The following is a 144,179-nucleotide window of genomic DNA, read 5'->3' as shown; positions in this document are numbered from 1 at the left end:
TGTCTGACTCTTTGCAACCCCATGGACTATAGCCCGTCAGGCTCCTCTGTCCATGGAATTCTCCCAGCAAGAATACTGGAGTGGGGTGCCACTTCCTCCTCCAGGGGATCTTCCTGGCTCAGGGATGGAACCCACGTCTCTTATGTTTCCTGCATTGGCAGGCAGATTCTTTACCACTAGTACCACTTGGGAAGCCCCCCATGTTGCCTTCTCCCTTTCTAATTAGAAAACCCTTGCTCTTATTCTTACTGTCTCTCTTAATTACTCAACTCTTTTATTCCTCAGCCTAGTAAAGCAACATTTTGTCTTTATTTTGAGGCCCTATATATAACTCAAGTTTGGGAAGACTCTCTACTCGGCTGTTAGAAATTTCTAGAACTCCTAGAGCATCTTGTTCTCTTTCTCTAAATCGAGTCTAATCTTTTGCTTTTAAACTATTTCTAAGGCTTCTTCATATCATACATTATCACACGACCCTCTAATTTTTGAAGGTTGAAAAACTGGGTGCTAATCAAACAGAATTACATCCCCCAAGACAATCTCATGACTCTGGTGGACTTATCTGAAAATGCTCTAACATGATATTAAAAGATCATATAGTCATTTTTTGCCTTACTTCTAAAATGTACATAATTTTCCCTAAACCTTCCCCCATAAATAATCTCTAAAGATCATTGTTTATCACACACTTAAAAAGGTTGATCTCATGTTTTTAATGTCAAAATCATTAATTGAACTTCTTTGACATTTTCTACACTTCTTACTAAATATCGTATTCTTTCATACTGTGCCTTTAGTATCTTCCAAGCTTGCCATCGTAACACTTAATCCACCATCTTTGCCTGTAAAATCATCATTTCAGGCCCTAGTCTCCACAGGTGACACTAGCATAGAATTAGGGTTCAGTAGAAGGAAATGGCAACCCACTCCAGCGTTCTTGCTTGGAGAATCCCAGGGATGGGGTCGCACAGAGTCAGACACGACTGAAGTGACTTAGCAGCAGCCCTTCAGAATGGATAAGGAAATGGCAACCCACTCCAGTATTCTTGCCTGGAGAATCCCATGGACAGAGGAGCCTGCTGGGCTGTGACAGACATTGCTATTTGCCTTATCCAATATTCATTCTTATTCCTTTTGAACAAACCCAGAGTTGGCATGGTGGTTCCATAATGATCAGGAACTTACATTCCTTCTATTATGTTGTTCTGCTATCTTCAAACATACTTTTCTACTTCATGGTCCAAGATGGCTAGCTTTATCCATGTTATTTGCATTCTAACCACCAGGAAGTAGAAAAGGGTAGGCAAAGGGTATCTAGCTTTCTTTAATGACACTTCCCTGAAGTTGTATATCTTTTTTGTTAACATCCTGTTAGCTCAAAATTATTGCTTCCCTGATGGCTCAGTGGTTAAAGAATCCGTCTGCAATGCAAGAGATGCAGGAGACATGGGTTCGATTCCTGGGTCAGGAAGATACCATGCAGAAGGAAAAATACCCACTGTGGTATTCTTGTCTGAAAAATCCCATGGACAGAGGAGCCTGGAGGGCTACACTCCAAAGGGTCTCAAAGAGTCAGATATGACTTAGCGACAGCACAGGCACACATCACTAGAAATTATTTACATGGTCTCCTACCTGCAAAAGAGTCTTTATTCTAAGAATACAGCCTTTATTCTGAGTGTCTGTGTACCCAGCTAAAAACTATGAATTCTGTTGTCATAGAAGAAAGGAAGCATAACTAGCAGTCTCTTTCACTCTGTGTAAGACTATAGGGAGAAAATTATAAAATTCTATTGAAATACATTAAACAAAACCAAATAGAGACACAAATCATGTTCACATATAGGAAGACTCAAAATTGTAAAAATGTCAGTTCTCCTTCAAACTGATGCATAGGTTGAATGTAGTTCCAAATAAGGAAATGGATAAATTGATGTCAAAACTTACTTGGAAGACCAAAGGGCCAAGCCTAGCTGAGATGCTCTGGAGAAAAACAAACAAAAACAACAATGAGGAGTAGTAAACTTGAAAGGGGTTTAAACTTGAAAGGGGCAGTAAACTTGGTTTACATTTCAATTTTAATGTTTCTCATTCTGGCCTGAGATACGGAACTCAGATTCCTCCTCGGTGAAGTCTGACAATGGAGCCTACTATTGTTCAGTTTTCTGTGAAAAAAACAATCTATGTCCCAACAACAGAATGGTTAAACTGTTACACATTCATATTATGGGATCCTTACTATAGCAGCTACACAAAGTGAGATAGCTTTATATGTGCATATATGACAAAGTGTCTGAACTACAGTGAAAAAAGATGTAGAATAACACAAACCATCTAGTACTGTGTATGCTTGAAAAATCCTATACAACTACATATTTCTAAATGTATATAAATAGGCAGAAAAAAATCTAGAAAGATGTATAACTAAAGGACCAGGTTTTGAGAAATAATCAAGGAAGACTGCCTTTGTAGTTTTTTTAAATGAAGATTTTAATCTCTATTATTTACAAGTTTTATAAAGCAAATGTATTCATATATTATTCATAAAATAATAATAAAACAACTCTATTTCACCCCCAACATTACACCTCTAGGTTTTAATTAGTTTTAATGAGTCACGGGTGTGATAGGGTTCACACTGAAGAAAATCTGAGAGGACCTAAGGCTCTCTCACAGTCCAAGTCTACAACCAGGAGGTGATGATTTATTTCTTCTTGCCTCAGTCAGGTCACATCTGAACTAAACTTAGAGACGCATATTGACACCATTGGAACTCATCCAGAAAGTAGTCAGGGAGATGCCAGAAGTCCACACCAGGTCAAAGAGCAATAACTGAAGGAAGGGAGAATGTTTAGACTAGTGAAATGAGATATATAGAGAGGTTGTCCTCACATACTTGAAGAGTTTTAAGAGGGCGAAGATAGTAGTAAATTCTAAGACACTGGAGTTATTCAAGAAAAAAACTAAATGATCTCTTGGCAGGGTGCTGTGGAAAAGGTTAATTCAGGAGGAATTAGAACTAGTTGATCCTCAAGGTCCCAAATGACTTTGAGTCTATTTTAAATTCCCTTGGTCTCAGCCCAATTTATCAAACCCCAAGTCCCTAAAACTCCCTTCTTTTGAGTAGCTTTATTGTGGAGAGGATCTTAGCCTTTCAAAAGTACTTCAGACTACAAACTGGAAGGAATAATCTCATTCCATGAGTGCCAACTAAATGCCTCATAGAATAACTACAAATATGATAGTTGGAATGTTTAACAAGTACCAATTGAAGGGATGTAATAAAAATTAAAGTTCAATTCTGTAGTAGCAGAACATACTCATGATTCAGAAATATTTGAACAAACACATCAGTCTTCATTATAGGTGAGAGCGTTTCCACCCCCCGCCCCCCGCACCCGCTGCCACAGTTAGGACCAATACAGCCGGCAAGCTGGCTTTGTGGAAGGGCAGTAGTTGGCTTCTCCTCTGCTTCCTAGATGCTGACACTGACGCCTCCTGGAAAGGAGCAGAGGGAAGTGGGAGGAAAGTTCTTGGTGGCTTCATGCTCTCATGCTGATGTTGAAAGCTGACTGTCTCCTGGGCATTTGTGTGGATCCATCAGAGGATTCCCTTGCTGGGCCCTCCAAAGGCAACATCAGCTTCCCTGAAGTTCAGCGACTTGACACAGTGTATTTCTATGGCTGCACTCCCTCTCTTATCCTTTTGTTTTCCAGAGGTCCATTCTACACAGAACCTTTTGTTAAGAGTCCCACTATGTTTCCAGGAGTTCTGCTGAGCAGGATTGAAACTGGCTCCATACTCGGTTCCCAGGATTCATGTATATTTGACCCTTTGTCAGAAGGGGGTGCAGTTACTTCCAAGATGTAGCTCTGTTACCTCAGACTCCCTTGTTAGCCAACTTTTGCCTTGAAATTCCTCTCCTGTGAGTCATACACAGTCTAATGACTACCTCTTACCTAAGAACAAACATCAGATGCTTCAGTGAAAAGAGGGGAGTACTGCCTACACCTTCTCCCCCAGATTGGATGTGACTCAAAACAGGGTCCTAGCTCTCTCCAAAGAAATCTCCCTTGTAAACCCTATCTCCACTTTTTATACTCTTAAAATGGATAAGAGGGTTCAAGAACTGTGGAGCGGGTCCTTGGTAATTTTCTTTAAACCTCTGCACTTCTGTCTGGTGTCACCCTTTGGAATTCCATATCTATTATATCTTGGTACCCCAGCTGAAACATCCAATTAAAATCTTAAGTGCAAAACATAATCTCCTTTATCAATCCTGCTTTACATCCTTTCCTATTCCCTTTGAGTCTATGTGATTTAGTCATACTTCACAAAGTCATAGGGTTGTCATCAACTTGGTCTGACATGGTGTGATTACACTTCCCTTTAGTGATATAAAAAATAAAAAAGCAAGCTAAGGTCTAGGGCCCACTACAATGACCCCACTGCCCAACAGAGGGAAAGCTCAGGACTCCCTCTTGGCTCCAAACCTAGTTCTCCATGAGGGTATGCATAGGACATGTGCTCTGGGTTGGGATGGGGGTGGTAGGCAGCCATGGACTCTGGAGTCTGTAATTATCAAATGACCTTAGATAAATAACCTTTTCTGAGCTTCATTAAAAGTTTGTCAAATAGTCTTACTATTTAAAATAGTCTTACTACTGAAAATTTAATTTTAATCACATAGTTAATACATAAATACTCTTTGTAAACAAAAGCAAAACATCATAGATGAGACTAAATTTCCTTTATCACCTCCAATTCCATTTCTCTAAATCCCTTCCAGATGTAACCACAATTCTCAGTTTAGAATTTATCTTTCTTTTTTCAATCAAAGAAAAGAAATTTTTTTTAACCTGTAAAAATAGAACAGCAATGTCTATTCTGTGACATAGGACAGAGGGGAAAACGCAAGGTACATAATGTTTTCTTCTATTTTCCTCAGTGTGTTGGGAAGAACTCAGACTTCCTGTAAGAACATAGTTCCATACTAAATTCAAGCTGAAGAAGAGAAATCTTACCTATTTTCAGGGGTGGAAGTACCTGCTCTCATATTGATATTAGAAAATTCCAGTTAAAAAAAAAAACTATTTATTTGGCTGTGCTGAGTCTTAGCTGGGGCAAGTGGGATCTACTTCCCTGACCAGGGGTTGGAACCTGGGCCTCCTGCATTGGCAGCACAGAGTCTTAGCCACTGGACCACCAGGGAAGTTCCAGAAAATTCCAGGTTTTTCTTTTTTTTTTCTCCCCCCAAAATCAACAGACACCATGCACAGAATCTACAGTAGGAATAAGCCTCAGCCTGTTACTCCGACATAGGCAGGCTCCTCGTGGAGAGGGGTCTGCTGGAGAAGAGTAGACAGAGCTCAAGACCCAGAGAACACTCTGCCTCCTTTACGTGCTTCCATTTCAGCCAGGCAGTGGTTTCACGTCTTGTGTCTTTTCTTTCCCATGGCCTTCATTTCATGCAGAGAGGAAGAGATCATATATGTACACTTTCCTTCCCCTAACAGCTTTCCAACTGAGTATGACAAAGGCAAAAAACAAGGCAATCTACCCCCCCCCCCAATTCTGCTCTTCTATAATTCTACAGGACAAAGGACACTCCCTCAATAGCTTCCTTCTTCCATCAAAGAGAAAGCATGAGCCAAGATTTCCAAAGGCACCTGTGGCTGGTTCCCAGGTGCCCCAGAGCAGGCTTTATTTTAGCACAGGAACAAATTCCATTCATTGAGAATATACTTTGTCAGTCACAAGTTTCTTTATATATATCTAATTTAATTCTAGCAAAAGCCATCTAAGGTTTGTATTATAACTTTCCTCATATTACAGATTAAGGGGTGGAGGTTAAGTAATTCTGTTCTTAAACTCTGATTTCTTGAGGCAAAGGAGATGTTGAAGAACAGTACTGGTCAGTAGGAAGCGTTATCTGGGAGCAGGAAGAAGCAGCATGGAAACATGGGGAGAACAGAAGAGGTGATGGGGTAACAGCAAATTAAGAGAAAGAAAAACACATCCCAGGAAGAACTGCCACTCATTGCCATTGCTGTCTGGGCCATGCCCTAGGGTGTGTGTGTGTGTGTGTGTGTGTGTGTGTGTGTGTGTGTGAGAGTGTGTGTGTGTGTGTAAACACATCTTCATAGCAACCATCTGGTTTCTGTCTTTCTATGACAACACAGGCTTGCAGTGCTAAATATGGGCGTTGGTGAGGATGAGTGTGGGCTGGGGAGGGGAAGTAGGACAGCTGAGTCAAGGGGAAATTGTGCAGAAAGGGCAGATTCCTTTCGTATGCCCTTATCTCCCCTTCCCAGCCCACTGTCAAGATAGGAAAGGGGCTTAAAGTTCTGCTCTCTCCTTGATTCACAGCAGCTACAGTTGAGTTAGGCCTTGCATAGGTTTTGTCTTATTTTAACCAATTATGTAAATTCCTATCCAACCAGGGGGATCCCCTTGGTGCAAGAGGGGAAGGGTAGAAACTTTTGCTTCCCATTTTCACCACAGGTGCCACTTTCAGGGCACCCATCTGAGGATCCCATCTGATGAAGGCCTAGAGGCTCCAGGGGGAAAGGTGAGAGAGAATCTAGGCACAAGGGTGCAGGAATAACAGGCGCTGCTGAGAGGATTCAGTAGCCCCAGGCATGAGTTACAAGAACCTCTTCCTTTAGTCAGCACAGTGGCTCCCAACTAGGGGATCCCAGGGGACACATGGCAATGTCTGGGGACTTTTTTGATTGTCCTCACTGAGCATCTAGTACGTAGAGGATGAGGAGGCTGTTAATATCCTAAAATACACACCACAGTTCCCATAACAAAGTATCTGGTCCAAAATGTTAATAGTCCCAAGGTGGAAAGTTATAACATGCTGGTCCTATATAAGTCCTCTCCTTGGTCCACTGTGGGAGCACCAGTGACAGGTCAGATTACTTGAAGGGAACACCACGCGACACCAGCTTGTCTCCCTGGACCCTGAATTCCTCTCAAACTTCCAACTTGAGTATATTGTTTGTTTACTTCTAAAAACAACAACAAAAAATTTCAGCTGGAGTCCCAAATCTGCTGTGAGATCAGCTTCTAGAGAAGAGGGCCTTGAGCTGTCTGACACAGCCTGTGCAACTGGGCAAAAGGCACGATCTCTTGGCCACAGTTTCACTGAACTCAATGATCTCAAATGTCCTTGTGGTTCCAAAACTCTGTACTTTTGGATAGTTCCTGCATGTACCCAGTCTGGGTCAGTAGAAAAGGAAATTACTCAGAAATGTAATAGAGGGAAGTCTGAGGGTGATTCAGACTTTCCTTATCATAATAGATGCTTCAGACATGGACTTTAATGTCAAACCAGGACTCATGATCATTGAGTGATGCCAGGACTTCCCTTTGTATATTTGCATGCACACATGCTAAGGCGATTCAGTCTGACTCTCTGTGACCCTATGCTGTGGATTGTAGCTTACCAGGCTCCTCTGTCCATGGGATTTTCCAGGCGAGAGTACTGGAGTGGGTTGCCATTTCCTCCTCCAGAGGATATTCCTGACCCAAGTCTCTTATGTCTCCTGCGTTGGCAGGCAGGTTCTTTACCACTAGCACCACCTGGGAAGCCCTTGTATATTTTGAGTAGGTGGTGTCTACGTGGGGTGATTAAAGTGAAAAGTGAAAGACAGTTCAAGGAATCCACCTGATTCAGACTGTATATGAAGGTAGATTAAGTTATCTTTATCCCCCACCCCCAAATTTCCCTCATAGGTCTACTTATGTTTGAATTTCTACCATGAGAGTTTTATATGCAGTTAAAAATATAAATATTGTAGCGCAAGTATCAGTTTGATGTTACCAATTGGGTTTGGGACTGTAAGGTAGGTAGCTGGTACTGGATCAAGAACAATACTTGTTGCTCTAGCAGTTAACATGAATAATTTAAGAAAAGTGTTTGTACTATGTAAATTCTACTCAGTTCAGTTTTAGTCATGAACTAAGAGTTCATGTTTTGTATTACTCTCTAGTATCTACTCATGATAAATATATCAGAAGAAGGTTCAAAAAAAAGTCCATCTATTATAAAAACACTAAGTGCCTCTGTCACTAAAACTTCCGTTTATACCAAAACTTTTCTGTTACCTGAAGGGGCCACTTTACCACAATGTGGCTGTCAGTGTTGAGTGCTCTCTTCCTGTCAGAAGTTAATGTTTCACAGAAAAAGCAATCCTTGGTTGACATTCTGAGCACTTGACCTTTACCTGTTCTTAGTCATGTGGCTCATCTAAAGGTTTTCCAAGAGAGAGACCCAGCTTTGTGTGCAGAGTAACCTTCCAACATGGTTCTCTCTGACGTTTCATTTCCTGGCTTATCCACTACTGCTGCCATTCAGAGACTGATGAAAGACGTCAAACTCTTTACTTTTTTTCCAAATACTCACAGACTAATCTGAACATAAGTTAGCCAACAATTTATTCCTCCAACAAATATTTATTGAACACATATGTGCCAAACGCTTGATGCTGGGGATGCAGCACTGAACATGACAAAGTCCTGGTAGGAGGTCAATAAACACTTGATAAAGGCCTCTCCCCTAGTTGTTCCTTTAATCTAGCTTACTTGTTCCTCTTTGTGATCACTGTTCAAACTACTATTCCATTCCCTTTTCCCCAGAATGTCTTTTCAGAGATGGAATGCTTAATCTTCTCCTCAGAACCTTGAGGGGCAGGCCTGAGGACACTGAACTCCATAGCCCTGTGAGGCCTTCAGTCAAGACTGGTACCAAACAACTTTTGAACCAAGTTGGGAGCCTTAAGGCTAATTCATTGCACAAGTGGTTGCCATCTCTATAATCTTTGGACTCTGCCCCAAATGCAGAACTCTCCTACTTTCAACCTTGGTCCTGTCATTTCTCCGATACCTCACACAGAAACTCCTCTTTAGAGAATTTCCCTCAACCCACTCATTTAAATTACACTGAAGCTACCCTCAAACATAGCTGTATTTGCAGACCTACAGGGTTTTCCCCTCCTATATCAGAAAGTGGGGGAACTGAGACACTCCTAGCTCCCTAGTGCCATCCTGAGGCCCTTATTTTTCCAAGACATTTGCACGCAATCCCTCCTACTTTGGAGTTCATTCTGTCAAGCTAAATTCTCCTTCATATTCTCTGCTATTCTTGGTCACTCCTATACCAGGACTGGAAGTTGGCTTCATCTTCTCCTCCCCAGTCTTGCATAATTCTAGATTCATTTAAACACCTTGATTTACTGACCCAACACTCTAAGCCCATAATTCTTTTATTGTTGCTTTCTAAGTTAAGACACTTCAATTTTCCTTTTATAAAAAGAATGTGGTTAGGCTTAATAAGATAGAACAAAAGCTGAAACACATGAGCCACCTACCCTGGCAGCTTGATATGAAAACTCCCTCAGTTCTTTAATACCCCAATGAGCTTTACCTTTACTCCACTTGAAACACCTGTTCCTATTGCCCTTGTCATGACACGGAAGAGTTCCAACTCTGAAATCTTAAACTCCAACATCATTCTGACACTGTGTCCTGAGCTTCCAGCTTTATCACTTCTAAATCATCTGCTCTTTGACCTTATTAAGACTTCTCTTAAAAAAAAAAAAAAAAAGACTTCTCTTGACCTGAGTTTATCATACTTTCCTTAGCCTACCTTCTTACCCAGTCTGAATCAAGTATTCCTTCTTTCACCAACACCTTCTATCCCCTTGTTCCTCTGTCAATCCTCTTCATCTGTCTACAAATCATGATCCAGGATCTACACAATAATAATCGTCTCTGCTCTTGTACCCAGGCAGCTAGGTGTTGCTAGAGAAAACAGCAGAAATAAATGAACTGATACCATTCCAACGGTGTCATTGAGAGTTGGACCATAAAAAAGGCTGAGGGCCGAAGAACTGATGCTTTCGGACTGTGGTGCTGGAGAAGACTCTCAAGAGTCCCTTGGACTGCAGGGAGATCAAACCAGTCAATCCTAAAGGAAATCAACTCTGAATATACATTGGAAGGACTGATGCTAAAGGTGAAGCTCCAATACTCTGGCCACCTGATGTGAAGAACCAACTCATTGGAAAAGACCCTGATGCTGGGAAAGATTGAAGGCAAAAGGAGAAGAGGGCGGCAGAGGATGAGATGGTAAGATAGCATCACCGACTCAATGCACATGAACTTGAGCAAACTCTGGGAGATGGTGGAGGACAGGGAAACCTGGTGTGCTGTAGTCCATGGGGTTGCAAAGAGTCTGACACGACTTTGTGATTGAACAATAACCACCATTCCAATGGGTTACGCATCCCAAGGATTATACATCCACGGTTTCTGTTAGATCCTCAACACTGTTTCCTAATTCTCTTACTTAATAACAGTATTTTTTGTCATCTCTCTTTTTTTTTGTTGTTATTATTATTATTTTTTATTTTCATCTCTCTTTCATCCTCCTCCCTTTCATCCTCTCAACACTATGGCCACTCTTCTTAAGTCCCCTAACTCCCACCTTCCTAACTCTCAAGTAGTAACTTCACATCCTATTTCACAAAGAATAAGCAAGCCGTCAGACAAGGACTCCTAGAGATTACTGACCCCTATTCACAAACAGCTGTGAGTTTACCCATGTTATATACCCATGTGAGTTTACCAAGTTATATCTTCATCTTTTTTTCAAAAAATTATTTTTTACTGCTTTACAATGTTGTGTTAGTTTCTGCCATACAGCAAAGTGAATCAGCTATGTGTGCTCAGAATCACCTATACATACATACATACATATATATATATATATATCTCCCCTCTTTTCTGGATTTCCTTCCCATTTAGGTCACCACAGAGCATTGAGTGGCGTTCCCTGTGCTACACAGTAGGTTCTCATTAGTTATTTTATACATAGTGGTGTATATGTGTCAATTCCGGTCTCCCATTTCTTCTCACTACCCCTTCCCACTGTGGGATCCATAAATGTGTTCTCTACGTCTGTGTCTCTATTTCTACTTTGCAAACAAAGTTCTGTATCTTCACCTTGAGTCTCAAGCAGGATGAGGCATCTGTCCTTCTGCTTTAGACCAATTTCTTACTCGGCTGGCTGGCTAACTAGATTAACCTCAGTACCTCGCCTTGTACAGAGGTTGGCACATATGTCCTCAATAAATGTTTGCTGAACTATTGTTTAATTAACCACATCTACCTGAGTTGTTTCCACACCCCACCCTTTTTGGAGCCCTGCTTTTTGGTTATCATTCTCTATGATGCCTCTACTTTTACTTGTTCCTTTTACTTAGTAAATATACATGCTTATCATTCCCATCCTAAAACAACAACAGACAACAAAACCTTCACACACCACTCAGGTTTACAAGCAAGATTCTACCTCTACCAATACACTGCAACTGGTCCCAAGAGATTACTAAACGGTAAACCAAAGTGACACCCTTTTGTCCATCAAAAAGAAAAAAAAAAATTCTGTGATTTTATTCTTGTTTTTAGAATTAAAAGTACCTCTAATCATCAAATAGATGCTCATTGTCAAAATCTTGAAAAGTACAGAAAGTAGAAACATACACTCCTTAAACCATAATGCTGACAGTTATTCACAATTTTGGCATGCTGCTTTCCTGAAATTTGGGGGTGCCTGGTGGCTCAGATGGTAAAGAATCTACCTGAAATGCAGGAGACGTGGGTTCAATCCCTGGGTTGGGAAGATCCCCTGGAGAAGGGAATGGCAACCCACCCCAGTATTCTTGCCAAGAAAATCCCATAGACAGAGGAGGCTGGCAGGCTACAGACTACTAGGTTGCAAAGAGTTGGATGCAACTGAGCGACTAACACTTAATCACACAGTGAGATTTAAATGTAACTTGTAACAGTACTTTACACCACTGACCGATTCAGTTTCTCCATTAACTCTGTCCTTGGGCACCACATCATCCTGACTATTCTGGTGAGCCTGTTTGTGTTTCCTTCAGGTGTCAGCCTTCATCGGGTCAGTGTGTCAGTCTTTCTGCTCTCTGTACTTACATGTCCATGGCTTTACTAGTGTATCCTGAGGTCTACAGAATTTGTATCTCCTATTCTTAAATTTTCTCCAACCTCTAGATGCATAAATCCAGTAACAACATAAATCTAGTAACCTATTCTTGGATGTCCTACAGGCACCTCACATCAACTCTACTGCAAAATGAACTCATTGTCTTCCATGCCAAACTTGCTCTTCCAGCTGTATTCTCTTTCTGGATTACGGCATCATAGTTTACCTCAGGATTTTTTTTTTTTTTTTTTTTTTTTACCTCAGGATTTTTTAATAGAGTCCTGTCTCTTCCCGAGTCCCACTCCTCACATCAGATTCTGTTGATTGTACTTCTCATCTATCTCTTGAGTCTGTTCAGTCTTCATCCCCACTATCATTACCTTATTTCCTCATCATATCTAACCTATAGTACTGTAGCTACATACAGGCTGTTATTGTACCTCAACTAACCCATGGTTATTTAACACTTTACAAGTACAGAATTCTCCACTTAGATGTTTGTTAAACTTATGTCTCAAATTGAATTCATCATCTTCCTTTTCACAATAGCCTTTCCCTTTTCCAATTTTTCCATCCCATTAGTAGTATCTTTAATACACCCATTTTACCATTTCTAGCTCCTACTGACACTACAATCAGAAAGATTATTCTAAGGGGCCAATCTGATCATGTCACTGCCTTGCTCAAAATCTTTATTCAGCAGCTTCACACTGACTCTAGGATGAAGCCTAATGGGCCCTTTGTGACCTAACCCTGGGTTACCTCCACCCAGCTCCAGCCTCATTCCTTTCATACTATGCTAGTTACTCAATTATTTTAAGTTTTCAGAATGTAATACCTCTCCATCTTTTCAGACTGTTCCTTCTACCTGGAAGGCCCCCTTTCCCTAAGTCCTACTACTCTGTCATATTTTGGCTCAGAAGCTACTCTCTGTGTAAGGATTTTCCTGGCTGTTCTCCCATTTACTCAAATTAGGTGCCCAGACTCTGTACTTCCAGAGCATTTTATGCTCTTCCCTATCTTAGCTCTGAATCCTTGTACTCTTAATTATTGTCACTCTACCTATCTTCAGTGTATCCCTCAATAGTCTATAAGCTCCCTGGGCAGGAACCATATCTTAGGCACTGCTGCAATCCCTGAAGTAAGGGCTTTACATGTTCTATCTTGTTTAATCATCACAGCAATCCAGTACAGTGGGTACTACATCATTCCTATTTTATGAAACAAGTAAACTGAAGCAAAGACAGTTTAAGAAACTTGTCTCAAGTCATTCAAATGTATAAAAATCAGGATTCAAAACCAGGAAACTTGATGCTAGAACCCGTCCATCACTAAATCTATCACTTCTAAATCTCATTGGAAAAGATCCTGATGGTGGGAAAGATTAAGGGCAGGAGAAGGGGATGACAGAGGACGAGATGGTTGGATGGCATCATTGACTCAGTGGACGTGAGTTTGAGCAAGCTCTGGGAGATGGTGAAGGACAGGGAAGCCTGGCATGCTGCAGTCCATAGGGTCACAAAGAGCTGGACACGACTGAGTGACTAAACAACTAAATTTCATCTCCACACGATTTGGCAGTGACCTATTTAAAACACAGAACCAACTAGATTTCTTCTTTGCAGTCACCTCCGTGGTTCCTATGCCTGCCTGCAAATCATATCCTTCTGTCTGCCTTTGTAGCCTGGTCTCCAGTCCCTCCCCAGGACTCACTTGATACTGTACTGCAAAATCAGCAGATTCCACATTGCCTCATCCTTCTCTTAGTGTTGGTCCTTCTACCAAAATGCCCTTTCACGTCTTTCTAGAAAAATCTTGTTTCTCCTTCAGAATTTGCTCCATGAAACTTTTCCTGATTACTTTCTTTTGGGGTGTGCCGTGTGGCTTGTGAGATCTTAATTTCCTAATCAGGGATTGAACCAGGCCAGGTAGTAGAAGCGTTTCCAGATCACTCTTTTCGCCATCCCATTGCAGGCACTGGGATTCTGCCTCCACTCTCAGAAGCTGTGTGATTTGGCCAAGTTACTGATTTAGTTTTCTCACTTGTATAATGGCAATACTATCTACTTTGTAGAACTGTTGTGAGGATTAAATGAGATGATGTAAATTAAGGACTTAGCAATGGGCTAGATGTAACTACTATTAAATACTTGTCCCTATTCCTCTATGTAGCTAAGCTTCTACGGCTGCAAGTTTAACACGGTAGCATGATTTCATGTGTAGTTTCCCCACCAGAGTGGAATCTCCTTGAAAGTTGTTTGTTTAGTCACTAAGTGGTGTCTGACTCTTTTGCGACCCCATGGACTGTGGCCTACCAGGGTCTTCTGTCCATAGAATTTCCCAGGCAAGAATACTGGAGTGGGTTTCCATTTCCTACTCCAGGGCCATATTATAGGCACTTATCAATAACTGAACTAGATTTTTTAATACTACCCATCTTTTAAAGCCCAGTTCAATTTCCATTTCTTCCATTAATATTTACCTCATGATTCCAGCCCTTTGAATTTTCCATTCTCAGAATTCCTTTACCACTATCTTGCATTATGTGTAAAAGTGCTGTCTCAGTGAGGCTTCAAGTTCTTCCAGGGCAGACACCATCTCTTACACTGCTCATTTGCCCAATAACTGCTAGTATTCTTCCAATTGCAAAGAGTCAAAAACTGCTAGTATTTCCCCAAAGTCAGAGTTCAACAGTTACTTGTGAATTAAAATATCACTGCCCAAGCATGGGGGGGCCTTTTTAAGTCAGTCACCCATCTCTAAGGAAATTCAGCCAACAACTCATCTCCTGACCCTCCTCTTGGTTCACAGGAATTCTGCTTAGAACTACGGTAATCTGGACACCTTCCTGGTGGCCCAGTGGTTAAGACTGCATGCTTGCACCACAGGCATGGGCTTGATCCCTGGTCAGGGAGTTAAGATCCCGTGTGCTCTGTGGGGTCTTATTACATTGTTTATTTGCATGCCAGTCATACCTTAGCTTCCGAGGGAAGAGACCTCTCCTTTCCTTGGTGACCTCCCTCCAGGTCCAGCAAAGGGCACTGCACATATGCGGGCTGCGTGTGGGTGCGGCCGGCAGACCAACAGGAGCGATCGTCAATGGCAATTCTCCCGGCTTTTTCTCTCGCTTGTGCTTTCCACGCTCAGGCCACATCAGATTAAAATAAATGTGGCTGGACAACAATAATGGTGACTTCATGCCTGCCACCCTGCATATCAGACGGCTCAACTGAGAGACATGTCAACACAATTATCACTCCACCATGCTGGAGGAGTGGCAGAACCCTTGAATCCACTCTTTGGATTAAAGATAAAACACTAAGCTAAAACAATGGGCAAGAACAGCTTTTGGAAGCACTGCAGAATCGGGCTTCCTGACTGCCTAGCCCTGCCGTATGGGAGTAAAGAAAAAGGAAAGGCAGGTTTTAAGCTGGAACAGAAATAGCAATGACCATTTCTGGGCACCCCAGGACTCCTAAGGCTACAGCTTAAACTTAAGGACCAGGAAAGCCAAGAGTAATGGAAAAAGCATGTAAAAGCCTAAACGTTAAGAGATGCTAACTCAAGGTCTTCAGTAAACTAGCACTGCTACCTTATAAATAACTTATTTCTATGTCAACGTCCCTTCTCTTTATATTAAATGGAACTTAACTAGATGCTTCCACATTTGGAGCCTTGTTGACCTTATTGCCCAGCTGTTGCCACTTGGCAAACCAAAAGTAGGGACAATGTGCTCATAAAGAGGTCATGGGACTGGTTTAAGGGGAATAAGACTCAGAAACCCCATCATAATGAACACTCATACATCTCCTGGCTTTAAGAGCTAAGTTTATGCTACTGAGGTGTATGAACTTTTTCATGTATTTTCTTCCAGTTAGATAAGAAACCCCATTAAAGGTGGGGCTTGCCTTTCTCTAATGTATCTCCAAACCACCTAGTTCAGTGTCTAGCATGCTGTTCAGAAAGGCTGATGGTTAGGAGGCATTGCAGTCCCCTGACTAAATTAGGAGAGAGCAAGTCAGCTTCCTGAGAAGCTGAAAACTTATTTGGAAAGTTTCTGATTAAGAAGAGAGAATGAATCACACGCTGAGAACAACATTCCTTCTCTAGTTTAAAAGTACTCCACCCTCTCAATGTGATAGAAATTTCTCTAGAATATCTATTGTCTCCAGGATTCTGTCTTCCTTGATGCATGCTCATTTGAGAAGATAACTATGGTAAAATCTCCTAATCATAAAATCTCCTTTATGCCTAAAATCTCCTTGGGCAAATGGACAAGTTTCCATCTTCAAACATAGTAGATTGGTGTGAGTGTGACAGAAGAAAAGTGTGAGTCTGTTTCTCCTTTGGCAACACTTCTTTTGTATATTACACTCACAGATAGTTTTAAACCCCTTTCAGTGGCAGGATTCCAGCAATGGTTAGCACATCATGAAGAAAGAAGTGACTCTGCCTCCTGCTGGCCGCTAGCAGAAAGGCTGATAACTAGTGGTTACAATTCTCCAGAGACACAGGAACTTGAGAAGGAGAGCAAGACTGAAAGGGAAAACAGAGTGGCTTCCTTTCATGCTTAGCCTGGAGTAGTCTTCAGGTGTCAATAAACCCTTCAGATCAAACACTGCAAACCCCTCATTTTGTGAGTCAGAACCTGAGGAAGAGTCATCTTTGCATTAGCTATAGAAGTCCTGGTCTATATGCCAATGTCCCTGCACCCTCTCCCTAAATGATGGAAACGGGGAACCCAGACACATCCCATCTGAAGGGCCCCTGTTCCTTAGGGGCTCAGAACCCCACAACAGCTTCTCCTGAATGCTGTCTTCAGTCTTATTTTCTTCCCTTTCACCAAACCCCAATAAAACACACCAACTGCTGCACAGAATTTCTAGGTTGGTTTGTTTTTTTTTCCCGTGGATCTTCTTGTTTGTTTTTTATTTCAAATACTGAGAAAGTCCCCTGGGCTCTGCAGTGCTCCCCACGCTCATCCCCTTTCTCCCACACTCACTGCCCTTCTTCCCGCAGCAAATCTACTTCAAGGACAGCACTTTTTCCCCACCCAAACAATAAACATTCAGCTCTTAGCCTGTTCTGCAGAACCAGAGGAGTCATCTACATCTTTCATATTTAGACAGTTTCTTTTATCTGACATCAGGTCCCCAGTCATATCCAAGCTAGCAAGGCACTCTTCTACACAGCTCAATTAGAACCCCTCACCTTTAGTCCACTTCACTCCCCCACCCCACCCCCACTCCACCCCAGCCACAAGGCTAAGGAGGAGGATAGTTAGGAATGTTTTTGTTATCAATTCTAAGTCCTAATTCATAACCCCTTACATCTCCCACTCCACCCTCTCAACCCCCCACCCCCCCCACCCCCCCCCCCCCAGAATTTCACTGAGATGTCTCCCAACAATTACTTGGAAAAAAAAGGAAAAACAAAAAAGAGTCAAGATCTTGGTGCTCGGCCCAAGGGGCTCCATGCGCTGGGACACCGACGGGCAGGGGCTTCTGCCTCTCCAGCCCGCACCCGAGCCACCTCCTGACCCCTGGCTGCAAAAGCAGGGAGGGGCAGGAGCCAGCACAGGACCCAGGGGGCAGCGTCTCAGGATCTGGCGGAGCCCCGGGCAGCATCATTCGACTTGGCCACTGCGGACGAACACAGAAGAAGAGAAAGAAAACACTGTCAAGTAGTAAGGGAAAAAAGCCTAAGTTCCACCCCGGTCTCTACCCCATCATTCTTCCACACTTATCAATCATTGGGGATACATGGCACATGTCTTAGTCCTATCCAGAGAGTCTTTTTTTTTTTTTTTTTAAAGAAAAGGAAAATTTCTGTCTTCGCCTAGTTACAAAACTGTTCTCTGGCTTTTTGGAGATACCCAAGAAAACAAAGAAAGAAATTCTTTAGACAAGATCAAAATAACGAGGTTTTCAGAGCAGGCTCAGTTTCAGGGGCATGGCCAGAGCCACTTGCCACAGTGGAGCTGGACGGACTGGGGTTGGGGGGCGCAGAGTGATGAGGTGGCAGCTGCATGGAGGCCAGGGCCAGACAACACATGTGTTGTTTTGAATGTACTTAATACTCTAGGTTTAATCAAAGCAAACTGAATTTCAAAATGACCCTTTTTTGCCATGGAAGCTATGCACTTCATGCTGTGGAAGGAGGTGGCATCTACGAAAAGTAGCTTGTTTCTTTGTTTCCTTAGCTTTGAAGATGACCGGGTGGAAAGAGAGACCAATAGTCTTTCTGATTTCCCTATTTCTTCTATTCCTTCCTAAAACTGAGACTCACTGTGATTTCAGTCTTGAGGATTCACACTGACTGATAGAGCAGCTCAGACAGAAAAGAGTACAAAATTCAAGAAGATCGGAGATGAAGAAAACGTACAAAATTATATATATATTTATATATATAATAACATGACATATCTATGTACAACATGTCTGGGACAGTTGAGGAAACTATACAAAGATATTCAGCATTTTCCCCTTCCCACATGGACTTTAGACTAAGGAAGACAGCATGAGGAAATGAAGCAAGAAACACAAAAATTATATACAATTACAAGTGACAGTCAAGGAGTTGCCCTAGGGGCCAGGGAATCACGGCATCCTGCTCCCTCCATTCCTTCCTCACCAACTTTTTCCTACCCAATCTGAATGATGGCCTGAAAAGTGAATGGCTGGTCAGGAAAGAAGTGTAGACACACCCCAATGCCCCACGTGTGCATCAGCAAGTTCATCAGTTGTCCTCACTGGGCCAGATGTGTGGCATATCAGAACTTGTGGGCTGAGAGGTCAAGAGAGGACCAAAGACAGACTCTTCCTCTCTTGAATTGCTAGCTCTCACTTGGCCCTCTCTGTCCTAACTAGCAGACTGCATTCAGTATGGTTCAGGCCGAGCTAGTGATAATCAGATAGACGATGCTGGCCACCCGCAGCCCCTCTTTCCTCTACCTAGTTCATGATCAGCGTTGCTACCTCTCAGAGCACAGGAGCTGAGCTCCAGGAAGGCAGAGATTTCTCAGTGCTCCTTCTGTTTCTCCCTAACCGCCTTCCCCAGCTTTCTCCAAGGTGAATCATCTCCTGAGAACCTGCTGCTCCAGCCCCACAGCAGCACTAAGCCCCGGAGCGACTGTTCTTCCCTTTTCTTACTGTCTCCCTAACGATACACCTGGCAGCTGAGAACACCTGAAATGTGGGACTCCACACGAGCATGACTGAGCATGCTTCTTCAGGCCCACAGCCTGGCTCCCAGAGCAGCCTGTTAGCAGCCAAGGCCCAGATTGTAGGAAAGAAGGGAGAGCAGAGGCAAGCGCTTTCATGGCTAGCTTCTTAGAATTTTTTTTTTTCTTGACCCTCAAGACCATGACACTTATGAGGTCCTCCTGCCTGAATTTACAATCCCTAAATCTCAATTTCTCTCCTCATGTGGCCTCCAATGAGTTCTCTGTACTCTCATCTATGGTCCTTCCTCACTTTTGGTTTTACAATGAATAGCACAGAGTTCTTCGGGATGTTAGAATCAATCTGATCTACATTTGGATCTATATTACAGATGGGGAAGCAGAAATCCAGAGAGGTGAAGTGACTCAACCAAGGCTACAGGTCAGTTCTGTCTAGAACTGAATGGAAACAGAACCCAGATATCCTGACTGCTAACCCTGTGTTCTTTCCACTTTCCCATGATACTTTCAAAAAGCAACATGCTGGAAGAGAGAGAGAAGGTGCCCATTTTACATGAATAATATCCTCCAGGGCAAATTGTAAAAGACACTGAGTAAAGAAGGTTAGGTGGGCATTATAGTTTTAGGCAAGCACATCAGTTTTTCTTTTTGAGGATTTGCTAAACCTGCCATAATGAAAACATGAAAGCAATAGCAGCCCAAAGGACAAAACACTTAAAGCACAGAAAACAGATCTCATTCAATCTATCTTTCCCAATCATATCAGGTTAGCCTCAGGGTGTTAAACCTGTCATATTATTCCCAAGGCTTAGCCTCACCTATTTTGGGACACATTCTCTTCCAAAAGGAGAAATGACATCTCCCCAGTTTCTCATACAAATGAAAAAGAAAGTCTGCAGCATTATCCAATCCTAGGCTCCTATTTCTGAGCCCCTACTTGGGCCACATGAGGGTGTGGAAATCTCAGTTTAACCAAAGCAGTGAACTCAGAGCCTCTCTTTAGCCCATCTTATATTCTCAGCAGCCCCCAGAAGCAGCATAGTCATTTCTGGTGAGCAAGCTGAGAAGAGAAAACTTTAGGTGCCCACTCTATCCCTGCCTATGACATATAAAAGTCCAATGGGTGAGAAGGGGAGCAGAGGGGGCCAGGTTACCCCGCAAGCTTGCTGGTGACGAGCGAGGACTTTCTCTGGGGCAGATCCTGTGGGGTGGGGATGTGGTCACCGGTCACCAGGTTCTTGTCTGGTCCTGCACTGGGCAGCTGCTTATTCTTCATCTTGGCTTTGGCCATGTTGTAGTCTCCTGAGTCAAAGTACTTTTGCTAAGAGACAAAAGGGAGGTTTCGGTGAGTGAGGAGCTCTGGTCTTCCTCAAAAGCAAGGAGACCATAAACCCTATAAACCTGCATCCAAACTCAGATCTTTCAAATCTTTTTTGATTAGCCTCATGTATACATAGCTTAGTATTAACTATATTTAATTATGCTTTCTTCCCAGTGTCTTCTGACTTTTTGACATTTGTAAGCAGTTTCCCAGCTAGGGTGTATATTTTTGGAGTTAAGAAATACAGCTCCTATAGCCTTTAGTAGGCTCATGAGTCCACAATGCTTCAACCATATTACTGACTTTAATCCCAAAGGTTTATAAAGGACCTATAAGCCTCCAATGGGCTTGGTGCTGCGGAAACAGAAATGAATAAGATATATAAAGGGTCAACCTGGGGCTATCAGTAGGAGATCAACCTCAAGCTAACAACCTTAAAATGAGAAATTATTCTCTCAGACTATGAATAGAAACTGGGCTTGTTCCTGAGGATAATGTACTTTCCTCTGACTCCAACCACTCCCACACATGTTCCATGGCTGTGACAGCCTGCCCACGCCTGTCTTGCTTACAGCAAGGTAAACTGCATATCAGCATCACATCATCTGTGACTAAGACTCTAACTGGGATTCTCCACAGGGATCTGTCTCCCTCTCCATTTCATCCGCATAGAGAAATACACTCCAGGTTAATGACTGACAACTGCTCAGTCAGTTTTACGTACCTCTAAGGACTGAGGAACCCAAAGAGGAGCTAGAAGGCTATGAAGGTAAGACTCTCCCTTGGGAGAAGGACCACTCTGGACTGGAAAAGTAAGTCTCTTCAGGGAGCATAGTTAATGGCTGGTGCTAACTTCAAGGGTCTGAAGAAATCATTTCAAGTTGAGGAAATCTGTAGGACAGATGGCCTTTCTTCTGAAATGATGCACCTCAAAATTTAGCTCTAATCCTGTATCTGCAGTCCTAAAACTCCCACCATCCAAATAGGCAAACGTATGGAGGTCGTCAGCCTTCCAGACTCTGACATCCTTCCCTCACTCTCCCAAGGCCATTCCTAAATGCCCCTCCATTAAGCCTTAGTATCCTGAGGGAAATCAGAAAATAAATGATACCCTTTCAGGAATTTACAGTATTTGCCTTGGGTTTTTTTTAAACAAGTTTCTAATTTTTCTTTACTACTGCCCAACAACAAAACTTTCATATCAGTGTTCAACAAAACTTTCATATCAGTGTTCAGCAGAACTTTCACAGATCTTATCCCTAAGGCCCCTTTGGTTCCAAAGTAAGAGGGTAAGAGATTGTGCTCCATACCCCTTTCTGGAGTCTCTTCATGAGGAAGTCGGAGCCTCCAGGCTTTTGTCCTAGGCTTGGATATTTGGCTTTTAGCTTTGCCTCCTCAGCTCTCTCAGGGAGAATACCTTCTTTCTCTTGCGTGTCCTGGAGGAAACAAATGGGGCCAGTAAAATTAAACACTGAGAAGCAACTGATTCTAATCTGCTAACTTTTACACTATTACCTTTTCCTGGAGATCTACCCATTTGTAAACATGTTATTCACACTCTTAAATAAAGCCAGACCTTTGTTCAAATCCCTAAAGCTCAAGATGACTGTATTGTGAGAAAAAAAGATAAGTTGTTTGTCACACTACACCCAGGGAACCACCCCAGTGACCTGTGAGTACTGGGTTAAAGGTAATACCAAAGAACAATACTTAATCAAAGAGCAAGCAGTAGCTCACTAAGCACAGAAGCTAAGAAAGACAGAAAAGAGCTAGCAGGGATTCTGGTGATGCAAGATTAGTAGGGAAATCCCTAGCTGTCTGTAAAACACAGTACAGGTCAAATGGGAAATCAAAAGGGATAACTGCTGAGATGTTCCCTCCTAAGCTAGGCTTTTGATAAATCTATGGAAGCTAGCTCTGTGGCCTTCTCCAGAAAGCTCCCCCTTAGCAATGGTCAGCACTGGACAGCAATAATGGACAACATTGTTTCCATACACATTGTAGTAGGAAGGTGACAAGTAAACAGAGATTAATCTCAGGAAAATTAAGATACAGTGGGTTCACTAGTATACCCACCAGCTCTGCCAAAAAATCAACACCTTCCCTAGTGATGGAGGTTTGGGAAACATGCCAAGAGTCCAATTAACTTGCAGGGTCTCTTACTGCTGCTGTTACTCTCTGCTTCCCTTTTTGTGGGCCCTGCCGCCCTTTTCTTTAATGGAATTACATTCCCTTGCCTTGAAAACCTGGCCCAAATATAACGCAGGGGTATTTTATGAACCCGAGTCCAGTACTAAATGTTATAAATCAAATACAAAACACCTAAATAAGTTGTCGTATTTTCATCACAGAATTGCGGGTGAAATAAGTCCCCACTACCTTAGAAGTCGGGGGGAAATATGGTTGCGTCTTTTTTTTCACGACTCTCTAGGGGTCTTTCTTAGGTTTAACCTCCATTATTCTGTTTGAAACTCTAGCCCTCTTCAATTTTGTAAGGTCCTCTTTGAAGGCGGGCAACAGAACATCTCCAGCGATCAAAATAGGTCTCTTTGAGAAAGTTGCCGCCTTAAATTAGCCATGATAATAATTACTCTTCTCCCTTCCCCCACTGCTGATCCCTTTTTAAACGTCTGTATCTTGATCTGTATCTTTCTGAGGATATAGAATGAAGGACCCAGCCTAGCTGTTGGTTCATTTTACCCCTACTAACCAATAACATACATCTCATCCCGAGACCACCAACCCCCTTTCATTCACCCACTCTTTCCAAACACCCGCCCCACGCTCAGGTTCGGCCAATTACAGCACAGCTTCAATACGTCTAGCTGTAGGCCTATTGACCAATCAGGAAGGGTACTACACTGATTGACAATCCAGCCAACTAACCAGAGCCAAAGCAGCAGGCTATGTTGAAACTCACCCTGCATGACGCAAGACGTGGCCAACCCCTGCAGAGCCCGAGACCATGGCGACCAATCCGCACTGGTGGGAGACCGCCTCCCGCCCCATCACAATCGCCCCCAACTCGCCCACCGCACCCCCTCCATTTCACCTGCTTCTCCTCGCCGGTCTCTTCCGTAGGGTTCTCCTCTTCTTGTTTCTGGGACATGGTGGGACCGGGACTGTGGAGTGTGGGGGGCCCGGGAGGTCAACCGGAGAAGGGAAGGGGGAGGGGAAACGGGACAACCAGCGCTGCTTCTTCAGCTCCTGTCACTAGGATTGCTCAGTCAAAATGGCGGCCCTTGCCTGTGACGTTGCGACCGCCCCTTCCTATGGGAGCCAATGGGAGCGGGGTGGATAGGGCAATGACGTAACGATCTACCAATAGTTGCTGGCTAAATGTGGGCTCTATGGAGGCGACGGGCAAGCTGGAACGCCAATCTGGGAAGAGAGTGACTCACAAGGACCAATTGGAAGCACGTGGGGGAGGTTAAGGGGTGGTGCTGGTAGCTTTGGCATTTTTGCTCCTTTTGCGGGGGTCAGAATTTCTGCCGCCCTGCCTCGTCGCCCCCAGGGGACTTTTCTGAGCTTCGAATTGGAGAGCGAAAGGATGGAAACCTTTTATTTCCAGGTGAAGAGGATTAAGTTTCGCGCAGTGTTAGCAGAAAATTATCAATCTCCAGAAAATAACATGGAGGTCAGAGTGGACTTTAAAGTGGTCCTCCTCACTTCCAGTGTGTCATTTAGGGTGTAGAATGGAGAGACTGCATGGCCTAGCAGAACATGGATGGCTTACGTTTCATCGTTTAACTCTTAATGTAGTTTTTTTATTTGTTCAGGGCCATCCCATGGAGACTGAGCTCCTTGAAACAGCACAGGTCTAGGTACATGGTAAACACTGCGTAAATACTCGCGAACATACTGAATGTTTGAAGGTGGTACTATTTTAGTTTTACAAGGAATATATATGTAGTAAGGCAGTCTTTGCCATAGAGGGTTTTCACAGTATGCTTGGAGTACCCTAAATCCTCAAAATTAAAACAGACTCATCTCCCTAGTGAAGTTGCTCAGTCGTGTCCGACTCTTTGCGACCCCGTGGACTGTAGCCCAGCAGGCTCCTCCGTCCATGGGATTCTCCAGGCAAGAATAGTGGAGTGGGTTGCCATTTCCTTCTCCAGGGCATCTTCCTGACCCAGGGATCGAACCCAGGTCTCCTAAACTGCAGGCAGCTGCTTTAACCTCTGAGCCACCAGGGAAGCCCCATCTTCCTAGAGTGTTAGTAAAAAAATGTCATTTTTATATTAAAGCAGTCTAATACTAATAACACTGAAAAATTGATATTAAATTTTAATTTTCCAGGGAACCTATTGTGACAGATAGCTTTAGGGCTATCTGTTCATTTTTCTGTATAATTAGGTACATTTCTAGTGGAAAAATTTGAGAATCTTAGAATACACAGATAAGACAAATCTGGTCAGCTTGAAATTAAAGTGTTAATAAAGTGGTAAAGGGGTTCAAAGGAAGGTTCATATTCAGCAAATGGCAACCCACTCCAGTATTCTTGCCTGGAGAATCCCATGGACAGAGGATCCTGGAAGGTTACATACAAGCTATGGGGTTGCAAGAGCTGGACATGACTGAGTGACTAAGCACACCGCCCCCCCCCCCCCCCCGCCCCAAAAGAAGACTTAATAATGGAGGTGTGTATTTGAAATCAGCTTTTATTTTGCCAGGTAAAGGTGATGGAAGGGTATTCTAGGTGATGGGGTCAGTATGAAAGCTAAAAAAATAGAACTGAGTCCAGAACATGGAGGACTTTGAGTGTCAGGATAAGAAACTAGTGGATAATTTAGTTATCTAGGAGAGACATTTAAGGGTTTTAGGCCAGAGAGTGGCAGATCAGAATTGTTCTTAAGGAAGATTAATCTAGTGGTAATGAATAAAAAATCATTTAGAATTCCAAACAGAAAGATACTAGAGGGGGATAATCTAGCTAGGAGTCCTCTGCAATACTCTGGTTGGGAAGTAATTAGGATTTAATCTACAGACGAGGTAGTTTAGAATAGAAAACAGTGATTCTAATTGAGAAAGTCTGTGGCAATGGAATCTACTAGATTAGCAGCTAACTGAATATAGGGAATGAGGAGGCGAGGTGCCTCAAGGTGACTATGTTTAGAAACAAATTCAAGGAAAGGAATCAATTTGGAAATGAAATTGGAAGTAGATAGAAAATGAGGTGTTCAATTTTGAAAACACTGACTTTTTCAAAGCCAGTGACCCATTTGGTGGAGATATCCAGGCAATGAAGTCTTAGGATAAGTGAACTCTGAGATCTCCATACCTGAAATTTTAGCATTATAGGACATATAGATCTGGAGTTTGGGATAGATGTAGAAGCCAAATATGAATAAAATTTGGACTTCTTCACATAAATATGGATTTCCCAGGTGGTGCTAGTGGTAAAGAACTGACCTGCCAATGCAGGAGATGTAAGAGACGCAGGTTTGAGCCCCGGGTTGGGAAGATACCCTGGAGGAGGGCATGGCAACCCACTTTAGTAGTCTTGCCTGGAGAATCCCATAGACAGGGAAGCCTGGTGGGTTACAGTCCATGGGGTCACAAAGAATTGGACACGACTGAAGCGACTTAGCATACACACACAAAAATATAAGTGAAGTTGTGGGATTAGATGGAGTCATTGAAAAAAGTAGAAAAGAGGCCCCAGAACAGAAACTGAGGAAAAGCTGGCAAGGGCCACAGATACAAATGATCAGAGTGGTAAGGAGGAGAACCAAGAGAGAATCCCATGAACAGTATGAAAAGAGAGAAGGCACAGAAAGTTAAAAGTTGGAGGGGACGAAAGTGCTGTGCTCAGCCGCATCCGACTCTTTTCAACTCTTTGTAGCCCGCCAGGCTTCTCTGTCCCTGGGATTCTCCAGGCAAGAATACTGGAGTGGGTTGCCATGCCCTCCTCCAGGGGATCTCCCCCACCCAGGGATCAAACTCATGTCTCATTGGCAGGCAGGTTCTTTACCACTATTTTTATAAAAATACAGGGCTGATTTCCTCAGCCCTCTTTCACCCCAATTGAATCAACATCTCTGCACTTGGGTCTGGAAGTCCATATTAAAAAAAAAACCCCTACCTAAGGAGAGATTGCAAATAAGGCTGATTTGGAACCCTCGTGGAATGGCAAGTCATGAGGCCATTCTGGTTGCTGGGGTCCCCGAAAGACTTGCAAGTCATGCTGAAGTGTTGAGGTTTCATGAAGGCAAAGAGGAAATGTTTGATTTAAGCAGGGAAATGCTATTGTTAGATTTGGGATTTGGAAAGAAGTAACTGTGGAGATTGAACTGATGTGGAGAGGAAGACTGTAGGGCTGCGGTAATCCAGGCAATCAGGTAATCCAGCAGACTTGAGAGGCCTGATCAAAGGCAGGGCCGTGTGAATGGAGAGGAGCTGAAGAGACAAATGATACTGAATGTGGGAAGTGAAGGTGAGGAGAGAACTAAGGATGAATTCCAAATTCCTGAGTAAAGGATGGTGCCATTTACAGAGAAGCAAATACAGAGAGAAGAGCACATTGGAGGGGGGAAGTGAGGAGAGAAGAGAACCTGAATTACTTGTTTATTCCTAGTCTTTTGGTCTTTTTTCTTATTTATGTCTGAATTTTTCAAGGGAAGATCTAAATCTTTTCAGAGTATGAGAGATGAGATATACTGGAATAACACTGTAAAATTTGTCAGTGCTTAAGCAAGATTGTATGGAAGAATGGCCATTATAAAAAGTGAAACGACAGATATATCTGGGTTTAATACATATGCCATTAGCACCCTCCAATGGACCAGATTGAGAATACCAGGGAATTAATAAACTCAATCCTTTCTTGGGTTGGCTGCCCAAGAAACCTAACAGTGATACTCTTCCCAGGCCTGCCTGCTCCTTTGCCCTGAAATGTTTGAGCAGAGATCTGAATAAGGTGGGGAGTAAGCTAAGCAGCTACCCCGGGGAGAACTGGTCCAGGCACAGAGGGAACAGCAGATGCAAAGCTTACGAAGCAGGAATGTATTTATAGTGTATCTGAGAAAAAGCAAGACAGTCAGGGTAGCTAGAGCTAGAGTAAAAGAGGAGATGTAGGCCAAGAGCAGATTGCTTTGGGTGCTTTGGATTTTATTGTGTGATGGGCAGCCCTTAGATGGTGTTGAGCAGGGGTGGAACACAAGTTGATACATGTATTAAGTGGATCACTCTGGCTGCTCTGTGGGGAACAGGAGTGGAAGCAGCAGCAGGATACCAATTAGGTTTTTATAACAGTTACAGAGGAAAGATGGCAGTGGTTTACACTAGGACGTAGTAACTACAGAGAAGGTTGAAAATAGCTGGACATGGAATTTTGAAGGTACAACCAATAGAATTTGCTGTTATGAGAATACAGAATAACTTCAAAGCTTTTGGCCTGAGCAACTAGGTGCATGATCACATCATTTACTAATGTGGGGACATCCGAAAGTAGGAGGTTTAGGAGAAGAAATAGAGATTTTGTTTTGGACACATTATACTCTCTAAAGACATCAACTAAGATGTGATATTTCTTTTTTTCTAAAAGAGGTTGGTTCTTAAAAAAAATATCCACTTTTATTTATTTATTGACACAGTGGTGACGGGAACACAATTTTATTTTTTGGCCACACTGTGCAGCATGCAGAACTTACCCAACCAGGGGTGGAACCCATGTCCCCTGCAGTGGAAGCACAGAGTCTCAACCACTGGAGCACCAGGAAAGTTCTAAAATGTGGTATTTCTATACAGTGGAATATTATTTGGCAATGAAAATAAATGAAGCACTAATACATACTACAACATGGATGAACCTTAAAAACATTATGCAAAGTGAAAGCAGCAGTCACAGAAGACACATATTATGTGTTTCCACTTATATGAAATGTCTAGAATTGGCAAATCTGTAGAGACTGAAAGTACCTTAGTGTTTACCTAGGACTGGCAGAAATAGGGAATAATTGCTAATGGGTATGGGTGATGATGTGTTCTAAAATTGTTGTGATAGCACAATGCTGTGAATATACTAAAAACCCATCAAATTACTCACTTTAAATGGGCATATTGTATGTTATGTACATTTTATCAATAAAACTGTTATGTAGTTATCAAAATATGTGGTTATCAAAACATTATGAAATTATTTTAGTAAAAATTTAACCTGCTAAAAATAAAAAGAAAATTGAGTGGTCAAGGGTGCTAATCTTTCTCTGTTAACCACAGGAAACCTGGCTATTCAGACTGTCTATGACAACACACCATAACATAGGACAGTTTGCTAATTGCAGACAAATAGCTTCTTTCCCCCCCCCCCCCCCACAAATAGCTTCTTTTTTTTTTTTCCACAAATAGCTTCTTGATTGCTGGGTTCCTATAAATCATTCTTAGTGTGTGTGTGAAGGATTGGATTATGTTTAACTTTCATCTACACTGCCACCAGTTTTCCAAAGTATAGAAAATCTGATCTTTGAGAATCTGATACAATCTGTGTTTCTCCTTCTCCAAAGTGCATGTATGCACAAGTGCTTGCATGCAAAAATGTTGTAGATATTTTCAGGGTATAGAGACCCTCTGAAGCCTACAAAGAAGTCCTGGTTCTATTAATTAAAACATTGTCACAGGAATTAACAGTGGCCTTCATTTATTTAATGCAGGAGACCTGGGTTTGATCCCTGGGTGGGGAAGATACCCCGCAGAAGGAAATGGCAATCCACTCCAGTACTTTTGCCTGGAAAATCCCATGAACGGAGGAGCCTGGTAGGCTACAGCCTATGGGGTCGCAAAGAGTTGGACACGACTGAGCGATTTCACTTTTCATTTATTCAAATTTGTGTTCAACCCAATCATGTGCCCCAAATTTATGACTTGACAATTTAAGAGCTCTGTAGTATGGCGGTGGGAGTATAAATTAGTACAACCATACTTTGGAAAACTGTTGGCACTATGTACTAAAGCTAAATGTAATTCAAACCCTATGGCCCAGCAATTCCACTCCTACGTGATATATCCAGCTGAAATGAATCCTCATATTCACCAAAACATGGGTCCATAGCAGCTCTATTTATAATCACTCCAGATCCCCTGGAGGAGGGCATGGCAACCCATTCCAGTATTTTTGCCTGGAGAATCCCCATGGACAGGGGAGCCTGGTAGCTACAGTCCATGGGGTCACAAAGGTCAGACATGACTGAGTGACTAAGCACAGCACAGCACAGAACAACCCAAAATGTTCAAAGTAAAATAGGTAACAGTCACAAAAAATACATACTGTATGATTTCATTTATATAATGTTCAAAAGCAAAAGCAGTCTAATAGACTAATACAATGTATAACAAGGATTTTGGTTACCTTTAGAGAGGGATATAGTGACTGGGAGAGGGTACGAAGGGGGCTTTTTTGGGAGATGATATTGTTTCTTGACTGGGGTGCTGGTTACATGGGAATGCTCACTATTGATTATTGAGTTGTATATTTTTATTTATCTTGATTTATGTACTTTTCTCTTGTTAATTTCATAAAACATTTAAAAAGGTATCTAATGTGAAGAGTAAGATGGAGTCTATAAGCAAAAGGCTGAATTGTCATCTATTTTTTAACACAGGGTGATGTTAAAATGAAAAGTATTTGTTCAGGCTTTTCTGTTGTTGTTGTTGTTCAGGCTTTTAAATGTTCATAATGTTTAGAATATGATCAATTATTGTTACCTTCTCTAGTCTTCCCCTCTTTGATCATAAACATCTCTTCCTCCCTGCTCTCAAAGGGAAAGAAATTCAATCAAATTTAAGAAATACAAATCAATTTAAGTTATCTAAGAGTTTAGATAACTAAAGTTTCTAGCCTCACCTAGGAGTTCAAAAAACCTGGAGTGACACAGCTGGGAGGGGAACTTTTTTAAAAAGGATGCATGAGACAAGTGCTCAGGGCTGGTGCACTGGGAAGACCCAGAGGGATGGGACGGGAAGGGAGGTGGGAGGGGGGATTGGGATGGGGAACACATGTAAATCCATGGCTGATTCATGTCAATGTATGGCAAAAACCACTACAATCTTGTAAAGTAATTAGCCCCCAACTAATAAAAATAAATGGAAAAAAATATTACAGCTAACCCGTAAGTATTTTGAGGTATTAATATCATGGCTTTAAATGTCCAGAAATCTTTGAGGAAGTACTCATCTTTCGATTGGAAGTGGGATCTCAACATCTCTGAAATGTGAGAAAAACTTTGGCTTTGAATTTCCCATCAAATCAGGAGAATGATATACATCTACTAGGCTTGCTTATGTGGTAGATGTATGGGGATTTGGTAAAGAAGCCCTTCTGAAGGGGGAGAAGCCTCTTGATTCCTAGCTGAGTTTCTAAATTAAGTTTAGATAAAATATTCTTTTATACTTGGGGAGGCTAACGTAGGTTGAGAAAAACAAAGTGGTGGGCAGATTATTGAAATTCAAGGGAAAAAATCTACACAAAAGCATGTCTGTTTGAAGAGTTCTTATGGAGTACTTGCTTCCCACCTTCCACCCTAGTGGAATCTACTTTTTTACAATCTGAAACGTAAAGAAACACTAATGGCAGTGAATTGGGCTGCTAGAAAAAGATTCCTGCCAGGAAGTGACCCTTGGTTTTCTGACTTGGATTATGTGAGAATTTTATTGCTTTCAGGGAGGGATGGCTCCGTTTCTCACATCAGTAAGAAGTCATGTCTCTTTCCAAATTATATACACACCTGGAACTCACTGAGGAGAAAAGGAAGACAGACCAAGGCCTTGAGAACTGGGGATACAAAACAAAGATTCATGCGTGCATGTAATAGGTAATAGAAAAATATAAAAAAATCCATTCTACCTAACTTATTTCATCATTAAAGCAATGATTATTTAAAAATTAATATTTTTATTCTTTTAGGGAGTAAAACATTTTTAGAAAGTATATGAATATATATATATATATTTTAGCTGTATGGAAAATGGGAGGAACAAATTTTTTAAAATCTTTCAATTAAAATTCTTCATAGTTTTGTTAAAATTTGATATCAGAAAACACTCATGCAAGAAGAGAGTAGAGGGGACTTCCCTGGTGGTTCAGTGGCTAAGACTCTGTGCTCCCAATGCAGGGGGCCCGGGTTCAAACCCTGGTCAGGGAACAAGATCCCATGTGCTATAACTAAGACCTCATGCAGCCAAATAAATAAATAAATATATATTAAAAAAAAAAAAAAAAAAAAGAGAGTAGAGTGAAATATTTGAAGTGTTGTAAAACAAAAAATAAAACCATCCATCAATCTAGAATTCTATAACCAGTAAAATTATCCTTCCAAAGTGAAGGATAAAGACTTTCTCAGACAAAAACTGGGGAATTTATGTCCAGCACACTTGACCTGTAAGAAATGTTCAGCTATTAAGGGAGAAGAATGATGTATCAGAAATTTTTACATAAGAAATCATCACAGAAGGAATAAATGAAGGTAAACAAAAATATTTTGCTAGTTTCAAAAACCCTTCTTTAGTCTACAATTTGAATATAATCTTTTAGAATGATCTCTTTTGGAAATATATGTGAAAAGCACACAATTCATGAAATTCTAGCATATAACAAATTTTGTACATTTTTTAAGAAGTTCCTTTATTTTTGGCTGTGCAGGGTCTTTGCAGCAGGTTTTTCTCTAGTTGCAGTGCATGGGCTTCTCATTGCAGTGGCTTCTCTTGTTGCAGAGCATGGGTTCTAGGGTGTGTGGGCTTCCGTAGTTGCAGTTCCCAGGTTCTAGAGCACAGGCTCATAGTTGTGGCCCATGGACTTAGTTTCTCCTTGGCATGTAGGATCTTCTAGACCAGGATTGAACCCATGTCTCCTACATTGGCAGGTGGATCTTTACCACTGAGCCACCAGGGAAGTCCTATTTTGTACATTTTGTGTTTTTTATATTTTGTTTTCCTAGCCCAGAATAGCCTCAGCTGTTCCTTCTCAACCTGAGAAGATTCTTCAAGACTAAGTTTAAACGGAGGAAGGAGAGAGCAGTGGTTAAAAGCATGCGTTTGAATTCCACCTCTGCATGGTGTCCTTAGGCAAACTTCACTACCTCTGAATTTTCTTTAAAAATAACCTTCTATGGTTTTTTAGAGTTCTGAGGAATAAATGAGAAAATATATGAAGTGGTTAACATAGTAAAAGTACTCAATACATGAAAGCCACTAGAGTAAATAAATATAACTCCTGTAAGTTTTTCCTAATGTTCCCAGGAAGAATGCTACTCCATTGTGCTTCCAGAAATTAAGTTTATACTTATACTTGAGCATTTTTCACAGAGTACCTCATTTGCGCACTTCAATGTGAGCTGTTGGGAGCTGAGATTGTGTCCTATGTAACACCTGTGCACTACAGCTAGTGAAGTCTGTGCCACAATGAAGACCCAGCACAACCAAATAAATTAAAAATAGTGTTCTCAAACTTTAACATCTAAGTTTTTAGAGACTATGTTTAAAATGCAGCTTCCTAAGCCCTCAAACCAAGTGACTGATTTACCAGGAACCCCTATTTTGGCAAAGTACTTACACCCACAAAAGTTACTTTGATGCACCGTATTTTGATAAACATTGTTATACTTTGTTTTTATCCTTTCTCTGAAATAAAAATAGTAAGGAAGTAAACAATCCTAGTAAATACATTTCATGTTGTCCCTTATGCTGTGTGCCCGTGTGCCAAGCTGCTTCAGTCATGTCCGATTCTTTGTGATCCTATGGACTGCAGCCCGCCAGAGTCCTCTGTCTATAGGACTCTCCAGGCAAGAATACTGGATTGGATTGCCATGCCCTCCTCCAGGAGATCTTCCCGACTTAGGGATCGAACCCCAGTCTCTTATGTCTCCTGCATTGGCAGGTGGGTTCTTTACCACTGGCGCCACCTGGGAAGCCCCCTTATGCTGTAGACATTATAAAAGACAGAAGAACAATAAGCCAATTACAAGGTCAATTATCCTTCTTTTCACATGTTATTAACTCTGTTATAGTTAGGTTTGTTACCTACACTTGGAACTTAAGACCTTCAGCTCTTCAGTAAGTTCAGGTGTCACTTGCAAGTAGTTATTAATAAGCTAGAATATACTCATTTTCTTCCTGGTAATAATGATGTAATTGGGTAACTTATTTTGCTTGAGATGGAGACACTATTCTTCAGACTTTACATTAGCTGGTGTTTGGGTTAGATTTAATGTGCCCTGCCCTCCAGTATGTGTGTATATGTATATTGTATATATATGTATAACTAATATTTGTGTATTCCTAATTTTCCACAAGAGAGTCCAGGTGGCTCAGTGGTAAAGAATCTGCCTGCCAATGCAGGAGACACAGGTTCAATCCCTGGATCAGGAAGATACCCTGGAGGAAGAAATGGGAACCCACTTTAGTATTCTTGCCTGGGAAATTCCATGAACAGAGGAGCCTGCGGGCTACAGTCCATGGGCTCACAAAGAGTCAGACATGACCTAGCAACTGAGCATGCATACAGTTTTCCACACAGAATGAAACAGGCTGGTATCCTAGTGTAAGCAGGGAATCTTACTGGCCTTGTATGAAAGTTATTTCCAGTTAAAATAACTTTAGTTGTAAAACTGCACAGAGAGACCAGGGAGCCAATAATTGATCTTTATTATACAGAAATGCGAAGACCATATGCATTAAATGGTGTTTTGCAGTGAACATTATGCAGATTCAAACTGAAGACATCCTCATCTTAATGAGATACAATATAAAAATAAACACTGACCAAGAGTTGCCAGAAAGAACTCAATTTCCACTCTCCCAATCAAGCTGAAACTCTCCACAGGAAAACCTGGCTTAAATTCATGCCAAACTGTTCAAATGGAAAGAAAAACTAAGTCAGGTAGAGACACCCTTGGACTGGGTTTTATAGTTTTAGGGAGCCAGACTGAAGCTCTACTCAGCTTCACATTTTTTAGGAATTTGTTTCATTTAAACTTTTTATCTTTAGTCACCTAAGTGATAACCTAAAGTGAAAAAAATTAAGTGAGTTGGGGAATTTTGTGGGGCTAGACAGGTTTAGAGGAGGGAAAATTACAATCATTCATTTAATTACTTCTGATCAGGAAAATTTGATATCAGGTCTGGGACATCTGTATTAGCCCTTTGATAGACTGTTTCTCTGTAGTGGTCAAGAGGCAAGATCCTTGAAGTATCAGCATTAACATTAGCACAGTTTGGTGCCTGTCCTCTTTATATTCCCAAATGCTGGACTTTATATAGGATGTTTTTAACATCAAATTGCCCTTCTGAATAAGATTTTTCTCAATAAGCTTCTCTTTGCATTTACTACTGACTTAAAAAATGTTTTAGAGAATGAGTTAGACAAAGGATTGTGTTGAGACAAGACTAATGACTAGGAGGGCATCTGTGGATTAAATATAGATAAAACTACTTCCAGGACCTTTAAATATACACAAAGTAGGTAAAGAACCCGCCTGTCAATGCAGGAGACTAAGAGACGTGGATTCCATTCCTGGGTCGGGAAGATCCCCCGGAGGAGGGCATGGCAACCCACTCCAGTATTCTTGCCTGGAGAATCCCATGGACAGAGGAACCTGGCAGGCTACAGTCCATAGGGTCACAAAGAATTGGACACGTCTGAAGTGATTGAGCATGCACACACGTCAATTCATGTAGGATACCAAAACAGGGAACAAGGTCTAGAGTTTAGATATATTGTCTGAACTCAGGATGGTGCTATTCAGCAATTGAAATTTAAAACTCCCTAAATTCAATCAGAGTAGAGACATTTAAAGTAGCCTGGAGGAATCCAGATAGTCATGTGCTAAAGAGTGGAAATTCTGGTGCCACTTTCCTTCTTTGCAAATTTTATTGGTGACTGCATAAAAGAGGTGGTTGAGAGATACATTTTTTTTTTTTAATTTAGATTTCTGCTGTAATGAATGATGGAGTAGGACAATGCTGAGAGAGAGAGTAGAGAATATATTTATGGTTCTAGGACTGTGAGAACCAGGTAATCACATTTGGAATATTCCCATTAATTTAGAAAAGGAAAGATGACAAAATCACTAGTGGAACATACATTTATATCTCAGAGACCATCTGCTCCAAAAATCAGTTTTATTTCCCCTTATTCAAAGAGATGGTTACTTCAATTAGCTACATTACTTAGCAGAGCCTGGGAGATAGGCTGAAAACATATATTTAAGACAAAAAACAAACTTTAAAAAATGAGATAAATGGTTTGCTCTATATCTCATTCACATTCTATGGCTAGAGAAATCCAAATCTCACTGAAATATTCCTGATAGTCCAAAAGCACACTGGATGGAAGTGAACCAAGAAACGAGAGAAAATGTTTACTGGATGAGTGCTGGTTCACCCAATTTATTCACCTCTGGAGTGGAAGTATAAGGAGATATAAAGCCTGCTTATAAGAGACAAGGTCTACAGAGAAGCCCTGAATTGCTCTCCCCAAATAACAAATTTGATTCAAGAGGAAAAAAAAAATGATGGAAAACATCTCATCACACAAAACTTGGTGATGGTGTCTCTGACAGTCACTGGCCAGCAATGGAAAAGGAGAAACCCAACAGCTGGCTTTACGATTTATTGAAGGCTGCCAGCACAGCCCAGATCATCTCTGTGGCGCTGTGCTTTGTCCCCTCTACCTCAGGGTCCAGTTCTACTAGGTCCTTGGCTCGATTCATTGCCATATCGTACTTGTCGTCTGTCAGAGAGGAGAAGACATTCTCCAGCACATCGGAGGAGTGAGCCAGCACCAGAAGTGCTAGTGTTCGCTTGTCCATACGCTGAGGGTCATTTACCCACCGCTCTAGGACACTATCTTGAAGTTTTTTCACTAGTCGTTGCTTCTCTGTTGTATTGGTCACTGGGTGAGTAGTCATGTCAAATAGGAGGAAATTCTGCTTCTCAGTGGTTAGAATACCCTTCTCTACTAGGTTCTTTGCAATTCTCTCTCTTACATTTCTCAGCTGGTACTGTAATTTGAAAGGGTTCCAGGTCTCACCTATGGGAAAAATAAATAGAATGCTTGAACAAGACTATAAACCAACTAGACTTCAGAAGACATCTACAGAATATTCTACCCTATAACAGTAGAATGCCCATACTTCTCATTTCCATGATACACCATATGTTAGGCCATAAAACAAGCCTTAATAAGTTTAAAAGAATTGAAAACATACAAAGTATGCTATTCAGTCACAATGGAATTATAAATTGATAACAGAAGGATATTTGGGAAATTAAAAAGATATGTGGAAATTTAAAGACACACTCTGAAATAACCAATGTGTCAAAAAAGAAATCACAAGAAAAAATTCAAAAATACTTTTGAGTTGAATGAACATACCAAAACTTATGGGATGCAGCTTAAAGCAGTGCAAAGAGGGAAATTTATGATCCAAATGCTATATTAGAAAAGTGAAAGTCACTCAGTCCTGTCCAACTCTTTGCAACCCCATGGACTGTAGCCCACCAGGCTCCTCTGTCCATGGAATTCTCCAGGCAAGAGTATTGGAGTGGGAAGCCGTTCCCTTCTCCAGGATCTTCCCAACCCAGGTCTTCCGCATTGCAGGCGGATACTTTACCATCTGAACCACCAGGGAAGTCCTGTATTAGAAAAGGAGATGTCAAATCAATAACCTAGCCTTCTAACTTTAAAAAACTAGAAATAGAAGATAATACTAAACCCAAAGCAAGCAGGATAAAGGAAACAATAGAATAGAGAGGAAATAGAAAAAATGAAAACAACAGAGAAAAATCAATAAAATAAAACTCTGGTTCAATGAAAAGATGAAAAAAACTGACAAACCCAGAGTGACCAAGGAAAAGAGAAGACTCAGAATTACTAAAATTAGGAATGAAAGAGGAGACATTAATACTAAACTTACAAAAATTAACAGGGTTATAAGGAATACTATGGAAAACAGTATGACAACAATTTAGACAACCTAGAAGAATGGACAAATTCCTTGAACTACAATTACCTAAAGTGACTCAACAAGAAAGAGGGAATTTCAGTAGAACTATAACAAATAATGCCCTGGTGGCTCAGACAGTAAAGAATCTGCCTTTAATGCAGGAGACCTGGGTTCTATCTCTGGGTTGGGAAGATCCCCTGGGGAGAAGGAAATGGCATCCCCTCCCCAAATGCCCCAGTATTCTTGCCTAGAGAATTCCATAGACAGAGAAGCTTGGTGGGCTACCGTCCAAGGGGTCGCAAAGAGTCAAACATGACTGAGCAACTAATACCACACACATAACAAGTAAAAGGCTTTCTAGGTGATGCTAGTGGTAAAGAACCAACCTGCCAATGCAGATATAAGAGACGCAAATTTGATCCCTGGGTTGGGAAGATCCCCTGGAGGAGGGCATGGCAACCCATTCTAGTATTCTTTCCTGGAGAATCCTATGGACAGAGGAGCCTGGTGGGGTACAGTCCACTGGACTGCACAGAATTGGACACGACTGGAGCAACTTAGCACACATAACAAGTAAATAGATTGAATAGTAACTTTAAAACTTCCCACAAAGAAAAGTGTGGTCAAGACGGCTTTTCTGGTAATTCTACCAAACATTAATGGAGAATTAATGCCAATCCTTCACAAACAGTTAAAAAAAAAAAGAAGAGGCAGAGGAGGGAACACTTCCTCAGTCTAAACAGTAAATATTCCTCTGATACTAAAATGAGACAAAACTTCACAAGATAACTATAGACCAGCATCTTTTATGTATATAGGTACAAAAATACTGAATAAAATATGCACAAACAAATCTAGTAATATAATAAAGACATAGGGAACTCTTTGATGGTCTGGTGTGCTAGGACTCTGCACTTTCATTGCCAAGGGCATAGGTTCAATCCCTGGTCAGGGAACGAACATCCTACAAGCAGTATGGCTCAGCTGAAGGAAAAAAAACAAACAACCCCATCCCTAAACTACGTAATATGATAAAGAGGGACTTAAAACAGAAATGTAAGTTTGATTAAAAGTACAAAAATCAATAAAGTGAAAAGCAAAAACCAAATGATCACTTCCATAGACAAAAGAAAAGCATTTGATAAAATCCAACACTCTTACATCATAAAAACACTCCATAAGCTAGGAATAGAAACTTTCTGAACTTGATAGAAGAATTTATGAAAACCTCACAGCTAGCATAATGCTTAATAGGAAAGAACTGAATGTTGTCATCTTAGATCAAGGATAAGACAAGGAAGTCCATTCTCATCATTCCTATTCAGCACCATACTGAAAGTTCTAGGCAGGGTAATTAGGTAAGAAAAATAAATAGAAGGATCTGGATTAGACAAGTTAAACTATTTTTATTTTCAACTGAAATTTTTATTTCAATTTTAATTACAGCAAAATTACAAGTAACAAGAAAAAAGATTAGGTGAAATGGATCAAAATACAAAACCTATACTTCAAAGAATACCATTAAGAAACTGAAAAGACAACCCATAAAATTGGAGAAAAATTTTGCAAATCATGTATCTGAAAAGATTTGTATTTAGAACATATTTTAAAAGTACAACTCAATAGTAGAAAGCAAACCCAATTTAAAAATGGGCAAAGGATTTGAACAGACAATTCTCCAAAGAAGTATACAAACGGCCAATAAGCACATATAAAGATGCTCAACATTATTAGTCATTCAGTTCAGTTCAGTTCAGTCGCTCAGTCGTGTCCGACTCTTTGCGACCCCATGAATCGCATGCAGCATGCCAAGCCTCCCTGTCCATCACCAACTCCCGGAGTTTACTCAAATTCATGTCCATCGAGTCGGTGATGCCATCCAGCCATCTCATCCTCTGTCGTCCCCTTCCTGCCCCCAGTCCCTCCCAGCATCAGGGTCTTTTCCAATGAGTCAGCTCTTCGCATGAGGTGGCCAAGTATTGGAGTTTCAGCTTCAGCATCAGGTCCTTCCAATGAACACCCAGGACTGATATCCTTTAGGATGGACTGGCTGGATCTCCTTGCAGTCCAAGGGACTCTCAAGAGTCTTCTCCAACACCACAGTTCAAAAGCATCACTTCTTTGGCGCTCAGCTTTCTTTATAGTCCAACTCTCACATCCATACATGACTACTGGAAAAACCATAGCTTTGAAGAGACAGATCTTTGTTGGCAAAGTCTCTGCTTTTTAATATGCTGTCTAGGGTGGTCATAGCTTTTCTTCCAAGGAGCAAGCGTCTTTTAATTTCATGGCTGCAATCACCATCTGCAGTGATTTTGCAGCCCCCCAAAATAAACTCTGACACTGTTTCCATTGTTTCCCCATCTATTTGCCATGAAGTGATGGGACCAGATGCCATGATCTTAGTTTTCTGAATGTTGAGTTTTAAGCCAACTTTTTCACTCTCCTCTTTCACTTCCATCAAGAGGCTCTTTAGTCCTTCTTCGCTTTCTGCCGTAAGGGTGGTGTCATCTGCATGTCTGAGGTTACTGATATTTCTCCTGGCAATCTTGATTCCAGCTTGTGCTTCATCCAGCCCAGGGTTTCTCATGATGTACACTGCATATAAGTTATTAAGTAGGGTGACAATATACAGCCTTGATATACTCCTTTCTTGATTTGGAACCAGTCTGTTCTATGTCCAGTTCTAACTGTTGCTTCTTGATCTGCATACAGATTTCTCAGGAAGCACATGGGTCTGGTATTCCCATCTCTTTAAGAATTTTTCACAGTTTGTTGTGATCCACACAGTCAAAGGCTTTGGCATAGTCGATAAAGCAGAAATAGATGTTTTTCTGGAATTCTCTTGCTTTTTTGATGATCCAATGGATGTTAGCAATTTTATCTTTGGTTCCTCTGTCTTTTCTAAATCCAGCTTGAACATCTGGAAGTTCACAGTTCATGTACTATTGAAGCCTGGCTTGGAGAACTTTGAGCATTACTTTGCTAGCATGTGAGATGAGTGCAATTGTGCAGTAGTTTGAACATTCTTTGGCATTGCCTTTCTTTGGAATTGGAATGAAAATTGACCTTTTCCAGTCCTGTGGCCACTGCTGAGTTTTCCAAAATTGAGTGCAGCACTTTAACAGCATCGTCTTTTAGCATTTGAAATAGCTCAACCGGAATTCCGTCACCTCCACTAGCTTTGTTTGTAGTGATGCTTCCTAAGGCCCACTTGACTTAGCATTCCAGGATGTCTCGCTCTAGGTGAGTGATCACACCATTGTCGTTATTTGGGTCATGAAGATCTTTTTTGTATAGTTCTTCTGTGTATTCTTGCCACCTCTTCTTAATATCTTCTGCTTCTGTTAGGTACATACCATTTCTGTCCTTTATTGTGCTCATCTTTGCATGAAATGTTCCCTTGGTATCTCTAATTTTCTTGAAGAGATCTCTAGTCTTTCCCATTCTACTGTCTTCCTCTATTTCTTTGCACTGATCACTGAGGAAGGCTTTCTTATCTCTCCTTGCTATTCTTTGGAACTCTGCATTCAAATAGGTATATCTTTCCTTTTCTCCTTTGCCTTTCACGTCTTTTCAGCTATTTGTAAGGCCTTCTTGGACAACTATTGTGCCTTTTTGCATTTCTTTTTCTTGGGGATGGTCTTGATCACTACACCTCCTATACAATGTCACAAACCGTCCATAGTTCTTCAGGCACTCTATCAGATCTAATCCTTTGAATCTATTTGTCACTTCCACAGTATAATCGTAACAGATTTGATTTAGGTCATACCTGAATGGTCTAGTGGTTTTTCCTACTTTCTTCAATTTAAGTCTGAATTTGGCAATGAGGAGTTCATGATCTGAGCTACAGTCAGCTCCCAGTCTTATTTTTGCTGACTGTATAGAGTTTCTCCATCTTTGGCTGCAAAGAATATAATCAATCTGATTTTGGTATTGACCATCTGGTGATGTCCATGTGTAGTCTTCTCTTGTTTTGTTGGAAGAAGGTGTTTGCTATGACCAGTGCGTTCTCTTGGCAAAACTCTGTTAGCCTCTGATCTGCTTTGTTTTGTACTTCAAGGCCAAATCTGCCTGTTACTCCAGGTATCTCTTGACTTCCTACTTTCACATTTCAGTTCCCTATAGTGAAAAGGACATCTTTTTTGGGTGTTAGTTCTAGAAGGTCTTGTAGGTCTTCATAGAACCGTTCAACTTCAGCTTCTTCAGCACACTGCTCGGGGCATAGACTTGGATTACTGTGATATTGAATGGTTTGCCTTGGAAACAATCAGAGATCATTCTGTCATTTTTGAGATTGCGTCCAAGTACTGCATTTCAGACTCTTTTGTTGACTATGATGGCTACTCCATGTCTTCTAAGGGATTCTTGCCTACAGTAGTAGATATAATGGTCATCTGAGTTAAATTCACCCATTCCAGTCCATTTTAGTTTGCTGATTCCTAAAATGTCAATGTTCACTCTTGCCATTTCCTGATTGACCACTTCCAATTTGCCTTGATTCATGGACCTAACATTCCAGGTTCCTATGCAATATTGCTCTTTACAACATAGGAATTTTTTACTTCCATCACCAGTCACATCCACAACTGGGTGTTGTTTTTACTTTGGCTCCGTCTCTTCATTCTTTCTGGAGTCTCCACTGATGTCTGGTAGCATACTGGGCACCTACCAACCTGGGGAGTTCATCTTTCAGTGTCCTATTTTTTTGCCTTTTCATACTGTTCATGGGGTTCTCAAGGCAAGAATACTGAAGTGGTTTGCCATTCCCTTTTCCAGTGGGCCACATTTAGTCAGAACTCTCCACCATGACCCATCCGTCTTTGGTGGCCCTACATGGCATGGCTCATAGTTTCATTGAGTTAGACAAGGCTGGGGTCCATGTGATTATAGCTGATAAAGTTCTTTAAAAGTTAATCATTGAGAGATTACATCTGGGATAATGGCAGCAACCATTAGAAATTCATCTCTCCACCGAGACAATAATTATACTAGTAGCATCTACCTGAAACAATTAGTTTTGGAACTCTTGAGTTTCCACCAACACTTGTAGGTTCCAGGCGAAGCTAGGCTGGCAAACTGTGGTCAACATCAATTTCAGTCAATTTCAGCCTTCAGTGCAGCAGTGACTACTCAGCCCCGGCCCCATGATAGGTACCTGTGGGAACAGCAATCTGTAGTTCTGGAATAGCCTGCTGGAGTCAGGGTGGGCAATGAGGACTCTGTCTTTGAAATCTCAGGACCAGTGTTCTGGTTCTGGATTTGTAGCTTCTGATGGCTGACATACAGCTAACGGCTGCCACTGTTCCAATCCCTACCAGATGAAGCAGCTTCCAGGGGATTTAAAAGAGAAGCATTTTTTACATTCAGAAACAACTGCATGTACACAGTATTTAAGAAAGCAACCATGCTTGCTTAAGAAAACATGTAATCTCTGAAATACAACCTTGGAAAAGATCTGAAGCTTTCACCTCAGTTGGATCTACAACACAGAGAAACCATAATACAATCAACAAAATAATAACAAACAACCCAGCAAAACCTGGGAAATGGGGAAAGTCTGATTTCCAGAGTTACTGTATTGTAAGATTTCAATATTCAGCTTTCAACAACAAAAAAATTACAAGGCACATAGTGAAAGAAAAAGGTATGTCCCACTAAAAGGGACAAAAGAAAAAGACAAAATTTGTACTTGAGGAAGCCCAGATGTCATTTACTAGATAAATACTTGAAAACGGCTGTTTTAAAGATGTTTCTTTATGATGCTTTCTTTAGCAAATAGCTAAAGGAAGACATGGGCAAAGACAGGAAAATGATGAACAAAATTAGAATACCAATAAAGAGATAGAAATTACAAAAAGGAACCAAAAAGAAAATCCGGCTTTAAGGGAAATGCTTTCAATTTTTCACCATTGAGGATAATGTTTGCTATGGGTTTGTCATATATAGCTTTTATTATGTTGAGGTATGTTCCTTCTATGCCTGCTTTCTGGAGAGTTTTTATCATAAATGGATGTTGAATTTTGTCAAAGGCTTTTTCTGCATCTATTGAGATAATCATATGGTTTTTATCTTTCAATTTGTTAATGTGGTGTATTACATTGATTGATTTGTGGATATTAAAGAATCCTTGCATTCCTGGGATAAAGCCCACTTGGTCATGATGTATGATCTTTTTAATATGTTGTTGGATTCTGTTTGCTAGAATTCTGTTAAGGATTTTTGCATCTATGTTCATCAGTGATATTGGTCTGTAGTTTTCTTTTTTTGAGGCATCTTTGTCTGGTTTTGGTATAAGGGTGATGGTGGCCTCATAGAATGAGTTTGGAATTCCTCTGCAATTTTCTGGAAGAGTTTGAGTAAGATAGGTGTTAGCTCTTCTCTAAATTTCTGGTAGAATTCAGCTGTGAAGCCATCTGGTCCTGGGCTTTTGTTTGCTGGAAGATTTCTGATTACAGTTTCGATTTCCGTGCTTGTGATGGGTCTGTTACGATCTATTTCTTCCTGGTTCAGTTTTGGAAAGTTATACTTTTCTAAGAATTTGTCCATTCCTTCCAAGTTGTCCATTTTATTGGCATAGAGCTGTTGGTAGTAGTCTCTTATGATCCTTTGTATTTCAGAGTTGTCTGTTGTGATCTCTCCATTTTCATTTCTAATTTTGTTGATTTGGTTCTTCTCCCTTTGTTTCTTAATGAGTCTTGTCATCATAAAATTGACGGCTTGTCAATTTTATTTACCTTTTCAAAAAACCAACTTTTAGCTTTGTTGATTTTTGCTATGGTCTCTTTTGTTTCTTTTGCATTTATTTCTGCCCTAATTTTTAAGATTTCTTTCCTTCTACTAACCCTGGGGTTCTTCATTTCCTCCAAATGACCCAATCAAAAAAAGGGCCAAAGAACTAAACAGATATTTCTCCAAAGAAGACATACAGATGGCTAACAAACACATGAAAAGATGCTCAACATCACTCATTATCAGAGAAATGCAAATCAAAACCACAACCAGGTACCATTACACGCCAGTCAGGATGGCTGCTATCCAAAAGTCTACAAGCAATAAATGCTGGAGAGGGTGTGGAGCAAACGGAACCCTCTTACACTGTTGGTGGGAATGCAAACTAGTACAGCCACTATGGAGAACAGTATGGAGATTCCTTAAAAAACTGGAAATAGAACTGCCATATGACCCAGCAATCCCACTCCTGGGCATACACATGGAGGAAACTAGATCTGAAAGAGACACATGTACCCCAATGTTCATCGCAGCACTGTTTATAATTGCCAGGACATGGAAGCAACCTAGATGCCCATCAGCAGACGAATGGATAAGGAAGCTATGGTACATATACACAATGGAATATTACTCAGCCATTAAAAAGAACTCATTTGAATCAGTTCTAATGAGATGGATGAAACTGGAGCCCATTATACAGAGTGAAGTAAGCCAGAAAGATAAAGCCCAAGACAGTATACTAATGCATATATATGGAATTTTAAAAGATGGTAACGATAACCCAATATGCAAAACAGAAAAAGAGACACAGATGTACAGAACAGACTTTGGGACTCTGTGGGAGAAGGCGAAGGTGGGATGTTCTGAGAGAATAGCATTGAAACAAGTATACTATCAAGGGTGAAACAGACCACCAGCCCAGGTTGGATGCATGAGACATGTGCTCAGGACTGGTGCACTGGGAAGACCCAGAGGGATGGGATGGGGAGGGAGGCAGGAGGGGGGATTGGGATGGGGAACACATGTAAATCCATGGCTGATTCATGTCAATGTATGGCAAAAACCACTACAATATTGTAAAGTAATTAGCCTCCAACTAATAAAAATAAATGGGACAAAAAAAAAAAAAAAGAAAATCTGGAGCTTAAATACAACAGCTAAAATAAAGAATACACCATATGGGTTCAAAAATAGATTTAAGCAGGCAGAAGAATTAGCAAATTTGAAGATAGTACAACTGAAGTAATAAAGTCTAGGGAAAAACAACAAAAAAAGTGAATGGAGCGAAGAGGAGCCAAGATGGCGGAGGAGTAGGACGGGGAGACCACTTTCTCTCCTACAAATTCATCAAAAGAATAACTGAACGCAGAGCAAACTTCGCAAAACAACTTCTGATCGCTAGCTGAGGTCATCAGGCGCCCAGAAAAGCAGCCCATTGTCTTCGAAAGGAGGTAGGACAAAATATAAAAGATTAAAAGTGAGACAAAAGAGCTAAGGACGGAGATCCGTCCCGGGAAGGGAATCTTAGGCGGTATTGCTTGGAGTAGGGTCCGGGCCTGAGTGCCCTGAGGACAATCGGAGGGAGCTTCTGTGAGTTGCCAACTTGAACTGTGGGAGACCAAAAGAGAGAGAGTAAATTAACCGGCCCGAACACACTGCCGGCCGTTCGCAGAACAAAGAGACCGAGAAAGTCCATAGAGGAGCTCGCAGGCTGTGGACCGGCCCAGCCCCACCGGAGGCGGGGGGAGGGGAAGGTCGCGGCGAGACACAGGGCGCGGGCAGGGACTGGGGCTGGGGACGCGGAGGGCAGAAGGCGCGTGCACCCGACTGGCATCAGCGGAAACTGAGACTGGGTCCGTGGAAGGGAGTGGGCGCGCCACACCTGGGGAGAGAGCGCCCACCAAGCCCCTGGCTGCCTGGACCGCTCTGACGGGGAAGGCACAGAGAGCAGGCGCAGCTTTTCGTTCCGCGCTTTTGTGGAACACCCGAGGGCTGGAACCTCGCGCAGCGCAGGGTGCGCTCCATATAGAACAGCCGGGAGCCTGAGCAGCGCAGACGGAGAAAGCAGCGTCAGCCCCTCCCGGCAGCACCAGCCCGCCCCCGCGGCGCAAGTCCGTCCCCACAGCGCCAGCCCCTCCCTGCCCCGCAGAGCGACGGAACTAGCTACCTGAATAAGAGTCCACCTCCGCCCGCCTGTGTCAGGGCGGAAATGAGGCTCTGAAGAGACCGGCAAACAGAAGCCAAATAAACAAAGGGAACCGCCTCAGAAGGGACTGGTGCAACAGATTAAAATCCCTCTAGAAAACCGATAACCCTAAATGCAAAACAGAAAAAGAGACACAGAAATACAGAACAGACTCTTGAACTCTGTGGGAGAATGTGAGGGTGGGATATTTCAGAAGAACAGCATGTATACTATCTATGGTGAAACAGATCACCAGCCCAGGTGGGATGCATGAGACAAGTGCTCGGGCCTGGTGCACTGGGAAGACCCAGAGGAATCGGGTGGAGAGGGAGGTGGGAGGGGGGATCGGGATGGGGAATACGTGTAAATCTATGGCTGATTTATATCAATGTATGACCAAAATAAATAAATAAATAAATAAAAATTAAAAAAAAAAAAAGTGAATGGAGCCTAAGGAATCTCTGAGACACCATCAAATGGACTAATATTTTCATTGTAGGAATCCGAGAGGAGGAGAGAGAGAAAGGGCAGAAAAATATTTGAAAAAATAGCTGAAAATGGTCCAAATTTCACAAAAGACATGAATCTACAAATCTAAGATATTTAATGAGCTCAATGTTGACTAAAACATCTGAGATACATTATAATCTATTGAAAGCCAAAGATAAACAATCTTTTAAAACCAATTTTAAACTGAAGTATAGTTAATTTACAATGTTATGTTAGTTTTAGATGTACAGTACAGTGATTGAGTTACACACACACATATTTGGGCTTCCCCAGTGGCTCAGATGGTAAAGAATACACTGCAGTGCAGGAAACCTGGGTTCGATCCCTGGGTTGGGAAGATCCCCTGGAGAAGGGATGACTTCCCACTCCAGTATTCTTGCCTGGAGAATTCCACAGACAAAGGAGCCTGGCAGGCTACAGTCCATGGGGTTGCAAAGAGTCAGACATGACTGAGTGATTTTCATACACACACACACACACACACACACACACACACACATATATATATTTTAGATTCTTTTCCATTCTAGGTTTTTATAATTTGCTGATTATAGTTGCCTGTGCTATATAGTAGGTCCCTATTGTCTACCTATTTTATATATCTGAGGTTAGTCACTCAGTCGTGTCCAACTCTTTGTGACCCCACGGACTGTAGCCTGCCAGGCTCCTCCTCTCCATGGGCATTCTTCAGGCAAGAATACTGGAGTGGGTAGCCTATTCCTCTCCTCCAGGAGATCTTCCTGACCCAGGAATGGAACTGGGGCCTCCTGCATTGCAGGTGGATTCTTTATCAGCTGAGCTGTTAGTCCCAAACTCCTAATTTATCTACCCACCCCACTTCTGCTATCCACTTTGCTATTTCTGTTTTGTAAATAGTTTATTTGTATCATTTTTAAAGATTCCACATATAAGTGATATCATATAGTATTTTTCTTTTTCTGTCTGAGTTACTTCATTTAATATGATAATCTCTAGGTCCATCCATATATACATACACACACACACATATATATTATATCTTCTTTATCCTTTCAGCTGTTGACAGACATTTAGGTTCCTTCCATGTCTTGGCTATTGTAAATAGTGCTATTAACACTAGGTTGCATGTGTCTTTTTGAATTAGAATTTTCTCAGATATATATGCCTAGGAGTGTGATTGACAGATTGTACATAACTCTATTTTTAGTTTTTTAAGGAAACTCCATACTGTTCTCCATAGTGGCTGCATCAATTTACATTCCTACCAAGTGTAGGAAGATTTTTTTTGCTCCACACCCTCTCCAGCATTAATTTAGTTTACAAAGATAAAGAATCTTAAAAGCAGGAAGAGAGAAGTGAGTTGTCATACACAAAGTATCTTCAATAAGATTATCACCAGACTTCTCATCAGAAACTTTGGAGGCTAGAAGACAGTGGGTTGACATACTCAAAGGGCTCAAAGAAAAAAATCTGTCACCTAAGAATTCTATATCCAGAAAAAGTGTCCTTGAACAATGAAATTAAGACTTTCCCAGGTAAATAAAAATTGAGGAAGGTTGTTACCACTAGACTTGCCCTGCAAGAAATGCTAAAAAGTACTGCAGGTTGAAATGAAGGGAAGCTAGAAGTGACTTGAAGCAGTAATGAAGAAATAAAGACACACAATAAAAGTTAAATACATGGACAACTATAAAAGTTAATTTTGGTTTGTAACTCTACTTTTTATTTTCTATATACTTTAAAAGACAGATGCATTAAAGAACAATTATTAACCTATGTTATTGGTCACACAATTTATAAAGGTATAATCTGTGACATCAAAACAGAGAGTGGAATGGAGCTGTATAGGAACAGAATTTTTGTTACTGAAGTTAAGTTGGTATAAATTCAAATTAAGTTGTCACAACTTTAAGATATAAAATGTAATCCCCATGGTGCAACAGAGAAAACGTCTACAGAATATACACTAAAGAAAATGAGAAGGGAATCAAAACGTTTCACTATAAAAAAATCAACCAAACATAACAGGAGATAGTAATGCAGGAAATGAGGGACCGAAGTCTACAGGCCATATAGAAAACAAATAGCAAAATGGTGGAAGTGTCTCCTTATCAGTTATTATTTTAAATGTAAACACATTAAATTGTTTAATCAGTAAAAAAAAATTGGCAGAATGGGTTAAAAAACATGATCCAACTAAATGATGTTTATGAGAGACTCAATTTTTTTTTTTTGAGAGACTCACTTTAGATCAAAGGACACAGACAGGTTGAAAGTAAATGGATGGAAAAAGATATTCCATTCAAATAGTAACCAAAAAAGAGAAGGGATGGCTATACTAATTTTGGACAAAATAGAGTTTAAATCATACAAAAGAGACACAGAGACATTATATATTAATAAAAGGTTCAGTACAACAAGATAAAACAATTATAAATATTTACACTCCTAATAACAGACTGAAAATATATGAAGCAAAATGGATAGAACAGACAGAAGTAGACAGTTTTATATCACCCTACTTGCAGAATACATGTTCTTCTCAGATTTACAAGGCACATTCTCTAGGAGACACCATGTGTTAGGCCATAAAATACATCTCAATATATTTCAAAAGACAGATATCATGCAAAGTATCTTCTCTGACCACAGTGGTATGAAATTAGACATCAATAAAAGAAGGAAAATGAAAGTTTGCCTATATGTGTAAATTAAACAAGCTTAAACACCAATGTGTCAAAGAAGAAATCACAAAGGAAATTAGAAAATACTTAGAAATGGATAAAAACACAACATATGAAAGCATATGGGACACAGTGAAAGCAGAGGGAAATTTGCTGTAAATGCCTAAATTAAAAAAGTCTAAAATCAATCTCCTAACTTTATACTTTAATGGACTAGTAAAAGAAGAGCAAAATAAACCCAAAGTTAATAGAAGGAAGGAAATAGATTAGAGATATCCAAAAAGGGAGATCAGAAAAACAACAAACAAAATTAAAGAAACTAAAAGTTGTTTCTTTGAAGTGATCAACAAAATTCACAAACATTTAGCTAGACTGCCAAAGGAAAAAAGATAGAAACAACTAAAAATCAGAAATGAGAGTGGAGGCATTACTATTGACCTTGCAGGGATTAAAAAAAGAATTATGAAATAATATTATAAATAACGTTAAACCAACAAATTAGACAACCTAGAAAAAATGGACAAATGCCTTGAAACATTCAAATTATCCAAACTGATGAAGAAACAGAAAATTTCAACAGATTTATAGCAAATAAAAATATGAAATCAGTAATCAAAAATCAAAACCTCCCTACAAAGAAAAGTTCAGGGCCAGATGACTTCATCAGTGAATTCTACCTTACATTTAAACAAGAATTAACACCAATCCTTCTCAAAGTCTTCCAAAAATCTAAAGAAGGAACATGTTAACTCATTCTGTGAGGCAAGATTATCCTGATACTAAAGCCAAATAAAGACATCACAAGAAAAGAAAGTTACAGACCAGTAAGTCTTATGAATGTAGATTCAAAATCCTTAGTAAAATATTAGCAAACTTAATCCAAAAGCATGATAAAAGGATTATTCACTATGATCAAGTAAAATTTATCCCAGGAATGTAACAGAAACTCAAATAGACTAAGGATCTAAATAGATATTTTTCAAAAGAAGACATACAAATGGCCAAAAGACACATGAAAATGTGCTCAACATCAGTAATTATCAAGGAACTGCAAATCAAAACTATAGTGAGATTATCACTTCACAATTGTTAGGATGGTTATTATTAAAAAGATAAAAAATAACAAGTGTTCAGGGAACTCTGCTCAATGTCATGCGGCAGCCTGGATGGAAGGGGAGATTGAGAGAGAAGAGATACATGTGTATGTTTGGCTGAGTCCCGCTGGCCACCTGAAACTATCACAACATTATTAATCGGCTATACTCCAATATATAATAAAAAGTATTTTAAAAAGATAGGGACTTCCCAGGTGGTCCAGCAGCTAAGACTCCACCCTCCCAATGCAGGGGACCCAAGTTCAATCCCTGGTTGGGGAACTAGATGCCACATGCTGTAGTTAAGATCCTGCATGCTTCAACTAAGACCCAGTGCAGCCAAATTAGTAAATAAATAAAAATAAATATCTAAATATTTTAAAAAATTAAAAAAAAAAACACAAATGTTGGCAAGGACATAGAGAAAAGGGAACCCTCATGCACTGTTGGTGAGAATGTAAATTGGTGCAGTCACTATAGAAAACCGTATAGAAATTTCTCAAAAAATTAAAATAACTACCATATAATTTAGTAATTCTACTTCTGAGAATTTTTCCAAAGGAAATGAAAACACTAACTTGAAAAGATACATGTACCCCATGTTCATGGCAACATTATTTACAGTAGCTAAGACATGGAAGCAATTTAAATATCAATTATGGATGAACAGATAAAGAAAATGGATACACACACACAAACATACACATATACACACACACATATACATACATTGGAATACTAATCAGCCATAAAAAGAGGAAATCTTGCCATTCATAACAACATGGATGGGCCTTGAGGGCATTATGCTAAGTGAAATAATTCAGACAGAGAAAGACAAATACTGTTATGATCTCACTTATATCTGGAATCTAAAACAAAACCAAAAAATTCCAAAATTTTAGATATAGAGAACAGATTAGTACTTGCTAGGGATGGGAAGGGGAAGAATGCCACAATGTGTGAAGATCAAAAGACACAAAACTTCAGTTATAAAATAAATAAATCCTGGGGGTGTAATATATAGCATGGTAACTATAGTTACTAACATTGTATTATATATTTTAAAGTTGCTAAGAAAACAGACTTTCAAATGGGCTTCCCAGGTGGCATGAGCGGTAAAGAACCTGCCGGCCAATGCAGGAGACATGAGCAACGTGGGTTTGATCCTTGGGTTGGGAGGATCCCCTGGAGCAGGGCATGGCAATCCACTCCAGTATTCTTGCCTGGAAAATCCCACTGACAGAGGAGCCTGGTGGGCTACATACAGTCCACAGGGTCGCACAGAGTTGGACACAACTGAAGCCACAAAGCACTCAAGAAAATAGATCTTAAAAGTTCTCATCACAAGGAAAAAACTATGTGTGATGATGGATGCCTACTAGACTTATTGTGGCGATTATTTCTCAATATACATAAATACTGAATCAACACGATGTACACCTGAAACTAATATAACATTTATGCCTATTTCAATAAAAATCAAACAAAGTATCAATAATACATCATTTAATATAATTAAGAAAAACCCCACATTACCATGTTACTTGATTCAGAAATGCAACTTAGAAACCAACAAAATTCTGTAAAGCAGTTATCCTTCAATTAAAAAAAAAAAAAGTAACTTGACGAAAACGAACACCCTTTCATTATACAAACTTCCAGGAAACTAGGAATAAGAGAAAAATCCCTCAATATGATAAAGAGTATTCATGAAAGCCTTACAGTTAGTATCATAATCAATGGTAAAAGACTGAAAGATCCCCCAAAAGTCAAGGAACAAGAAAGACAAGGATGCCTGCTTTCACCACTGCTATTCAACAATTTAAGGAAGTTCTATCCAGAGCTAGTAGATAAGAAAGAAAAATGAAAGGCATGGCAACCCACTCCAGTATTCTTGTCTGGAGAATCCCATGGACGGAGGAGCCTGGTGGGCTATAGTCCACGGGGTTGCAAAGAGTCGGACACGACTGAGTGACTTCACTTCACTTCACTTCAAGTTGGGAAGGAAAAACTACAACTATCTCTGTCTGCAGATGACATGATCCTATACATAGAAAATCCCCCCAAATACACAAAAAGCAACTAGAGCTAATAGACTTGACTAAGTTGCTGGGTACAAGATAAAAACACAAAAATCAGTTGTTTCCGTATATCAGAAGTGAATAATCTGAAAATGAAATTAAGAAAGCAGTCCCATTTGTAACAGTGTGTAAGAAAATTAAATATTTAGGAATAAGTCTAACCAGGGAGGTGAAAGATTTTTACACTGAAAACTATAAAACTGATGAAAGAAAATTAAAGAAGACCTAGATAATGGAAAGACAGCCTAAGTCTCTTTTTTTTTAATTTTTTATTTTTTTGCCTAAGTCTCTTTTAATGGACAGGAAAATTTAACACTGTTAAAATGGCAATAACCAACCAAAAGATCTACAGGTTCAACCCAATCCCTATAAAATTCTAACAGCCTTTTCCATAGAAGTGGAAAAGCTGATCCTCAAATTCATATAGAATTGCACAAGGTCCAGAACAGCCAAAACAACTTTGAAAAAGAAGGATAAAATTAGTGGATTCATACTTTTCCAACTTCAGAACTTACTACAAAGCTACAGTAAGTAAAACAGTATGGACAAACATACAGGTTAATACAACAGAATAGAGTCCAGAAATAAACCTTTGCAGATATGGTCAACTGATTTTCAACAAGACTTCCAAGGCCATTCAAAGGGGAAAGAATAGTATTTTTCTTCTATTTTTTTTTTTTTTTCAAAAATATGGAACGCTTCACGAATTTGCGTGTCATCCTTGCACAGGGGCCATGCTAATCTTCTCTGTATCGTTCCAATTTTAGTATATGTGCTGCCGAAGCGAGCACAAGAATAGTATTTTTAACAAATGGTTCTGGGAAACTGCATATCCATATGCAAAAGAATGAAGTTGAACCTTTATATCACATTAAAAAATTAAGTAAAAATGGATCAAAGAACCAATTTAAGAACTAAAACTATAAAACTCTTAGAAGAAAGCATTGGGAAAATCTTTATGACATTAGATTTGGCAAAGATTTCAGTGATATGACACCAAAAGTCAGGCAACAAATAAATTGGACTTTATCAAAATTAAGAACTTTTGTGCATCGAGTTACTCTCAATAAAGTGAACAGATAACTTATAGAATGAGAGAAAATATTTACAAATCATGTATCTGATAAGGGATTACTGTTGAGACTATAGAAAGAGCTTCTAAAACTCAACAACAACAACAACAGAAGCCAATTCAAAAATGGGCAAAGGACCTGAATAGACATTTCTCCAAAGAAGATACATAAATCATCCATGAAAAGATGCTCAACATCATTAATCATTAGGGAAATGCAAATCAAAACCACAATGATATACCACTTTGTATCTACTAGGATGGCTATAATTAAAAACAAAACAAAATAAGTGCTAATGAGGATGTACAGAAACTGGAACCTTATCATGGCTGGTAAGACTGTCAAAGACTGCAGCCTCTGTAGAAAAGTTTCGTGGTTCCTCAAACTATTGAACTATCACATGACCCAATAATTCTACTCCAAGATACACATCCAAAGAATGGAAAGCAATGACTTTATCAGATATATGCACAAGGTTCACAGCAGCATTACCCTACAATAGCCAACAGATGGAAACACCCAAGTGTCCATTAACAGATGAATATTAACAAAATGCGGTATATCACATACAACAGAATATTACTCAACCATAAAAATGAATGAGATTTTGATGTAAGCTGTAAGATGAATGGACCTTGAAAACATGCTTAGCTTTCAAGTAAGTCAGGCATAGAAGGACAAATACTGTATGATTCCACTTATATGAGTTATTTAGATCAGGTAAATTCATAGAGACAGAAGGTAGATAAGAAGTTGCCAGGGAATGAGGAGAGGAAGGAAGAGGGATATTGGGATGATGAGAAAGCTTTGAGTGTAGAAAGAAGTAATAGTTATACAACACTGTGTTTTTAATGTCACTGAATTGTACTCTTATGATTAAGATAATAAATATGTATATTTTACCACAAGAGTTAACTATATACCCCCCAAATGAAAACACGTCCACACAAAAACTTGTCTATGAATGTTCACACTAGTCAAAAAGAAGAAATAATTCAAATGTCCATCAAATGATAAATAAATAACTGAAGTACTATAACCATTCAATGAAATATTATTTGGAAATAAAAAATCAAGTTAAAACTGGGGAAATTTGTGACTTCGCTGGCTGTTCAATGGTTAAGACTCTGTGCTTCCACTGCAGGCAGCAGGGTTTGATCCCTGGTTGGGGAACTAAGATTCCACATGCCACGTGGCACGGCCAAAAAGAACAAAAAAACAAAACAAAAAACCTAGGCAAATTCTAACAAGATTGGTGAATTATATCAATTTCAGTACTCTGATTATCATATACTAAAACTTTGAGAAATTTTACCAATGGGGGATTCTAGACAAGGCATATAAAGATCTCTCTCTATATTAATTCTTACAACTGCATGGCAATATACTGGGTTGGCCAAAAAGTTCCTTCAAGTTTTTCTGTAAGATGTTATGGAAGAAACGGAACGAACTTTTTGACCAACTCAATACAAATGTCTCAATAAAAACTTCAATTTAAAAAAACTGTTCCAGAAGGTGACACTGGCTGTGACCTCAAAGTGCCCTGTGCAAGATTCTCCTATAATTTTATGCCATAGGCTTAGTTATTCATATTAAAGTTTTTGAACTTGCCTTTGAGGAAAAAAAGAATGAAGTGCTGATACATGCCACAACATGGATGAACCTTGAAAATATTATCCTTGGAAGTCAGTCACAAAAAACCATAAGTTGTATGGTTTCGTTTATATGAAATATCCAGAATAGGCAAATCTACAGAGATAGAACGTAATTAGTGGTTGTCGGAGCTGGGCAGGAGGGCTGGGAAATGTGGGGAAAACTGCTAGTGAGCATACGGTTTATTTTGGGGATGATGAAAATGTTCTAAACTTAGGTTGTGATGATGGTTGCACAGCTGTGTGAATATACTAAAATCCATTTAATTGTATACTTTTAATGGGTCAACTGTATAATGACCCTGTGTGTGAATTACACAACCGTATGTGAATGATACATCAACACAGACGTTAAAAAAATTTATTGTGAGCTTATGAGGTGCACAGAGGTAAGGTGAAGCTTTGGAAAACTTTATGTATTGATTAATCATGCCTTTTTGGTCCCTCATTAGTACAGTTTAACAGTGAAATATATACTCAGCACCCTGAATTCCTATACTTCTTCTCCTAACCTTAAGAGTAGGGTAAAGATTATAAAATGTGGGATTTTTAAAATCATTCTGCATCATCTTACCGGTGAGTAGCTCTATCCATGTTTGGACAGTTTCTGTGGGTTCAGTTGCTTTGATGTGCTTGAGAGTTTCATCCAGTAAAACATCACCCGTTGGGCTGTCTGACTTTAGCAGTACCTTTCAGAAAAGAAGAAACAAGAGACTTTGCTTCATCTACTTCATTCAAATTAAAATCAGTGAATATGCTATACATATATTATTGGTTAAATGTCATAGGAAAAGCAAAGCAGCATAACATATTTTCTCTGTTTCCTCAAGAAATTTAAAACCTAGTATGGATAGATAAAAATAACATTTGAACTGGGCCCCAGTGGCAAACTGGATATAAATGATAATGGAGAAAAAAGATTCAATAATAACTCTTTGAGCCTGGAAAACCAACTTGTGAAACAATTAGTAAAGATAGGAAACTCAGGTAAAATTGATGAAGCTTGGTTTTAACTGATATGGGATAGTCAAGTTGAAATGTCTGGACAATAGTTAACTATGTTCCTGGAGGTGGAAAAAGAAGACAGGTCTAGAAATTTGAAAATATCATAAGGGTGATAGATGAAGCTGTAAAGGTAAATGATATCTCTAAAAGGATACAAAGTGATATAAATTGAGATTTAGATATTAAGAGGATGTAATATAACAAAGCTCAAGAAAAGAGGAAGTTTCAAACAGAAGGTAGTCAAAAGTGTCAAACACCACATACAGGTTAAAAGAGAAAAATAAATTGAAGACTGAAAATTAGCTGGTGACACCTAAAAATGTAGTTTCACTAGAGTGTTAAGTATGACAGTGAAGTTGTCAGTGGAAAAAATGAGTAATACGAAAATGGAGAGAGTGTATAACTCATGCTAGAGAGGACTTGCAAAATAATTGGAAGGAGGGAAACTGAATGGTTATCTGAGGTTGACCAGGGTTAAGACTGCATCTGACTCACATGTTTACCTCCTCATCATATAATACTGTTTCATAATATTACAGCTATAGATAAATACAGAAAAATAATCAACACCATCCTAGATGTGACTTTTCTGCATAAAAAGGGAAGACAAAACCGTGAACTTCTTATAACTCTTTAGACCTTGGATACTTAGATTTCTCTCTCTGCTACAGGATAATTAAACCTGTTAGACAATGGGACAAATGAATAAGTGGTATTTTTATTGTCTCACGTCTCAAATCTTCCTATTCTTCCAAAATGGACTGTTGGTATCTGCCCTTTCTTAAGAGGATATTCATGGAGGATGCTCTACCTTTCTGTCTAGTAGTCGCTTCTTACGCATGGTGGGGGGTTCTAGATAGATTCGACCTCGCATGGCCAGCTCTATCAGGATGCCACCTCGCAGGCCAGATGATATGCAGTCATTCCAGAAAGATGTGTAACCCTAGGAAACGGGAAAAGAGAAACGAAAGAACGTTCTGAAAGGGATATGGACTTGCAGCAAGCACCCAAAGAATGTTCCATTTTGTTCTGTGATTCATTTCATATCACATTACATGAACTCAAGGCAAAATATAGAATAAATGAAAAAAAATCTCTTTAACTTCCTTAATCCACCCCTCCCCCCAAAGTATGACTTTCTAACTTCAAGTTCTTTGTGAATTCCTATGGTTGGAATGTTAAGTTAATAATTGGCATGCCAAATTTCAATTTTTGAGAAGAATTTTGGCTTCTTTGCTTTCATGACATTCTAAATTTCACAGTGGGATACAAATAAGTGAAGTAGAAAGATGTATACCATTTGAGCTTTTATACCGCCAAGGTATGTATTGGTTGCAAGCTATTTTGATGAATGGTATAGTAGAAACCCAACTCTGCCACTGACTAGTTAAGTGCATTGGGTGTGTTACTCAACCTTTCTCAAGTGCAATGTCCTCATCTATAAAATGAGGGAACTAATATCTATATAAGTTCGTCAAGAATAAGTAAGATATATATTATCAATATAAGAAACCATTTAGTATAACACCTGGCATATTGTAGGCACTTACATGTTAGTTTCCCTTCCCGAGGAACTACAGGGAATACAAAGATATACAATTAATAGCCACTATCTTAAGGATCTGAAAATGTAGCTGTAAAGACCTACAAACTTGAGGGAAGCTTTCTGTGACAATATAAAATTTAAATAAAGGCTCAATTGAAAAATGGAGTAGAAGAGACAGGTATAAATTACAATAGAAAGCCTGGTTTAGATGATACTTTTCCAATTATAAATTACTTTTGGGCTAGAGTTGTCAGGAACTCTTATGGAACTTGAGCTGGGATTTGAAGAATAGATTGGACTTAGCAGAGAGTGAGGGTTTTCCAGATGAAGGAAGTCATTCAAATTCTACCTATTCTTCAAAAGGGCATTTTAAGCAAAAGCATTAAGGAAGGAGACCTCAAATATGTTTAGAGATTTAACTCAAGGATTTAAAGAGAACTTACGAGATAAAGTTGGTCAGGCTAGGCTGTAGAAAGGCTGTAGCCTTGAAGCTCTGAACTTTTTACTGAAAGGCAATATTGAATTCTAAAAGTTTTAAGCAAGGAGTTGTGATTAACGCAAGGAAGACCTATCAGTTATGAACTGTGTAACACTTTTTAGCTATCTTTGGGTGCAGCTTTCCCTCTCACTGGAGAGAGGCTGGGTGTGATGTTGGCAGATTCTAGCATGGCTTTATTTATTTATTTCCTAGCATGGCTTTAAAGCATGACCAAGACTAAGTCACTATTCATAACAGTAATGTCTAATATATATTGAACACTTAACTATGTTGTAGATTTGTGCTAAGCTTCTTTGCATGCACTATATGATTATATCTTCACAACAATCCTGTAAGGGAGGTTCTACTATTATCCACATTTTAAAGATGAGGAAACTAAGGCTTATGGAGGTTATGTAACATGACAGAGGTCACAAAGCTAAGTGGCAAAGCCTTGAAAAACAGCTTTTAAAAATTCCAGGGACTTTCCTGGTGGTCCACTGGTTAAGACTGCATGCTTCTAAGGCAGGAGGTGTGGACTCGATCCTTGGTAGGAAACTAAGATCCTGTATGCCAAATGGTGCGGCCAAAAAAAATCCAGTTTTCCTATTTATTGATTTAGAAGTTATACATTCACTTTTCTTTAGGAAGTTATCTTTGAAATTTTAACATGCATGATAATTAATTTAAAATTAATATACTAGTTCATTTTTAAAACAAATCAATATATTAATCTATCCTAACTGGCCAATATTGAATCTTTTACTTCACAAATTAGACATCACTATTTTATACAGGTAGCACTTGTTTAGATTTACTCAGATGCTTACCAAATTCTTTGCTCACTATTCCTTCTTGCATCTCAGATCTCCTTTCTGGTACCATTTCCCTTCTTCCTAAAGTAGAATTTCCTTTAAGTAAAAGTCTGTTGAAGGCAAATTCTATTTTGTTGATCTGAAATGTCTTCATTTTACCATTGTTTTAAAAATATTGTTTTTCTGGACATAAAATTCTAGATAGTTTTCTCTTTATCATATTGAAGATATTATGCCCTCCTCTTCTAGCTTCCATTGTTGCAGTAAGAAATCTATCATTCTTACTGATTGTGGGAGGTGGCTTGTCTTTTTTCTTTGGTCCTTTAATATTTTTCTCTTTTGGTATTTTTCCGTTTGACTACAGCATAAGTGTGTGTCAATCTACGTATCCTGTTTGGTATACACTTCCCATATCTGTAGGCTCATTTATTACTTCTCAAAAAATGTTAATTCTTATTTCTAAGAATTTTGGCTTTCCTCTATTCCCTTAATTCTTTCAATTTTTCTTATTCTAACCTCCCGGCCTTTTAACCTCTCCTATATATTTTCCATTTCCGTTGACTCTGTATTGCTTTTTCAAGAGTTAGTTCATATCTGACTTCCAATTTACTCTCTATCTATATTTAATATGTTAAACTAACCCTGAGAAAGTGTTAGTCGCTCAGTCGTGTCCAACTCTTTGCAACCCCATGGACTGTAGCCCACCAGGCTCCCCTGTCCATGGAATTCTTCAGGCAAGAATATTGGAGAGGGTAGCTATTCCCCTCTCTTTCCAGGGATTGAACTTGGGTCTCCTGCACTGCAGGCAGATTCTTTATCATCAGAGCCATGGCTTTACACTCTTAAAGTTTATTTTTCATATTTACCTGGTCATTTGTGATCATTTCATCTTTTGTGATTCATTTTGTATTCATTTTGTGATTCTTTTATTTCTTTACAAACATCATAGACATTTCATATTGTTTGATCATTTTAATATCTAAGGTCCTTGAATGAACCATTGTTACTTCTGCTGATTCTTTCTCATGGGTGTATTTTTCTTTGTATGTTTGATGACATTTGATTAAGAGGCCCATATTTAAGTTTTTGTAAATCTATGAGATTTTGGAGGCCTAAATTGAGGATGTATTCCTTTACTTTTTTTTTTTTTTTAACCACAACATGTGGCACATGGGATCTTCCCTGATAAGGGATCAGACCTGTGCCCCCTGCATTGCAAGCCTGGAGTCTCAACTACTGGATCACCAGGGAAGACCCTGAGGATATCTTCCTTTAGAGAAGATCTGCATTTGCTTCTGCTGTGAGTAAGGCATGGGTGGGAATGGAAGACTGCCAAGAATATAGTTTTGGTGGCGGTGGGGAGCACACTATATGACTTGTGAGATCTTAATTCCCTGACCAGGGATCAAACCTGGGTCCCTGGAAAAGGAAATACCAAGTCCTAACCACTGGACTACCAGGGAATTCCCCCAACAATACATTAAAAATTAAGTCTTACCACTATACTGCAGAACTAGAGGTCTTCTAATTCCATTTTTCCTATAATCTTCAAGCTAAAATAAATTATATAACTCCCTTCTCCTCTGCTCCTCCCAGTCAAATCCAAATTTCTTAGTTAAAGTAGTAGTGAAAGTGTTAGTCACTTAGTTGTGTCCAACTCTTTTTGACCCCATGGACAGTAGCCCACCAAGCTCCTCTGTTCATGAAATTCTCCAGGCAAGAATACTGGAGTGGGTTGCCATTCCCTTCTCCAGGGAATCTTCTCTACCCAGGGATTGAACCTGGGTCTCCCTTATTGCACTTAAATCAGGAGGCTGCTAACTTGTTCCTTTCTGGCTTATTTTCCCTAGAACACTATTCTCCAGCTTTCTGGAACAATTTTAAGTACTCTTAATGCATCTTTTTTGCCTACTGGCCCTTTGCACACACAGTTCTGTCTAAAGAAACAAAATTCTTCTTTACTCAGCTCTTCCTTGTTCTTAAGGATTGAGTACAAGGGTCACATCTTCCACATAACCTTCTCTAACATTATCTTTCCCTCCACTCCACCCTTTGGGTTAGGTTCCTCACCTGGGTGTGTGTGTGGGGGTCTACTTCTCCCCTACCATTTATTATTTCATATTGCAATCAACTGCTTGTCCTCAGTAGAATATAAATTTATTATATATTCTATATAAGGAGAGAATATGAAACTGAATACTATCTCAGAATACAGAAATACTGTAGTATTTCTCAATAAATGTTTCTGGAAAGCACAAATTTATGATTTAAAGTAAATATGTTAACTTGGTAAAAGCTCAGTCTGAACTATAAGCATTCCTAGATTTATCCAAATTTTCTGAGGGTCTGATCTTAGACTCAAAGGTGGGATTAGTTCTCTTCGCTGCCTGCCTCATGGCTACAAGAGTAACCCTTGTAACTCCTCTTTAAGGAGGGAGTAAGCCCTACCCACCACCCCCCACTCCTGAGTAATACTTGGTTTTATAGAAGTTAGCTGCCTAGTTAAGGTTAAACTATAACTTTACTTTAGAATATATAATTTACTTAGGTATAACTTTTAATCCTGTTGACTATGAATCTCAACAGGTGTACAAACATTTCAATCAGTAACATAGCAATTAGAGGAAAGTTTTCCTTGTTTTTTCATTTCTACCTGACCATATAACTTCTGTTTCAGTAACAATGATGTCAGATTGTCAACAGAACTATAAATGAGAAGTACCGCAAATAAAGAAATAATGGCCAGGATGTACAAACTGTGTGTTTTTCAATATTACCCTTTCCCAACATAGTATCTCACACTATATAAAACTCTTCAAATCAGTTTTTTAACTTTCTTTTTATTGAATCATGTCATAATAGTAAAAACTATAAGAATACACATGAAGACTTTTAAATACAGTTATAACTCTGAAGTCCATTTTCCTCTAAATTTATCTAGCTGTCTTGGTAAATTCTCAAGCCATATATCTTGAAGATTCCGTGTTAAAGGGTCAGTGCTTTAGTATGCAGGATGATCTAGCATGTGCATACTGAAGTTCACCATTCAATCATTACATTTAATTACCAAAGGCTGTGTACATGAGGGAAAAGAGAAAGAGAAAAATTTTAGAATCTACTGAGAAACCAAAATTGCACACTGCTTCATGGTCAACAGAAAATACTGGAGGACTGGCAGAATGAGATCTTTGAATAGTAGACTTTGTCTTGATTATAAATGTAATATATAATTGTCAAAAAAAGAGGAGAGATTTTAGAAATGTATAATTTAGAAAGTAGAAGTCTCATAATCTTATCACTTCCACGTAACAGTTTAGTGGATATTTTCTAGATTTCATATGCATAGTCTACTGTAGTATATGTTTGCTAATATTACATACAGAAATAAGATTATACTGAGTGGCAACTTTCCACTTAGGCATTATTTTGGATATCTTTCCACATTACTAAACACACAGCTACCTCAATCATTGTTATGGGCATAGTACTGCATTTTATTTTTTTTTTATTTTTTATTTTTTTATTTATTTTTTTTTTAGTACTGCATTTTAAATACACTACAGTTTATCTATTCAAGTCCTTATTGATATATGTTTGGATTGCCTACAGTTTTTTGCCATTATAAAAAAATGCTGTAAAGAAATATTCATTTGTATGTGTACTTCTTACACGTAAATAAATTCTTAGAAGAATAAATTCTTAACAGAAATGTATATATTCTTAGAATAAATATAAATTTATTCTTATAAATAAATTTCTTAGAAGAAATTTTTGAGTCAAAGATTATACATATTGAAACTTTTGATAATACTGTTTTAGTCTTGTAAAAGTTTGGGCAATTAGATTTCAATAGGGACTTCCCTGGCGGTCCAGTGGTTAAGACTTTGCCTTCCAATGCAGGGGGTAAGGGTTCGATCCCTGGCAGGGAGTTAAGATCCCACATGCCTTGGGGCCAAAAAACTAAAACATTAAACAGAAGCAATCTTGTAACAGATTCAATAAAGACTTAAGAAAAAAAAAGGATTTCAATAAATTCTGATAGTCAACACCTTTGCACTGAATTTCCACTTAGTCAAGTGTTCGTTATTCAAACCTCTTTAAAGACACACCTTAAAACAACTCTGAAGGTTAAAGATTATAAAGTTGCCTGCTTGGGGTAAAAAGAGGAAAGAAACCAAAGAAGCGTAAAGCATCATTAAAAGGAGCTTCTAAAAATGTTAGAAAACCCTTACATTAAAGTTGAATGAAAAACAGGCAAATATATAATTGCATATTCAAGATTATCAGTTATGTAAAATACTGTCTACTTTAAAAAGTGGTTTTCTAATTTTTCCAAGTTAAAAAAATATTTTATTAGGAAAAAATCTCAGGAAAAAATCTTTCTCTCCCCCCTAATCTGAAGATTCAACATTAAAATTGCTTCACTTTCCATTTCAGAAGGAATTTTGGTGTGTCTTCCTGAAGCCTTTTCTATATGGGCAATGCTAAAGCCCAATGTCTGCAAGATGATTTCCAGGATTATCAAAAATTATACAAGAAAAAAAGTTTTACAAGCAAAATGAATTTTATTTCATTTTTTCCCTCTAAAAATTACTTTAAAGAAGAGTTAATCTACTATTTTCCTTTAAAGTACTCTATTAGGGACTTTCCTGGTGGTCCAGTGGTTAAGATTTTGCCTTCCAATACAGGGGGTGTATGTTCAATCCCCAGTCAGGGAGCTAAGATCCCACATGCCTCTTGGCCAAAATCCAAAAACAGAAAGTAGAAGCAATATTGTAACAAATTCAGTAAAGACTTAAAAAAAAAAAAGTACTCTATTAAATGAATGGCTCCAAAATTTGATCTATTTTCCTCTTTTATAAATTAATGTGATTTATTCTAACTCCAATTAATATTTCTATGTCCACAGAGCTAAAAGAGACATTTTAGACAAGAGATTAAGCATTACTAAAAGCTCACTTTGCTTAACCACAATGGGGAATAAGGAACTGTGACCTGGATGTTATTCTAATTTTTTAACAGATGATTTCAGCATGATTGGGAAGAATGGATTATAAACCTAGACAAATGGATATAATTTCTCAATAAACTACATGAAGACTATATCCTTTTAGAATTATTCAGAACACTGGGTGGGAAGATGTAAAGCTGTTCATAATAATCAGTTTATTAGTTTTCTCAGGGCTGCCAATTGAGGTTTTTTGTGTGTGTATGTGAAAGCCAGGAATCCTAACCACTAAGCCACCCAGGAAACTCCTTTTTTTAAAAAAAATAAAAGCCACTATCAAAAGTTCAGAAAATAAAAACAAATAACACAGTGGTTGCACTAGTGGTGAAGAATCCAACTGCCAATGCAGGAGAAGCAAGAGGCATGGGTTTGATCCCTGAGTTGGGAAGATTCCCTAGAGTAAGAAAAGGCAGCACACTTCAATATTCTTGCCTGGGAAATCCCATGAACAGAGGAGCCTGGTGGGCTTCAGTCCATGAGGCCACAGAGAGTCAGACATGACTGAGCGACTAAGCAACGTGCCTTGTCAGTGCAAAAGAAATCCAAAATAAAAGAAAACTGGCCGCCCCCTCGCCTGTCACGCAATGCGTGTTCGTGGGGAACCTGGTGCTAAACCATTCATAGACGACCTGTTTCTGGGTCAGGGTTTCGTACGTAGCAGAGCAGCTCCCTCGCTGTGATCAATTGAAAGTCAGCCCTCGACACAAGGGTTTGTTAAATTAAAAAAGATATGAAATTTTTAAAAAAAGAAAACTGGTTATCTTTGAATATTCCTACCTTAGCTTTACACCTCATTCTGACCAGGAAAAAAGTCCTTAATTTTTATTCTAAACAATTTAAAAATGATTGTAGCATCAGAAACAGTAACTAACTTATATGCCTTTCTTTTCCCACAATCTGTTACTCAGCAGTATACATATATTTTAGAAAATACAGAAAGAAAAAAAAATCATATAAAATAAAATAAAAACTGCTCATAAATTCTGTCATCCTATTATTTGCATATATATGTGTATGTATATATAACTAGATTTTCTTCACACATATACTACCCATATCTTTTCTAACATCCACCAATTTACGCATCTGCTTCTTCTCTCACCACAGCTTTGGGGCTTTCCTCCATAGAACGTTTGTGTAAATTATGGAACAGAATGCACAAAAGAAAGTGAAGTCGCTCAGTTGTGTCCAACTCTTTGTGACCCTATGGACTGTTGCCTGCCAGGCTCCTCTGTCCATGGGGATTCTCCAGGCAAGAATCACACACTATAAATTTTCATAAAATGCTGAGGCACAGAGGCAGAAGAAACTGTGAGAGAATTTCGTAACTTTTCATAACAAGGAACCAATAGAATAGCCTAAAAGGGAACCATGATTTAAGAAAACATGATCCCAACACCCTTTTTGAAAAACACTTTTGGGAAATTCCCTGTTGGTCCAGTGGTTAGGACTCGGCGTTCACTGCTAAGGGCCTGGATTTGATCCCTGGTTGGGGAACCTTTACGATCCCATAAGCTGCGTGGCCAAAAACAAACAAACAAAAAATTGCAATACTATCACACCTGAAAAATTAACAATTCCTTAATACTATCAACTATTCTGTAAGCCTCCAAATTTCATTAATTGTTTAACATATTTTTTAGGATAATTGGTTTGTTTGAATTAGGAGTCAAACAAAGTCTACACATAGTCTTACGTTTCCCACAAGCTCTTTTTTAACCTTATTTGGGTCTTTTAGTAAATGACATTTATGAAAAGTGAGTGATGAAGAAAAGTGAAGGAGGAGAGTGAAAAAGTTGACTTAAAGCTCAACATTCAGAAAACTAAAATCATGGCATCTGGTCCCATCACTTCATTGGAAGTAGATGGGTAAACAGTGGAAACAGTGTCAGACTTTATTTTTTTGGGTTCCAAAATCACTGCAGATGGTGATTGCAGTCATGAAATTAAAAGACACTTACTTCTTGGAAGGAAAGTTATGACCAACCTAGATAGCATATTTAAAAGCAGAGACATTACTTTGCCAACAAAGGTCCGTCTAGTCAAGGCTATGGTTTTTCCAGTGGTCATGTATGGATGTGAGAGTGGGACCATAAAGAAAGCTGAGCACCGAAGAAATGATGTTTTTGAACTGTGGTGTTGGAGAAGACTCTTGAGAGTCCCTTGGACTGCAAGGAGATCCAACCAGTCCATCCTAAAGGAGATCAGTCCTGGGTGTTCATTGGAAGGGCTGATGTTGAAGCTGAAACTCCAATACTTGGGCCACCTCATGCGAAGAGTTGACTCACTGGAACAGACCCTAAAGCTGGGAAGAATTGGGGGCAGGAGGAGAAGGGGATGATAGAGGAGGAGATGGCTGGATGGCATCACTGACTCGATGGACATGAGTTTGGGTAAACTCTGGGAGTTGGTGATGGACAGGGAGGCCTGGTGTGCTGCGATTCATGGGATCACAAAGAGTCGGACACAACTGAGCGACTGAACTGAACTGAACTGAGGGCATAAAATATATAAAGATGTAATTTTGTAACATCAATAACTAAAAGGGGTGGGGTGGAGCTGTACAGAAGCAGTTTTTGTGTGCTATTTAAGTTGGTATAAATTCAACTTAAAATGTTATAACATTAGGATGTTAAATGTAATCCCCATGGTAACAAAAAAGAAAACAGTTACAGAATATACAGAAAAGGAAGTGAGAATTGAAACATGTCAGTATATATATGCTCAATTTGAACATAAATTTCACAATTTATTGTTTCAGTTTAACTTTGACTCCCATAAAGAGAGGATAATATTTGCTGTGCAGGATCAAGCAAGAGAAAGTGCAAACTGTTTTGAAAACTCTATTGCTATACTGATAAAATATAAGGAGGGAGGCAAGAGAGATGAAAAACTCACATCAAGTTTATAGAAGCAGTGGTCAGAGCCAAAAGTCCAAATTTAAGTGGATGGTTTTTGTCTTAACATCAATACCAGAAATGTAAAAACAGCGTGCTTTTGGGTATTTGGGAGCATATACAGAGGCAGGCTCTCAATGAAACAGCTTAAATTATATTTTCCTACTGTTAAGGACTTTGGTCACCCAGTTTATTACCTTTTGAACCAACAGTAAATAATCCTTTGGGATCACGTGACTATTTTTTTTAAAAAAGGGCAAGAAAAAGTTTCTTTTTTTTTTTTTGGTAACAGCCTATGTCAAAACCATAAAAGCTGACAAACCAGTCTTTCTGATACACTTGCCCTATTCACAATGGCAATACTAGTGACAAGAGATTTATTGTTCATTTTGTGCAATCAGGAAACTAAAAGACCAGGTTGTGACCTAAATTATAAATTACACTTTTAATCTTTTGATTGTAATAAAATGTTTTTGGACTGAGCAACTTTCAAAGAAGAGCAATTTTCTCCACCTAAATCCATTCATCCACAAGTTGTGTACTAACTTACTGCAACTGATTTTGCTTTCAACTTATAGATTGTTCACTGAGATTTTTTAACCAGCTTAAAAAAAATCTACACCAATCTACCATTGCTAATAAACTATAATGAGTAAATTACATTTGATGAAGGATCATTAGTAAGTTTGAAAAGATAAGCATTAACATATTTTAGATTTATAATTTAAAATGAAAGTTTTATTCAGTTTATCATTTTTCTTTTTTTTTTTTTCAGTTTATCATTTTTCTATAGGTATGAATGGTGACATTGCTTGAAAGAACATTATTGGTAAAAGTACAAGAATATTGTTAGCAGCACTATTCATAATGGACTGAGTGTTCATTTACCAGTAGAATGGCCATATATTCATATGAAATACTACACTGTAATGAACTGAATTAAATTATATTCAACAATATGGATGGATTTCAAACACAATGAACAAAAGAATACATGACAGTATTAACCCAAAAACATAAAGTTTAAAAAACAAGCAAGACTGAAATATATTGTTTAGGGATTTATACATGTTAAAACTATAGGGAGGTAAGGCAGCATATGGTAAGGGAAGGGCACAAGATGATGCCTCTAGGATGCTGACAATGTTCTATTGCTGGTAGTTACATAACTGTTTGCTTTTGGGGACTTCCCTGGTGGTTCAGTGGCTAAGACACCATGCTCCCGATACAGGGAATGCAGGTTCAATCCCTGGTCAGGGAACTAGATCCCATGTCTCAACCAAGAGTTCACATGCCGCAATTAAAGACCGTACGTGCTGCAACTAACACAGCCACATGAGTGTTTAAAACTACTTGTTAAATTTTACATATGTGTTTTAAACAGTTTTTTGGATATGTTGTATTTTATAATTTTTAAAAGTTAAACAATAAAACACACAACTGGATGTCCAGCTCTGGCACTTCTTTAAAACATTTGAGTTTCATTTAAAGGAAATGGGATGCATTTAAATATCTGTGGTTATTCCAGTGAAATTATTACAAACATCCAACTGATGTTCTTTTTCCCTAGAAACTGTCTCTCTTCACTGACTCACTCTTGCTCATCTTCAGAATTCAGATTAAGACTTATCACCTCCCAGAAGTCTTCCCCAGTATCTGTTCTCTTTCCCTCTCCCACCTATTATTTTCCACACCCATCCAAGTTAGGGATCCTCGTTCCCTGTTCCCTCAGTGCTCAGAACATGGTATGCATATTTCTCACTGTACTGCAACAGTCTGCTGACTTTTCTGATCCCTCTCCTAACTTCTCCAGCCACTCTCAGGCCATAGACTATAAATAATCTCAAAAGCTGGGACTATTGTTTTTGTTCTCTTCTAATATTCAGCACTCGACCTATACGAGATACTCAATAGATTTTTGGTGACCAAACGAATGAATGAAAATATATTTCCAGGGGACTTCCTTGGTGGTTCAGCACAAGGCAAGGGATACCGGTTTGATCCCCTGGGCCAGGAAGATTCCACATGCCCAGGGCAACTAAGCCTGTGCATCACAACTACTGAAGCTTGCATGCCTAGAGGCCTTGTTTAGCAAGAAGAGAAGCCACCACAATAAGACTGCACACTGCAACTAGAGAGTAACCCCTTCCTCCCACCTTCAGGTCTCTGTAACCAGAGAAAGCCCATGCTCAGCAACAAAGACATAGCACAACCAAAAAGAAATAAAAATTTTAAAAAGAAAATACATTTTCATAATACCAGTGAACAACACTTCTTGTCAAATTTTACTCCAGTGACATGAGAAGTACAGTGAAAAGCTTTTATGTCATATTGCATAGTTGTTGTTGTTCAGTCGCTGAGTCACGTCTGACTCTGCGACACCATGGGCTGCAGCATGCTAGGCCTCCCTGTCCCTCACAATCTCCCGGAGTTTGCCCAAGTTCATGTCCACTGAATCAGTGATGCCATCCAACCATTTCATCCTCTGTTGCCCTCTTCTCCCTCTGCCTTCAGTACTTCCCAGCATCAGGATCTTTTCTAGGGTCCAGTCTTCGCATCAGGTGGTCAAATTATTGGAGCTTCAGCTTCAGCATCAGTTCTTCCAATGAGTATTCAGGGTTGATTTCCTTTAGGACCAACTGGTTTGACTCCCTTGCAGTCCAAGGAACTCTCAAGAGTCTTCTCCGGCACCACAGTGTGAAAACATCAATTCTTCGGTGCTCTGCCTTCTTTATGGTTCAACTCTCACGCCTATACCTGACTACTGGAAGGACCGTATAGCCTTGACTACGTGGATCTTTGTTGGCAAGGTGATGTCTTTGCTTTTTAATACACTGTCTAGATTTGTCATAGCTTTTCTTCCAAGAAGCAACTGTCTTGAATTTCATGGCTGCTATCACCATCGCAGTTGATTTTAGAGTGCATATAAGTACTCAATAAAAGGCATTATTAAGATAGAGTTTTGCAAGGAAGGGAAGAGGGTTAAAAAACACTATCCAAATTTAAGATTATGACCAAAAGTCAAAAGCATTAGTAGGTTCATGCTTCTTATAGGTGACTTAGTTATAAAGATTTTCATAAAGGAGAAATTTTAAATATACTAACAACTTAATTAAAGCATTAGCTGTCCATGAGTCAATATTAGTATCTATAAAAAAACTTTTAACAAAGGTGATAATGACAAACAAGATCTTGATTTCAACAGGAAATAAACCTATTTTATTGTGGTCATGCTGGCACTCAAGTTTAATTCTCAGTTAACCTTAGTGTTATTGAACTGAGGAAATATCTAATTTTAATGTATTTGAAAGGTTAGACTCTTCAACATGTATTTAAATTTCCTGATTATTTCACAAGACAATGGAGCTTAATATTTTAAACCAGTCTATGGCAGTTACTCCTCAGAAGAATCTTGAGAAAGTATGACAGTAATATTTCACAAGCAATTTGACTATAAGACCTACTATAATTTCTTTCTAGGCCTATAATTCTTGAAATATTAGTCTCATTATGTTATTTTCTTACAGCTTTTTATAAATATAATTTTAAAAAATTATAGCATTAAGTTCTACACAGAAAATTTAATGGAAGTCTTCAGCAAAAGTTAACTTTGGGATGCAAAGGTTAACATTTCAGAATTTTTTTTTTGACATGTCACAAATGATGTAAAAACATGAAATTACACATATACCAAAGCACATACCAAAGAAAATAGAGCAAAAATATTCTCCAAGTAGACACAAAAATGAAATGGATGCTGCTGTTTTCATTAGGCTGATTCCCTTTTACTTAAAGGAAAGAGTCTACAAGTCTTGCCTGGCACTCAAAATCATTTCTACTCTGATCTGAGTCTAATTTGTCGATTTTGAGAAAACAATGAGATCACTGTTTTCTAAGAATACCACCTCCTTCAGTCATGCTGTTTTGGGTTGTTGTTTTAGCAGCTAAGTTGTATCTGACTGTTTCGCGACCCCATGTACTGTAGCCCACCAGGCTCCTCTGTCCATAGAACTTTCCTGGCAAGAATACTGGAGTGGGTTGCCATTTCCTTCTCCAGGGGATCTTCCCAACCCAGGGATTGAATCCATGTCTCCTGTATTGCAGGCAAATTCTTTACCACTGAGTCACCAGGGAAGTCCATATTTTAGTCATACTGGTACTCAATTATCTCCCAAATTCATCAAGCTCAAGATACCATTGCTAACTCATCCACAAGTCGATGAGTTCCATTCTCTCCATTTATGTAAATCTATGGGCTTCCCGATAGCTTCAGTAGATAAAGAATCTGCCTGCAATGCAGGAGACTTAGGAGTCTGGGTTTGATCCTTGGGTTGGGAAGATCCCCTAGAGAAGGAAGTGGCACTATTCTTGCCTAAGAATCCCATGGACAGAGGAACCTGGCAGGTTACAGTCCAGTGGGTCTTAAAGAGTCAGACAACTAAGCGTACAAGCATAACACCCATTCTTAAAGGTCCAGCTAGTTTCACTGCCTTTTGTTTTTCCCCAAATTATTCCAACCTATGATGATCCTTCCTCCCTCCAACTTCCTCTGCACTTACTGTTCTAACATGGAAAAACTTGGCGTTTTTAAATTGTTGTTTACTTTAAAAATCTTTTGGATTGTGAAATATAACGCACACAGAACACAGTACACAAAAGTGAAATGCTCAATGATTTATCCCTAGGTGAATATCTATGAAATTTTCTCCAAGTAGAGAAACAGAAAACTGTTAGAAAAGCCCCTTTATGCTCTTTTCTAATCACTAACACTTCCTCCTCCTCTACTTCTCACAAAAAGGTAACCACTACCCTAACAAACATGGTAATCCCCTTTTCTGTATAATTTTACCACCTAAATATGCAACCCCAAACACCATAGCTTAATTTTTTGAAATTTACATACACATAATCATACAATATGTATTCTTTTGTGTCTGGCTTCCTTTACTGAACATTATATGAAAATCATATATGTTTTGTAAGAATGTTCATTTTCATTCTTTATATAAAATATATTTATATATTTTATTCATTTACATTATATATAATTCATATATTTTAATATAATTTATATATTTATATTATGTGTATTTATTAATATATATTATATTATTTATTTATTTATATTCATTTAAGTAAATGAATGATTCATTTTTATCCATTTTGCTGTTGTTGGAGCTTTGTGTAACTTAATTTTTAAAAAGATAAAGATTTTGTTTCCCCAGCTAGAATGCAAGTTTCTTGAGGACAGGGATAATATATTATATTATAATATATATATTATATTATTTTATATTTACCTTACTATCTGTATAATGCTATGCTATGCTTAATTGCTCAGTCGTGTCTGACTCTCTGTGACCCCATGGACTGTAGCCTGCCAGGTTCCTCTGTCCATGGGATTTTCCAGGCAAAAATACTGGAGTGGGTTGCCATTTCCTGCTCCCAAGGATCTTCCCAACCCAGAGATCAAACCGCGTCTCCTGCAGTGGCAGGCAGATTCTTTACCACTAGTGCCACCTGGGAAGCCCTGTATAATGCTAAGCACATTAAATGTTGATTAAATAAATCAACAAGTGGTTTGAGAGATAAGAAAACAAGTTGAGTTGGAAATCAATGTAATATTTTTAGAGCTAGTTATGCGACTGGCATTTTGGAACAACTATTACAACTTTAATAAATCAGAAAGTTTGACTTCTCCTATTTTTGTATGCCTGAGGATTTATCATTTCTCATTCTTTTTGAACCAACCGAAAGCTAAAAACATATCAACTATCTCCCAAAATAAAATTAGAACAATTCAAAAGGTGGATATTATCTACCCATCTTTGTACAGTGTTTTACCAGTTTATCGAACACCTACTATGATCATATCTCTAAACAAGCTTCTTTATTTTTTTATCCTATTTCCTTAAGTTTATATTAACTATTATAAACTCAGAAACACAAGTTTCTGTGTCCAAAAGACAAGTCCAAAGTAAGTTTCGCTACAGAACCGAAGCAAAAATTCTAGTATCTAGGTTCAGCAGGAAATTAATCATTCCTATTCAAAACTAAACCAAACAAAACAGCTTTTCAGATCTAATATGTTGTTCTTTTATAGTCAGTGAATGTTTCTGAGGCACTATGTAAACATCTCAAAATCTTTATACCACCTAATCTTCAGACCTACTCTGACTTTGTCTTAGAGAGTCAGTTTTGCTTTTTCATTTATTTAACTTTTATAAAACTAGAGCCTCACAAACTTTCTCAGCAAATAGGAAAATATACTTCCAGGCAAGATTTTCTGGTATATTTGTGTCTTGACCAAGCACACACGGGCATGTCTCTAGTATTAGCTTTAACAATACACAGGTTATAATGTCTATAATGTCTTGTAATCTTGTTCAAGTTTGTAATTTGACATGACAAAAAAACAGAAGAGGGAAAAGTGATAGAGAAAAAAAATAAAATAGCATAATACAAAGTAAAACAAGTGTATTCTCAAGTTGAGGAGTCAGTGTAGTAAAGAAGAGATATTACTAGATGTATGTAGCCAATTCATTTCTATCTAAGGACAATTATCAAAGTCACATTTAGTATTTTTTAAATATAAAGTAACATTTAAATTTGATGTTTTCAAAACTGAGGGCAATAATAAATATGCCTTTTTGTATTTACCAAAGTCTTCTTGAAAAGGAAGTAAACTGTTTAAAATATTACTTATATATCTTTATAATCTCTTCATAAGGGAAGAAAGTGAAGGGAAAACACAATAAATAGTTAAATTACAAATGAAGGATAATGTATACTACTAGTAGAAAAGCCAAAAAAATATTTGATTATATCACAAGACTTGCTATCTTAAAACTAATCTCATTATAAAATAAATGTTCTATTAATAAGGGAAAAATTAGAAAAAAAGAGAAAGATGAAATTAATTTTAAAATATCTTCTAAAATAATCCTCATCAATTGTTGATCATTAACTTCTAAAGATCCACAGAATAGAAGTTATTCTTACTGTACTATAAGAAACCTACCCACTATTTATTTTTGTAAGCAGTTAGCCACACATGTTCCTTGTCTTTTCATTTAAAACTTTTCTCCCTAAATCTCAAGAAGACTTCAATGTGTGTGGGTATTCTTTCTTAGTTTAGTAAGAGGTCATTTCACCATCAATCTCATTTGGAAAACTACACACACTTTACACTGTGTTGTATCTTCTAAAATTTTGGAGTAATTCTGTAATTACACTTCAAGTGATTATACTTCTGGATTTTACCCTCCAAGTATCAGCCATCCTTCCAGACTTCCCCATGCCCCAGATGGCTGAAGCACAATTCTAAGGCCAGTTTAGCATTAATGAAAATATTTTATCAGATACTTCTTAAAAACATCCCAATATTTAAGTCTTTGAGACAGCCAAGCAAACCGAACTGCATTACCTCTTTATCTTTTAGTCCCAGGAGCAATACTTCTTCCATAAGGGTGAGGCGGATATCCTTAGAATCTCCAGTGTCCTCACTGTCTTGATTTCGGTCTTGATTCATGTCTTCCTCACTTTCTACCTTCTTTTCAGAATTCTTCCCTACTTCAGTACGACGGGCCCGGTGAGTTAAGGTGGTCATTCTCACCTGTTTCTGGAAGGGGTGATGAAAAAATATCTATATGTATGCTTATGTAAATAAACATCTAGATATTAACACATACATACTAAAAATGTATACAGATAAGAAATATTTACAAACGTAAGTGAGAAAAGAAGGAAGGAGTAACGACAAGAAAAAATTAGGTAGATAACACAGTATCTTTTCCAAAGTATAACAAGTTGAACTGCACTGGAGGCACTGACAAGAAATCAAATCAGTAATTCCAAAGTCCAGGAGAAATGATACTGTTTTTTAAGCCTGCTGATTTCCTGTGCATAACCTATAACCTAGGAGGGAATGTCCATCATTGTGATTCCTTTCACAAAACGGATTCTCCACAAGTTAAATAATATGGAACAGCAAAAAAATGTGAGCATCCGACTCCAAAGAGCATACAGTAATTTATATATAATTTCTAAAAATATTCAATGATGCACTATAAAACAAAAAAATTAGTTTTAAAAAAATTAAGAAAAACTAAATAGAAATACATGTTCTAATACTTCCTTCCCAAACCCAAATGACTCATTTCATGCAACCACTTTGGAGATCCTCAGTCTAGAGAACACCACTCAGAATATCATGTATAGCATTTCCATATGGCTAAAAACTTTCATCTCTATTCCTAGGCTAATCATCTTGCAAATACATAAACAGGTGACAACAAAAAGTACTGGCAAGAGAATGTTAAAAGATTAGCAAATTCTCAATTACAAAAAAAATCAGCCTTTTTATATCATGCTTTTTATATCAGGTTTTTGGGGGTTTTTTTTAGCCTTTTCATACTGTTCATGGAGTTCATTTGGCCACCTGATGCGAAGAGCTGACTCACTGGAAAAGACTCTGATGGTGGGAAAGATTGAGGGCAAGAGAAGGGGCCACAGAAGATGAGATGGCTGGATGGCATCACTGACTCAACAGATATGAGTTTGAGCAAACTCCAGGAGATGGTGAAGGGCAGGGAAGTGTGTTGTGGTGCGGTTCATGGGATCTCAAAGAATTGGACACGACTGAGGGACTGAACAACAACAGCTGTTTTAAAAATCTACAGTCAAGAAAAATTGCACTATCATGTGTGATAAAATTTAAAGTTAGCATACTTTACATAAACCTAAATGCCAGTTCTTAAGATGAAGTACCATAAGTATTTTAAATCAGCAATTATTGAAAATAATAAGGTCAAAAGAGCACATTCAAGAGCCTCTGTGACTGGATTTCATTCTATCTTCTAGCAATATTTCCCATTACTCCAAATTATGTACTGTTAAGCCATTTCACAAACATGTCATGCCTTCCATTGTACAGGATGGAGTTCTCTCCCCATTCCCTTCCTCTCTAAATTCTACTCATTCTTTGAAGTCTTACTGAGGACCCACTGTAAAGCCTTCAGGGAATCTGCTTTTCCATTACCCTGTGTCCCATGGCTAGGTCTCTCCCTCAGCTGTACTTTCAAACAACTTTATACTTACTTCCTTTAAAGTATTTATTATAGTCTTTCTTTTGATATGGCTGTCTCTCAACTGTAAACTTCTTGAGGGCAGGGATATTGTCTTCTTGGGTTTTTATATTCTCCATAGCAACTAGCACAAATGTCTTTAACGTTGTAACTGCTCAACAAATATATACTGATTAAAACGAATACTCAGAAATGCATGAGAACATTTAAAACATAAATATAACGAAGTGACTTACAAGAGATTCTTTGTTCAAGGCTGTATTTCAAATAATTCTTGGTGGGAAGCAGGAGTAAGAGTGAAAAAAGAAGAGAACCATGAAATAAACGCTTATGGGCGCTAACCCTATCTGGCACTGTGAATAGGGCTTATTTTCTAATCCAATCCAAGAAACTTAGTATCTTCAGGGCAAAAAAAAAAAAAGTGGGGATTTTCTTCGAAGAATTAATCATCTCTGGACCAGTTAAAAAGCCTATTAAAAAACAAACAAAAAAACCGATGGCCCCAAAATTAAATATAAACCTCCTTCTCTCCATAAAGTAAAATATTTGGAAGGATTTTTTTGGACGTTAGATATTTCCCCCGTTGCTTACCTGACGTTACTCCTGGGTTACAGCCAAACGCAGGTTGCAGCTTGAGCTCTATTTTATGGGGACATTTGTCCCCACCCCCACCCCCACCCCCTACCCCCGTCCTGCTAGGTGAAAAACTTCTCAGCCACGCAGAGAGAACAAACTTCCTGATCCTTCGATGCAGAGAAGGAATAACACATCAGCTTCCTCAGGATCACTAGGCAACCTACCTTGGTGTTTCTTCATTGGACCAATCAGAAACCTCCAAGGTTGAGTTCAGCCAATTAGAGCTTACGAGGGGAGGCTCTCCCCCCAGCTATTGTGTTGCGCTCCAGACAAACACCACCAAAAGGAGGCAGGTTTGGGTTTAACCTGACAGCTGGTCAATCCAATGAAAGAACCTCGGTAGCGAGAGGAAAGAGGGCTGCGATCCCCACCCCCATTAAACCGGCCAATCAAAGCGTTTAGTGAGCTATCACCAGCTACCGATCTACAAAGGTTTTTGTTGGGCAATCTCAGCGTAGCAGGTGTCTTCTGTAGCAGTGTATACTGGGACAATTAGGTGAGATGAGTTGGGATCCAATAAAGCTAAGAATACATAAACATTTAAAAATTGGTTGTTTTCGGCAATTAGCTTATCCCTAGCTTTCCTCTTCCAGAAAAACCTGATCTGTGTCAATTTGTGGACGTTTATTTGGTTACATTAAACAGGATAGGCACATTTCTACCCCAGCATTCATACTAACATTTTCCATTACTGTTTCTTACTGGCAAGTTCATGGATAATGTGTATTTTTTAGGATATCGCTGCTGAAAATACAAGAGGCAAACAGACTAAGTTTTAAGCCTTCCTTTTCCGGAGCACAAGAAATAGTCAAGTCTAGAACCAGGTCCCAGGTTTCTCACTAAAGGCACAGTATCTTTCACACTACCACCCAAAAGTTCTAGGAAGTGTGCTCAACTCTTGAAAGAAACATCTACCAAAATGATTTCAAAATTAGTGCCTAAACATTTTCTACTATTTAAATAAAAATTAGAAGCCATGAGAGAGCCTAGACACTGAACAATATTTTATTTATGCTGCCAAAAATGCTAGATTTTAAAATCAGTCATTTTGTCTTGTAAAAATTATTTAAAAAGGTAAAGTACCAATTTTAAATTGTACATTATATATTATCATGTTAATACATTGTATCAAAGTACTAAAGACATTGTTTTAATAACACAATTAACAAATACAGCCAGTTAAACTGTAGTTTTAACATAGGTAAAAAGTGAATTTCTAGAAAAATTTAATACAAAAATAAACATTGTTTACTTCAAAAAATGGCTTTTAGAGGGCCTTAAAAAATTAGTGTGTTTAAAGGAAGTGTCTGCCAAAATAGAAGATACATCAATATCGAGAGGATAATTAATAGAATTATGACACTGGTACTTCTGTTTTTATACTAAAGTTCTCTTGAATTTGTCTCAGATAAGATTAAGGATCATAATATGATAGTTAAGGATTCATTTTAGTGTGCTGACTGCTTAAGACTATATTTAAGTTTTCAGAGGTAGGACAAACACAACTTAAAACAGTAAAATAGCGACCTTTAGTTTAAGCGTTGTGAAGAACTCTGCAAACATGCAGAAAAAAAAAGTTTTATATATGCTCCTTCGGTTCACTAAACTTTCTTCTTTTTGGCACTGACTCCTGACTAGAAGAATCAAAGTGATGAAGGACCTGTCAAAAGAAAACAACTACTAAGAATACTTTCCAGTTTAAATATCTTTAGAGTTTTTTTGTGTGTCTCTGAGTTTCCTTCTTCCCTTTCTTCCTTCCTCCATTCCTTCCTTTTCTTATTTTAAAAATTTTGTTATTTATATCTCCTGATGGCTGCTGAAAACAGTCTTGCAAAGTGTAAGGTTTTCATTAGGGATACTGGAGTAGTTAGAAGATTTTATATTACGTCGCAAAATAGTAGAACTTCCCTGGTAGCTCAGTTGGTAAAAAATCTGCTCCAAATGCAGGCAACTGCCTGCAATGCAAGAGATCTGGTTTTGATCCCTGAGTTGGGAAGATTCCCTGGATAGGAAATGGCAACCCATTCCAGTATTCTTGCCTGAGAAATCCCATGGACAGAGGAGCCTGGCATGCTATAGTTCATGGGGTTGCAAAGAGTTGGAGATGAGTTAGAAACTGAACCACCACCTCAAAACAGTAAAATATTTTGAGGGGAGTGAGAAGGGGGGAAGATTAAAAAATGAGATGCAAATAGAGAAACATTTCACTTTGGCATCATGTAAGATTTAAATCATGTTTTGCTTTTTGTTTCACTGGTATTTAGCAGTGCCTGATAATTTTAGACATTCAATGTACCCTTGAATGAATGGGAGGATGAATTAGGAAAATTGCTAACAAGATTCTGAATTACAGAGTTTTTATTTCTCTGGTAAAACTCACTAATGATACAAACTGGATTATGATTTTGCAGAAAAAAATCAAGGCTTAAAATATTGGGAAAAACTAAAGAAACTAATCTATTAGTGAAATGTCAGGTTATTCCATTTCCTTTTTAAGATACATAAATTGAAAACAGGATTAACCAACTATATCTTTGAGACTATCCCTTTAACATTTGATTTTCAAAAGTTTTCAGTTATCTAATTTTTATTTATTTTTTTCAGTTATCTAATTTTTAAAAAGATTTTTACTTTTTGGCCATGCCACATGGCATGTATGTTCTTATATGCCAGACCAAGGATCAAACCCACACCTCGTGCACTGGAAACGTGGAGTCTTAACCACTGGTCTGCCAAGCAAGTCCCTAAGTTGTCTAATTTTAACCTACTAATAATACTCAAAATTCTGGTTGAAAACATATAAATATTCATCTCAGAAATGACAAACACATTATCTGATTTGCTAAAATAAGGTTCCAAATATAACACAACTTGTTACAGAATTTAGGTCAGGAAAATTTTCTAAGGTACTAAGAGGAGATGCTATATTTTTAGAGAACATGTGGATTTAGTAACTTATCTTGTTTCTACTTTAGTTTTAATTTGTAGAAACCTCAGATCAAATCTGTGGCTCAATTTTAATTCTACATAAATAAAATGGCCTGAGTATTCTTGTACTCTCATTTTTTTCTTATTCTATTCATATTTTTCCTGATGTTGATTTTTACTTTATACATTCCTCCAACTATTTCAAATCATTCATGGAATAAGACAGTAAATGTTTACATGGGAAAATTAATAAAACAATGTACCACATTTTATTTTAAAATCACCCAATTTTTTAGAATCAAATATATTTAAACAAGATCTGAAAACTAGAGCTCTGAGGTATATCCAGGGATATCACATTTATCATTAACTTAATCTACAGCAATAATATTCTGATACTTGCCATTTCATTCAACCTATATATTATTATAAGACTTACTGTTTTCCCAGATTCAAGCTGAGTTCTCTTCCGATTTTCCTTAGAAGATTTTACTTGTTGATTTCCATTAGCCTCCATAAAGAAAGAATAATTACCAATTGGTTACTTCTCAAAGAACAATCAGCATGATTGTTCAACCACAGGCAACTATATGCAGTTTTTAAAAAAACAACTTTACTGAGATATAATTAGGATACATAAAATTCATCTATTTAAAATATACAAACTTCAGTGGTTTTAAGTATAGTCACAGAGTTGTGCAACCATCACCGCAGTCAATTTTAGAGTACTTTCACCCTCTAAAAGGCTTCCCCAATGACACTAGTGGTAAAAAATCTGCCTGACGATGCAGGAGACACATGAGACCTGAATTTGATCCCCTGGTTGGGAAGATCCGCTGGAGTAGGAAATGACAACCCACTTCAGTATTCTTGACTGGAAAACTTCATGAACAGAGGACCCTGTCGGGCTACAGTCCATGAAGCTCCAAAGAGTTGGACATGACTGAGCACACAATATATCCTCTAAAAAGAAATCCTGTACTCTTCCCTGGCAGCTTAGACGGTAAAGTGTCTGCCTACAATGAGGGAGACCCAGGTTCAATCCCTGGGTTGGGAAGAGCTCCTGGAGAAGGAAATGGCAACCCACTCCAGTATTCTCGCCTGGAAAATCCCATGGACAGAGGAGCCTGTTAGTCCATGGGGTGGAGCTATCACTCCACTATTCCCCCATTCTTCCACCAGCATTAAGACTGTGTCTACAGAAATCCTTATTTTGGACTTTCATATAAATGGAACCATGTAATACTTTTGCATGTGTGTGTGTATGATTGGTTTCTTTCACTGAGCATAATGTTTTCAGGGTTCATCCAAGTTGTAGCATGGACTGATACTTCATTCCTTTTTATGGCTGAATAATAATAGTCTACTGTATGGATACACCACATTTTGTTTATCCATTCATCTGTTAGGAACATTTAGGGTTTTTCCCCCATCTTTTGGCTATTGTGAATAATGCTACATATACAGCTTTTAAAATGAATATTAGATGGTGACAAGTTATTAGTTGTCATAGTATTATCCTCTAAAAGTACATATTTATTTTCTGATGCTCAAAATGTACTTTTCAATAACTGCCTTACTATATATATTAAATATTTTCATTTCCTGCCTGTTTCTAGCCATAATTCAGTCACTACTGACAAAATTAGGAGTACTTCAGTGGAGTAAAGGATAGTAAAGGATACTCATTTAAATAGAAGCTGCCAAAAAAAAAAAAAAAAAGAAGCTGCCTAGAAAGAACATTTTGCTGCAAAAGATAGTAATTTTTGGAATTCTTTTATTTCTTGCTTCCCAGTTCTAACTTTCCATCAAGAATGTGGGGGGAAAAAAGGACACCTAAAAATGGTACTATCATCAGTGGTGTTCTGGTTAATATTTAACAACCAGTTCTCTGGGAGAAATAAATCCTGAGGTTAAGGCATGGCCAACGGACTGGAAAAGGTCAGTTTTCATTCCAATTCCAAAGAAGGGCAATGCCAAAGAATGTTCAAACTGCTGTACAATGCGCTCATTTCACATGGTAGCAAGGTAATGTTCAAAATCCTTCAAACTAGGCTTCAACAGTACACGAACCAAGAACTTTCAGATGCACAAGCTGGGTTTAGAAAAGGCAGAAGAACCAGAGAGCAAATTGCCAACATCCCCTGGATCACACAAAAAGCAAGGGAATTCCAGAAAAACATTTACTTCTGCTTCATTGACTACACCAAAGCTTTTGACTGTGTGGATCACAACAAACTATGCAGAACTCTTCAAGAGAAGGGAGAACCAGACCACCTCATGAGAAAACTGTATGCAGGTCAAGAAGCAACAGTTAAACTGGACATGAAACAATGGACTACTTCAAAATTGGGAAAGGAGTATGTTAAGGCTATATATTGTTACCCGGTTTATTTCACTTATATGTAGAGTACATCATGTGAAATGTTGGGCTGCATGAAGCACAAGTTGGAATCAAGACTGCTGAGAGAAATATCAACCACCTCAGATATGCACATGATACCACCCTAATGGCAGAAAGCAAAGAGGAACTAGAGGGCCTCCTGATGAAGATGAAAGAGGAGAGTGAAAAGGCTGACTTAAAACTCAACATTCAAAAAACTAACATCATGGCATCCAGTCCCATCACTTCACAGCAAATAGATGGGAAAAAATGAAACAGTGACAGATTTTATTTTCTTGGACTCCAAAATCACTGCAGATGGTGACAGAAGCCATGAAATCAAAAGACACTTGCTCCTAGGAAGAAAAGCTATGCCCAACCTAGACAGCATGTTGAAAAGCAGAGACATCACTTTACCGACAAAAGTCTGTCTAGTTAGAGCTATGGTTTTTCCAGTAGTCATGTATGGATGTGAGAGTTGGACCATAAAGAAGGCTGAGCACTGAAGACTTACATGATGCTTTCGAACTGTGGTGCTGGGGAAGATTCTTGAGAGTCCCTTGGACAGCAAGGAGATCAAACTAGTCAATCCTAAAGGAAATCAACCCTGAATATTCATTGGAAGGACTGATGCTGAAGCTAAAGCTCCAATACTTTGGCCACCTGAAATGAAGAGCCGACTCGTTGGAAAAGATCCCAATGCTGGGAAAGACTGAAGGCATGAGGAGAAGGCGATGACAGAGGATGAGATGGTTGGATGGCATCAATGACTCAATGGACATGAGTTTAGCAAACTCTGGGAGATGGTGAAGGACAGGGGAGCCTGGCGTGCCGCAATCCATGGGGTTGCAAAGAGTCAGACATGACTGTGCTACTGAACAAAAACAATGCTGTGAATACTTTCATTACGTCCAGTTTCAAGCTAGGTAGGAAAAACATGATGTCACTGAATGAAGAGGGGGAAAGAAATCCTCCAGCATACCACTGTTAGAGTGTGCCATTTGTTTCCTAACTTTGGATATATTTTTTGTTGTTGAGCTGTGCAGCATGTGGGATCTTAGCTACCTGACCAGGGATTGAACCTGTGCCCCTGCAGCAAAAGCATGGAGTCATAACCACTGGACTGCCAGGGAATTCCCTGATATAATAGCTCATATATTTTATAGAATGCTTTTTATTTACCTTTGAACCTTGGAGAGTAACTTAAAAGGCCTAAAATAAAATATAAACCTCTATTTGCATACATGCTAAGTTGCCTCAATTGTGTTCTACTCTTTGTGACCCTATGGACCACAGTCCGCCAGGCTCCCCTGTTCATGGGATCCTCCAGGCAAGGATACTGGAGTGGGTTGCCACTTCCCACTCCAGGGGATCTTCCTGACCCAAGGATGGAACTCATGTTCTCTTGCGTCTCCTGCACTGGCAAAAGGGTTCTTTACCACTAGTGTCACCTGGGAAGCCCAAATCTCTATTTAGTACAACTCATATAAAAAACTAAAATAAAGGAGGGGTGTTTTTTCCTTAAAATATGAGATTCACTTTATGTAAGATATGTATGTATATATATTTTAATGTATAATCATTTTTAATGGATTATTATAACATAACCAACTCACAAGATAGAACATGGGAACACTTTAGCATTCTTGGAAATTTCCTTGGGAGTCTGGAGGATAGTGTCACTTCTCAAAGCTTCTTCTGGATTTCCCTCTCCACTGCACCTTCAGTAAAATTAACCATTCTTTCCTTTGTATCTCTATGTAGCCTATTCTGACTGCTATCATAGTGCTATATCACTGCTTGTTTACCTCAAATTACTAAACTTTAAGCTAAGAGCATATTATATTTCCAGTACCTAGTAAAGTGACACATATTAATAGTATTTGCTTACTAAATGTTGGTCCAATAAATGAAGTATTAAAAGCAAAATAAACTCAACTACAGGGAAAATTACAAGGTTAGAATGAAATCAAATCTAAAGAGATGCTTTTACCATTTTATTCTGAAAAATTTTTCCACTTCTTGTTTTGCTTTCAGACATATCAAGTTCAGATGTTTTACTGACTAACTGCTCAACCTAGAAAAGAAAATAATTACATGAAACCACTAAAATAATATGAGAAGCTTTTCATAATAATGGGGGTCAAAAATTCAATCACATAAAATTTAGGGTCTTGCTATGTTGAGTTAATGAAAGTCAATAATTTTGTGTTGATTCTTACTTCCATAAAAAGTACAAAGGGAAAGGTACTGAAACTGACACTGTATACTGTACATTGACCATTCACTGAATTGAGAAAGATCGAAATTATCACTATAGACCACTCTTTCAAAACATAAGAACTTCAGTCCACACCCACTGGAGAAGGGCTGTGCAGAAGAAGGTAGGCAATCATCAGCCCCATTATTTTCATGTTGATTTTTTCTAAATGTTATTTCAAGATTTTACTATATATAGAAAACAAAATTAAACATGTTCTGCTCCAAGGCAACAAAAATGTACTATATATTCTATTTGCAAATACAAAGGGTGGTTGAGTTAAATTAATAATTACTTAAGATTCTATTTACCTCTGAAATTCTGAGATTCTTTGAACAGTATTTAGGTTTATTACTAAACAAATCAAACAATAATACACTCAAAACTTTTCAACATATAATTCCCAAATTTTGTTAGTAAGCATTCTTAATAACTAATTTTATTCTAAAATACCTAGAATATAAGAAAATCTGAGAAATAACCAGATAAGCATATAAGAACCTGTCTTTTGAAAAAATTCAAGTTAAAAGTGAGATAGAACTGTAAAGTTTATACCTGAGAATGAGAAATTGAAAAATCTGGACTTCCTTTAGATTTCACTTCATCGTCCTCACAAATGAAACTTGGTTCTGTTAAAAAAATAAATAATTAAAAGAGTTAAAATGGTATAAAGCTGAATTGAAAGTGAATTAATTTACATTTTCATTAACTTCTCACCTCTATGTACAGAATAGCCAGGGTTTTTTTCCTGCTCTTCCATTTTAGTATCAGTGTCAAACTCATCCTACATAATTACATGAAGGAAAAAAATGGACACATTCCAAAAAGAAATTAAAGCAACTGGGTAGTATTTATTAACAAGCTTGTTTTACATGAAGGTTAAATATAACATAACACTACAATGACCTCATGCTTTCTACAAATAAAGCGGTCCTATACTTAAAATAAGGATACTTATTTATCCAAAGTTAAAATCCTATTTTTCTTTACTTTGCAAGATTGCTTGAAAGTAGGTAGTAAAAATATACAACTTTTTGAAAAACGTATGATGATTCTAAGAACCCCAGATCTTACTACTGTTTGAGAGCATTGAATTAGACATGGTGACACAATAAGCTACAACTTCCGTAGCTCTGAAATTTCTGTATAGATACTAGTATAAACTCCAAACTCTCTTCAGCGAGTTGGGAAAGGATAAGCACAGTTATGGTATGACAGAAATAGCAAAGGTTTGATGTATACTTTATAATTATTATTCCCCTTGTGACATATGTCAAAGAGCTTTAAATATTTTAAAGAATGCTTCATAAATCCCAGCCATATTTGTTTATAAAGCAAGACTGGCATTTAGGTTTTAGGAAGACGATTCTTTCTTGACTGAACTGGTTGAAAATTGAGTTTTCTGTTTGTAAGGACTTGGCTACAGAGCCTAAAACAGAATAGTTAGTCCCTATAACAAGAACTGTGATCATTAATTTAGAATAAAATGAGGCAAGAGAAAACCACAAAGGTTAGATTAAAGAACACACACAATAATGATGGAAGATTTTCTGGGAATGAGGCTATAATTTTAAAAAAAGCTTTTTAAATACTTCAATTCATCCATTCATTCAACCAATATTGAGAATACATTCTGTAAATCTAAATGCTAGGTACAGAAGAAATACAAAGCTGAATAAGACACTTATCCTGCATTCCAGGAACTTCCAAGCTCCTTCAGGACACTGAGTTTTCAGGCCCTGAAGAAATTCAACCACAGTCTTACATGAGCAATTAATAGGGGAGATGAAGAAAAGATTCCAGCATTAGTCTGGGTGACTGGAGTCATTCAGTGGTTTTCTTTTCTTTTTTTGAACACAGACCCAGATAGTGAAAGTGCCAAGTCCTAACCACAGGACCACCCGGGGATTCCATGGTTTTCAAATTATGCTCCAGACAAAGGGGTTTTCTTAAGAGTCCACCATGATTGTAGGTGAGATGGTGAATGGCTGGGCCTCCAGGACCATTCCCTACTTCATTCACAATAGTTGTGCTTTTAAATTTCTGAGAATAATATTCTTTGCACCCACATGAAAAGTTTTGAAACCACAAGCCTAAACCTTCTTTACAGTACCTTTCAAACTTGAGTTTATGGTGATAATAAGTATTTACAGCTATTAAAGTACTCAGAATTGAATAAAACATTCATTACTACTGTACTTTCTAACTCTTTAAATATACTTACACTTGTATAATGCTCCTGGTCATCTTCTACATCATCTTTGTCCGTAAGAATTTTTTGAAGTGGTGTTTTTAATTGTTTTGGTGATAATATACCTGAACCAATATTTTCCATTCGTTCTCTCTCAGTGGTCACTTTTACTTTGAAAGTGTGAAAAGGTGTTGGAACTTCTCCCACATTTAAGTACATAGGCTCCCCTTCAAATATCACTCCTTCACAATCACCATCCTTAAAACCAGGAGGCTGGTAATCTGGGGGTGTAACTGCAGAAAAGTAAGTATAAACTATGCTGTTCATGAAATTGAAGAAAATATATTGATTTTTATTATTATAGAATATACAGCATATTAAAGAAGTTTTAAATAGTATAGAAGGACATATAGTATTAACTAAAATGCAGTCTCCTACTATCTCCAAGTTCCTATTTTATTCCTTAAAGGTAAACTTTTTTCCTTACACTTGATTAGCTATGTGACTTGAGGAAACTATTTGTCATTCTTGATTCGGTTTCCTCATCTGTCAAGCGGGGAAAATACTAGTACCGACCTCATAGGGTCACTGTGCTACTGAAGTCTATAAATGATCAGAACAGAACTGACACAGAAAAAGTATTCAGTAAATGTTAGTTATTGTTGATGCTTTGTGTTCTTCTAGAAGATACTATGCATGAAATATATATATATATATATATTCTTAAAAAGCACAAATGAAGTCATAGTCTTCTGTACCTAGCTGCTTTCAACATCACTTTTTAATCTGCTTTTAATATTTTTTGGATAACAATTTATCAGCACATTCTTTTAAATAGCTTGCATAGCATTCTATTATATAGCTGCATTATAATTTACTCAATCCTCCAATAAAGAACATTCAAGGTTAAATTTCCAGTTTGTTTCCAGTTTAACAAATGCAATAATGCATAAACATATAATCTTGCATATTTGTCTACGTATATTCCCAAGATACTTTTCTAGCTACAGAATTTCTGGATTAAAGAGAATGTGGGGAAAAAAAAAGGAAAGAGAATATGGGACGGCGGAGCCTGGTGGGCTGCCGTCTATGGAGGTGCACAGAGTGGGACACTACTGAAGCGACTTAGCAGCAGCAGCAGCAGCAGCAGCAGCACTTAAAATTTTTATATTGCCAAATAGTCCTCTTAAAATGTTACATGGCACATTAATGGTTACATTCTCTCAAGAGTATACAAAAGTGCTTGCTTCCCCCCACACCCCTGCCAATAATGATTTTATAAGTTGTATGATCTGATAAGTGAAATCTGGTATCTCATTGCTTCATTTCTTTAGTTATGAATGAACCTGAGCTTCCAATGGACATGTTCTTATTACTGGAGAAGTGTACATTTTTTCATATATCAACATGAAGTCGAAAATTTATAATTAAAATATTATATATATATTAAAAAAACAATTTAGGTGCCTAAAAATACTTGGGATGGAAACCAACTGTTTCATTAATAATAAAATAAACAGGTACCAACTAAAACAGGATGATCTGGAAATAGTACCTTCATCGTAGTAAAAAAGTTTCATGGTCAAACAAACATCATTAGGTAAAGGTCCCAGATTTTGCATTAGAATATAAATCTTGCGAATGAGAAGAATACTTGCTTTCTTGGTGTCAGCAGATGACATATTAGGTTCATTGCTTTGGTTTTTACTAGAAGAGAATCAGAGTTTCTTTTATGACATCCACAGCTTCTAATAACATAACTTCATGTTTTACTACCTAAGATTCTTATTCCTATTAACGTATCAAGTTGTTAAGTTAAAAGTTACGATTTCATGTGTTTAATACCACTATTATAAAACATTTAATATCATTGCTAATATTATAATTCTAAACTAATTTACATATATTAATACACATTTTATGTAAGCTGTTTTTTAAAGGAAACAAATGATGAATTTTATTGTATTTCTAATCACGTAAGCATACAATAGATTTCCTACTCTTTGGCTCTGTTTCGCAATTAAAATATATACAATTATCTGCAGAATTCTGGCTTGCAGCCACTCCAAAGATATTTTGTATCCTTGATAGTACATTAGGGATGTTCGAGAAGTTTCAGAATTATTTCTAAAGTTTAGCTATACAGTATTATTATGAATAAGTGGTAATCTGCAATATGAAGAGAAAACCATAGAATGATAATTACCTTGTAAAGTCCATGACTGGTCCATTACTGGTGTACTTGAATTTAAATTGGTAACATTCTGAAATTGTCTAAAATAGAAAATATCATAGTTACGAATCTGATACATAATACTGGTGGCTAAGTAGCTATATATGGATTTTTTTATGTCTCACCATTTAATAATTCTTTCTGCATGACAATCCATATTCATCCATTGAAACTTTCCAATCCTAAATAGTCAATTCCCAGGGTTTGGGAATTGGGACTTCATTGCCGGTAAGATACTTATTCCCCACTCACTGCAATTTATGTTTTACATACCAGAGGGCAGGAACTCCTTCACAGGCAGGTAAAGGAGGTAGCACATCTCTTCCACTAACAGAATGGTTAAGCACAGGACTTAAATTCTTATTATACGGTAAGCACAAGCATTACTACAAACAAAGTTAGTGGAGGTGATGAAATTCCAGGTGAGCTATTTCAAATCCTAAAAGATGCTGCTGCTAAAGTACTGCACTCAATATGCCAGCAAATTTGGAAAACTCAGCAGTGGCCACAGGCCTGGAAAAGATCAGTTGTCATTCCAATTCCAAAGAACGGCAATGCCAAAGAATGTTCAAACTTCTATACAGTTGCACTTATTTTACATGCTAGCAAGGTAATGTTCAAAATCCTTCAAGCTAGGCTTCAACGGTACCAGTACTGAGAACTTCCAGATGTACAAGGTGGATTTAGAAAAGGCAGAAAACAATTTAGAAAAGGCTCCAGGTGCGTGGGCTCAGTAGTTGTGCAGCACTGGCTTAGCAGTTCCAGGGCATATAGGATCCTCCTAACCCAGGGATCAAACCTGTGTCCTTTGCATTGGCATGTGGATTCCTAACCCCTGGATCAGCAGGGAAGTACACCCTTTTGTTTCTTGTCTTCTGGTTTTCCCTTTCATTTCTTTTTTTTTTTTTTAAAATGTAATACTGTTTATTTAACTTCAAAAACATTTCAACATTCTAAACATACAAAAAAAAATAACAGAACATTGCAGATTGTGTTTAGTACAGAAGGTTCTTGAACTTTCACTGGTGCAGTGGCTCTTGGCTTTGCTGACAATGAACAGTTCTACAGTTTGTTTAAAAAAAAAAAACAACAGTTTAAAACTACCGCACTTCAACTAAAAAGGATCCAAAACACTTCTCATGCCTGCTGACCCCCCTCCCCTTTCCACAGCTAAGAATGGCAGCGGGATGCTATGTCGCTATATACAAAAACAAGACAACCTGAAGCTAAATGGATGCCCACTGCAGTGTCCACAGGTCCAGCCCCGCAGTGCACGCCCTGAGCTACGGCCCCTCTGGAAGGCATTGCCCCCACAGCCTCCACACCAAGCAAGGAGCATCAAGAGTGTGTCTCGGTTGCTTTGTTCTTTTTACAAACTATAGATATGTACAGTTGAGAACTCGGGATTTCTAGCCAATGACCATAGAATTAACACACCACCTTACAAATTAAAAAAAAAAATGCCAGAAACATCTTTAAATGCCTTGTCACACCAACAGCAAAGTGCACAGAGTGAGGAGAACACGAGAGCCTTTTCATTTTAAAAATGTTTGGAAATATGTACAACTTTGATACAGTTTCCAGGTGCTCCGGACACCCATGGCCACTTAATGTAAACCACTTACAACTGCTAGAGCACTTTGAGAGACTAAGATATGATCATGAGCCAATCGGGTAATTAAACCTAATGAGGGCAACAGACACGTCTTGGGTGAGAGGTGTGTCAATCAAGGCGCTCCCTACTCTAAGGTATTCACAAGGAGACAGATCAACAGTTTTTTTTTTTTTTATTCATCCTCTTCCTCCTCCTCCTCCTCCTCCTCCTCCTCCTCTTCATCTTCCTCTTCCACCTTTTTCCGGGCAACTTTAGCAGGACCCTTGGCGCCATCAAACTTCCCTTTAGACTTATAGTCTGCGACATCCTTCTCATACTTCTCCTTCAGCTTTGCTGCCTTGTTGATGTATGGCTGCTTCTCACTGTCACTTAAGTTATTCCACATCTCGCCCAGTTTCTTTGCCACATCTCCAATAGAGATGCCAGGGTTTGTAGACTTGATCTTGGGACGGAATTCAGAGCAAAATAGGAAAAATCCAGACGGTGGTCTCTTGGGGGCATTAGGGTCCTTCTTCTTCTTGCCTCCCTTAGCTGGTCCATAATCCTTCATTTCCCGATCATAGCGCACTTTATCCGCCTTTGCCATCTCATCGAATTTCGACTTCTCTTTCCCGGACATGGTCTTCCACCTCTCAGAGCATTTCTTGGAAAATTCAGCAAAATTGACAGGGACCTCTGGGTTTTTCTTCTTATGTTCCTCTCTGCACGTCTGCACAAAGAAGGCATAAGCAGACATCTTGCCCTTTGGTTTTTTGGGATCACCTTTAGCCATCTTGACTGTATTGTTCGCTAGTCTGGGCAGCGCAGGGCACGACGCGCGGCTCAGCGCTCCACAGCCTCGCGCTAGCTGCCTCCACGAGAGCCTTCCCTTTCATTTCTTATAACCCTTTCTTTAATTGTCAGATGAACAGGTAGATGTGACCGGATTAGGGTTTACAGTCAAAGATTAAGGATTAATATCTTATTTTTCTAAAACTCAACTCCTTTTATAATTCTATAAAAAGAATATCATTAAAAATAAGAACACTGTAAAAGATCAGAAGTCAGGAAATTTAGGTTATTTCTAATGGTTTGTATCTTTGTGACCTTGAATCAGTCACACAATCTCCCTTACAGTTAAGGGTGTTAATCTGTTTAAGGGTAACAATACAAGCCTTGTCTTAATTCAGAAGTCTTTATGAAGTTCAAATGTGAAAATATATGTGAAAGTGCACTGACAAAAGCACAATTAAAGCATTAGAAACTATTATACTTTTATGTTACTTATAGATATTAGAGGCATTACGTTTCTTTACTAACTTAAACATACCTGAGGGTCTTCTGGATTGGTGTACACCTATTTAAAAATAATTTAAAACTGAGTTACGTAAGTTACATATAAGGAGAACTAAACTGGATATTTAGACTAAAATATTGAATGAATTCAGTAAAACAAAATACAGAACCCATCTCCCCACAACAAATATTACTTTTTTCTAATGAACAGATCAGTGGTTTGTATCAAATGATATAATAAATAGATTGTTTCAACATTATCTAATTAAGCAAGGCTGAATTTAACAGTCTTTTATAAGGGAAATACAATTTAAAAATACTTACAGCTAGAACAACCATCCTCAGCTGAAATATAACAAAGAACAAAAATCTTATTTTTATTCTATATTTTTGCATGATGGATCATAAAAATTATTTGTCCTATTTCAACATTTATTCCTAATAAAAATAATCTCACAGAAAACAAACTTCATTTGTTGCAGGTAAAACAGTGTCTCAGATATCCTTCCCTATTCCCCCAAATATCTATTTCTAGTTATCTTATTGAAGGTCGAAATTCCTATCACTGACTTAAGCAAATGAGGCATTACTGCCAGTTACAAGAAAAATACATATTGTGAAATAACTCATTAAATCTTACCCAATATGAGAACTGGTTTTGAGACAAGAAAAACAGTTCAGGGCCCTGCTCATTGAGTAAAGGGAAGAGGCTTTGGGGCCTATCAGAATAGAGAATCACAGGAAATCATTCACTCTAGTAATCTGCCAAAATCCGAGTCACCCTTAACTTGGATCTTTTCTTATACTCCAGAACCAATCTATCAATAAATCCAATCAGTTCCATCAGATATATCCTGAATCTTTTCATTTTTTTCCTTTGTCATCCTGGTCTATGTGTGTGTGTGCTCAGCTGCTTCAGCCGTGTCTGACTCTGGGCAACTGTATGGACTTTAGCCTGCCTGGCTCCTCTGTCCATGAGATTCTCCAGACAAGAATACTGGTGTGGGTTGCCACCCCCTCCTCCAGGGGATCTTCCTGACCCAAGGATCGAACCTGGGTCTCCTGCATTGAGGGAGGATTCTTTACCACTGAGCCACCAGGGAAGCCCCATCCTGGTCTAAGACACCATTATTTTTCATCAGTACTTCAGTAATGGATTAAGTGCTATTGACCTTAATTACAATCTTATTCTTCTTTGATGGCATATTCTCTAAATAGCAAAGTGATTTTTCTTTTAATTTAAAATATAAATCTAATGATGATACATTTCTACTCAAATCTTTCAAATGGCTTTTACTGTACCTAAAATAAAGTCCAAGCTCTACCTACTCAGCCCTGAATGCTCTGGCCCTGTCTATCTTCACAGGTTCATCTCCTGCCACTCTCTTGCTCTGCTCATCACACTCCAATCACTCTGACCTTCTTTTTATTCCTTGAACTGGCCAAATTCCCCTCCAACTCTTTGCATTTGATGCTCTGTCAGGAATATTTTCCCAATATCAATGCCTAGCTGGTTTCTTCTTTTTTTTTTTTTCATTTATTTTTATTAGTTGGAGGCTAATTACTTTACAATATTGTAGTGGTTTTTGCCATACATTGACATGCACCTCCTCAGAGAAGTTCTTCAGACTACTCAATCTAAAGTTACACCACCTCTCCATTTGCCACATCCTTTTTCTTAAAATGTTAATGGCATTTAACACAATTGGATGTTATCTAATCTCCTGGTTTTATTGGTTGTTTTCCCATTACAGAAGAGGCCCTCTTTGTCTTGTTGACCATTTTAACTTACCAGCTCCTACCTAGAATATATGTGCCTAGCACAGAACAGGCACTCATTTTATGAATATTAAAAACATAATGTCTTAATGAAGAAGGCTGGTAACCATGGATAAAATTCTATCTTTTTCATAATTTTTTAGAGTTAGATTTGCTTTGTTGATATAAATGTAAGCTCAGTAAGTATACACAAAGCCTTATCACTGTTTAACCTAGACTACATGTAAGTTTATTTTTAAACTCTCATGAAGAATAATTTATTAAATTATTAGTATAAATATGATTTTAGAAGGCATGTGAAACTAATGAAAAAACTATTTCAAAGGATTTTTTAATTCATTAAGCTTTTATAAGTTAATATATGTTATTAATGCAAATGGGGCTTCCCAGGTGGTGCTAGCGGTAAAGAACTCACTTGCCAATACCAGGTGACATGAGAGATACAGGTTCAGTCCATGGATGGGGAAGATCTCCTGGAGAAGGGCATGGCAAATGAGTGCTAATAATCAAAACTGGCTTGTCAAAATTTGTTAAGTAATAATTCTGTTAGCTTTAAATAAGTTGAATATTAATCTTTAAAATATTCAAATTTTTAGCTTTGGGCTGGTCTATACCCAAGTTAGTTTAAATTAATCTTTTACTATATGGTAACTACTGTTACATTTGTAGAATATAAACTATGAAAAAAAAGAATAAAGAGGTACTGACTTACATATTTTTTGTGTAAAGCATCATAGCATCCTAACATCCTAAAAAATAATCAAGGATTCATTTTTAGACTGAATGCACTTCCAGAAAATAGTTCTTTTAATGTCTCATTATCTCATTACTAATACACAATTATTGTTAATAATGACGCTCCCTTATTTACTAGCTTAAACAATAAAACAAAACAATGTGGTAGAAATATAAAATGTCAATAGGGGATGAAAAAAAGGAAGACAGAGGAACAAAATAGGAAAATTAAGCCTGCTTACATGGAGTCTGAAATAAAGAAAATTTTAATGCAAAAATCCAAAGATCTGCAGAAGTAGTATCCAGTGTTAAAGGGGGAAATCACTAAAACTGGGTTAAACACTTAAATGTATACAAAGTACCAAAAAAATATGATTTAAGAAAAATAATTTCCTTTTATTATTTATTTTACTTACCACTTCACTAACTGTGTAGATCCTGGACAATTTTTATCTTCTCTCAGAATTTTGACACAAAGATCTAAATACAAAAATAAGGATACAGAGGTACTTAAGATTAGTAAGCATCTAAAATCTTTGAGTAAACTCCGGGAGTTTGTGATGGACAGGGAGGCCTGGTGTGCTTCGATTCATGGGGTCACAAAGAGTCGGGACATGACTGAGCGACTGAACTGAACTGAAAAACTAAAATGAAGATTATTTTCTTCAGTTGTGTATTACAGGTTTATTATTAATAGCAATGAACTTCCAGATGATTGATGTTAATAAAATTAAAGAAAGAAAGGTTGCATGGAAACAAATCATCTTTTTATCCTTATTATAAAATAAAATCATAATTGCTTAGGATGCATGTTGGTGGATAGAAAAAATTTTCCATTTTAAAAGCTATAAAACACTTAGATATAATGCTTTCATGCCATTGTTATCTAGGAAACTTAGAAAATTTGCTCTGGTCCCTTATCCCAATTAAATACTTGCAAAACACCAAGAAGTTAAAAGACTATCAGACAGAGTCCAGCAAGGAAGCAATTAGTAGTACAGTGGAAAGGACTAAGATCAATCAGTCTCAGGTTTCATACGTGAAAAACAGGAATAACATCTAACTCATAGGCCTGTAATATAAACTAACAAGATATCACACATAACATGTTGCTTAACATATTGCCAACAAAGTTGGTGAACAATATAAGGTACACATTATGTGACAGTAAGTCATTATTATAGTATAAAATAGCTGTATTACTTTCACTTCTTTAAAATAACACAAGAACATATACTACCACTGTAGGAGACTATAAGTAATAGGATGTCTTTACCTATTTATTTCATCATTATAAGCATAATGTCAGGTGATATTATACTTGAGAGATTGAGGGAAAATTTTATGATTAAGTGCTTTCAAAGGTATTGAATATACTTTAAAAAATCACTTAGATGTCCACACAAAAATTTGTATATAATTGTGGCATTATTAGAAAAGCCAAAAGTGGAAACAACCCAAATATTCATCAACTAGTAGTAGATAAACAAAACATGGAATATTCATAAAATGGAATTCAGTTCAGTTCAGTTGCTCAGTCATGTCCGACTCTTTGCAACCCCATGAATCGCCAGGCCTCCCTGTCCATCACCAACTCCTGGAGTCTATCCAAACCCATGTTGGTGATGTCATCCAGCCATCTCATCCTCTGTCGTCCCCTTCTCCTCCTGCCCCCAATCCCTCCCAGCAGTAGGGTCTTTTCCAATGACTCAACTCTTCACATGAGTTGGCCAAAGCATTGGAGTTTCAGCTTCAACATCAGTCCTACCTTTTTTTTTTCATGGAATATTCCATGGAATATTATTCAGCAAAAAAAAGGCAGTAATCCAAGCTACAAAATGAATGAAACTTAAAAACATTATGCCAGGTGAAAGAAGCCAATTACAAAGGACCACATATTATATGATTTCATTTATTTAAAATGTCTAGAATAGGCAAATCCATAAAAGAGAGAAAGCAGATCAGTGGTTGCCTAGGACTGGAAATGGGGGAAGAAGAGAGTGACTTAATGGGTATGGGGTTTCCTTTTGTGGTGATGAAATGCTTTAAAACTGATTGTGGTGAATACACCCAGAATCAATGAATTCTGCACTTTAAATCAGTAAATTGTTAGATATGCAAATCATCTCAACACAGCTGCTATTATAAAAACAAAACCTCTAAGTAAAAAACTACCATTCTAGAGCAAGCCAAACTAAAAAATAACATGTTTAAAGAAAGTTTTTAAATAAACATTACGTTACCATCTAGATATCTTGTTCCATAAGCACATTCCGGAAATATTCCTCTCAAATATGTGATGCAGGATACTGAAACTGCTAGGAGCCTCTTCACTAACACTAAAGATTGCTGCTCAGTTGATATCTTATTAGGAAATATCAGTGCACTCTAAAATTCAAGGGAAATTAAAAACATTTTATTTAGCTTTACTAAAAATAGTCTTCTTGAACTTAAAGTAGATCTAGTTTTTTTGCATAAACATGGTACTTCTCCAAAATTCTTAACCATGGTGGTTAGAATCCCCAGAAAATCAGGATGGCTTCTATACTGTGCGGGTGTTTCCAGGGTGGCAGTCTAAAGCTAACAGGCAAAAACTGCTTAAATATCACTAGAAATCCCCTTGTAGTTTAACTGCATAACACATGGATAGATAGCACTGATTTTTCTATCTAATTTTTTCCTTCTTTTCTCTTTAGTCACTGACTGGGTTTAACACAGACAGGTAACTGTAAAGCAAGATATGTGAAGAGAAGACAATTTTATATTTGTGGGGCATAAAAATTCATGTTCTAGGAGAGGACTGCTATTAGTGATAATTTCATCAAAGCAATATAATAGCATTCATTGATACCTAATGCAAGCTGAATTTGAGGGGGCAATTTAATGCAATGCATCAAGCATCCAATAAAATTCTCCATTAATTCAAATTAGTTTAGCAAGTATCTTCATTTCTTAAAACATGGAGTTTACTGGCATCATTAAACTCTCAAAGGTTCAACTCTTTCAAACATAAAAATAGTTGATAATTCAAGAAACAATAAAATTAGCTAAATTAAAGTATATTAAAATACAAGAAACCATACCATAGAAGTTCTCTGTAATTGTGCAGTGGCCATCTTCTGATATTTTCTTTAATTCAACCTTGTGACAGAAATACAAGCTTTAAAAAAAAAAAAAGAAATACAAGCTTTAACTTCACATTTTATTTTTATCTCTAATCTGGTTCACTACATGTAAAGTCAAAAGAGTTTTATGGGGATAAATGGAACTCTTTTTTTTTTTTTTTTTTACTTATAATCTTTGAAAACAGAGGGTCATTTTGCTTTAAAATTAAGTAAACTGTTAATTTTAAGCCGCTTGACTAGCAAGCCTGACACAAAAAAGGATTATTAAGAAAGCTCTTTAAGTCTTTTTTTTTTAAGGGATTACTAAGAAAGCGCTTTAAAAGAGCGCTTTTTTTTGTTTTAAAGCACAGACTATTTTCTTCACCTCACAGTATTCAAACATTGATAACACTGCACAGGTAGGTAATGAAAAACTGCCCCTGCCAAATCCTTTAAAATAATCTTTTAATTTTTGTTTTAAAGTTGTAGTTTCAAAATGACCAAATCAGGTAACTTTCCTTCCCTGAACTTGACCATGGCTCTGGATGTAACATATTGTTCTACCCTGTGGAACAACCATAAAACAGCAATAAAACATATTTTAGATTTTTTGAACTGATTCAGAGTTCTCATTTCTTTGATAAAAGTTTTGAGTATTTTTTTTTTGTCCCAATTTTATTTTTCTTAACCAGACAATTCATCTAGAAGAATTCACAGAAGAGTCTGTTTATCGTAACCATTTACATTTATCCTAATAAGGCCTGGACTGGATGCCAGAGTTCACCTAATCTCAAGAACCTCTGTGAAAAATAAGCAGGTATACATTTTCCCCCCTCGCCTGAATGTTTCACCACTAAGAGCTTAAGAAATTTAAAAATAGATGGGAGGTAACAGAGAAAGACATTATAAAGCAAAAGACGAAAAGAATGAAAACAAAAACGAAACAAACATGTATTACGTATCGTTGGAGAGTCGGGCCGACAGCAACCAGGAGACCGGAAAGAAACGGCACGCGCTCCGTCGGTCGCGCATGCGCCTTCCTTCAACGGTTGCCTGCGCAGGCGAGACAGTCGATTTTGACCCCAGATACAGGTCACCTTTCCCGCCAAGAGCAGCGCAAGGCGTGCTGGGAAACCCGAGAGTATGAAGGTTTCCTTCTCAGTTGCAAAAGCCACATGCCCGCGGGGAAGGTCCATTGTGTGTGCCAAGCCCTCCCAATGTACATAACCGTCTTACAGTGAACAAAGTGTTCTCAACAGCCATTTAATTAATCGTATTAATTTCTGATTGTTTTCACACTTTTGATTTTGTTACGGCATCTACCACATATTGCGTGCCTTCCCATCTTACAGTCTCCTGTGTCTTCAGGAAACAGTCGCTCTAGCAGTCTCCTACCTAGATATTTCTACTTTGCTGTGTCTGTGGGGACAGTGATAGCTTGAGTGTAATTAATGTCTCATTTAGAAGCAAAATAATACGCAGAGCTGGTAGGTAGTTAAAGATTGTCTAGTAATACAAACTTAGTTTGCAGATTGTTATATATCCAAGTAGTGTCAGTAGTGTAGACATATATTAGTAATTCATAGTCTTTGGTAGATCTACCTGCCTTACCAGTTAGAAAACAGCCACCCTAGATATGAAAAGATTTTCTCACAGTAAATTCAGAGAAGAATGAAGACTAGAACTCTGTTTTCACTGTCAGAAATAGTGAGAATCCCCTGGTCTAATTATTTTGCTTTTTGTTTCCCTTACACTTAATGTTTTGTAAAAAATTAAACAGAAGCCCCACTTAAATGAAGTTGGGAGATCAGAATGGAAAGTTCTCATGCCCTGAGAGACAGGAAGAAGGACTTCATTTCTTTCCTTAATTCAGCCAATGAAAAGTCATAGACTCTTTGTTTACTGTGGCCTTCCCAACTTCCTTTTTCTCTCTGTAAAAGCACTCTCCTCCCTATGCTACGTAAGGACTTGCACATGGCTGGCCCTGGTTGCAAACCATTGGAATTGCAATTTTCTGCTGATCCCAAATAAACCCATCTTTGCTGGAAAAATATCTGGCAGTCTGTTTCAGGTCAACAGCTTATAAAGAACTTTCACATTCATTACCTCATCCTTCTGTTACTTTACGTTGCTTCTTCCAAGAATTTTGTGAAGATAACACAAGTATTACTCTATTTTAGGGTAAAATTGGTTTCCTGAGATGAGCTCACAAGTAATTTCAGTGCTGGCAGATGGGCAGTCACTAGACCATCTAATGATGACATATTAACTTTATGACACAGTGCATGCGTGCTAAGTTGCTTCAGTTGTGTCTGACTTTGTGCAACCCTATGGACTGTAGCCTGACAGGCTCCTCTGTCCATGGGATTCTCCAGGCAAGAATACTGGAGTGGGTTGCTGTGCCTTCCTCCAGGAGATCTTCTCCACCCAGGGACTGAACCTGAGTCTCACATCTCCTGCATTGACAGGCAGGTTCTTTACCACTAGCACCACATGGAAAGCCCTACGATACAGTGCTTCATATTAAATCTATTTTTGAGTCATTAACAACTATACAAAAAACAAAAAACATGTGAAAAAGTAAATAGCTCATCTGTGAATGATAGAATCATAATAAGGTTGTATGGGAGGAATAATTTCTCCTCTACCTTGTTAGAGTCTCTGGCTGGGCCTATGAATTAAACTGACAGAAGGCAGATTAACAGCAGAAAACATACAAGTTTTATTTTTTTTTATTTATTTATTTTTTACAAAATGTCTTTTTACTACCTCGACTTTTAACATATATCAGGCACTTCAGAACATCTAGAAAGACTAGGTATTTCAAAAAAGTACTTATTGTCAACTATATATACAGTAGTGAGGAATAAAATGCACACAGAAAACAATGGTTATATAAAAATGTCTTCTAAGTATGACCAGTCTGGCATAGAACTTTCTATTCTTCCTCCTCAAGGTCTTCCATTCCACGTCCTCCAACCCACTGAACAAACGGGGACTTCGGTGGCTCCGGAAGTTGCTTCTAGAGGTAATCAAACAACTCCATTTCGAAAAGTCATTTCCAGAAGACATTTCTTTAATATAGTTTTTTTTTTTTTTTTTTTTTTAAACAAACGGGCATTTACAAGACGTGATTTTTCTAACTATTTTATCATACGTCGGCAACCTCTTTACATCTAGGAGGCCTAGATGTAGCGAAAGTTTTCTTTTGAAAGGTTGGGGGTAAAGTTGAGAGCAGCTTTTTCATATTATATACACAGGCCTTCTATCAGCGGCCAGTAATCTTCCCAGAGGGCGGCGGGCACTTTCTGTTGGCCACAAGGGGTACGTTATTCTACCATTTCTATCTTACGACATCAAGGTCTCGGTAGAACGACGATCACCGCCCGATGGCCCGCTAACGTTCCACCCGCCGTCGACGGCGGCTCCGCTCACCTTGCGGGCCCGTTAAGGCCTTTGTCCGTCGTTGTCCAGACGAGGTGAGGTCTCGTCCAACTGGGACAGAGCGGTCACCTCAGGTCGCGGATCCGCGTGGCCCCAAGGCCTAAGGGTGGACGAGCTGGCGTCCACAATCCTTCCCGGGCCCCCGAGACTCTAACAGCCCTCCGCAGAGTTCGAGCGGCCGCCATTCTTCCAGTCCTGCCACGCCCGACTCCCAAAGGCGCCACGTTCTCGGTGGCCAGGCGGAGGCTTCGCCTAAGCCCAAGCCCTGCAGCGCTGGGTGAAGAGACTCAGCGGTCGGCAGGATCCTGGTTCGGAGGGGCCGACGCCATTTGGTCGCGGCGGTGGGGGTGGGGTGGGGTGGGGTGGGGGGGAGAGGTTCGCAGCTGCTTCCAGTCTTGGGCCCTGCCAATTGGCGGCCTCGGCGACTGCTCTGCAAAACACATCCGAGAATGTCCCGGGGCCCCCCAGTTCACCTACCGACCAAAGGCCGGAGGGCCTGGAGGGCCCCAGGGTAGAAGTCCACGATCCGCTTCTAGCCGCGCTCTCTGCCGGAACTCACAAGTTTTAATTATATCTTTTTTACAGGTACATGGGGTCTTCACAAGAAAAGTGAGGACCCAAAGAAGCAGAGTTGAATGCTTATATATTAAATTGGCAAGTAGTAAAATTGTGAAAATGTGACTAGGCAAAGGGGGGGTGGTGCATTGGGATAGTTAAATGAGTGGAGAAGTGACTAGGAAGGTGAAGGTTAGTTAAAGTTTGTACAGATTTATTTCAGCATGTCCTTGATAAAAAATGTTTCTTTCCTTCTGGTAGAGAAAGGACATCTTTCACATGGGAATTTGATCTCCTGCTTTTAAGAAAAAGAAGGAAGATCAGAATGTCCTTTGTGCAGCTACTGTTTTTCAAGTGCCTTTAACTCAAAATAGTCAATACACCAGAGTGGCACATTTAGGGTTGGCACATTGAACTCCTTCAATGCAATATCTAACTACTGGTTAAACCAACTGTATCACTGACTCTATTTTGAGGATGAGAGTGGAGAAATGGGTGGTGTTGGTGCAAGAGATCTAAAATATCAGCTACCATAATAATAAGCATATAGATACCATTTAAAATTGATAAGTAAAAAATAGCAATACAAATCTATCAGAAGGTAAATACTAGAAGAAACAACTAAAATAATTATCATTGATGTAAAACTATTCAGTCAGTTCAGTTCAGTGCTCAGTTGTGTCTGACTCTTTGTGACCCCATGGACTGCACCACCCCAGGCTTCCCTGTCCATCACCAACTCCTGGAGTGTACTCAAACTAATGTCAATTGAGTTGGTGATGCCATCCAACCATCTCTACCTCTGTTGTCCCCTTCTCCTCCTGCCTTCAATCTTTCCCAGCATCAAGGTCTTTTCCAATGAGTCAGATCTTCACATCAGGTGGCCAAAGTATTGGAGTTTCAGCTTCAGCGTCAGCCCTTCCAATGAATATTCAGGACTGATTTCCTTTAGGATTGACTGGTTTGATCTTAACAGTCCAAGGGACTCTCAAGAGTCTTCTCCAACACCACAGTTCAAAAGCATCAATTCTTCAGCACTCAGCTTTCTTTATGGTCCGACTCTCACATCTATACATGACTACTGGAAGAACCATAGCTTTGACTAGACGGACCTTTGTTGGCAAAGTAATGTCTCTGCTTTTTAATGTACTGTCTAGGTTGGTCATAGCTTTTCTTCCAAGGAGTAAGTGTCTTTTAATTTCATGACTGCAGTCACCATCTTCACTGATTTTGAAGCCCAAGAAAATAAAGTCTGTCACTGTTTCCATTGTTTCCCCATCTATTTGTCATGAAGTGATGGGACCAGGTGCCATGATCTTAGCTTTTTGAATACTGAGTGCTAAGCCAGTTTTTTCACTCTCCTCTTTCACTTTCATCAAAAGGCTCTTGATAAAACTATTGATAAAACTGAGCCTAAAATGAGGCTCTTGATAAATCTATTACTGCTTTTTTTTTTTTATTACTGCTTTTTAAAATGTTGATTGAGACTAAGAAGTTCAGCTTTTACAGATACACACCATAAAACAATCTTCAACTATGCATAGTGTAAATCATAGTACCATTTTGTATATGCCTCTGAATTGTTTAATAATAGCTGCTAGGTACTCCAGGGAACATAATATTTTTGCTGTCTAGAAATTGATAAATTCTTAGTTATATTACACAAGCACCGCCAACATACACATATCTATATTCTACTGATCAATTTTTATACAATTTATTTGCTATTCGAAATTGTTAGGGAAGGAAAACCTTTCCTCTACCCTCTTAGTCTAATACTTGGGACCTGAAAATTAAACTGACAACAATCTGATTGGCAATAGAAAAAAAAAAACACCCCACAGATTTAATTATATATATTTCTATGGGAATTCATAAAGAAATGTGACTCAAGGATGTGGTTAGAATGTGAAGTTCATATGCTATCTTAATAAGGGATAGAGAGGGACAGAGGGGAACTTATGGGAGAACAAATGACTTACAGGAAAATATAAACGAACCCTTAGGAGAATGGATGTGATATATGTTAGTTTTATGACAATTTCTGCTTAGGTGATTTCTTATCCAGGTGTTGACTTATATTGACTTTTTCTCTTTGGACAAGTTTGTGTTCTGTCTTCTTGTTTAAGCTCTCCTATTGTACATAAGTATTTTTTTCGAAGTCTTTTTAGTACCTTTTACTCTATTTTTTTTTTTTTTTTTTTTTGCATTTTTGTGTCTTTTCTAGAAGGGAGGTGATTTTGCTGTTTAAAATAGATAGCGCTAGTTGTGTTCAATGTTCCTAAACATGAGGAAGTTGTTATATGCCTTAAAGAGGAAATACAAGTGTTAGATAAGATTTGTCTAGGCATGAGTTATATAGCGCTGCTGGCTGTAAATTCAATATTAATGAATCAACAAAGTATATTAAATAAGGTGTCTTTAAGCAGAATCATACACAGAAGAAGGTCATGTATCAATCAGTTGATTAAAATGATGTGACCAGGGTCTTATAGGAAACTTACCTTGCATTTCCCTTAAAAACAATAGTTCAGTATTTGATAATTCATTGCTCATGATATTATTTGCTGGTCACTACTAAAAAATAATGAGAATTGACTGTTATACACTTATAGGGTTCAGAACACACTACCCAAAATATGGCATTTTGATATATTGAATATTTTAAGCTGAAGGAATTCAAAGAATGGCAAGTGCAGAATTCCTGTCCCTTTCCCCCTGAAGCAGTTCATAGAAACAGCAGGTGCTGGAAGGATTCTCTGTCACCCCCTCCCCTTTCTGAAGCAGGCCATAAGACCCTCATGTGAGTGGTGCCCTCCCTATACCTGGAAGAAAGGAGCATCCTTATGTTCTAGACAAGGGATGCTCCTGAATGTTTCTGAACTTAGCAGAACTTGCTGAGTTTCTCCCAGTTTACCACCCCTTAGCTCATACTTTTTTGTCTTCCCACATTTTTCCAGGACTTCCCACTCTTCATCAAACCTAGTATAAAAACACCCAAGTTTAACTGTTTCTTCCAGTCTTTAAATCCTTTTGATGGCTCCCATGTCAAGTAAACTTAAATTTGTATGCTTTTTCTTGTTTATCTGCTTTTTGTCAATCCAATTTACAGGGCTCTGGCTGGAGAAACTAGGAAGATAGTAGGGAAAATACCCCCCCATCCCACAATACTTGCTGATTTTTGAGCCATGTGAATATATAGTATGTGTTAGTCACTCAGTCATGTCCGACTCTTTGTGACCCTGTGGATTATAACCCACCAGGCTACACCCTCTGTCCATGGGATTCTCCAGGCAAGAATACTAGAGTGAGTAGCTATGCCTTCTTCAAGGAATCTTCCCGACCCAGGGATAGAACCTGGGTCTCCTGCATTACTGGCAGATTCTTTACCATCTGAGCCACCAGGGAAGCCCCATGTGAATGTATTAGCTCTTCTAAACATTAAATTAAGTTTTGAATAATGGAGTCTTTAAATTTTTAACAGGAGTTCTAAAATAGTTTCTCAAAGTGTTGGAGTTCATTATTGTGAATAAACTAGGGCATATTTTTACTTCTAACACTTACAATGTGCCAGTCATTCTTTTTTTTTTTTCATTCATCACTCATTCATTCTTTCAACAGTGACTGACTACTTTGGCCACCTGATGCGAAGAGCTGACTTGTTTGAAAAGACCCTGATGCTGGGAAAGATTGAGGGCAGGAGGAGAAGGGGACGACAGAGGATGAGATGGTTGGATGGCATCACCAACTCAATGGACATGGGTTTGGGTGGACTCCGGGAGTTGGTGAAGGACAGGGAGGCCTGGCGTGCTGCAGTTCATGGGGTGGCAAAGAGTTGGACATGACTGAGCGACTGAACTGAACTGAACTGACTTTAAGGCAGGTAGTATGCTAGGGTCTGGGTACAAAGTGTCATGATTTCAGCCCTCCGTGACCATACAATCTAATGAAGGAGAGAGATGTTATATGAATAAACATACATCAATATATACATAATTACAATTTGATGTAAGTGTTACGGCAGAAAAACACTGAATTCAATGAGAAAGTCAAGAGCAGAGAAGTTTAATTTAGATAGGAAGGAGGGTCATGGAAGAGCTCTCTGAGGAAATGTCTTTTGAGTTACAACCAGAAAAGGGGCATGGAGAAGTATTTTGGGCAGAGAAAATACTACTTGCAAAGGCCCTAAAGTAGAAAGTGCTTCAGAAACTGAAGGGAGGCCACTATGATAAAAGCATAGCAAATACATAAAACTGTCTCCAGATGAGAAAAGAAAGCCAGGATATGCAGAACTGAATAGTCCACATTAAGAAATTTGTGCCTCTCAGGTGTAATGGGAGATATTGAATGATTACAATTGGAAATGATATTATCTAATCTGTATGTTCACAGGCTCCCTCCGGCTGGTAGGAGGATGAATTGAAGATTGGTAGTAGGGTGGGAGGCATCAGCAAAGATACATTGATTCATCTTGAATAGTTGTATCGCTTAAGGGCTGCTTTTATTTTTGGTTTTAAAGACAGACATGTAAGTTAGAGTATAAACGTGTATATGAAGCATCAACAAGATTCTCATCTAGAGAAGTGTAAGAAAAGGATAATTCTTTTCAAAGAAATAATGTCTGTCTTCATATTTTTCTTATATTTTTAAAAATAATTTTTATTTATTTTTGGCTGTGCTGAATCTTCATTGCCATACGGGCTTTTCTCTAGTTGCGTGAGTGGGGGCTACTCTTCCTTGTGGTGTGCCAGCTTCTTATTGCGGTAGCTTCTCTTGCTGCAAAGCATGGCTCTCTGCAGGGGATTCAGTGGTTGCAGCACATGGGCTCAGTAGTTCTGATTTCCAGGCTCTATAGCACAGCTCAGTAGTTGTGGCACACGGGGTTTCTTGCTCTGTGGCATGTGGGATCATCCTGGACCAGGGATCAAACCCATGTCTCCTGCATTGCCAGGTGGATTCTTTACCACTCAGCCACTGGGGAGCCCCTTTCTTAACAGCATTTAACAGCATGCTGATTTTAACAGCATTGTTCAGTGGATTCCTAGTTCTGGAATGTTTAAATCCTCCTGTTTATTTACCTTTATTATCCATTTAAATCCTAGATGTGCTCGTTGTTCTCGATTTGTTTCTAGTTTCTTCCTTTTTTCAGTTACTAAATTTGTCCAGGGTTTTATCACCACAGGCTTCTTTCATAGCTCAGTTGGTAAAGAATCCACCTGCAATGCGGGAGACCCCAATTTGATGCCTGGGTTGGGAAGATCCCCTGGAGAAGGGAGAGGCTACCCAAAAGGCTGCAGTATTCTGGCCTGGAGAATTCCAAGAACAGTCCATGGAGTCACAGAGAGTCGGACACGATTGAGCGACTTTCACTTTCACTTTTATCACCACACATGTATACTTACTATAGTATTTTCTAGCTACTATCCTTTTTATTTTCTTCAAATCACCCTATATACAGCTCCCAGAATATTTTTCTTTAATTTATTTTTTGATTTAAACTTTCTTTTGTGTAAACTTTTTATTTCTTAAAAAAGACTATTTCCATAGTTTAAAATTACTTATGGCTGAAAATTCCCCTTTGTTAGACATACAATGAAGATTTTTGTTATATATTTCATTATTCTACTTACTAGTTCAGAGGTTCTTCACCTGGGATCCACAGATTCCTAAAGGATCTATGGATAGAATTTAGAAAATTTGTGGATTTTTATGGGGAAAAAAAATGATACCTTTATTTTCAGTAATCTCTAACTGAAAGCATTTCCTTCAATTCTGAACATAGTCCATAAACCACAGTAATAATAATACTTGCAATTCTGTCACCAAAAGAAAACTCAGGTATTTCTATACCACATCACAGTTTTTTTCAGATACCTTCAAATATCATTTATATTTGTCACTATTTCAAAATTAAGATAGTCATGGGCTCTTGTTATTTAATGCATTTTAAAAGAAGTATGTTTATTTCTATTGCACAAATTTATATTCAAAAATTTTAATATTTTAATATAATCAGTATCCTTTGTAATTCTATGAATTTTATTTTAAGGAGTTAAAAACATTTTTCTGAGAAGGTACCCATTCGTTTAATCAACTGACAAAGATTAAGAACCTATGTTTTTGTTCCATTTACAGTGCTTGAAAAATTGTGGGCAAAATAAAAATTTAAAAATACTTACAGAAAATGTTTATTTATTTATTTGTCTGGGTAGGGTCTTACTTGTGGCATGTGGGACCTAGTTTCCTGACTAGAGATCGAACCCAGGCCCCCTACATTGGGAGCTCAGAGTCTTAGCCACTGGATCACCAGGGAAGTGCTGTCAACTAAATACTTTTTAACTACAATGTTTTTCTACAGTTTTGATGATAGTCATATGTTACGACTATGTTATTATAGTGAGCAATTCTTGTTCTTTAAAGTGTACTTTGTGACAAGGGAACCAAAGATAGTGAAATTAGTTTAAGTTCAGTTTAAGATATACTGATGACATCATCCCATCCATTTTTCATGCCATAGACATGAACTTAGACAATTTAAAGTTCCTGCTACCTCTTCAGGAACTGTCTCTTAATCTAGAGCAGGTGTGAGGAATATCAATCTGAATTAGATAAAATATGAGCAATGCATTATTTTAAAGAAATCCAGTTTATTTATTCAGGTTGACTTTTTGCCCCCAAAAGATACTAGCCAAATTGCTAATGACTAGGTAAAAATAATTTGAATTAGTATATTTATTGTTGATCAATAAAATAATTCTTACAAAGTGCTTGAAAATAGATTGTCTCCTTAGCATTTGTCTTCTTTGACATCACTGATTTTAAAATATTTACTGATCCTTTTATGTGCAAAGATACAATCTGAGGACATTAATAATCTAATAGTTTCTTCCATAAAGTTGCCATAGCACATCACCAGCATATTACAATTTATATTCTCATAACAGATTATAATAGTTACTTAAGAATAAAAGAGAATGGTATGTGGTAATGATACAGAGTTGAAAAGATATATATTTATTAAGCATCTATATGCCATCAAGTTTCAAGAGCATATTAGGAAACTTTAAAAGGACAAATAAGAGTGATAAACATGACAGATTGTCTTAGTTGACTAACTTTCATACAAATATATCTATTGTACATTATTAATTTACTTAGCAAACTTTTCCCCAAGATCTGCAAAGCTAAAAAAAGTACATGAATCAAACTATACTTTGTTAGTACAGTAAATATAAATTGATCATATCATACTTATTTCTACTGTCACAGCAGGTAAAATTAAATTGTGAGAAAGTGTTTCTTTTTTCTTGAATTGTTATAAAACAAAGAGGTCCTCTAGATTTCTGGATAAGAAGCATAATTAGCAATCCCACAGTGATTTCCACTATTTCTTGCCATCCGTATATATCCTCGGTCACCAAAGTTGAGGCCCCAGCTTTAGAAAAAAAAAGTAACACAAAATTACAAATAAATATAATCAAATCACATTATCAATTTTCAGTCTTAGAGTGCTTTTCTCCTAAAGTGATTATATAAGAGAACCTATAAAGCAAAATTAGAACAACACAACATATAATAATTTCCCCAGTGCTTTCAGGCAATTTTTCACAGGATGGTTTGATAGGTTTTAATGCTATATTGATGAATAGATTAATACCTAATTTAATACCTAGGAAAATAATATGTTTCATCACAAACCTATAAATCCTCCTGCTTCTGCAGAGAATGAGTTTTATTATATTTTCCAAGGCTCCATCTTGAAGTATTTTTGTATAATAGGATCACAGGCGATGATTTCCTATCAAACTTCAATTTCTTCAGAGTGTCATGTAGAAATATTTTGAGAGACCACTAAGGGAAAAGGCATAGGACAGGGGTTCTCTAAAAGAGTAGCTCTCAAACACCTTTTTGAAGTGGAGCTAAGACTTGTTCATAGTTAAAGCTATTAAAAAAAAAATGGAATATGCTACCTTGGGAGGAGATGAGCTCCCTGGCACTGGAAGTGTTCAATCAGAGGTTTACATAACTTGTTAGAGATGTTGCTAGAGGGGGAATTTCTGGGTCAGATAAGGGTTAGAGGAGATCAATGGTTCATCACTTAAACATTTCATGGACTTTAAGAATTTCAAAAACTTTTGCAGATTGACATAAAGTTACCAGTTTTTAAATTAGCAAGTACTAAACATTAAAAAGAAAAACTCTTTATTATCACCATCATATTGTAAAAGAAAGGAAATTTTAACACCAAAAACAAAACTTAAGGGGACATAATCTCCAATCTAAGGATAGTCCTTTGAATCAAATAAATTTAGATTTATGAAAGATTCACCAAAATATTTCTTCTCCCTTTTTCACATACTAGTGAAAAAACTGACAAAATCCTTGCAAGAGAAATGACTTGTGAGGTTCTTTATTATTCTGAGATTTTATAATTATATAATTATACAGATAATTATAATATGCGGCAGTATTCATACTCTGTATGAATTGTGCTATAACTAGCATACAAATAAGAGCATAAAATACTGTGATTTTATTTGAAGAGCAGCAAGAAATTCAGTTGGAAGGAAAATTAAACGTCCTTAGGAAACCAGTGGGAAAAGAAGATAGAAGGTTGGTTTGGGGCCATGTTGTACAGAGCATAGAACTGCAGACTGAGGAACTTGTTTAACTCCCTAGGTAAAGGGAAGTTGTTGCAAATTTTTGCTCAGGACTCAAAGGAAGGTTGTGTTTTTGCCTGCAGTGGAGGGACTAAGACATGCTGGCTTATTGGAAAAAGAAAAGTGGCATAAAAAGTATGCCACTTTAAAATGGCTGTTCTTCAATAGGCCTTAAATGTTCTATGTATCAGCCATTCACTGGACAATCTTCAGGCATTATTTCTTCCTCTCTCGTACCATTTAACACAGTTGTCTACTCTCACCTCAGAGTTCCCTGTGGCTCAGCTGGTAAAGAATCCGCCTGCAATGCGGGAGACCTGGGTTCAATTCCTGGGTTGGGAAGAACCCTTGGAGAAAGGAAAGGCTACCCACTCCAGTATTCTGGCCTAGAGAACTATATAGTCCATGGGGTCACAAAGAGTAGGACACAACTGTGATTTTCACTTTCACTACTCTCACCTCACTTCCCTCTTGGCTTTAAAATACTATTGTATCCTGATTTTCTCTTCTCTCTCTGATCACTCTTTCTTAAACTCTCTTATGGGCTTTTTTTTTTTTTTTTTTTTGCCTCACCACAGGCTTCTCTGGTGGCTCAGTGGTAAAGAGTCTGCCTGCCCAAGCAGGAGATGCAGGAGACACAGGTTTGATCCCTGGGTCAGGAAGAGCCTCTGGAGTAGGAAATGGAAACCCACTCCAGTATTCTTGCCTGTGAAATCCCATGGACACAGGAGGCTGGAGGGCTACAGTCTAAAGGGTCCCAAAGAGTCGGACACGTCTAAGCGACTGAGCACCCACGTCATACACATGGCTTGGAAGATCTTAGTTCTCTGATCAAGGATTCAACCAGGGCCCTGCAGTGAAAACACCAAGTCCTAACCACTGGACTTCCAGAGAACTCACTGGGCTCCTTTTTTGATTCCTTTCATTTATTGCCATTCCCGTTTACAATTCTTGAATGCCTCCCTAACACATTGAGAATAAAATCCAAACTCCACTGTCACCTCTCATCAATGGAGGCAGGTTTTTCAGTATCCAGTTTGATAAGCAAAAGCAATAATAAACTCTGGCTAAGCTATTATTAGTATCAATAGCCACCACTTATTGAGCACTTACTCTGTGCTAAGTAGCTTAACATATATTATCTCATTTAATCATCATCCTATGAGGTAGGTATTATCTTCTTTTTACTAAAGAAAAAAACAGGCAGAGGTAAAGTGGCTTGCCCAAAGTCATGCAGGTGGTTAATTGCAAAGCAAGGGTTCAAATCTAGGCTTTTATGTCAAAGAATACACTAACTTTTAAACTATCCTTTTTTCTACATTCTTTCTGTTAGTGAGGTAGTATAGGGAATGAAATTCAAACCAGAACATCCAGGATCTTTTTACTGCAAAAAATAGGTAAAAATTTTAGAAAAACTGAGTTTAGACCTAAGTTCTGGTAATGAAAATTGAGTGGAGGTTCTTATGACTAGTAATATGAACTTAGTCAGTGAGATCGAGCTGTCCCTGATCCCATTCAATATCCCAGACCCCATTCAATATTCAATTCAATTCAGTCCCAGTCCCAGAGAAGGTCAACTGGCCCAACTTTGTAGAACATCCCAGACCTCTTTTTGGCTGAGTACTGCTAAATCTGCTTTTAAAAATACAACTGATTAAAAACCTCAAGCTAGATAAATATTTGAGGACAAATTCTTGTCTTCAGAACTGTGCAAGATCAGTTCCAAATGTTCATTCCAGTTCTTACCAAGTTGTTTACTTTTATTAACTCTATAGACCTTTCACTCAAACTGTTCAACTTTGGGCAAGTTTCTTAATTCTCTCAGAATCAGGAGCTTCCTATTCTGTGCTTTGGGGATAAAATGCCTATCTCATAGATTACCTTAAAAATTAAATGAGAAAATGTATTTAAAGTGCTTGCACAGTGTCTGTAGTAAATGCTCAACAAGCAGAGATGGCTATTTTTGTTTTTATCCAAGTATAAGCCCATCTGATTGGACTCAAAGGTGAGTCCATCCCCTTTAAAAATATGTAGTGCTTTTCCTAGGGTGACTAACAGTTCCATTTTGCCTAGGATTGTCCTGATTTTAAAAATAAAGTCCTATGGACTTCCCTGGTGGTGCAGTGGATAAGAATCCACTGACCAATGCAGGGGACATGGGTTTGATCCCTGGTCTTGGAATATTCCACATGCTGCAGAGCAACTAAGCCTGTGTGCTGCAACTACTGAAGCTCAGGTGCCCTAGAGCCTGTGCTCCACAAGAGAAGGCACTGCAGCGAGAACCCTGCACACCGCAAGGAAGAGCAGCCCCCGCTCACTGCAAGCAGAGAGAGCCCACGTAAAGCAACGAAGACCCAGCACAGCCAGACATGAAATAAAGAAGTAATAATAAAGAAACAGCATTTAAAAAATAATAAAGTCTTGTGGCCTGGGAAACGTCTTAGTTGGTAACAAAACAGGGTGTTTGGTCCCTCTACTTTCTCCCTGCATATTACAGACACTAACTTATCAGAAATTCCTTCTAAAATATATGCCGATTTCCTTTCTAACAAATTACAGCCTTGAACTTTCTAGGCTGTGCCAGACACTACTCTAGGCATTAGGATTATGGAGGTAAACAAGGCAGACAGTCTTTTTAAAGCCTATATACATTCTACAGGGGAAACATACAATAACCAAAGAAATATGTAATATGGTAATAAGTACTATAAAGAACCTGGAGAAGGGAATGGCTACCTACTCCAGTATTCTTGCCTAGAGAATTCCATCGACAGACGAGCCTGGTGGGCTATAGTCCATAGGGTCCCAAAGAGTTGGACATGACTGAGTGACTAAAACTGTCACCTTCTTTCAGTATAAAGAAAAATAAATGGTAAGGGGATGCAGAGTGTTGGGAGTCAGGGCTATATTTTATTTTATTCTTTGGCTGTGCCACATAGCTTGCAGGACCTTAGTTCCCTGGCCAGGTATCAAACGTGGGCCAGAAGTGAAAGCACCAAGTCCTAACCCCTGGGCTGCTGTGGAATTCCCCAGGGCTACATTTTAGATAGTATAGTCAGAGAATGCTTATCTGAGGAAATATTTGAGCAAAGACCTAAGTAAAGTGAAGGAACAAGTGATGCAAAGACCTGGGAAAAGAGCTGGGAATACTCTTGGTATGTCTGAGAAACAGCAACAAGCCTAATGTACCCAAAGCTGAGTGAGAGAGGAGAAAGGAGTTGGAGAGGCAGGTTGAGACCAGATAATGCCATGCTTTACTTACCATGGGTTTTATTCCAAGCGTGAAGGAAGCCATGAGAGGGGTTAGAGTAGAAGAGTAATAAAATCTGGTTTTTTTAATTTAAAAAAGATCATTCGGGCTACTATGTAGAGGATTGACTATAGGCAAAAGAGAGGGAAAGTGACCATCAGTTGGGAGATTACTGCAGTAGACCAAGAGAGATGTGCAGTGGCTTGAACTAGAGTGGTAACAGTAGCGCTATTGAGAAGTAATAAGATTTGGGGTAATTTAGTGACGGTAGAAAGGACGGGATTTGCTGATAGATTAGATGTAGGGTATCATATGAAGAAAGAAAAGATGGCTCTAAGGTTTGGCCTGGAGTAAATGCTGTTGCATTTACCAAGATGGAGGAAATTGGGGCAGTAGCAGGGGGTCAAGGGTTCTATTTTGAACATGGTCTAGAGACACACAGGTGGAGAGGTCAAAGGGTAGACAGTTGGACATGGAGTCTAACACTCAAGTTATAAAGGTAAGAGTCCCCCAGCACATACATGATGTTTAAAACCATGAGACTAAATGAGATCACCTAAGGAGTGAGCTGAGAGAGATGGGGAACTGAGGTCTAATGTTTAGAAGTAAGAAGTGAAAAAAGGAACTAAGGAACTCAAGAGACTGTGAAGTAGAGTAGAAGGAAAGCCAGAAGAATGCAGTCCTCTGGAAGTTAAATAAAGTGTTTCAAAATGGAGAGAGAAATTATACATCAAATGTTAAGAGAGCAGGTAAGATGAGACTTGAAAACTGTTTAATGAGGCAAGATGGAGGTAAGTGGCAATCTGGGCAAGAGTGATTTCAGTGAAGTGGTGTAATAAATATCTGTCTTGAGTTATAAATCAATAAGCACATTCTTAATCTCTTTATATAGAAATTTCTAAGAAAAATCACTAGGTTAAAACTTTTTTCTTTTTAAATCTTATTTCAGCCTTTGATTCCATTAAGAAGAGGCAGTATGTATGAATTTAATATAGATTCTTATAGTGTTTCATGTAAAACATGTACCCTAACTCTACATTAAAAGTCAGGATCTCTTGAAAGATCAGATAAGTTTTCAGTGAGGGAAAATGGAGTATTCTTTTTTTTCTAGCTTATATTTTAATAACTTAAGGATAAAGAGGAGTCATTTCTGTACCCACTCCCAACCCACTCCATCAACTTACTGTATTACCTAGAGGCCCATCTATTTCACAACTGTTTATCTTAGAGAGGTCACCAGGTATCCTGGGTACTTAGTTTTTGGTGTGTATGTTTACATGAGTGTGTGTATGTGAATACGTGTGTGTTTCACACATGTATGTGTGTGTGAATAAAGATCTATTGGGCACATAGTTAATACCTTTAATTTTTTCCTCAGGTCAAAGTTGTTTTATGCCCAATAACTGTGGAGCCTTCATTTCTCATTGATCTGCATATTAAATAAAACTCCTCCCTTTTTTTGCAAAGACAATCTTGGTCCATCTTGAGGGCAGTCTGACCAAATATGTCCTTGTCAGGCTCCTAAATTTTTCTAAGTCCTTGGCAGTTGTATCTCTAGTTCAGCTAGCTTTCTAAATTTATAGATCTGCCCATCATTGGCAACATAGACTATCCAAATAACTAAGGATCTTCTTAGGTAGTTTAACCTCAAAAGTCTCTAGTGCCTAATATTTAGGGAGAGGTCCCTGAAGAAATATGTAGTTCATCATTCTTCACTTATATGCTCTAGTTTTATTCCTGGATTCAGTCAAACCATCAGAGGGTTTATAATCAGGTATTTTGCATTATTTTGGCTCCCATAAAATAATTTTTACTCAAGTGTATTTTGGTATTAAGTCATTTACCTATATTGCTAGACATTATGAAAGCATTCTGTAAAACTTATAACTGCATTTACATTGGGATATTGCTGAGGGCATAGTTTTCTGTATCAGGTCATATTCTCTTAATAAAGATTTAAAGGAGGAATAATAAAAATAATAATAACTATGATTTATTATACATATTCTGTGTCAGATACTATGTGATAAATGTTTTACATACATTATCTTGTTTAATCCTTATAGTAATCTTGAGACTATTATTCCCATTTTACAAATGGGAAAACTAAAATTTATTCAAGATATTAAGTAAGATGTTAAATAACCTGCCTAAGGTCACACAGACAGTAAAGGAGCTAGGATTCTAAGTAAGGTCTCCCTGACTTCAAAGTTAATGCTTTTATTTATTATGCTATACTGTATTATAAAAAGGAGCTAAATACTCATGTCTAGAAAGGGAGAAAAATTGAGGGACGTAGAACAGTGTCATATACATACCAAAAAGAGTAAGTAGAAACAAAAGGAAGATTAAAAAAAAGAAGAGGCCAATTAGAGAAAGACTCCACATTCTTTTACTGAAGGTTAACTTGGTATCATTGGAAATCACATAGAATCTAACCTTTCAGGAGAGCATTAAGAACAAGGTTGATGATATTAAGACGGCTTTGTTTGAGTCAACCTCTGTGGAGCCTGGAATTCATGATTATGTCCAATCTGTTTTTGTTGGGCCAGCAATTGCTGTGGTTGTTCATAACTTCTTCCCTTCCTATCTCACATCTCTTTCCAACAGGCTGCAGTTCTCTCAACTCATTTACTTTCTCTCAGTTCTGGACTTTGGCACATTTACCTTCCTCTGTTCTGATTACCCTTCTTCATCTGGCTATTTCTTTCTCCTCCTTCAAGATTCAGTCAAATAATCTGGCTAAAAGGCCTTCCTAGACTCCCCAGGCTAGGCCAGGTACTCTTCTGTACTTCCACTGAAATGGATGCATACCCCCATCTTAGCATTTACTACATTCTATTGGGATGGTCACCTGTATCAGCCTGTTTCCTTGACTCTACATTTTAGAGCATGAGCATCTTGAAGGATTTTGTTTTTTTTAATTTTTTAGAGTCGCTCAGTCGTGTCTGACTCTTTGCAACCCCATTGACTCTAGAGTCCATGGAATTTTCCAGGCCAGAATACTGGAGTGGGTAGACTTTCTCTTCTCCAGGGGACTCTTCCCAACCTAGGAACTGAACTGGTGTCTCCTGCATTGCAGGGGTATTCTTTACCAACTGAACTATCAGGAAAGCCTCCCCCCCCCCACCCCCCTCAAAAAAAAACAAAACTTGAAGGATGATAAAGGCTACATTTTTCATTGTCTAACACTATACTTGGTGCATGGTCAGTGCTCAATATATGTTTGTTGAATCAATGTATGAAATGAAGATGTAAACAGGAGCAAGAGACTATTCTACCACTGAGGAGTTTATATTTTAGTGAATGGAGCATGATTTTTAGAAATAGCTATAACAGAAGCTACAATTTGCTAAATGCTATAATAGAATTCATAAAGCATTGCTAGAGCTTAGAAGTTAGAGAAACAATTCTGAGTTAATGAATGGGGTATGGAGGAGATAGCATTCAGGGTAGGTTTTGAAGAATAAATAGAATTTTAATAAGTTTTTTTTTTTTTAAATAATAAGTGGTTTGTTAAAGATGATTTCAAAAATACATAAAGGGAGACAAAGACAACCTTTTTATTTTTTGCTGTGCCACAAGGCATTTAGGATCCCACTTTTTTCCTTGGCCGTGCGTGGCATGTGGGATCTTAGTTCCCTGACCAGGGTTGGAACCCACATCCCCTGTAGGGGAAGCACGGAATCTTAACTCACTGGACTGCCAGGGAAGTCCCCAAGACAACCATCATTAACACTTGGTATAACTCTTTCTGGTCCTTTAACATAATGTATATCAGAGAAATGAGCTATAAACTTAATACTTATACTGAATATAAATATTGTATTTATATGTATTTTTCCATTTAAATATATATTCCAAGTATTTTATTCAGTTATTGATAATGATCTCAATAAATATAATTTCTAATACATGGGCTCATTATATCATAATTTACTTAATACTACCTATTTTTAGGCACTTCTGGTTGCTTACTAGTTTTCACTATTAAAGAAAAAAAATGCTACATTTACATAAATCAGGTATGAAGTTTTCCCAAAATTCAGGATTATTTTCTTCATATACATTCCAAGAAATGGAAATAATTGGATGAAGAATATGAACAGTTAGAAAGTTCTTGATTCATATTATCAAATTGCTTTCAAGAATTTTTACAATTTTACAAAATTTTACAAAAAATTTTACAAATTTTTGCTTTCAAAAATTTTTTGTAAAAATTTTTACAATCCTTCCACCAGAATGTATGAGGGTGCCCATTTGACCACAGACAGTGGGATTTCTATAGGCAGCAATGGGATTTAAGGGCATTTCAGAAAGATGAAATGGCATAAGTAACAAATGAGAAATAGCTAAGTGTCTCTACATTTAGGGAATGATGAGAAAGTGGTTCACTGTGGCCAGAGTGTGAGTATCGGTATATGAAAATATAGTGGAAGAAATGTCTAGAAGGCTATGTTTAAAGTCACTTAGCGGAGACCCTTGAATGACTGGCCAGAAGTTTAGACTTTATTTTGATGAAAATGGTAGACTATTTAGAATTTTGACCATAGGTTTGGATGATATATATTTTAAGAAGATATTTCCACAGCTGAGTGAGAACTGAATCTGAATTAGATGTCATTAGCAAAGGAAAAGAGAAAACCCATATAAAGTATTATCAGAAGCCTGAAGGACAGCGCTGTGGGTTTAGGGAGAGAAGGAAGAGCACAAGATGACACCAAGGCTTTGATAATCTGAAGATGGTAATGTATTACTAAAAATAGAGAATAATTTTCCCTTGAGCTTATTCTAAAATCTAGACATACTATATCATGATGTATTGTATTTTGTTGTTCTAATTCTCGAGTGGGCTGTGAGCCCTTACAGAATAGGATAACTTCTTACTAATTTTTGTATTTCCAAGGCCTAGATACTGTCTATCTCATTGTAAGATGCCTAGTAAATGCTTATTAAATTAGCAAGTGTTGAGAAGAGGTTTTGAATTAAGACTCTAAACGATGTATGATCTTCGAGAAGAAACTTCAGTAGAGAAGAAAATTTAGCATACCTACTGTAGGGAGTAAATAAGATATATAGAAGTGAAAGTATTGCTCCATTTTAAAAAGCCATCCCTGGTTTGGACCCAAACTGATTAGTGCTGTGAATAGCTTTTAAATGAACCAAGATATTAATCACTTCAACTATTTCCTAAAGGGCCATGCAATCAAGAATATATGTATAATGGAATACTCCTGCTAAATCACTTCAGTCGTGTCTGACTCTGTGCGACCTCATAGACTGCTGCCCACTAGGCTCCTCCGTCCCTGGGATTCTCCAGGCAAGAGTACTGGAGTGGGTTGCCATTTCCTTCTCCGATGCATGAAAGTGAAAAGTGAAAGTGAAATCGCTCAGATGTGCCCGACTCTTAGCGACCCCATGGACTGCAGCCTACGAGGCTCCTCCGTCTATGGGATTTTCCAGGCAAGAGTACTGGAATGGGTTGCTATTGCCTTCTCCATAATGGAATACTACTTAACCATAAAAAAGAGTGAAATTTTATCATTTGCCGCAACATGGGTAGACTTGGAGGACATTATGCTGAATGTAATAAGTTAGACAGAGAAAAATAAATACCATATGATATCACTTATATGTGTAATCTAAAAAATACAGTAAACAAATGAGTATAACATAAAAGAAGCAGACTCACAGATATTGAGAACAAAGCAGTGGTTCCCAGTGGGTGTGTGGGGGAGTGGGTGGTACTAACTATTGGGTGTAAGATAGACTCAAGGATGTATTACCCAAACTGGGGAATATAGCTGATAGTTTGTAAAAACTATAAATGGAAAGTAACTTCTAAATATTGCACAAAATAATTTTTAATTAAAAAAATTTTTTTCCTTTGTTGTGCAAAAGCTTTTAAGTTTCATTAGGTCCCATTTGTTTATTTGTGCTTTTATTTCCAATATTCTGGGAGGTGGGTCATAGAGGATCCTGCTGTGATTTATGTCGGAGAGTGTTTTACCTATGTTCTCCTCTAGGAGTTTTATAGTTTCTGGTCTTACATTTAGATTTTTAATCCATTTTGAGTTTATTTTTGTGCATGGTGTTAGAAAGTGTTCTAGTTTCATTCTTTTACAAGTGGTTGACCAGTTTTCCCAGCACCACTTGTTAAAGAGGTTGTCTTTTTTCCATTGTATATCCTTGCCTCCTTTGTTGAAGATAAGGTGTCCATAGGTATATATAAGCAAGGTGAAAAGACAGCCTTCAGAATGGGAGAAAATAATAGCAAACAAAGCAACAGACAAAGGATTAATCTCAAAAATATACAAGCAACTCCTGAAGCTCAATTCCAGAAAAATAAATGACCCAATCAAAAAATGGGCCAAAGAACTAAACAGACATTTCCCCAAAGAAGACATACAGATGGCTAACAAACACATGAAAAGATGCTCAACATCACTCATTATCAGAGAAATGCAAATCAAAACCACAATGAGGTACCATTACACGTCAGTCAGGATGGCTGCTATCCAAAAGTCTACAAGCAATAAATGCTGGAGAGGGTGTGGAGAAAAGGGAACCCTCTTACACTGTTGGTGGGAATGCAAACTAGTACAGCCGCTATGGAGAACAGTGTGGAGATTTCTTAAAAAACTGGAAATAGAATTGTCATATGACTCAGCAATCCCACTTCTGGGCATACACACCGAGGAAACCAGATCTGAAAGAGACACGTGCACCCCAATGTTCATCGCAGCACTGTTTATAATAGCCAGGACATGGAAGCAACCTAGATGCCCATCAGCAGACGAATGGATAAGGAAGCTGTGGTACATATACACCATGGAATATTACTCAGCCGTTAAAAAGAATTCATTTGAATCAGTTCTAATGAGATGGATGAAACTGGAGCCCATTATACAAAGTGAAGTAAGCCAGAAAGATAAAGACCAAGACAGTATACTAACGCATATATATGGAATTTAGAAAGATGGTAATGATAACCCTATATGCAAAACAGAAAAAGAGACACAGATGTACAGAACAGACTTTTGGACTCTGTGGGAGAAGGTGAGGGTGGGATGTTTTGAGAGAACAGCATCGAAACATGTATATTATCAAGGGTGAAACAGATCACCAGCCTAGGTTGGATGCATTAGACAAGTGCTCAGGGCTGGTGCACTGGGAAGACCCAGAGGGATGGGGTAAAGGGGGAGGTGGAAGGGGGGATTGGGATGGGGAATACATGTAAATCCATGGCTGATTCATATCAATATATGGCAAAAACCACTACAATATTGTAAAGTAATTAGCCTCCAACTAATAAAAATAAATGGAAAAAAAAATTTTTTTTAAATAAAGGGGACCAGCTAGAAAGCTACAGGGTTAGACCAGGCAAGAGATGTCTGAACTAGAGTAATAAACAGAAGAAGTGGAGAGGGAGCAGGATCAAGAACAGACATGACATAAAATTAATTTGACTTATTGCTTGATTAGACCTGGAGGATCTAAGACAAATTCGTAGTATCTAATGGGGTAACCATGTTGTGTTGTGTTGCCTTTGAGTGAGATGGGAAGTTCTGAGAAGAAACAAAATGGTGGGGAGGGTATTGGGTTCCTTGGACATATTAGGTTTGGAGAAATTAAGATACAGAGAAGTGTATGTGTCCAGATACCAATTTTAATTAAATATACATCAAAGTATGAGGACATTACCTGTTTTTCACAAGCCAGTAGTCTCTCCCATCAAGGTTACCATAGCCAACCACTAGTACACCATGATTCACAGTCTGAGTACAGGACGGGTCATAGTAGACACCTGAGAATAACATATGGGTAAAGAAAAAGAGTAAGTGGTGTGTGACACTATCTTATTAGCCTGTTTTGGATATTTGTGAGGAACATACACTCTTATGTTTAAACTATTTAAAGTTCATGATTCTTTGCCATCAATGCTATAGTTGTCACAACTGGGTTTTTCTATTGTTTGCTTTTTGGTTTCACAAAGTTTGGCATCAAGTTAATCACAGTTCCCTCAGAAAGCTCCTTTGATGAACTGCCACCTTTTTCCAATTAAGAAAAAATGATTTATTTGGCTGCGTTGTGTCCCAGTTGTAGCCCATGGGATCTTTTGTTGGGTCACAGACCCTCTAGTTGTGGTTCAAGGGCTTAGTTGCTCCACGGCATGTGTGATCTTAATTCCCCCACCAGGGATCAAACCCATGTCTTCTGCATGGCAAAGAAGATTCTTCCCACTGGACCACCGGGGAAGATCCCTAACGTTTTTTTAACTTATATTGTTGTATTTCTTTGTATATATTCCTAAATTGTTATGCATTTTCATCCTTTACTGAATTAAATGATCATTAGACAAGTGCTCTAAAGCACTTTAAAACAAGATGATAACCTTCTAGTTTGTTTAATATGATGTTCTGTGTTTAGTGGGCGGCCTCCTTGTACATCTGCTGTGCTGCACCTACATGCCACAGTGGACCGGGAGGCTAGGCGCTCAGGCTCTGGACTCAGGCAGCACGGTTTCTCATCCCAGTTGACCACCTGCAGACTGTATGACTTTAGGTAGGTTAACCTGTCTAAGATTTGTTTTTTTCATCTGTAAATAGGGTTATTATAAAGATTAAGGGGCTTCCCAAGTGGTACTAATGGTAAAGAATCCACCTGCCAATGCAGGACACGCAAGAGATAAAAGTTCAATCCCTGGGTCAGGAAGATCCCCGGTTGGAGGAAATGGCACCTTACTCTAGCATTCTGGCCTGGAAAATTCCACGGACAGAGGAGCCTGGAAGGCTATAGTTGATGGGATTGCAAAGAGTCGGACACGACTGAGCAACCAAGCACACATGGGGATTAAATGAGATAATGTGCAGAAAGAATTTAGCACAGGACCTGGCATGCAGTCTTAGTAAATTTTTTCCAGTCTTACTTTACTAATTAGAACCGGGTGTAAAAATATTTAACCTAATCTAGACATTCAGAAGCAGAGAGATGGGAAAGGAGAACATTCTTTCCTCCGGTGTGAGGGCAGTATAAATCATGAGGGTAATATGTCTGGGTTTTTACCAGTTTTGTAGAAGAAGAAAGAAGACTGCTTCGCGTCTATAGCAACAGACACAGGTCCTTTATTGGCCACGGCTTCTTTTAAGGCTTCTTCGCTGCCGAAGGGAAGCTCAATATACCTTGAACACGTGGCAGCTCGATTTTTTACATCATACCGGCACCTTCCATCCTGTGCGGAAAGGATAAGTCAGATAAAGAAGTGGACTTCAACTTCCTTTATAAATTGACGGTATCCTAAGTCTGCATTGCAAATAGGTTTTCTTTTCTCATTCGTCCTTTCAAGTATCTAAGACACTTTCTTATTTTAAAAAAAAGAAATATAAAATCTTCCAAATCCTAGTAGCTCTACGTTTCACCAGTAACAGAGGAAATATAGAACTACTCTATTGCTTTAAATTGTGAACATCTTCATGTGTACAAAAGTTGCCAGGGTAAAGTCTCTCAGACTCTAGGTGGATTGTTAGGGAAATACTACATTAAGACTCTAGATTAGAGCTTTAAAAACTTTTTGATGGTATAATGCCTGGAAGATGATCTGCAGATTAAATATTGGTTTGACTGTTTAGTTGCTAAGTCGTGGCTGACTCTTTTGTGACCCCATGGACTATAGGTGGCAGCTCCTCTGTCCACGGGGTTTCCCAGGCAAGAATACTGGAGTGGGTTGCCTTTCCCTCCTCCAGGGGATCTTCCTGAACTCATGTCTCCTGCATTGACAGGTAGATTCTTTACCACTAAGCCACCAGGGAAGCCCAAATATTGGTTTAAAAATACCATATCTTAAGTGAGAAAGGGGAAGTTGCAAATTCATGTTTGTTGTGTATACAACTAGGTTTTAAAAATGCCTTATAGGAAAAAGAACTTGAAAGAAATAAACCAAAATAATAGTGGTTAAGGTAGGAGGGTTTGAATGATATTTTTATCTTTTCTAAATTTTCTGTCATATCATTTAACAAAATGTGTGTGAGACTTGGAGACAGAGGAGGGCATTATTTAGCTTTTTAGTAAGGTAGAAGAACTGTGTGGTTGATGACCTGAGAATAAGGTTGAGCACAGGAATCTGCAGGACAAAAAAGTTTAAATACCAGGCAGATATACAAAGAATTTTAAGGAAGGTTTGCTGAAAATCCATTTTTAAGCATGAACTCCACCTGCTTGTTTTAAATTATTGTGCCACTGATAAATTAAGAAGGCTGCTGCATAAGAAAGAGAACTCTTGAGAATTTAAGAATTCTTGATTGAGGTTCGTTCTACACACACACACACACACACACACACACACACACACACACACATACACACCCACCACGCAGCACTGCTTCTCAAGCACTTGGCTTGGTGATAAGTTTGGTATAGTGATCTGGAGGGATAACATAATGTCAAGGGGCAGCACAAAAAGTTAACTTGCGGGCACACCATGGCTTTGTAGGGATAGGAAGCGTCTGAATCGATGCCATTGTTGTCAATGATATATTGGAAAGCCTCTGTCATGAAGCCGCCATTGCAGCCTTTATTCCCATATTTTACAGTTGAGCAGTCCACCAGGTTCTGTGCACTCAGAGACACCAGCTTTCCTGTTTTCAGCTTCACTTGTGCTTCCAGGGCTCCCACAGCGCTGAAAGCCCAACAAGCACCACAGGCACCCTACAACAGAGACAAAGTCACGAGGGCAATCACAGTTAGTAAGGGTGGCTTCCATAACGCAAACTGGGCAACTCCCAACATGTCAGCACTTCCATCAGTTCAGGAAGAGCTCCCCCTCTACTGTCTCCCCTCCCCTTAGACCCTGGCCATGAAGATTGAACACTTGATTATTCTCTGGAACAAGGTCTAACTTTAGTAAATATTTATGAATGGCTGATCTCACAGCATAATTGCCATATTCAAATATGTTAAGAAACAGTATTTACTGAACATGTACCAAATACCAGCTATTTTCACCCCATAAAAGGGGAGATAGATGCCAACAGGAAAGGGATTTTTGAGAGGAACCAGGATGATTCCCTTGACCTAAAACACCCTTCCTTCTGCCAAATGTTGCCTGAAAGATAAGACTAGCATTTTTTGGACATTTTTAGCTTTAGAATTTTTTTTTTTTTTTAAATTTTTTTATTAGTTGGAGGCTAATTACTTCACAACATTTCAGTGGGTTTTGTCATACATTGATATGAATCAGCCATAGATTTACACTTATTCCCCATCCCGATCCCCCCTCCCATCTCCCTCTCCACCCGATTCCTCTGGGTCTTCCCAGTGCACCAGGCCGGAGCACTTGTCTCATGCATCCCACCTGGGCTGGTGATCTGTTTCACCATAGATAGTATACATGCTGTTCTTTTGAAACATCCCACCCTCACCTTCTCCCACAGAGTTCAAAAGTCTGTTCTGTATTTCTGTGTCTCTTTTTCTGTTTTGCATATAGGGTTATCGTTACCATCTTTCTAAATTCCATATATATGTGTTAGTATGCTGTAATGTTCTTTATCTTTCTGGCTTACTTCACTCTGTATAAGGGGCTCCAGTTTCATCCATCTCATTAGGACTGGTTCAAATGAATTCTTTTTGACGGCTGAGTAAAATTCCATGGTGTATATGTACCACAGCTTCCTTATCCATTCATCTGCTGATGGGCATCTAGGTTGCTTCCATGTCCTGGCTATTATAAACAGTGCTGCAATGAACATTGGGGTGCACGTGTCTCTTTCAGATCTGGTTTCCTCAGTGTGTATGCCCAGAAGTGGTATTGCTGGGTCATATGGCAGTTCTATTTCCAGTTTTTTAAGGAATCTCCACACTGTTTTCCATAGTGGCTGTACTAGTTTGCATTCCCACCAACAGTGTAAGAGGGTTCCCTTTTCTCCACAGCCTCTCCAGCATTTATTGCTTGTAGACTTTTGGATAGCAGCCATCCTGACTGGTGTGTAATGGTACCTCATTGTGGTTTTGATTTGCATTTCTCTAATAATGAGTGATGTTGAGCACCTTTTCATGTGTTTGTTAGCCATCTGTATGTCTTCTTTGGAGAAATGTCTGTTTAGTTCTCTGGCCCATTTTTTGATTGGGTCATTTATTTTTCTGGAATTGAGCTGCAGGAGTTGCTTGTATATTTTTGAGATTAATCCTTTGTCTGTTTCTTCATTTGCTATTATTTTCTCCCAATCTGACGGCTGTCTTTTCACCTTACTTATAGTTTCTTTTGTAGTGCAAAAGCTTTTAAGTTTCATTAGATCCCATTTGTTTAGTTTTGCTTTTATTTCCAATATTCTGGGAGGTGGGTCATAGAGGATCTTGCTGTGATTTATGTCGGAGAGTGTTTTGCCTATGTTCTCCTCAAGGAGTTTTATAGTTTCTGGTCTTACATTTAGATCTTTAATCCATTTTGAGTTTATTTTTGTGTATGGTGTTAGAAAGTGTTCTAGTTTCATTCTTTTGCAAGTGGTTGACCAGTTATCCCAGCACCACTTGTTAAAGAGGTTGTCTTTTTTCCATTGTATATCCTTGCCTCCTTTGTCAAAGATAAGGTGTCCATAGGTTCGTGGATTTATCTCTGGGCTTTCTATTCTGTTCCATTGGTCTATATTTCTGTCTTTGTGCCAGTACCACACTGTCTTGATGACTGTGGCCTTGTAGTAGAGTCTGAAGTCAAGCAGGTTGATTCCTCCAGTTCCATTCTTCTTTTTCAAGATTACTTTGGCTATTCGAGGTTTTTTGTATTTCCATACAAATTGTGAAATTCTTTGGTCTAGTTCTGTGAAAAATACCGTTGGTAGCTTGATAGGGATTGCATTGAATCTATAGATTGCTTTGGGTAGAATAGCCATTTTGACAATATTGATTCTTCCAATCCATGAACACGGTATGTTTCTCCATCTGTTTGTGTCCTCTTTGATTTCTTTCATCAGTGTTTTATAGTTTTCTATGTATAGGTCTTTTGTTTCTTTAGGTAGATATACTCCTAAGTATTTTATTCTTTTTGTTGCAATGGTGAATGGTATTGTTTCCTTAATTTCTCTTTCTGTTTTTTCATTGTTAGTATATAGGAATGCAAGGGATTTCTGTGTGTTAATTTTATATCCTGCAACTTTACTATATTCATTGATTAGTTCTAGTAATTTTCTGGTAGTCAAAAAAGAAATCAAAATATGTATAGAAATGAATGAAAATGAAAACACAACAACCCAAAACCTATGGGACACTGTAAAAGCAGTGCTAAGGGGAAGGTTCATAGCATTACAGGCTTACATCAAGAAACAAGAAAAAAGCCAAATAAATAACCTAACTCTACACCTAAAGCAATTAGAGAAGGAAGAAATGAAGAACCCCAGGGTTAGCAGAAGGAAAGAAATCTTAAAAATTAAGGCAGAAATAAATGCAATAGAAACTAAAGAGACCATAGCAAAAATCAACAAAGCTAAAAGCTGGTTTTTTGAAAAAATAAACAAAATTGACAAACCATTAGCAAGACTCATTAAGAAACAAAGAGAGAAGAACCAAATTAACAAAGTTAGAAATGAAAATGGAGAGATCACAACAGACAACACTGAAATACAAAGGATCATAAGAGACTACTACCAGCAGCTCTATGCCCATAAAATGGACAACTTGGATGAAATGGACAAATTCTTAGAAAAGTATAACTTTCCAAAACTGAACCAGGAAGAAATAGAAGATCTTAACAGACCCATCACAGGCAAGGAAATCGAAACTGTAATCAAAAATCTTCCAGCAAACAAAAGCCCAGGACCAGATGGCTTCACAGCTGAATTCTACCAAAAATTTAGAGAAGAGCTAACACCTACCTTACTCAAACTCTTCCAGAAAATTGCAGAAGAAGGTAAACTTCCAAACTCATTCTATGAGGCCACCATCACCCTAATTCCAAAACCTGACAAAGATGCCACAAAAAAAGAAAACTACAGGCCAATATCACTGATGAACATAGATGCAAAAATCCTTAACAAAATTCTAGCAAACAGAATCCAACAACATATTAAAAAAATCATACACCACGACCAAGTGGGCTTTATCCCAGGAATGCAAGGATTCTTCAACATCCGCAAATCAATCAATGTAATACACCACATTAACAAATTGAAAGATAAAAACCATATGATTATCTCAATAGATGCAGAGAAGCCTTTGACAAAATTCAACACTCATTTATGATTAAAACTCTCCAAAAAGCAGGAATAGAAGGAACATACCTCAACATAATAAAAGCTATATATGACAAACCCACAGCAAGCATCACCCTCAATGGTGAAAAATTGAAAGCATTTCCCCTGAAATCAGGAACAAGACAAGGGTGCCCACTCTCACCACTACTGTTCAACATAGTGTTGGAAGTTTTGGCCACAGCAATCAGAGCAGAAAAAGAAGTAAAAGGAATCCAGATAGGAAAAGAAGTAGTGAAACTCTCACTGTTTGCAGATGACATGATCCTCTATATAGAATTTTTTTGATCATAAGTTATTTTACTGGGAAGCATAAATAGAAAAACAGAAAGCTGCTTTAGTTTAAAAAGGTGCAGAGGGGCCAGAGCCACATCATAATTGCACTCCCTCTCCTCCTCTCATTCCACTTGTCTGTCTATTGGAAGGAAGCAAGTTCAGTCTGCTTTTGGTTAAAGTAAAATCACTCACTGAAATGCAAGCACTCAGAGAAAGGAGCTCATTAAATTATTAATATTTATAGTGAACACTTAGATGGGCAGTTATTGGGTCTTCTCAAACTTTTAGAGAATTCCACTAAGAAACTCAAAACTAGTTGAAAGAAAAATATCTAGATGGAAAAGAATTATGAGATTAGCAGTATCATTCGTTTCCTAATTTTTATATTTTTCTTCGGTCACAGGCTTGGGACAGCTTCACAGGACATTGATTCTTCTCCCTTATCCTGACCTCCACGGTGATATATATGTTTTATCCTTGCGTGCTAAGTTGCTTCAGTCGTGTCTGACTCTTTGCAACCCTCTGGACTGTAGCCTGCAAGGCTCCTCTGTCCATGGGATTCTCCAGGCAAGGATACTGAAGTGGATTGCCGTGCTCATCTCCAGGGGATCTTTCCAACCTAGGGATTGAACCCGCATCTCTTGTGTCTCCTGCAATGGCAGGCAGGTTCGTTACCACTAGCACCGCCACCTAGGAAGCCTTTTATCCTTCGGGTCAGTTCAGTTGAGTTCAGTCACTTAGTCGTGTCCGACTCTGCGACTCCATGAATCGCAGCACACCAGGCCTCCCTGTCTATCACCAACTCCCAGAGTTTACCCAAGCTCATGTCCATCGAGTCAGTGATGCCATCCAGCCATCTCATCCTCTGTCGTCCCCTTCTCCTCCTGCCCCCAATCCCTCCCAGCATCAGGGTCTTTTCTAATGAGTCAACTCTTTGCATGAGGTGGCCAAAATATTGGAGTTTCAGCTTCAGCATCAGTCCTTCCAATGAACATCCCAGACTGATCTCCTTTAGGATGGACTGGTTGGATCTCCTTGCAGTCCAAGGGACTCTCAAGAGTCTTCTCCAACACCACAGTTCAAAAGCATCAATTCTTAGGTGCTCAGCTTTCCTCACAGTCCAACTCTCACATCCATACATGACCACTGGAAAAACCATAGCTTTGAAGAGACAGATCTTTGTTGGCAAAGTAATGTCTCTGCTTTTTAATATGCTATCTAGGTTGGTCATAACTTTCCTTCTAAGGAGTAAGTGTCTTTTAATTTCATGGCTGCAATCACCATCTGCAGTGATTTTGGAGCCCAGAAAAATAAAGTCTGACACTGTTTGCACTGTTTCCCCATCTATTTCCCATGAAGTGATGGGACCGGATGCCATGATCTTAGTTTTCTGAATGTTGAGCTTTAAGCCAACTTTTTCACTCTCCTCTTTCACTTTCATCAAGAGGCTCTTTAGTTCCTCTTTACTTTCTGCCATAAGGGTGGTGTCATCTGCATATCTGAGGTTATTGATATTTCTCCCCGCAATCTTGATTCCAGCTTGTGCTTCTTCCAGCCCAGCGTTTCTCATGATGTACTCTTCATATAAGATAAATAAGCAGGGTGACAATATACAGCCTTGATGTACTCCTTTTCCTATTTGGAACCAGTCTGTTGTTCCATGTCCAGTTCTAACTGTTGCTTCCTGACCTGCATACAGGTTTCTCAAGAGGCAGGTCAGGTGGTCTGCTATTCCCATCTCTTTCAGAATTTCCCACAGTTTATTGTGATCCACACAGTCAAATGCATTGGCGTAGTCAATAAAGCAGAAATAGATGTTTTTCTGAACTCCCTTGCTTTTTCGATGATCCAGCAGATGTTAGCAATTTGATCTCTGGTTCCTCTGCCTTTCCTAAAATCACCTTGAATATCTGGAAGTTCATGGTTCACATATTACTGAAGCCTGGCTTAGAGAATTTTGAGCATTACTTTACTAGTGTGTGAGATGAGTGCAATTGTGCGGTAGTTCGAGCATTCTTTGGCATTGCCTTTCTTTGGGATTGGAATGAAAACTGACCTTCTCCAGTCCTGTGGCCACTGCTGAGTTTTCCAAATTTGCTGGCATACTGAGTGCACACTTTCACAGCGTTCTCTTTCAGGATTTGAAATAGTTAAACTGGAATTCTATCACCTCCACTAGCTTTGTTCATAGTGATGCTTTCTAAGGTTCACTTGACTTCACATTCCAGGGTGTCTGGCTCTAGGTGAGTGATCACACCTTCGTGATTATCTGGGTCGTGAAGATCTTTTTTGTACAGTTCTTCTGTGTATTCTTGCCACCTCTTCTTAATATTTTCTGCTTCTGTTAGGTACATACCATTTCTGTCCCTTATCCAGCCCATCTTTGCATGAAATGTTCCCTTGGTACCCCTAATTTTCTTGAAGAGATCTCTAGTCTTTCCCATTCTGTTGTTTTCTTCTTATTTCTTTGCATTGATCGCTGAGGAAGGCTTTCTTATCTCTCCTTGCTATTCTTTGGAACTCTGCATTCAAATGGGAATATCTTTCCTTTTCTCCCTTGCTCTTCGCTTCCCTTCTTTCACACCTATTTGTAAGGACTCCTCAGACAGCCATTTTGCTTTTTTGCATTTCTTTTCCATGGGGATGGTCCTGATTCCTGTCTCCTGTACAATGTCATGAACCTCCGTCCATAGTTCATCAGGCACTCTGTTTATCAGATCTGGTCCCTTAAATCTATTTCTCACTTCCACTGTATAATCATAAGGGATTTGATTTAGGTCATACCTGAATGGTCTAGTTATCCCTAATTAATTTAGGACTTTTGTAGCTTTGTTTTTAATAAGCAAATTAAAGGAAATTAAAAAAATATAGGAACACATTTATAAAGCCCATATTTCTTATCTTAGCAATGTAAGCCTAGTCAAAACTAACTTGACTGGTACAATACTGGTCACATTTAGCTTTAGTTATTTCCTCTCCATCAATCCTGAAATTCCTAAGTGAGATGGAGGAATAAACTTTTTGATTGAAATTTTCTCACACATATGATACTATTTCTCAAGTAACTGACTGGTGAAGGGTCCAGTGCAGTTGATGGACAGTAAGAACACTAAAAGTCTTTCTTAAAGACCCATTTGCTAAGTTCACAGTTTTTTGCTTAGTCAAATATGACTCTAACTGTTGGTATTCTCAGCACTATGGGAAATTAAAAAAGTATGATGTGTGGTCCAGGCTCTTCAGAAGGTCATAGTGTAGTTGGGAAGATAAGAATAGCAAACATATTTAGAAAATAACCTAAGGGACTATGAGATTCACTGATAAATGATATAGATAGACTAAGTATTTAAGGAAGAGAGACCTCTACCTGAGGTACTTACCTGGTATTTCACTTCAGTAACACACCCCTTCTCTCTCCAGTCCATAGAATCAGGCAATTTCTGATTAGGGTTTGACTTGTAAGTGACATTTCTTGGCCATTGGCTGGGAACTCTCAAGGAACTCATCAAAGATATCACTTCTTCACTGGTCTACAAAGGTATACACATATGTCCTTTCACTTATATCCATCTGGTCAATATCTTGAAAATTATAACTGTGAATATATTTAACAACTGAGAAAAAGTAGTGGTAGTTGTGATTAACATAGGTAACTATCTGGTAGGTGAATTATCCGGGTCTCTTTAGTCATACACTTTGCCGTTAGCATCCCAGTCAGACATTGGGAAGGAGAAGAAGAAAAGATAAAAAACTAAAAGTTATAGAGAGGCATATTTTTCTTTCAAAGCAGGGCAGAATTTTATAAGAAGGGTCTCTAAAAAGTGGACTAAACTGGTTTTGCTTATGAGAAAGAACTGTAAAAGATTCCTGCATTTAATCCAGTTAGGGTGTTCCCTTCCAAGGGGTACCATGATTCTTAATTTTGGCCACAGTGAAAATTTTTTCTAAGATAGAGCAGAGTCTAATAACTAATGAAAGGTTACTTTATATTAATGCCCACATTCCCCCATTGAGAAAGCAGGTGGACCATATTAAATTATCAGTTTAGATTTACATAAGTATGGTGATATATTCTAAAATGTTGTGAGTAGTCTTTAGGCAATATTTTCTAGAATTCATAAAAGTAAAATTAATGGTGGTCTGTGAGTTTAAAATATTCCCCTTAAAAAACACCAAAAACAAACAAAAATAAAAATAAAATATTCCCCTAAAGAAGGGATATATTAAGGAACGTGGTCACAGTGTAGATCAATAAGCAATCTGCAAATTCTTATGTCCCTAAATTCTATTTTCTAATTTTATGTTCATATACATATAAAACATTCCTTTGTTGTTTACCTCCAAATTGCCTTTGGGGAGAAAGAAATCCAGTTTACCCAAAGATGAATGTAGGATTAGTTATAATTTACCTACCATGTCTCCCAGGTGGTTCATGCCTAGATCATATGAATGCATTCCCATTGAATGCTCCAGATTGTGAAGCATAACAGTTTTCAGATTCTTTTCCCAGATGAGACGCCGTGCCACTTCCTCATTCTAAAATGAAAAAGAAACGTCATTATACTGAATCCTGCACAAATGTGTTCAATAATGAAAACATACATATTATGAAGCATTCCATTAAATGTGGATCTGTCTGGGAGCATGCAAATAAATGAAAATGAATAAATAAATGTAACTGGGAAAAACTGCACACCAGTCTTAACTCTTCCTCATAATTGCTCTCTTGGTGATTAATATCATTTTAGATATGTACAATGAACTTCCTCAATATGCTAGAAAGTTGTTTTTGTTTTTGTTTTAGAAATTGCACTACAATATTGTAAAGTAATTAGCCTCCAACTAATAAAAATAAATGGGAAAAAAAAAAGAAATTGCAATTTGTTGAAGTACATTCTTTGTAAGTGGTAAACTCACTTAATCATTATAAGCCTTTTAAAACATCTTTAAAAAAATATATATATATATACACATATATATAATTATTTATTTATTTAGCTGCACTCTGTCTTAGGTCTTAGAAGATCCTGCAGGATCTTTGTTAGAGCATGTGGGATCTTTAGTTGTGGCATGTGGGATCCAGTTCTCTGACCAGGGATTGAACCGGAGCCCACTGCATTGGGAGCAGGGAGTCTTAGCCACTGGACCACCAGGGAAGTCCCTACCCTCACTCTTGAAAAATAGTTTAGTCTGATTATAAATTTATAGCTGTTTTTCTTCAGTTATTTAAAGGTATTTCTGAATTGCCTTCTGGTATCTATTATTGTAGATTAGAGGTCTATTGTCAGTCTAATTGTTGTAATGTTTCTAACTTCGGTAACTTATACGATTTTCTTTTTTTCTTTGATATTTTGCAGCTTCACTACATGTTTGTGGATATGGGTTTCTTTATATTCCTCTGTGTAGTAGTTTTTACTGAAAAGCACTTTTGACTAGAGGATTCAGGAACATTCTTTTTTCCGTATCTGGAAAATTCTCAACCGGTATCTCTTCAAATATTGCTTCTGCATCATCATTCCATCAGATGTATTTGGAGCCTCAAACTTTCTTTAATCTCTTTTACTTGCATTTTCATAGTTTTCCCATTTTATTTTTGTGTGCGGCCTTCTTGGTGGATGCCTCAGTACTATCTTCCAGATCTGATTCTATCCAGCTCTTTCCAGTTTGGAGTTTACCCCTTTTATTGAGTTCTTATTTCAATGACTCTATTTTTTCATTTCTGAGGTTTCTAACTGGATTTCTAATACATTTCACAATTTCTTTTTCATTCATGTAGATATCATTCCATTATTCATACTTTTAAAAATAAGTTTGGTCCTATTATCTTAATTTTATCCAGCATAAATTCATATTCAGGCTATTGATTTTCTTGCCCTCCAGGAGCTTAATTTACATAGAATTCAATATACATGGTGCCTCTTAGAATTGCTGACCCTCACCTCCACCCACAAGGCCATAGTTTACAACAAGCCATAGCCCAGTGAGCAGTCAGCAACAACTCTTTTCTGTCTAATTTCATTGAGTGTTAGAACCCAGGCCTAAGCACTGGTTCTAGGCAGTAAGTCTAGGTAGTAAGTCTAAGCAGTCCCTCTGCCTTCAAGCAAGATTTTACTGTTATCCTAGTAAAAGACATATACAGATATACTTCCAAACCACTAGAGTGAACAATAAAATAAAGATAAATCTAATGAAGTACAGGAAAGGGAAAAAAAAGAGGAGAACTGTGAGATAGATCTTAATAGTGGAGTACTAATCAAAAGTCACTTTCACTCCTCCTGATGGACTAGAATCATTAAAAAGTAAGATAACATTCATTTAACCAGATAGTGGTGCTAATTGCACATCTAACTGTGGTTAACATGGAAATTAGAGGCCTGAAATTCCCCCATAAAGGGGAAAGGGTGAGGGTGAAATTCATCACTACTAAGAAAACAACTCAGGGCATTTTTATACAAAAATCATATATCAAATAAACAAATTTATACATAATCTTTGCTTACAAACTCATATATTATAGTTTTAGGAGGAGAAGGAAATAGCAACCCACTCCAGTAAACTTGCCTGGAGAATCCCACGGACAGAGGAGCCTGGCAGGCTACAGTCCATCGGGTCGCAAGAGTTGGATACGACTTAGCGACTAAATCATCGTAGTTTTAGGACTTAGTTATTTGAAGCACCAGGGCTAAGTATTAAACTCAATTAAGAAGTATGTTTAGAAATAAAAACAAAAGTACAAAGTGGGAAGTGAGAGTCAAGAAATAACATCTGCCACTGCTTCTCTGTGCCAGGGACTGACAACAGGTCTTTTAGTTCCTCAAATGTGCACTCTTTCCCTCTTGGCCTGGGACCTTCCTATGTGAGGTCTTCCCTGAACATACTGTCACAGGTGTAAGACAATCACTCCCAACCCCTCACAGCCATCACTCAAGACCCTCCTCCAACCCCCTAAGTCTTGTTTTATTTTTTTCCACTGTTTGCATCATATTGTTGTTCAGTGGCTAAGTCATGTCCAGCTCTGTGCGATCCCATGTACTGCAGCACACCAGGCTTCCCTATCCTTCACTATCTCCCTGAGTTTGCTGAAACTCATCGCCATTATATATCTGCTTATTTATTTACTTCTTTCCTATCTCTCCTTTTAGAACATAAGTGCCCTAAAAATAGGAAATTTTTGTTTCCTGATGAAATTCTAGTGCCAAGAACAGAATCTGGCAAGAAAATGAGTGTGTAACATTTATTGAAGACACTGCTTGTCAAAATATATAGGGGAGGGACTTCCCTGGTGGTCCAGTGGTGAAGATTCCATGCTCCCAGTGCAGGGGGTGGGGGTGGGGCAGAGTTCGATCCCCAGTCAGAGACCTAGATCACATAGGCTGCAACTGAGAGTTCACATCCTGCAAGTAAGGCCTGGTGATAGTCATTCGGTTGTGTCCGACTCTTTGTGACCCCATTAACTGTAGCCTGCCAGGCTCCTATACTATCCACGGAATTTTCCAGGCAAGAATACTGGAATGAGTTGCCATTCCCTTCTCCAAGGGATCTTCCTAACCCAGGGATTGAAGCCAGGTCTCCTGCTTTGTAGGTGCATTCTTGTGAGCCACCTGGGAAGCCCCCAAATCTGGTGCAGTCAAATAAATAAATATTTCTTTTAAAAGAACATGTAGGGTATTTGAGTAAAAGCAAACTGCTCAAGTGGCAGCCCATCTACCTTTTCTTTGTATTGTTTCCCATAGGTTTTCTTCCAGAGATCCCAGTGATGATCCAGAGTGGGGTCTCTGTGCACTTGTGCCAATGCAGAGGAGGCCAGCAGGAGTGCCCACACCAGCCATTTCATTCTGTTAAAGGAAAGATGACATAGGAAGACTCAACATTAGCTGCATCTAATGTGACGGTACTTTTTTCTCAACAAGAAGCAGCAATGCAGAGGCTGTCAAAGAGACAGAATGTTACAAATCAGAATCATGCAGGAAACTTTCTGGATTATATAGTGACAGGGAGTAACTGCAGGTTTTTGTCTGAAATGCCACTTCCAATTCTAAATAGCATTTGATTTTCAAAAAATTTGCTGATATCTGGTAAACCAAATTTACATCCAAATTTGGGAGGATGTGGAGATAAGGGAAGCAGGGACTTTACAGGATTGACAACAAATCTAATCAAGGGAAATCCTCTTTTCTCTGTTCCAAAATATTAATAATATTTAAGAAGAAGGCAAAACTTTGAAAAAATCAGTTTATCTTGGTAATTTTTGAATACACAAGCTCTTCTTAACTGGTCTATTCAAATATCCACAACCGTCAGAGGTAGTTAAAAGACAACTCCCATGTACTACTTTCACATCCTTGGATCATTTTACCTTTTTATCCCTAAAAATCAAAATATCTGCTTTAAAAGAAGCGTTAAGTATTTTTGAAAATGTAAATTCTCTATTTAATACAAAGAGACTGTAACAGAAATTCAGTGACTAACTCCCTCAAACTGGATTCTACTTTCTTTTCCACTTCTTTTAAATTCAAAACAGCTGTATTTTTAACCATATAAATCTTCAAATTATAGTCCAAAGAAAGCTATGTGTTAGCCTCAGGATTTAGATATTCAAGCCGACACTGAACTTTTCAAAAATGGATTCTTTTTTTTTTTTTTCCTTCAAAAATGGATTCTTTTTAGTCAAAAAAATAAGAGGCAAATTGAGCGACAATGATTATTTAGTTTACTTCCTGAAAGAAACGATGTAAAACCTGGCAGGCAGAGCAAGCTAAAAACACCAATGAAAGGTTTAAGGACCAAGGAGGGGAAAAAGAACAGACAGTACATACGTGATAGACCGAGCAGGCGCTCCCAAACTAAGAATGTTGATGGTGGGCTCTCGTCAAAGTTTTCAAAGGCAGCAGTGAGACTTCAGCTAAAGTGACTTTAAAAAGAAATTGGAACTTGTCACATGAGGCATCCACAATGAGGAAGTGAACTTTCATTTCAGTTTCATTTAAAATCTAAGTAAGTGTGCCACCTCCAGCTCTCTCACTATGGTTTTGGAGACAAAGTGGGTACAGTAAACCAACAAAAAAGAGCCCCCAGTAATAAAAGAGATCAATAGAATAAACTCAGCAAAATAACATGAGTACAAGTTTACCCTTCAAACTCTCATCATTTTGATTATTCAATTTACCTAAAAACAGCAACTTTCAGATGGAAAATTTTAGTTATGAAGAGATTAGGATTAAGTTCCTGAACTGGTTTCCTCCATGATTTCCTAGGAAAAACTGCTTTATTCTTTTTAATGCAACTCATCCATGATCTACTGTGGTCTAATTCTCACCCAGACGAGAATTTCCATTTATACATGGGTCAGTTTCTGAGCTCACTAATATGTTCTCTTTCCTATTGCCCCTTCAATAACACAGGGTTTTAATTCAAATAGCTTTGAATATGTTTTGATGTCTAACAGGGTAGGTCACTCTTATGTTTATTCTTCTTTATCGAAGTTGTCTTAATGTTTTGTGCCTGTTAACTTTTCCACATGAGTTTTAAAAATCAGTTTATCAAGCTTTCTGAAAATTTCTGTCAGAGTGTTTATTTAAATTGATATTTATATTGAATTACTATATATATAATGAGTGAGTGAGTGTGTTAGTTGCTCAGTCTTGTCTGACTCTTTGTGACCCCAAGAATGGGGGCCCACCAGGCTCCTCTGTCCATGGGATTTCCCAGGCAAGAAAACTGGAGTGGGTTGCCATTCCCTTCTCCAGGGGATCTTCCCAACCCAGGGATCAAACCTGGGTCTCCAGCATTGCAAGTAGACTCTTGACCATCTGAGCCACTAGAGAAGACCTATGTATCATAAATATGTTCAACACACATAAATTTGTGGAGACTCAAGATCATTACAATGTTGAATATTCTTATCTGTAGTAGACATTTTCATGCTTATGGTCATTTTTTATTAAAAAATTTAATTGAAAAAACAAAATTTTACTGGAGTATAATTGCTTCACGATGTTATGTTAGCTGCTGCTGTACAGCAAAATCAGCTATAGGCATCTAGCTTTTAAAAAAAAAACACTTTTATTGTGGACAATTAGACATAAATAAACATAGAGATATGGTAAAGTGAGCCCCATGAGACCATTACCCTGCTTTAACAATTATCAATATGTGGCCAATCTTGCTTTATTTACCTTCCCACTTACCCAGATTATTTTGAACCAAATACTAGACATCAGATTATTTCACATGTAAATATACCAGTATGTATCTCTAAAAGATAAAGACTCTGAAATAAATAAAATTCCAATACCTTTATCACATCTGATATTCTCAAACATGTCAGTATTTATATTTCCCTATCTTAAAAAAAAAAATAGTTTGTTCTGAGTTGCAAATACAGTCTGAACATTGCAAACCTTTGAGTTATTTTTGTATCATTATGAATTCATGGGTTTAACCATATTTTATGTGCTTCAATTCAATGCAGCTTTATAGTTAATAGTTAATGTTTCTCATATTTTCCCATCTGCGGTCAGTGAAAACATTCAAAATGGCTTCTGAAAAAAAAAAAAGGCTTCTGAGTCCTGCGTCCCTATATTTGGCATGACATTAGTGCTCTTTAATGGACTCTTTTCTAATATGACAAACTATGGCAGGTTTATGTTGAACACTCCCAGCCCAGAGAGCTTCCTTACCCCTTTCATCTTGGAGGACACAGCTCACCATGTGTTCACAGACAGCCATATATGAACAAGGAAAGAAAGCCTTTCTTTGGAACTTGTCACATGAGGAAGTGAAGCCTCACCAGACAATGAATCTGCCAGCGTCTTGATCTTGGACTTCCCAGCCTCCAGAATTGTGAGGAGATAAATTTCTGTTGTTTATAAGCTTCCCAGGCGGCTCAGCGGTAAAGAATCTGCCTGCCAATGCCGGAGATGCAGGAGACATGGGTTCATTTCCTGGGTCAGGAAGATCCCCTGGAGGAGGGCACGGCAACCCACTCCAGTATTCTTGCCTGGAAAATCCCATGGACAGAAAAGCCTGGTGGGCTACAATCCCACGGGGTTGCAAAGAGTTGGACATGATGAAGCACACAAACACACACACATTTATAAGCCACCCAGTTTATGGTATTTTATTATAGCAGTCAGACTAAGACAGCTCTTCTCATACATAAATCTTACACTCAAAGCAGCTAGCTTTCTTCATGTTTCAAGGACATTTATCCTCTGCACTTTTTCCACACTTTATTATTATAACAGTCCTAGCTAACGTTTGTTGGACGCACCAAATATGCCAGTGAATGTGCTTTGTGCGTGCATGCGTGCTAAGTCACTTCAGTCGTGTCCGACTCTTTGCGACCCCATGGATCTTAGCCCACCAGGCTCCTCTGTCCATGGGATTCTCCAGGCAAGAATACTGGAGTGAGTTACCACTTCCTTCTCCAATGTGCTATACTCTTTTATACTATTATTTAATCTTTTCACTGCTGTGAGGTAGGACGATTATTATCCTCATTTATGGCTCAGTTGGTAAAGAATCTGCCTGCAATGCAAGAGACCTGGTTAGATTGCTGGGTCAGGAAAGTCCCCTAGAGAAGGGATAGGCTACCCACTCCAGTATTCTTGGGCTTCTCTTGTGGCTCAGCTGGTAAAGAATCCATCTGCAATGCGGGAGACCTGGGTAGGGAAGATCCCCTGGAGAAGGTAAGGGCGACCCACTCCAGTATTCTGGCCTGGAGAATTCCATAAACTGTATAGTCCATGGGGTCGCAAAGAGTCAGACATGACTGAGCGACTTTCACTTCACTCACTTTCACTCAACAGAGGGGAAATTCAAGTTCTGAGAGGCTGTATATTTTGCCTTTCAGAACCTGGGATTGCTGACCTGGTTGCTGACCTGGGATTGAACCCAGTTTTAAAGGAGTACTTCTCCAACGAATCATTTTGCTTCCCACTGTCTGGAATTTCCTTCCCCCATCACTGCCTCTTGAAATCCCGTTTCTCCTTCATGGCCCATCTCAAAAGATATCTCGTTCCAAAAAACCTTTATTTATCCCCAGTTTAATGTCTCTTTTTGAGCCTCTACAGTACCTGGAGGCTCTGTTGTGGCAAACTCATAGATTCTGAGACCAGAAAAATCATTCTCATAATTCTCTGTCTAATCTCATAATTATTTGTGTATTGGCCATACAAATATATCAGTTGGGCCATACAAATGTACCAGTTGGTCTCTTAAGTACAGAAATTAGGTGTACCTTACTCATTTTTGTATCCTCCACAGTATGAATGCAATGATACAGTAGGAACTCAATAAATATGTACTGACATGATTTAAATTATTTCAACAGCCTTCAATCCAATCTACCTTGCAGTTTCATCCTGTGTATCACTACCAAGTTGTTCTCTTAAGACACATTTTTTTAAAGTTGGTTTACTGTTTATTTTTTGGCTGTGTTGGGTCTTTGCTGCTGCATGCAGTCTTTCTCTAGTTATGGCAAGAGGGGGCTATTCTCTAGATGCGACGCTTGGGCTTCTCATGGCAGTGGCTTCTCTCGTTGCAGAGCATGGGCTCTAGGGCAAGCAGTCTTCAGAAGCCGTGGCGCACAGGTTTAATTGCCCTGCAGCATGTGGGGTCTTCATGGATCAGGGACTGGAATCTGTGTCTCCTGTATTGGCAGACAGATTCTTCACCACTGGACCACCAGGGAAGCCCTAAAATGCACTTTTATCACACCACTTTTACAAATGCTTTCTGTAGCCTGCTGCATTGTCTCGCAATCTGATCCATCCTTAAGCATTTTACTCTGTTAAGAGTAGATTTTTAGAAATGTTCACCCTCTGCTGTAGTCAAGCTGGTCTTGTGAGCCCCCACATTACACAGCCATTTGTGTCTTTCTGAAATGGCTCTCTCCACCCCTTGGCCTCTCTATCTTGCAAGTTCTATTTCCCAAGTATTGCCTTTCCCAGTCTTCTCTGGCTACTTCACCATCTTCCATTTCTATGTACTTTTTAAATGTAATTTTTATTGTATATTAGAGACAAGTTGATTTACAATGTTGTTTTAGTTTCAGATGCACAGCAAAATGATTCAGTTATACATATACATATATTCTATATACTTTCAAGAAACAAATCGTACCATGCAATTCTGAACTTATTCTCTATTTGCATCACATAAGATCGTTTCATATTATGCTGACTTGGGAATACAGAATCCTGTCTTACTTATCTTTGTATTGTTTTGTTTAATACATGTTTAAGCAAAAACTAATAAATATTTATTGGATTAATTTTCTAATTATCATCTCCTACATGTTTTATCTTCACTTCTGATGTATCGCCCATTTGGCCGTGTCTTCTGAGGCTTTTTAGCTAGCCTTAGGTTTATCTGCTTCTTTTGCTCCCCTCCTGATATATAGAAGTCTATAAACAAACATACTATTTAAAAACACTAGGGGAATACGTTATTACATAAGTCTACCCTTGTGTACCCTTATTGCATGTTATAAAATGAAATTCATCCTGCAACCTTCTAAACCTGTAAGTTGGATTTTTGCACAGTAGTTTCCTTTGAAATGGGGCATACTTATTGTTGCACATTTAGCTAGAGTTTTGTTTTTTTTTTTTTAAGAGAGGAAATCTGCAATAGTACATTACTAAATCTCTAGCCTGCTGCCTCCCTTCCATCACGGATGAGGAAACATCTCCTGAATGATGTCAAAAAGGGAAATGAAAGCAGAATAAGGAAGCCTAGTGCTTTCTCCAGGTTTTAAGTAACCACCCTGTAGGCTTATGCACTCTGAAAGTCAGCTGCTTCAAGTTTCTCTGAGGAACTATCTTATGTGGTTTTACAGAAAAAGACTGATTTTTAGGATGATACCAATGCTAGTTTTACTGTTAATTTACCCAAGGGATTAATTTTGTGCTGGGAATTTAATAACAGACATTATTCCCATAGTAAAAATAGTTCAGTTGTTACTTACCCTTCTGTCCCAGAAGTACACAAAGGTAAGAAGAATACACTTAATAGGGACTTCCCTGGAGATCCAGTGGTTAAAATTCCAGGCTTTCACTGCAGGGGGAATGGGTTTGATCCTCGGTTGGGGAACTAAGATCCCACATGCCATGGGAACATGGCCCAATATACTCTCATACTTAGTACAGTATGGAAGACTAGAAAATTAATTAATTCTATGTCAAAATTATCCAGTTTACATTTTCTGAAGAAAGAAAATAGGATTCTTGAATCACTGAGAAAAATAGACATTTTTAATTGAAAATCTACAGTATTTCTAATACTTCCTGTATAATTATCTGCTTGGTGCATTATTATGAAAATATTTGATCCAGTAGACATCCCCCATTATCTTGGGTGCCCGCCTTGGTCACTTGGCAATGTGTGCTCAAAGAAAGAAGGTTAATTTTACCAAGATATCAAAACAAGACATTACTCAGGAGTACTGGGGTACCAAAAATGAGACCCTTCCTCCAACAAATGTATAACAATTGTGACACACTTGGGTTATAATCAATTCCAGCTTAAGCCTCAGAAATTTGTCGGTAATAATAACGTACCAAAATTTACAAGTGATACATTTAAAATTAATAAGATTCAGGTTATCTCTGTAATAGTATCACTTTGATAGAATATATGTACATTCCAGTATGCTTTCCAGGGGAGGAAAGGGAAGTTTATGGATAGCTACCAGAGACAGACATTATTTTGTGAGTGTACCCATGGAAATGTGTCACAAGCAATAGATGTGAGCAACATCTGTCTTTTCTACAGGGGTAGAGAATACTAGAGCTAAAGCATGTCTTACAGTGTACATTATTTGTCTATTTCACCTAGCCATCATTTCCCCTTCTTGTGGTAATACCATCTTTTTTTTTTTTTTCCATTTATTTTTATTAGTTGGAGGCTAATTACTTTACAATATTGTAGTGGTTTTTGTCATACATTGACATGAATCAGCCATGGATTTACATGTATTCCCCATCCCGATCCCCTCTCCCACCTCCCTCTCCACCCAATTCCTCTGGGTCTTCCCAGTGCACCAGGCCCAAGCACTTGTCTCATGCATCCAGCCTGGGCTGGTGATCTGTTTCACCCTAGATAATATACATGTTTCGATGCTGTTCTCTCGAAACATCCCACCCTCGCCTTCTCCCACAGAGTCCAAAATTCTGTTCTGTACATCTGTGTCTCTTTTTCTGTTTTACATACAGGGTTATCATTACCATCTTTCTAAATTCCATATATATGCGTTAGTATACTGTATTGGCCTTTATCTTTCTGGCTTACTTCACTCTGTATAATGGGCTCCAGTTTCATCCATCTCATTAGAAGTAATATCATCTTTATTTAAAATGGGGCAGAGCAGGACAAGGGGGAGGGAGCAATATGTTTGAGGAAGTCTCTGAGGCAGCCTCCACAGAGGAGCAGAAGGAATTGGAAGATAAAGTGACCAGTCCAGAGAAAGCTGAAAAAGTAGAATGAATAGCAAGGGATCCTCATCTGGGACAAAAGCCTAGAGGTTCAAATTTTTTAAGCAAATGATTGCAGAAAGGGCAAAAATACTTCGATTCTGGGGATTACAACATGGCTAAAGCGAAAATGAAGAACAAGCAATTTCCTACTGCAGCCCCAGATGAGACAAGAGGTCACTGGCAACCACAAGCCTACTCCACAGGATCTTTCTCAATGGAAGCCTTGCCTTGTTCCAGCAAGCTGGCTGGCTGATTAAAAGAGCTGAACTGCGTGAATCTTCTAATTCCCTTTATTTCAGTGCTGTTCAATCTATTCAGAAACATAGGTCTCCCATTATTTCTCCTTAATATGTTACTTCTCCACTTTTAGTTTAACAATGCACTGATGAAAAGAACATGTTGTTCAGTTGCTGAAGCGTGTCCAACTCTTTGGAACCCCATGGACTGCAGCATGCCTGGCTTCCCTGTCCTTTACTATCTCCCAGAGTTTGCTCAAATTCATGTCCACTGAGTCAGTGATGACATCCAACCATCTCATCTGCTGTCGCCCTCTTCTCCTTTTGCCTGAAATCTTTCCCAGCATTAGGGTCTTTTCCAATGACTCGGCTTTTTGCATCATGTGGCCAAAGTATTGGAGCTTCAGCTTCAGCAACAGTATTCCAATGAATATTCAGGGTTGATTTCCTTTAGGATTGACTGGTTTGATCTCCATGCAGTCCAAGCGACTCTCAAGAGTCTTGCTGTTGTCTAAGTCATACCTGGCTCTCTGCAACCCCATAGACTGGAATACAGCCCCACATATCAATAGATAGGCTGCCTAGTCATACTAGCTCACATGCTGAGTTGCTCAGTCGTGTCCC

General features: G+C 38.4%; 5 protein-coding genes, 3 non-coding genes and 1 pseudogene across 10 annotated transcripts; 2 read left to right on the top strand and 7 right to left on the bottom strand.

Annotated features, from left to right (window-relative positions):
- Window positions 1-11,718: 11,718 nt before the first annotated feature.
- On the bottom strand, window positions 11,719-23,776 carry ENSA (endosulfine alpha). The gene is made up of 5 exons (XM_043878097.1): window positions 23,576-23,776; window positions 21,834-21,959; window positions 20,357-20,523; window positions 12,279-17,661; window positions 11,719-12,245 (listed from the first exon to the last, which is right to left on the bottom strand). Exons 1-4 carry the CDS (start codon window positions 23,630-23,632, stop codon window positions 17,646-17,648), a joined length of 366 nt encoding a protein of 121 aa, XP_043734032.1. The 5' UTR covers window positions 23,633-23,776; the 3' UTR covers window positions 11,719-12,245; window positions 12,279-17,645.
- Window positions 23,777-31,588: 7,812 nt separating this feature from the next.
- TRNAG-CCC lies at window positions 31,589-31,661 on the top strand. Its single transcript has one exon. It is a non-coding gene; the product is annotated as a tRNA-Gly (tRNA).
- Window positions 31,662-34,141: 2,480 nt separating this feature from the next.
- GOLPH3L (golgi phosphoprotein 3 like) lies at window positions 34,142-77,085 on the bottom strand. Of its 2 annotated transcripts, XM_043878095.1 has the most exons (5): window positions 76,880-77,085; window positions 74,629-74,823; window positions 57,270-57,401; window positions 56,028-56,142; window positions 34,142-36,544 (listed from the first exon to the last, which is right to left on the bottom strand). In XM_043878095.1, exons 2-5 carry the CDS (start codon window positions 74,809-74,811, stop codon window positions 36,117-36,119), a joined length of 858 nt encoding a protein of 285 aa, XP_043734030.1. In that variant the 5' UTR covers window positions 74,812-74,823; window positions 76,880-77,085; the 3' UTR covers window positions 34,142-36,116. The 2 variants fall into 2 exon arrangements, with proteins under 2 accessions (XP_043734030.1, XP_043734031.1); XM_043878096.1 differs by lacking the exon at window positions 57,270-57,401.
- LOC122678442 lies at window positions 53,413-53,519 on the bottom strand. The gene has a single exon (XR_006336115.1). It is a non-coding gene; the product is annotated as a U6 spliceosomal RNA (small nuclear RNA).
- Window positions 60,688-60,760, bottom strand: TRNAG-UCC. Its single transcript has one exon. It is a non-coding gene; the product is annotated as a tRNA-Gly (tRNA).
- An 828-nt stretch (window positions 77,086-77,913) lies between the features above and the next one.
- HORMAD1 (HORMA domain containing 1) lies at window positions 77,914-98,548 on the bottom strand. Of its 2 annotated transcripts, none has more exons than XM_043878260.1 (15): window positions 98,386-98,548; window positions 97,407-97,483; window positions 96,567-96,711; window positions 94,740-94,803; window positions 94,301-94,337; window positions 92,134-92,154; window positions 91,844-91,870; window positions 88,893-88,960; window positions 88,242-88,393; window positions 86,720-86,979; window positions 85,213-85,279; window positions 85,051-85,124; window positions 84,229-84,312; window positions 80,292-80,363; window positions 77,914-78,584 (listed from the first exon to the last, which is right to left on the bottom strand). In XM_043878260.1, exons 2-15 carry the CDS (start codon window positions 97,437-97,439, stop codon window positions 78,504-78,506), a joined length of 1,185 nt encoding a protein of 394 aa, XP_043734195.1. In that variant the 5' UTR covers window positions 97,440-97,483; window positions 98,386-98,548; the 3' UTR covers window positions 77,914-78,503. The 2 variants fall into 2 exon arrangements, with proteins under 2 accessions (XP_043734195.1, XP_043734194.1); XM_043878259.1 differs by lacking the exon at window positions 94,301-94,337 and adding an exon at window positions 92,450-92,528 and having other exon boundaries at window positions 78,109-78,584.
- LOC122677938 (high mobility group protein B3) lies at window positions 90,682-91,390 on the bottom strand. The gene has a single exon (XM_043878261.1). The coding sequence runs from the start codon at window positions 91,304-91,306 to the stop codon at window positions 90,707-90,709; it is 600 nt and encodes a 199-aa protein (XP_043734196.1). The 5' UTR covers window positions 91,307-91,390; the 3' UTR covers window positions 90,682-90,706.
- A 9,595-nt stretch (window positions 98,549-108,143) lies between the features above and the next one.
- CTSS (cathepsin S) lies at window positions 108,144-138,541 on the bottom strand. Its single transcript, XM_043877435.1, has 9 exons — window positions 138,523-138,541; window positions 136,660-136,754; window positions 135,552-135,678; window positions 132,257-132,379; window positions 131,224-131,373; window positions 123,813-124,040; window positions 122,403-122,568; window positions 121,041-121,143; window positions 108,144-108,861 (listed from the first exon to the last, which is right to left on the bottom strand). The coding sequence occupies exons 3-9, from the start codon at window positions 135,675-135,677 to the stop codon at window positions 108,762-108,764; spliced, it is 996 nt and encodes a 331-aa protein (XP_043733370.1). The 5' UTR covers window position 135,678; window positions 136,660-136,754; window positions 138,523-138,541; the 3' UTR covers window positions 108,144-108,761.
- A 4,692-nt stretch (window positions 138,542-143,233) lies between these two features.
- LOC122676710 lies at window positions 143,234-143,576 on the top strand (annotated as a pseudogene).
- Window positions 143,577-144,179: the final 603 nt, after the last annotated feature.

This window comes from Cervus elaphus, chromosome 20 (genome assembly GCF_910594005.1).
Source record: "Cervus elaphus chromosome 20, mCerEla1.1, whole genome shotgun sequence".
NCBI lineage: Eukaryota > Metazoa > Chordata > Mammalia > Artiodactyla > Cervidae > Cervus > Cervus elaphus.
Note: the sequence above shows the minus strand (reverse complement) of the source record. Positions and strands in the feature narration are given on the sequence as shown.

What these genes read in the sequence shown, in the direction of transcription:
- GOLPH3L (XM_043878095.1), bottom strand. Translation starts at nt 74,811, where the DNA reads ATGACCACCTTAACTCACCGGGCCCGTCGTACTGAAGTAGGGAAGAAT. An exon ending in TGGGACTAAAAGATAAAGAG is followed by an intron (nt 57,402 to 74,628) that starts GTAATGCAGTTC and finishes CCCGTTTCCTAG; the next exon opens with GGTTACACATCTTTCTGGAA. An exon ending in AGCGACTACTAGACAGAAAG is followed by an intron (nt 56,143 to 57,269) that starts GTAGAGCATCCT and finishes CTTTTCTGAAAG; the next exon opens with GTACTGCTAAAGTCAGACAG.
- HORMAD1 (XM_043878259.1), bottom strand. Translation starts at nt 97,439, where the DNA reads ATGGCCACTGCACAATTACAGAGAACTTCTATG. An exon ending in CCAGTCATGGACTTTACAAG is followed by an intron (nt 88,394 to 88,892) that starts GTAATTATCATT and finishes ATTCTCTTCTAG; the next exon opens with TAAAAACCAAAGCAATGAAC. An exon ending in TGGCTATTCTGTACATAGAG is followed by an intron (nt 85,125 to 85,212) that starts GTGAGAAGTTAA and finishes TTTTTTTAACAG; the next exon opens with AACCAAGTTTCATTTGTGAG.
- CTSS (XM_043877435.1), bottom strand. Translation starts at nt 135,677, where the DNA reads ATGAAATGGCTGGTGTGGGCACTCCTGCTGGCCTCCTCTGCATTGGCA. An exon ending in TTACTGAAGTGAAATACCAG is followed by an intron (nt 124,041 to 131,223) that starts GTAAGTACCTCA and finishes TCTCTGTTGTAG; the next exon opens with GGTGCCTGTGGTGCTTGTTG. An exon ending in TACTGGCTTGTGAAAAACAG is followed by an intron (nt 108,862 to 121,040) that starts GTAATGTCCTCA and finishes TTTTTTCTAAAG; the next exon opens with CTGGGGCCTCAACTTTGGTG.
- LOC122677938 (XM_043878261.1), bottom strand. Translation starts at nt 91,306, where the DNA reads ATGGCTAAAGGTGATCCCAAAAAACCAAAGGGCAAGATGTCTGCTTAT.
- ENSA (XM_043878097.1), bottom strand. Translation starts at nt 23,632, where the DNA reads ATGTCCCAGAAACAAGAAGAGGAGAACCCTACGGAAGAGACCGGCGAG. An exon ending in AGACCGGCGAGGAGAAGCAG is followed by an intron (nt 21,960 to 23,575) that starts GTGAAATGGAGG and finishes TGTTTCCTCCAG; the next exon opens with GACACGCAAGAGAAAGAAGG. An exon ending in TGAAGAGACTCCAGAAAGGG is followed by an intron (nt 20,524 to 21,833) that starts GTATGGAGCACA and finishes TTTGTCTCTTAG; the next exon opens with CAAAAGTACTTTGACTCAGG.